Source organism: Coptis chinensis, chromosome 2, assembly GCF_015680905.1.
Source record: "Coptis chinensis isolate HL-2020 chromosome 2, ASM1568090v1, whole genome shotgun sequence".
In the NCBI taxonomy this organism is placed as follows: Eukaryota; Viridiplantae; Streptophyta; class Magnoliopsida; order Ranunculales; family Ranunculaceae; genus Coptis; species Coptis chinensis.
The window spans coordinates 82694316-82837215 of record NC_141457.1 but is presented as its reverse complement, the minus strand read 5'-3'; the positions used below and the strand labels follow the sequence as shown (position 1 = coordinate 82837215).

Sequence of the window (142900 nt, the reverse complement as noted above, 5' to 3'; positions counted from 1 at the left end):
TAATGAATTTATATGTCTTGAATCTTCAGTGTGATGTTCATACTGTGTAATGAAGAACCATTATGGATGATATTATGCCTTAGGAGTGTTATTGGTCAATTGCATGTTCTAGATATGTGGGGGTATTAACTCGGTTTATCCTTGTACTTGGAAAATAGTTGGATGCTCTGCTGAAGGTGTTGTTATCTCTTTGTAAGTGGTCTTGCTATATGTTTATTGTTTCTTGGAAATTGGAATGAATATATATTGATGGTTTTGACTGCAACATTTTTTTTTGTGGGGAAATGGATAGTACGAGATTAATTAGAGTTTTTGCTGTAGATAAATTGTGAATTGGGAATTGGGAATCTAACGCCAGAGAATGAATTGGTTGATGAGACATTGTAACCAAGTATCCCACATAATTTTCTACATAACCCTGACCAGCCTATTACTCAACATGCAGGGGCTAGCTAAATATTTGGATTGGAGTGCAAATATGATGGAAGAGGAGCAAGACGGAAGCTAAAGACTGCTGAACTTCAACCCAAGAAGGACCGGCTAAAATATTGGACAAACTATGTTCCACCCACCACAAATTCTAAAGCAATTCACGACCAAAACTTCACTGGAAAGGCAAGTGAATTTTTCAAGTATTGCCTTTAACAAGACGTATGTGCATCCTATATTACTACTTATACTTCTTGTCCCTGTTTATATCTTTTGGTTTCCAAGTGGTGGAAGTTGTAAGTGGAGACTGCATCATTGTTGCTGACGATGCTCTCCCATATTGTAGTCCATTAGCAGAACGGCGAGTGAATCTTTTGAGATAAGGTCTCCCAAGATGGGTAATCCTCGTAGAGATGAAAAGCTTGCTCCTTATGCTCGTGAAGCAAGGGAGTTCCTGCGGACATGCCTTATAGGCCGCCAGGTATGCTACTATTTTCTCCATCTAAAATTCCACTATTAACTGTTTTAGTTTCGGTGTACATGTTTCTTTTTTTTAACTTTCTTTCATATTGATTTGCATATTTCAAGTAAATGTTTCATATTCTAGAAAAGTCAGCATGGGTGATGGACCTGTACCTGTACCTGGATTAGCTGATTCTAGAGTTATGGACTTTGGATCCGTCTTCTTGGTCTCTCCATCCAAAGTTGAGGCTGATGAATCAACTCCTACTCCATCTGCATCAATCAGCCAAACACCAAGTGGAAACATTCTTTGAGCCGGTGGTTTCTCGTGGCTTTGGGACCGCCATCGGGCACCGATTTTGAGGAACGCTCAAACTATTATGATGCCCTCCTAGCTGCCGAATCTCGCTCGACTGCTGGGAAGAAAGGGATCCATTCGGCAAAGGATCCTCCAATAATGCACATAACAGATTTGTTAACGGTATGTATGTCTTTTGGTGGAGTCTTTCTATTTACAATAAGATCAGGCTCACTATGCTCACCATGTTTTGGTACAATCTATAATTCTTAGGCATCATCAAAGAAAACCAAAGATTTCTTACCCTTCTTGCAACGGGGTAGGAGACTTCCTGCTATTGTGGAATATGTCCTCAGTGGCCATCGGTTTAAATTGTTGATTCCCAAGGAAACTTGTACCGTTACTTTCTCCTTCTCTGGCGTTAGATTCCCTGGCCGTGGCGAACCTTATTCAGATGAAGCAATTGCTTTTATGAGAAGCAAGATACTGCAGAGGGATGTTGAGGTACGACTTACCTTCTACTTATGTAGATTTCAAATTTGCTCTCCTTGTTGTGTAACTTTTTCCCCTTTCTTGAACAGGTTGAAGTAGAAACTGTTGATAGAACTAGAACCTACTTGGGATCCATGTGGGATCCAAAGACTAACGTGGCTGTAACTCTTCTTGAAGCTGGATTAGCAAAGCTTCAAACCGCCTTTGGTGCCAACAGAATAGCTGATGCTCACCTTCTTGCTCTGGCAGAGCAATCTGCAAAACGAAAAAAATTAAAGGTACTTAAAAGGTACTTAAACTGTTTACATTAGAATATGGCCTTGAATCCTCCTTGCAGTAGTCTGCTCCTTTTCTTTACTAGTTTATTTTGTGCAAGGGCTGTTTTGTATTCATCCAAATGGCTAGGCAGGGTTAGGCAGACTATCACCAAGTTTTTGATAAGGGAATTGCATCCTAAAATAGGTTATGCTTTCTCCCTCTCTGGCGTTAGATGCCCTAGCCGTTGCTGTAGATAAATTGGGAAATGGATAGTACGAGATTGTCATTGTGATTTTTTTTTGTGAACTATACCATTATTGGTTTTCTTTTCGCGACTAAAAAAAATACATATTATGACACATGCTTTCCATTTATCTTGTCTTTTCACTACTAAAAAAAACCTATATGCTTAGTGTAGCCTGATTAGTTATTATTTATATCCCCGATTAGTCTTGGACATAGTAGTTAGCATAGCTAAGGAGGATGAATAGGGAGGGTTTTAGGTTGGGAGGTGCGAGCTTTAGTCTGAAATTTGCAGTATTTGGATGATCTTAGTCTTCTTAAGTGGGGTTCTTGCAAAACTTTTATTTCTTCAAGCGCTAGTTGCTTTGAGGCGATCTCTAGGCCTAGAGTTAACTTGCCTAGGATCAAGTTTATGGTTCTAGTGACACAAGCAACTATGAACAGTATTTTGAAAAATGTATATGAGCCTCAAGGAAGTCTGTCTCTGTGAGGCATGAGATGAGCGTCAGAGGTGCTTGAGGGTTAGGATATCTCTTCTTTTCCCTATTTATCTATTGGGGGTTGAAGTGTCGAAAAGAATAATTAGTGGAGGTAATGTTTTTGGGATGATTGTGGGTTCTAAAGTTGGTTAGGAGCAAGTTTTAGTTTCTCATTTGCAGTATGCATACGGATGCCGTCTAGGTAATTTTTAGTTGTGATTCCACTTTCCGCAAAACTTGGGTTTCTTCATGGATCTTTTTGTTGTTTTGAGAGGTCTCTAGGTTTAAGAGTTAAAATGGATACCTTGGTGGCTACTGTCTTGGGCAGAGTAGTTACAGTTAGGGCTGTCAATGGGTTTCGATAACCCGATAACCGATCCGAACCAAACCAATAAAAAACGGTTTGGGTTTTGATAATTTAGTTTGCCTTCTACCGACCCGAACCGATAAAATATTGGTTTGGTTTGGGTTTGCCCTCCACCGAACTGATATGAACCCGAACCGATAAGATAGCATTTTAGTAATATTTATGATTAATTTTGTATATGTTTATCAATTGTGTGGTTAAAATTAATTTAAAATTTAATTGATTTTATAGTTTTCGGTTTGGGTCGGTTTGGGTTCAATTTGCAATATATCTTATCGGTTCGGTTCGGTTTCGGATTAAACATAATATTATCGGTTCAGTTTGGTTTCGGGTTCCCAATTTTCTTATCAGTTCGGGTTCGGATTTTCCAAAACCCGACCCAAACCGATCCATTGACAGCCCTAGTTACAATAGCTAATGCTCTTAGGATGGATGTTGTAACTTTAACCCCAAATTGTCAAAAATTTTATCGATTGTCTGTGCATGGTTTGTTCTAGTTACCAATACTAATCAGTTCATTCATATTAGCATGAAGTTTTTCCACCAGACATTTCGAATTATGTAGAACACAGATTCAACACCATCAATGCATCTCTCCATAGGTCTAATTTCTTACATTGTTTTTTTTGCTTGGTAATTTCTTACGTTCTTTACTTTGCATATTAGGTAAAGGGTTATTTGTGTATGCAGATAAGATATCCTATAGTGGTGTACGTTTGGGGCTTAACCAACATGATTCTGATATGTCATAGTAGCGTTGATTGTATCTCTTTCATTTAGTAGTTATATGATTATATTTTTAGTTTACTTATTAAACAAACTAACACATTCTTCTTCATATTGTTTTTTAGGTTATAAGTGAGATATCATGGTTGTAACGTCCGTATTTAAAATACATATTTATTTATTTATTAATTAATTTAATTATTTATTTAAAATTCGCTTGATTAGATTTGGGATATGTGGGCCTAATTTCTGGGCCCGAGTCTGTGTTGGGCTTAGGTTTCAAACCAAAGGAAAAAAAAATAGGGTTTTGAGATTTAAAATAAAATAAAAATGGAGGTGGAGATAAAAGCTTGATTGCTAGAGCGTTGGAGCGCGACAATTTGGACGATGAAGGATTCGTCGAGTTTTAATACAAGTGAGTAGTTAGTTTTTCTACTTCACGTGTATACGGAAACATTCTTAATGTTCAATGTTTTCACTCATTTTTACTGTTCGTTCTTCCTCGTCCTATGTCGTTATTGTTAAACTGATTTCTTTTATATATGGTTCGTAGTTCTTTATTATTGAAAAAAAAGTTATTGTGCTGGCGAAGCTCGAAGAAGCGTTAATGGCAGCGCAAGACAGAGAGATCGTCTTTGTATTGTGTTTAATATATGGTGTGTTAGTTGGATATAATATTGGTTGTTAAGGTTGGATTTGGGTGCTATCGGGATTGAAGTTTGGTGGGGGCTGTCGAAGCTGTGAAACAGGTTTTTCCTGGCGTTGCCAGCCCGAATTAATGGGGGTTGAACTCTTATTGCCGTGGTTAAGATGGATTTAGGCTTGGTACATTGTTAGGGAGCTGTTCAAGCTCTGAAGGGCGTCAATGGCGTCGCCCAGTGAAAGGAACGGAATCTCTGTTTGGTTGTGATGTTACATTGTTGTATTGTGATATGGGATTGGTTGATAGGGGATTGGTGGTGGTGGAAGGTTGAGTGTTGTTTAGAGCTGGAATGAGGCGTTAATGGCGGCGCGATTTGGCAGGAATTCGCGCTGGTGCGCTGGTGAGGGGGAGAGGAAATCAAGTTTTTCATGTATTAAAGTCTTAGGGGTTTTCATTGGGAGTCCAACCGCTGGGTTGAAAAGGGGGGAGGAGGAGAGTTGGTGGCCGGAAAAATTTGGGCTGGTGGTGGAGAAGAAGCTGGAGAAGACGACCTGTTGGGGTTGGGGTTGGGGTTGGGGTTGGGGCTTGGGCCTTAGGTGGTTTAGTTGCTGGGCCGAAATCTAATATTAGTTGTTGGGCCGGATTCATTCCTATTGTTTTGGGCCTAAACATGAGTTAGTGGTTGGGCCAGATTCTATTATTTAGTTTTGGGCCAGTTCAGTTTAGTTTTGGGCCAGTTCAGTTTAAGTTTTTGGGCCAGTTTCATTTATTTTGTTTGGGCCAGTTCTATTTTTGTTTGGACCAGTCCATATGACTTAAAAATGGGTCCAATTGGGTCTTTAAATGTTTGGACTTTCTGGTTTTGGTTTTGGGCTTTGATGTGGACTTTTGATTGTTTAATTGTGCTACGTTTTATATTGTACATTGTATGAATTAATCTAATGATAGAATATTGCGAAAGCCTGTATAAATTGGTTTGTCATTATCTAATAAGAAAGATTTGGCGTTGATATTGTGTATTTTAACACGTGTCGAGATAGAAATCTTAGGAGACATAATATTCCTAAAACGCTATAAAAATGTTAGGCGGTACATTTGGAGAAATTGTAACATTAAGTGGTGTGTGGAAATTGTTGTTATGTTAAATGATATCATATGTTAGGATATCTATTAAATGCAATATCTTTGAGAAATGGATATAAACGCTCTATTATTATATATGTGAGATGCTACTATGAGGTAGTATAGTATGTGTGGATATTTTCCCACGAGATTGTGGTTTAGTACAATAATATATTGGCACATGAAAGAATGAAAGTTGTTATGAGATGTATTGAGATAATTCTAAATATATTTGGCTTAGTGCAATAATGTATTTGACATGTACGGGATATAGTGAAATGATTATTCTGAGATATAAAGGTATGACACTTAAATAAATTACGTAACGAAAATCCTAGAACCTAGCTACCACAACTCATGTGATTTGGCCCTAGTGATGGGCTTATGTGATATGATTGGCCCTTCTGGCGTTTCAGTGAATCTGAATGGCCCTTCGGGCATAAGTAATTTGATTGGCCCTTCTGGCGTTTCCGTGAATCTGAATGGCCCTTCTGGCGTAGCAGAATAGTGGCTTGATTATTCTGTTCGCAAAAACTAGAACGAGACGCGCGATATTTTATGCCGAATAGTGGCAGTACTTACATAATGACTTTCGTGTGAGGGTTACCTGGTGTGCGGCATCCCGCTCAGGGTAGCTACGCACGGAGTGGTTCATTATGTGAGGGGAGGCATGTGGATGTACATGTTCGGTGTTGAGAAGCGATTGTGGTAGCCAGGGAAACTAGGTAAGACATAGATACGACGTGATTTTAGGGACACGCAAAGAAAGCCTTAAATAATATAATTAAGGTAATATGTTGGTTAATGATTTATCTTTAAAATTTATGATGGTATAGAGTTTTGCAGAAGGGTGGGTCAAACTAATTACTTGTGCAGAAACGACCCACTCTGTAATTGAGCAGGAAATGCGGTAAGTATAGAATATGCTTGGCTGGTTATTAGTTTAGTTAGAACCTAAGGCATCTCAGTGGAGGAACTAAATGTCTTTTTATTATGCGTATGGTTTGTTGTGTGGTTAATGGGAAGTTAAGGCACCTCAGTGGAGGAACTAACTACCTTGCATGTTGTATGTACATATCGATATGATTATTTTTATTATTGGAAGCTAAGGCGCCTCAGTCGAGGAACTACTTGCCTTAATTATGGTACTTAAGGATGTTGTATTATTCGTTGGAGGTTAAGGCACCTCGGTGGAGGAACTAACTGCCTTATTTATTGTGTAAATATAAGTATAAGTATATGTTGTATTTTAGGGCTACTCACACCAGCATTGTTTATAATGCTGACCCGATTTGCATGTTTGCTTATTGGATGTGTTCATTAAATGAACATAGTTGATAAGTCTTGACAGATTTAATGTTGAAAAAGGTTGGTTGCTACTTGTGGTTTGCGTTAGCGTCGCATTTCAAGATAGATTTTGTTTTCCTTTGAGGTGAAATAGATTTTCAGTTGAGACAATGTTATTTGTATTTTCATTTGAAATTTTAAATAAAGAGTTATTGGAAAGAGATTTGTAACCTAATCTTATTTGTGAATGTTTGTAACGAAGAGGACTTTTGTTTATTTTAAATTTTTTATTGGTTTTTAATTATCCGCGTATTTAAACTGATTATGGGTTTTTAGGAGTTGAGAGTGCATCACACCTCGAAAATCGAAGAGTCGAGAACAAATATTGTTTTTCTGAATTCTGTCGAAATTCAGGGTGTGACAATGGTAGCTCGATTAAGTTTGCTTGAGATGGGTCGGTTGATTAGCAATTTGTTGGATGAGTTATGTAAATTGCATTATATTGTTGGATTATGACTTGATTTTGAATCAAGTGTTTGAGTTATTTAATTTTTTTTTCGTGAATAAATCATGTAATATGAACAAGTTCTTGGAATGATTTATATTGGTAATAAAAGTATGATTCTTGTTTCCGTAATGGACTTGAGTTGTCAAGGTGTATGAATGCATTGGGTTTACAGGAATTTCAAATTTATATGAATTTTCAGATTCATAGGAAAAAACAGAGAGAGTTATGACGGCTTCCAAAGAACTGTCATGTGGCATACCAATTCTTGACAGTTCTTAGTGTTAATTTCTTGACGCTTTTGTTTCTCAGGGTGACACTTAAATAAAAACAGTAATAAATGAAGGTTTAGTTCTTGACACTTTTTCTAATAAACTATGACAGTTAAGTAAAACATGTGACGTTTATAAATGAATTTTTTTCATATTCAGTTCGAGCTTTGATGTCAGCTTCTCCAAAACCGTCATCAACTTTATGACGTTTTTTGTTAACTTTTATGACGGGCTCTATAATGATTGTTGTTGTTTAAACGAAAAAATGTCATTAAACCTGTTTCATGATGGCTAAAAGCCGTAATCACAAGTCATTTTTTTAGTAGTGTCTCCACCTCGATGAGGTTTTAACACATAAAACTGAGCCGAACACATCCAGCAAGAACACATCCAGTAGGAACACATCCAACAAGGAAGACTCACAGTCAACTGTCTCGAAGGGCCATGCCCACAAAGGGCTCTTTCAAGCATGTAGGATTCGGAGCAAGTCCAAGCAGTGTTAGAACTTAACTCCGGTGACAACCTTTATCAACATATCAGTAGGATTGTCATGGGTGTCCACTTTCTCAAGGGCTACATCACCATCCTAAATGACATCCCTTATAAAGTGATAACAGATATCAATATGCTTGGTCCGAGCATGATGAACCTTGTTCTTCGCCAAATAAATAGCACTCTGACTATCACAATACAAAGCACTATTGTTCTGCTCAATACCCATATCATCTAGAAGACCTTGAAACCATAATGCCTCTTTCACTGCCTTTACCACTGCCATATACTCTGCCTCAGTAGTAGATAGAGCAACTGTAGCCTGTAGCATAGACCTCCAACTAACCGGTGCACCATACATCATAAACACATAACCAGTAGTCGATCGTCATCTATCTAGATCACTTGCATAATCTGAATCCACATACCCACTGACATAACAAGTGCCTCCACCATAAACTAATCCCACATCCAAGGTACCCTTCAAGTATCTTAGTACCCATTTCACTGCCTCCTAATGCTGCTTCCCAGGATTTGCCATATACCTGCTTACAACACTAACTGCCTGGGAAATGTTTGGGCGTGTGTACACCATTAGCATACATCAAACTGCCCACGACACTTGCATAAGGAACATTAGCCATATGCTTTTGTTCCTCTACCGAACTAGGAGAGAACTTCGCTGAAAACCTAAAATGCCCAACCAAAGGAGTAGAAACTGACTTTGCATTCTCCATACCAAAACGAGAAATTACTTTTTGAAGGTATTTCTTCTGAGATACAACTATCTGTCATTTCTTCCTATCTCTATCAATCTCCATGCCCAATATCTTCTTGACTCCACCTAAGTCTTTCATCTCAAACTCAGAACTAAGTTGAGATTTCAACTTATCTATCTCCACCATGCTTTTGGAAGCAATAAGCATGTCATCCACATAAAGCTGGAGATAGATAAAGTAATTACCATGAAGTCTACGAAAGTGAACACAACAGTCATACTTACTTCGGGCGTACTCATGTTGCATCATGAATGTGTCAAAGCGCTTGTACCATTGCCTGGGCGATTGCTTTAACCCATACAGTGACCGATTCAATTTACATACATGATCTTCTTTCTCAACAACAACAAACCCTTCAGGTTGTCTCATATAGATCTCTTCCTCCAAGTCCCCATACAAGAAAGCAGTTTTAACATCAAGTTGCTCTAACTCCACGAATGGAAGTATGTTTGACCACCAGGGAAAATACCTCATTGTAGTCGACTCCTTTCTTCTGTGAGAAACCCTTTGCTACTACTCTTGCCTTGTACCCAGTACTGTCGGACTCATGAAGGATCTCTTTCTTTCTAAACACCCATTTACTGCCGATAGTCTTTTTGCCCTTTGGCAATAAAACTAGGTCCCATGTGTGATTTTTATCAAGAGACTCCATCTCTTCTTGCATAACAAACAACCAATCTCTATAATGAACATCTCTAACAGCTTCCTTGAAGCTATCGGGATCATCATCTTCGATATTCAGTGCATATGCCACTAAATCTACCTGACCATAGTGTTTCACCGGCTTCTCGTGCCCATACTTGTGCACTTCTTTAACTTGTCTCTTTGGCCTAGGGTCAACCAATACAAGTTGTGGATGCTCTTACTCTTCTTCCTGTTGCTGTGTGGTTTCATGATTTGGTACCTCATCATGAACCAACCAGTCATCTCACATCGCATAACTCAAGCTCGCTGGCTTGAACTTCTATGACTCACCATTCTCGCCCGACTCCTTCCGAACTTCGAAAAGATAATACGGAAGTCTCATCAAAGGTAACATCTCTGCTAACTAGGAACTTGTGGTCTTCTAGAAACCACAATTTGTATCCCTTTACCCCATTTGCGAAGCCTAAGAATATGACTTTCTTAGCTATAGAATCTAGCTTGCTCTCCCTCACATAGTAGTAAGCAGTCGATCCAAACACTCGCAAAATACTATAATCAGCTGGGTTACCTGACCATACCTCATAAGGTGTCCTGCAATCTATAGCTGGAACTAGTGACCTATTATACAGTTAACACGCCATGGACACTGCATCTACCCAATATTCTTTGCTTAGACTGGCATTAGACAACAAACATCTCGCTATTTCAAGTTAAGTTATATTCATCCTCTTTGCCATTCCATTTTGCTGAGGTGTGCCCCTGACTGTCCAGTGTCTCGCAATTTCCTGTTGCGCACAAAACTCTTAGAAAGGCTCATAGGTATACTCAGTACCATTGTCAGACCGTAGTGTCTTTACCTTCTTATCTGTGCGATTCTCAACCCTTGCCTTCCATTTCTTAAATGTCTTAAACACTTCATCTTTCGTTTTCATCATATACACCCACACATATCGAGTATGATCATCAATATATGAGACATAATAGCGGTTACCTCCCTTTGAAGCCACTCTGGAGGGTCCCCAAACATCCGTATGCACATAGTCAAGGATGCCTGTTGTCGTGTGCTTGCTTGACTTGAACTTGACTCTACACTGCTTCCCATAGACGCAATGCTCACAGAACCCCATACTTGGCTTCTTCAAGTCTTTCAAGAACCCTCGTTTGCATAACTCAGACAAACCCTTTTCACTTATATGCCCTAGTCGTATATGCCACATCTTAGTGCACTCAGAATCATCACTACATGCACCCACTGTTATATCACCTATCACCATACTACCCATCAATGTATACAAGGTTCCATGTCTTTGACCCTTCATAACTGTTAAAGAGCCACCGACAATATTTAGGACTCCACCTTCGCCCACAAACTTGTGGCCTTTGGAATCCAAGGTACCAAGAGAAATAAGGTTTTTCTTTAGCTCAGGAACATGCCTCACATCAGTTAAAGTCCTCACTATACCATCATGCATCTTGACCCGTATAGTTCCAATTCCTACCGTCTTACAAGCAACGTCATTACCCATCAAAGCAGAATCACCATTAATGCTCTAATAAGAAGTAAACCACTTTCTATTCGGGCACATATGGTAGGAACATCCGGAATCAAGAATCCACCTTTCAGTCATATAGTCTTGTGTGGACACACAGAGACTTAACTCGTCCCCTTCAGAGCTTGAAGCATAACTTGCCTCAATTTTTGGCATACCTTTCTTCTTATCATCTCTCTTGTTCTCTTTCTTCGGGTGAGGACAATTACTTGCGTAATGTCCTTTTTCATCGCAATTGTAGCACTTCACATGTGTCAAAGGCTTATTTGACTTAGACCTAGACTTCTCATTGCTTGTAGAAGCCTTTTCATGCGACCTTCCTCTTGCCACTAACCCTTGACCTGCATCATTGCTATTCTCTACACGTGTCTTCTTCATCAACTCATAAGAAAGAAGTACACTCTGAACTTCATCAAGATCAATGTCTTCTCTGTTCATAAATGTAGTCATTAAATGCTCATAGCTTTCTGGTAAGGAGAATATTAAACATGTCGCTTGATCCTCATCGTTCATCTTCATGCCAACATTCAAATAATCCGCTAGACGTCGACGGAACTCACTAACGTGCTCTTGCATCATTGAACCATCGACCATCATGTACCGATAAAGACATTTCTTAAGGTACATCTTGTTTGTCATGCTCTTGGTCATATACATAGACTCTAGTTTGAGCCAAATACCGGCAGCGGTATTTTCTCCCATCACACTATGCATGACCTCATTAGCAAGACACAACTGGATTGATGAACAAGCCTGAAGATCGAACTCTTTCCAATCATCATTACTCATACTCGCAGCTTTTGAGTTAATCCACTTTAAAGTCTTATGCAAACCTTGTTGGATAAGGATGCCCCTAACTTGGATCCTCCAAATCCAAAAATTATTCTTCTTATTAAACTTCTCTACTTCAAACTTAGCATTTGACATCTTGGGAGCCATCTTTCAAGTTATACATAATAACCGGAAAAATAATATCACTTCGGAATTTAATCAAACACCTTGTCTACACAAATTTCGAGCACTATGGTTCTCTACCAAAACTCAAAATCCTAGGTCGTAAACCAACGCTCCGATACCATTTGTTATGAATGGTACAATGCGGAAACAACATTACCCATAATAAATAGATCAATCATTCTCATTAGACAAGACTTCAACACCCTCCAAAGTAATCCCAACACTTCTCAATATCAAATAAACAAGTATCTAAAGTAAAACAATTAATGTAAAAGGAAGAACAAACCAACAAGATGAGATATATCGCGGTTCGGCAATTTGCCTACATCCACACTGCGAGTTCCAAGTTTTACTCGATGTCCGGAGTAACAGATTACAAATCTCCCAATTCACTCACAAAGAATGAACACTCAACTCATACATAATTGCTCTCTTATAATCTCTCTCTTTCTTGGTTTTGGTTAAGTTAGGTTTCTACAGAAAAAACCTATATTTATACTATTTCAGAAAGCTTCCGAAATAAGTCAAATTCGTGCTGAAATACGGTGGAGCACGGGTCGCGCCCTCAACTAGGCAAAGTCGAGTGCGGGTCGCGCCTTGGTCGTGCCAAAAGTAGTGGAGGTTGCCAAAGGCATGAGCGCGGGTCGCGCCCTTCACACCAGAGAGAAAAAACACCCTTTTTCTCTACAATACTCTATGTGAGCACTTTGCAGGTTGCTTTCCACAAAACTATGAATCAGTGAGTGCTAATGTAATCATCAAGTTCCAAGCTGGTACCAGACCTTCCAATGGATTTTCTCTTGAAACTATTCTTCTAGCAACATATAATGAACAGAGGAATAAGGTAGGTGTATTGATAAGAGTTAATCCACTTTTTGAGCTGAACTTATGTTTATGTAACTTAGTCAGAAGTCAGGACAAGAAGAATTGAATTGTATGCAAGTTTTTATACCTTCCCAAGTATCTTTTCATGGTATAACAAGAGCTGAATATTTTAAAAGCAAATATTAGTATATACCAGATGGTAAGTGGATTTTCGTGGGTGAGGGATAGATTCCTTCGTGAAACAATCAGGTGGTTGATTACTCAATCTTAAACCTGCCACTTATGTTGCAGTCATATGGAAACCTGATACTGTCAAATGGAACTGCTATGACAACTTCAAAGCAACTGTACTTCTCACTGTACATGAGAGCGGCTATCATATAGCTTGAGGAATGACCAATTTTTCAGCTTAGTATTCGGTCTGTTCAGGTATATATTTATGAATACCATAATCATAAGTAAACCATTTTGATTGTCATGTTACTAGGTATATATTTGCGAATACCGTAATTAGAAGTAAACCATTTTGATTGTCTTGTTACTTCTTGTTAGGAAATAATTATTCCTCGATTTTAAACATGCATGCTAATCTATTTTTTATCAAAAATGAATTAAAAGAAAAATACCTTCAAAGCTGAAATTAAATATAGACAATAAAGAAAAGCTTTCCAAAACTGAATCCATGAAATAAGTAGAAGTATTATCTACACAACACACCACAAAATATTTTTGTTTTTCTCCTACTTTTAGTTGTACTCTTCCCGTAAATACTAATGATCCCTTTCACTGAAATGTCATTCTCTAGAGAAACTTTGAGAATGCATATGTGTATGTAGTGGGATCCACATAGGATTCCAAGTCTTATCTCAAAGAAGTCAAGTCTTTGTCATATAAATACTTGTACTTGAATTGATATACTAAAATATTTTTAATATATATCTCTTTAATATGGAAAATGTCCATTAACAAATCTATATTAACAATAAAGCCCATGAAATTATCAAGAAAGTCATTCCCTACTATTATTTAAATCTAAGGCTCCCATTTCACTTATATTCACAATTAGACCATTGGAAATTTATTCTTCACTGTCACACCTATGTCTAATTGACCTAATGTGATTTTCAACATTAATTGAGTACTAAGAAACTACTTTTTATACCGGCCAGGTTTTTGCTCAAATAATTATGTCACAATTTCGTAATACATAACTCCATAAAGTGGTGGATCCTTTATTGGAACTAGCATTCTGGGCACGCTCGATAAGCGTGAAACCTATTCTAGCATGCGATGCGCCTGTTGTTTTTCATACTTATTTTATGTTACCTATCCGAAACCAAAATCAATCGGGTTATTAAAAAACTCCGATTCCAAAATTCAAATTTGAATCGATCATTAAAAATTTAAATTCTCAACCCGATTTGTTGCTCTAGATGTAAGGAGGTCCCACTAACCATAATTCGCAATTTGGTGAATTATTCGTTTAATTCGGAAAACATTTAAAAAGGTCGTATTTTTCAATGATACAAAATAATTCATTAATTCGGCAAGAAATCATTAATTCGCAAATTTTTCGTATTGTCACCATAAGTTTGCTGAGTATATTGTCAAAGTTTATCGTCTTTTTTTTATTTTTAGCTTCGTATTATACTTGAATTACTTACGAACCCGAACTTTTGCCGTTTCCATTTTTTTTAATCCGAATTGAAAAAACTAATTCTTATCGAAGCTCGAATTTTATTCGAATATTTTTCGTATCGAATTTTTGTTGTATTACAAATTGCTTACTATGCCACTAACCCACTAATTTAGACTAAATATGTTAAATTTGTCAGGAAAAAAAAATACTTGCAGCGCAGCTTGTTGCATGCTTGTCCTAATTTTTTTTGTAAAATTCGTTATCAGTATCAATAAAATTTCTACTTAAATATAATAATAATAATAATAATAATAATAATAATAATAATAATAATAATTTCTGAAAATTTGTCTGGAATTTCTGATGAAATTGTCAAAATTTCAGATGGAATGGTCGAAAGTTCGGATGGCATAGGTTGTGGCATGGGTTGCAATAATAGTGTGAAACTTTGTCCGGAATTTCCGATGAAATTATCGAAATTTCGGATGGCATGGGTTGTAATAATAGTGTTTGGCGAGGGCAAAATCGAAAAAACAAAAAAACGACGAATTAATTCTACTATAAAGGATAGAGATTCATGATTCAAGACATTGTACATTCATTACCCAAAACGTCGAGTCTAGTCTATAAATAGACATTACTTTTTAACATCTCAATTTAATAAATTTGAGACACGATGAATTTTCACAATTCCTTAAGTCTAGTGAATAATTGGTAGAGTGTAACAGTGAGTTTTCAGTATGTTCTCATTTCGATCCGATCCCCTCAGTATCAGTCACATGTTATTATACCAATATGCAAACTTAAAGTCATACTCAAATGATTGAGATATCATTATCCTATCATATAATAGTTATATATATATATATATTACAATCGTATAAGTAAAGCATCCGAGTTTACCTCTAACTGTGAGCATTCTATGTAAATAGATACAATCAAATCTTCTACATATGACTCTTCATATGCTTGATTGTTCTAGCTAATTCTATTACCTATGGAACTTATGGTTTCATTATATGATATTAATTCATCCATATGCATAATAATAAGATTTATGTATAAATAAAAACATCATCATGTATAATCAATAAATGTTCATTGGCTTTGTAATTAAAAGCCAAACATCCCAACACTTCTAACTAAATCTCCTTCTTAACAATTTAATGATGGGTTAACTAGTATTCCCCCAAAAAAAATCAAATTGGGTTGACCATGTTTTTTTGTGTGTATTTGGGGGGAGACCCTAATTTCCCATATAGTGGGGGGAATCCTAATTAGCTCATGTAGGTGGGTAATGTTTGTTAACCCCTTTAATGATACAAAATTGCAAATTGATCAAACCAAATTTCTCGGTGTTGTAGATGGGGTTGAGCTTTATATTTCAAATGCTTGAAAATCTTTGTTGAAACATGCGAGCCACCAGACACCTTCAGCTCACCTACCAAAATAAGGCACTGAAAATGTGCCCATATTTGGAACCAACTCCGCTCATCGATCTCATTGTAGTGCATCTTTTGTTTAATTCGAACAATATGGAGTAGGGGTTGGTTAAATGATAGTGATCCTTGTGGTAATTTCCGGCCTCGTTGTTTTGTTGTTGTTGTCATAGTAATAAGAAAGCAACCACCACCATCTGCATTTAGCAGCTATTCTGGGACCTGGATATTAATCTGTATGTGAGAGATAACATCAGCTAATCGGTTTCATTGTAGATACGTACTCTCGATGTATAAATGTTTCATTGTTATTTAGTGATGCTAGTTACGTCAATTCTGTAATCAAATTTCTAACGAAATGGCACTGCCTATGTTTTTGTATTGCCCTTGTGCCTTTTGTTTGTGTTGTAGGTTTCATGAGCCTTGGTACGTGATTTTGTTTGCAAGCAAATGTTTCAGTTTTCCTATATTACTATATATATGATCATAAGATCCTCAAGTATTCAACGTTGAAAGGATGTGTTTAGCCTCTGCAAATAAAGCAAAGTCTGGATCTTGCCGTCAGACTCGTAGTTGACTCAAATGTTCTTGGCTTCAATAAGAGTCTTGTTCTAATATTTGTGCATCACCAGTGACTAGAATACTGTAAAATGAATGAGTTCACTTTATACTGGAAATACTTCAAAAATCAATTAAAATCACGAAATAATTAAATTTGACCGACGTTAGGAGATCTTTTTGGGATTAAAGGGGCGTGAAAAAAATTTGGGTGTCCGCTGCCAAAAAATAGTGCCTGTCACACTTTCTTCACTCCAATTTTTCCTCTTCTTCCTCTCGCTCCACCCAAATTAATATAATCCCTCCAAAACGAAATCCATGTCGAAATTCTCCTCATTCCAAGCTTTAACCAACTCAAATAATTCCTCCATCAACAATTCCCCATAACCCCCCCCCCCCCAATTAACTTTCCAAAAAAGTATTTAATCACTTTTGTCAATCCGCCAACAATGAATTCTTCCATCTCCATTAACGACCAGTAAAAGCTTCGCTTCTATATAACCTAACGAGTCTCCCCAATTAACGTCAATCGCACCGCATTGCGGTATACTAGTAAAATTTACTCCTGTAAAATTCATCTGGAATTTGTTCAACTCAAATTACTGGAATTGAATAAGATGTATTCAGAAGGGAAGTAAATTAGAGGAGTTGAGTTTGTTTCCTGTCTGATTGTGATTAGGGCTGGTCATCGAGTCGAGTTGTTCGTGAGTAACTCGAGCTCGGCTCGACTCAAACTCGTCCGCACAAAAATATGAGTCCAGCTTTATCTTTATTCTAGATAGTGAGTAGTACGAGTTCGAGTAGCTTGTGAGCTCCTCAAGTTGAGCTCGAGTATCTCGCAAGCTACTTGTTTTGTTTTATAAGCCCATACATAATATATAATTTATAATTTATGCGCCGTTTTATACTTTATACCCAACTATAATTTACAGCTTATACTAGTTTTAATGTTTTATATACTTTTTTTGTTTTGAGTTCGAGTTCAAATGAGCATAACTTAACTCGAGCTCGAACCTGAGCTCGAACTCGAAGTATAAGACAAGTCTAGCCGAGTCGAACTCAAGCTATTAGTAGAACTAGACAAGTCAAGATGGAGCTTCAATATTAACCTCGAAGTCGAGTTCGATTCGAGCTTCTGCATGTGCAAGTCGAGCTCGAATATAGCAAAACTCGACTCAAGTAGCTCGATGACCAGCCTTGTGATGATTCATCATCAATTACCATAGAAGGACTATAATCAGAAAAATAAACATATATAACTTGAAGATTCAGGAAAAAGTTTTGATTCAAATTTTGATAATGACAAAGAGTATTCTCTGTATACAAATAAGATTTTCGATTTCTGATCAACCGTTTAATCTAAATTCGATAGTAATGGACATTCATATGAGAGGATATAATAATATATGTGTTGTTGTTGTTGTTGTTGTTGTTGTCATCGTCGTCTTTCGTTTCGGACTTTGACTTTTCTTCAATTAGCTCTTTGTCATTCAACCTGAACATGCTTACATGCCGGAACACAATTCAACCTACAACTTCAATTCCTTCCTTCTTCTTCTTAACTTCTATTTCAATATGAAAACCATGAATGTCCACATTTCTCACTCTCTCCATTTTAGGGTTTTGGCGAACAGAGAAACTTCAGTTTGATGGGTGTTTTGATTAGAGAAGTATAGGTCGTGAGAAATACTTTGGTCAAAGTGTCAAACGGTAAAAAATCAAGATGAAATTGAAACTTTTTGAAAGTTTGTTGTTTTTCTCAAATAAAAAAAATGTATGTTGCTTGTTTTTGAAACCAAAATGAAGTTTGTTGTGTTATTTTGGTCATAATCTCGATTTACATTCTTCTTTCCCCACTGGTTTATCTCCAAAACTATTATCTCCAAACCCTCTCCACAACATTTTCATTTACCATGGCTTCTTCTTCGTCATTCGAAAAAAGTACCCAACAAAACCATGGCAGCCGAATCAACTCAACAATCCAATTATTTTGATACTCTCGATCAAGAGAAGTGTCAAATTTGAAACTCGAGAAGACATCTTGCATTGTCATGTAAGTATTTGAATGCAAGGTGTCTTAGAGCACCATAGTGCAATGGTTATATGCTCATACATATGGGTCGATATGAAGATGGTGAAGAACATAGATTTTTTAAATGCATGTATGATCCATGTCCTGATTTTAGTAAGATATACAAAGACTTTGGATTGTGCAACTGTTGTGGCGAAGAAGATCAGTGAGATATATTAAAGTGCTTAGTGTGTGGAAAATATGATTGTTTGGGTGTTGTAATGGAAAATGTATGTCAAAACTATCAAAATGGGGGTCAATATGTAAACTTATGTTTTTATTTTAATTTGAATGTGTTCATTATGTAATGTGTTGACCATTTAATTTGAATGAACTTGTGTTTTTTATATTTGTTTTCTATGAATAATAGAATATTCGTTAGTTTAATTAAAATATATAATAAAAGAAAATTTAGTGAACACATTTTATTGAAGATATAACTAGAAATAAAAATACACATTTAACATTTGTTGCACGAAATTAAATTACAACAACTGACTCAGTCTCGATTACCCTTAAGGTGTGTTTGGCAACCAAGATTTTAGGGTGGTATTCACAATATATTTCTGAAAATTAATAATCACCTTGTTTGGCAACTTTTTTCTGCACTGGAATGGAAACCTCAAATCCCCAAAATCAAGGAAGTGTAAGTTTCTATAGGAGCAAAAACTTGAGATTTTCATATATTCAGGAATTTTACCTAATTGAAATTGGAACTTTTGGAATTATATTTTCAATTCCAATTCTAAAGGAAAACTTCCAAACAGACCCTTAATACTCCATAGATGCTCGACGAGGTCGTTTTTAAGTCTATCATGCATAGACTTCGAGTGAACTTGAGCAATCACCTCATCATAGCCTTCCCGAGTAGGTGATGCATTTGGTTGCTCTTCTGGTCCAAATTTTGTAATTAGGCTTATTATTTATCACAATCATATTATTGTGCAATATGATACGTGCTCTAATATAATAGTAGTTATTGTCTCTACTGCACATGCCATATTTGCAAGGTTTTTTTAGAATTGCTCAACGGATTGCAAAACCCCAAAAGTTCTTTCCAATATTTTTCTGTCACTTCTTGTTTCATTGTGTAATGTTTCACCATTGGAGTTGAAGGTTTTTATATAGTTTGCATAAGTGTGGCATAGTCTAGATAGATACCACCATCCAGCTAAATAATAACCAATATCGTAGCTATGATGATTTCCCTCAAAATGAACTGGTGGGGATGTTTAATTCCATTGATTATGTTCTCAAACACTGACAAGTTATCCAACACATTGATGTCGTTGTCTGACCGAGGCATTCCAAGGAAAGAATGCCAGATCCATATGTGTCTTCACTTGCAACAGCTTCAAGAATAACTGATCGATAGGTATCCAACACAACCATTATATGCACTTTGCCATCCAGTTGGATAGTTGTGCCAATGCCAATGCCAATGCATGCAATCATCCACGTTCAGTAGAATGCACTAGCAAGCATTCTATGTCTGCCTTATATTTTTCCTTTGCAAGTAAACTGGACCGCATATTTTGATGATTGTATCGCAGTAATGCCTTAACAAATTACCCGCCTCAGCAATATTTAATGGATAGTCAACTTGATCAAGAATGCGCACAACAAGAATTACCTTGATCAAAAGGTCTATCCCAGGTTTACCAGCATTGCTAACTCGGTTATGAAAGTAATCAAAACTACTCTTAAGATCCTTGATGAAAATGCAAAGAAATAAATGTTTCTTCATACGAAAGCGTCGTTTGAAATTATATTTGAAAACAACATTCTCCACGAAGTATATATCGCAGTTAGATTTCAGAAGAGATAAAGTCAGATCATAGTTTCTACGCTTCACTCACTCTTCGATTGGGTTTTGAACCACCATGTGGTTCCTTCGTAGTAGTATGTGCTTGTGCTTGTGTTTGTCCTTCATACCAATTAAAAATCAAAACATCTGCCGGCCGAAGTGTCTATCTGCCTTCTCTAGGGTCTGTAAAGAAGTGAACGGGAGTCCCTTTCTTCACTTGTATACCAACTTGTCAAACCACGTCATACAAAATATCCAACACATGGTCATTCTTGCACTTGAACCCAGGGAAGTACTTGCACTGTGCTGCATGGTTTCCAAAGGCGGCAAGACAACTATTTTTGCACACTGGACAACGATCATCATCTGTATATAAAGGGATCATGAGCCTATAATGGAGGATGATACGTTTATTTTAATTTTTTTTTGCCAAATTTACTCATATATATACTTGGTAGCTTTGCCACTTTCTTATTACCATAAGGTATTCAACCGCCCTCTCATCTGTTTGGAGGTTAAAAGCCATTACATAATTCTCTATCTCTTTCACCATGACCCAGAGCAAAAGTTACAATGATGGAATTACATGATTTAGCTGAAACTTTAGATGCATGTTCTTTATGGCCAATATGAAATGGAACTTGGAAAGGTTCGAAGAAAATATGGTGCACTCAGGCCTTTTAGTCCACTACCCAACCCATAGCCCATTTGGCTCTGGCTCAAAGCAACCTTTGTCAACTTAGAGCATCTCCAATCGGAGGTGTAAACCATATGGTATATATGTAAATTATACACCTCTAACTTAAAAAAAGACACTCCGAATAGAGTGTGTATACCGTATGTGTTAGCTAACAGTTGTAAACTTGTTGAGAAATTTCCCACCTGGATATACACGACTTAAAAGAGACGAGTAACGTTTGGTCTCACAGGTGCAAACGGATAGGTTCAGATTCGGATATGCTTGTATCCGAATTCGAATCCAAAAATTTATACCGATATCCAAATCCGACAGATATTAAAAAATTTATCCGATATCCGAGGATAATATCCAATCCGAAAATTAAAATTAATTAAAATTTTATTCACTTTGAATAATTCATTTTACCACTATATATTTTTCATTTATTATTATTATTATTTTGTTATTATAGTTTTATATTATTAGTTTATAATTTTATATAATATTTTATATAATAAAAAATGAATAAATTAATTATATATAATAACAATTAATTTTTTTAAATCGGATCGGATATTACCGAATGCGGATATGGTAATATCTGAAACCAGTTTGGACATAAAAAATTATAAAAAATTATCCGAATCCGAAATTTTGAGATAATATTCAATTTTTAGATACAAATTTAAATCCGACAAATACGACGTTTTTCACCAAAATTTTTTACCAACTTTGCTATTAGTCACCTGGTATATTACGTTATTACTTCCTGTTTACATTAAAAGTTCACATTTGACTACAAGACAAGACACGATGAATTTTTAAACTTGAGTATTATTACACAAAACTAGAAAAGAATTGAAACAAAAAGTCACGATCCACGTGATGACTTTATAAACTCGGGGGAAGTTGTACTGTATTTAGTGATGGCACCGTGGTACGTCATTTGTCATTTCTAATGATGTTTAGATTAGAAATACAGTAGTACGACGCCCTTGAGCTTAATTTACAAACTGCGATCACTCTTCATACAATTATACAACCCATGTGAAACTTGAGGGGAGTTGTATTGTATTTTTGGCAACCAGTTGTACTGTATTTAGTGATGTCATCACGTCCATTGTTAATGACGTTCCGATTATAATGAGCCCATGACGTCTACGATCACTCAGTAGTATGTTGTTTTATACTAGGGTATGCCGTGCTTATGGCCTGCAAAACCGCTACCCCTGACGCTCACGCGCCTACCCGTAGGGGTGGTCATCGAGTCGAGCAAGCTGAGTATTGACATGTTCAAATTCGGCTTGTGGGTTTTCGAGTCGAGCTCGAGCCAACTCACGAGCCGAGCTCAAACTTAATGTCGAGCTCCACTTTGACATCAAACTCAGCTCGTTTGGAATTACAGTTAGTTCGAGATTGACTCGTTTTACAAAATTTTGAACTGTCAAAATCACAAATTCATTAGACCTAACAATTACTTAAAGTAGAATTTAATTGGATGATTTCCATAAAGAAAAATTTGTTTCGAATGGCATAAGGAAAGATCAATAATAACAAAATTGTTATAAATCCACAAAAATTGCGCATCAGAAAAATAGATCCAACAAAGAAATCAAAATTCTTCAGAAATTCAGCGATTTCGAGAGTTTAGAGCTCATTGTTCTTCACCTTCTTGATTGGAGTGGTGGTGTTTTACTTTTACTTTGTTAGCTGCCTCTAAGTTTAAGAGTGGAAAATTTGTTTTGACGGTGGGTCAATGTGTTTAATGGGCCTGGGTATTTTTCTCATTTCTTTATGTTCACATGTAATATCTTAAAATATAAAAGATAAAAGAAAATTATTTGATACCGAGTTACTCGAACTCGAACTCGAAACGAGCCTAGAACTAAGCTCATGTTTGATTCATATTTTTTTATGAGCGAGCACGAGTCGATCCCAAAACGAGCCGAGCATCGAGTTGCTCACGAGCACCGAGTCTTATGACCAGCTCTACCTACCCGCTTACCGACAACTATTTTTGTTTAAATGAGCCCATGCTAATGTTTCCAGGTCCATAAAGATTCAACCCAACGACCCGTAAATGGATTTTTTTGTGTGGGGGTGAGGTGAGGTAAGAAATTTTTTTTAACTCACCCCATAAAGATTTTTTAAGTCACCCCTCATGATTTTTTGGTGACCATGGTTAAGGAGTTGTTGACCACGTCTCACCTTATGATGTTGAATATGTCCTCCCATTCCTTTCTGTTTTAGTTTTATTAGATATTAGATAAGATGGCACCCGTGAGTTTAATTTACAAATTGCCATCAAAGGTTTGTAGTGCTTTGAGGGGATTCATGTTTTGAGGGAATGATGAACATGGGGTTCAAAACCCTTTATGGATATGTTTGGCTCATAGTTCTCATATGAAGATGATGCAAGATGACATCATCATTAATTAGTTGGGCTTAAACTCTTTTATCTTTTGTTTTTTCCAGCCCACATAAAGCCCACATAACTAATATTTATCTAATTAATTGAGTGTTGTCGACCGTTGATTTTGTGTGATAGGATGATGACACGTGGTAGAAGAGGTAAAAATGAATAAGGGTAGTTTGGTAATTTTACTTGAGTAGGGGTAGTAGATGTCATTTAAGAAAAATATTTGTGTGCGTTGGATTAAATGCGCAGGATGGTGCCAAGTGGTAATTTGACTGATTTTGGTCTTGGAAGAGTTAATGGGTATTTTGGTAATTTTACATGGTGAGGGGCATATTTGACATTCCACATGCACTAACCGAATGACAACCAGACAAAGAGGGTTGACTTAATTGGTCATGCTGTGAAATTGGGGGTGGAAGTCTAATAATGGAAGAACTAGGGGTGGAAGTCTAATTGGCAAAGTTGCTGAGGGTGGAAATCTAAAAAACGGTTGTTTTTTTTTTCAATATAATATGTTTAGTTTTCTCAAAATATATATCCGTTTACCATGGTTTATATCATGCCCCTTTACAAGACGAGTTAAGAGCTAATATTTTGTGGATATATATGATCTACTAACTATGGATAGCTACTCCACCAAAATTAGATTTATTTGGAAACCTCTAACCTAGTTAAAAAATGTTGCCAACTTTGATTTTTTTTTAATGGTCTAGAACTCCAGATTCTTTAATTTTGCAATCATTTTTTGACATTGTTAAACACAATCAAATGAGATGAAATTTTGTGGAGGTGATTTTCATGGTTTGTTGGGCATATCCACAAAACAATTAGGTTATAGTTCATCTTGTGGGTGAAGTTGTGGGGCATGGTATAAACCATGGTCTATTGATCCCTCCACCCCACACACACAAATATATTTTTTATACCATAGTTTATACTATGTCACACAACATTACGTACAACGTGAATGATAACCTAATTTTTTGTGGATGTGTTCAACTAACTATGAAGATCGTCTCTACAAAATTTCAACTCATTTGATAATGTTTATCTATGTCAAAAGATGATTACAAAATTGAAAAATCTGAGCTGTTTAAAAAAAATCTAAAAAAAATCAAAATTGAGAGCGATTTTTAACTAGGTTAGAGATTTCTAAATGAGACGGATTTTTGTGCAGATGTTATCAATGGTTAGTATATCATATTCACAAATTATTAACACTTAAATAATCTTGTAGGGGGGTGTGATATAAACTATGGTATAGAAAGTATAGTGAATGGAACCTGCTCGTATACATATTGTTTAATCCCACAACTTTTTTTTCTCCCAATAATGAGTCTTTGAACATAAGATAATGAGACCTATAACATAATTAGTGATTCACATTCCAACACTTTCCAATTGAAATAGAAAATGCACCATGGACACAATATTTTAGTTGCGTAGAAAACTTGTAGTGATGCACCGGCTCACCCTTGAACAAATTTTTGGCTCCGCCACTACTAGTACGTTGTTTTATATGCCACCCGTGAGTTTAATTTACAAACTGCTATCACTCGATTTCCATTAGTTGATCACCTACGGTGTAAATCTCAACTATACGACAAGGTGGGATTGCGGGTGTAAAATTCTAGTGGCTCATATGTTGAAGGAAAAAATGGATGTTTTGTACAATGAACTTTGTTGTTTTTATCATTTTGGCCCATGACCTTTCTTTTTTGTATCAGTTTGAGCCACCGTTACCATTCCGTTACTGAGCATGTTTATGTGGCGTGCCGGATGTATATATGTTCGACCAAATGCTCATGTGTCACCGTTGAAGTGCACACCTAATCACTGGTGACGTGGCATCGAAATTTCAAACACTTTGCACGTGTTTCGAACCTGAAATTTCACACAAGCATGATGTTGCTTGTCACATAAACGCCACATCAGATTTTGTTAGTTGTCTATTTGAATACCGACACGTCATCTTCTGTTAACACACATAGACAGACATTTGTACACATAGGCAGCCGTTTGTACACATAGACAAATCTTCTAACGGAACTACACCGGTGGCCTAAATTGATACAAAAAAAAAAGTCATGACCCAATTTGCTCAAAAAAAAAAGTTTTTGGCCCAAAGTGATAAGAACAGTAAAATTCATGGTACAAAACGTCCATTTTTTCTATGTTGGACTGTTGAAGTGTATATTATCTACACTCTCCATTAGAAAATGCCCTAATAAGATATTGCTGGTGGACCCCTTCCGGGAAGCAGATAGACTTGTTATACCTTGCCTCGTAAAATATTAACGTCTATATAAATGAGGGCAACTGTGCTTCTATAAGACGAATTTAAGCATATAAGAACACACACACCTTGCAATATCCACACAGAAGCCAACATGACTATCCAAAACTCTTCGCTAGCTCCAGTGCTCTTCTTATTATTTCTTTCCACACTTGTCAGCACCTCTCTTGCAGCTGGAGTGCCAATTTCAATCTATTGGGGGCAAAATGGCTACGAAGGTTCCTTAGAATCAACATGTGCAACAGGAAAATTTGCTTATGTTAACATAGCTTTCCTCAATGTATTTGGAAGTGGTCGTACCCCAGAGCTCAATTTGGCTGGTCATTGTAACCCCTTAAATAATGGTTGCACCTTCGTTAGAAACGGTATTCGAAGTTGTCAAAGCAAAGGAATTAAGGTAATGCTTTCCCTTGGAGGCGGCATTGGCAGTTACTCAATTGCCTCTGAAGAGGATGCCAGACAAGTGGCTGATTACTTGTGGAACAATTTCTTAGGGGGTAAGTCTACATCGCGCCCCCTTGGAGATGCAGTTTTAGATGGAATAGATTTCGACATAGAATTGGGCTCCACAGAAAACTGGGATATACTTGCTAGGTACTTATCGGGACATAGCACACAGGCTAGAAAGGTTTTATTGACCGCAGCTCCACAATGTCCCTTTCCTGATGCACATTTAGGCCAAGCGCTTAATACTGGTTTGTTCGATTATGTATGGGTGCAGTTCTACAACAATCCTCAGTGTCAATATAGTCCTGGTAACATTTGGAAACTTATAGACTCATGGAACCGATGGGCTTCCACAATTCCGGCTAAGAAGATATTCATGGGTCTACCGGCTGCTCCTGGTGCAGCAGGAAGTGGCTTTATGCCTCCAAATGTGTTAACCAATGAAGTCCTTCCAATTATTAGAACTTATAGGAAGTTTGGTGGTGTTATGCTTTGGAATAAATATTTTGATGATCAAAGTAACTTCAGTTCAAATATATTGAATCGCGTCAACCTGTTGCCCTCGGTGTACCCGCATCAGGAAGTGGCTTCATCCCTGCTCCAATTGTAAAGACTTCTAGTAAGTGTGGAGGTACGGTGTTATGCTCCGGAATAGGATGATCAAAAGGCTGCAGTTCAATATAATAAGTAGCGTCTAAATGGTCTTGTTTGACTTATGTGAGTTATGTCCAATAAATTTCCGTACCTCAAGTTGTAAATATTATTATGAATAATGAAAACAAGGTTTTCTCGTTATAAGAAAGGTCAACACTGTGGCAGCTTTGCATAATTTTTTTCAAATATTTTGCATAATAGGCTATAGGCTGTAGTCCAATTTTGAGTGCCAAGAATTCAGCACACATAGCTGTAGCATATGGTATTGGCATAGCAACACCCATCATGAACTTACCGGCAACATCTCTAACCACACAACCAACACCTGCATCTCTATTATTTAGCGCGGATCCATCAGTGTTTAGCTTGATCCAACCAGGAGGAGGTGGTGTCCAACCAATGTTAATAGTGACTTCATTTCTTCGAGACCTTAAATTACTGTAGAGGCCGTATTCCTGACCTAGAAGGTTATAGGAGGTAAGTGGGCCGTAAGTAAGTTAAGAAGGAGGAGACCTGATGCTGTTGATCAGGTCCGCGGAATGCCAACCGCTGGGAACTGCTCGAAACTGCCGTGACAGGTGGAGGGACCGAGGACGCTGGATGAAGGAGAGATGAACGACGGACAAGAGGCAGTTGAGAGGGGGGGAGTGAAGGATAAAAAGGAAGAGAGAGGAGATGTAAAGAAGGTTTTTGGAGTCATTAGAGAGGAGAGAAGAGAGAGCATTTTATTTGACAACACATTTGGCGCCGTCTGTGGGGATCGTAGTGAAAATGGCCACCATAACGAAAAGAGCGGTAGGGAGACCTAGAAAAGAAGCGGTTCGAGAGGCAGAAGAAGAAGAAGCGAGCGTAGAGATAGAAGGAGTGGGGGAAGAAGAGACATCTGAGGTGGCGGCGGACACCACCAGACTACTGCAAGAGGAGATAGTCAGGTTACGTAATGAGAATGACGGTCTGAGAAAAGAAAAGGAGGCCACCCAGGTGGAAACAGAGCGGAGGGATCTACAAGATAGTGGAATGGAGGGGGAGAATGAAGAATTTCCATCCATAGGGGAGGAACAAATAGCGGGCATCACGATGGAGGTGGTGCAGGCGATGATTGAGAAAGATAGGGAAGTGAACAAAGGAGTGGAGAGAGTGAACCAGAGCGCAGCGCAGAAAGAAGTGGCAAGTCTCAATAAGAATCCACTGGCAGATTTGGTATGGAATTCTGAAGTGCCTAAGAGGTTCAGCCAACCCAGGTTTGAAAGATATGATGGGAAAGGAGACCTGACAGATCATCTACATCACTTCCGACAACAGATGCCGTTATGGCAGGAAAGCAAGTATAATGGACTCCGATGCATGATGTTCCCGGCTAGTCTTAAGGGGGGAGCATCAGACTGGTATTACAGGTTAGCATCGAGGAGCATCAACAGGTTTGAAGAATTAGAGCGCGCTTTTGTCGATCACTTCATTCACCGGGTTTAAGAGAGTGGTAGATATCGCGCCCTATTCAATGTCAAGCAAAGGTCACCGAATCGTTAAGGGAGTTTTTGTGTAGGTTCAAGGAAGAGACGCTGAGGGTGGAAAATTTGGAAGAACATACAGCGGTAATAGCATTCCAGCATGGTTTGAGACAGGGAACTAGAGTCCACGAGTCGGTGTCCAAGATTGAAATCACCACGTTACACGCTCTGTATCCGAAGGTGGAGAAGTACATATGATATGAGGACATAATGCAGAGGAACGCAAAGGAACAGAGGAGATCAGGGAAGGCGATACAGGCAGTGGACAAAGATGACCAGAGGGGTAAGAGCAGTAGAGAAGAAAGGGAAAAGATGTCATACAGTGGGCAGAATCACGGACCAGAGAGGACTGGGGATCGTGGTAGGAGGGACGTTCGGGAAAGGAAGCCGTACCGCGGAATAGAGCAAACTCCACTTAACAGACCTTTAGAGGAGATCTTGCCAGTGATTAAGGGGCTCCAGTACTATGAAGGTCCGCGAAACACACCAGGAGAAATAGAGGGGAAGCCATTTTGCGCCTATCATCAGATCCAGAACCACGCAACCAATGAATGTTATGCCTTGAAGTGGTTGGTGGAGAGGATGATTGAAAAGGGAATGCTTAGAGAATTTATCACTAAGGGGCGCCAAGCTGAAAGATTGCCGGCACCAGCTAGAATTTTAGGAACTATCAACGTTATTTTTAGCGGGGAAACACTTGGGAGAAATGTACACCGCGATAAGATCGAAAAGACAAACAAGTTTCGCGACGTGTCAATGAAGTGGTGAGCATACCGCGGTTAGTTAGTGGAACCGCCGGGGGAGAGGAAACCATAATGTTCACTCCAAAGGACCTGGAATCAGTAATTTCACCACATGAGGATGCATTGGTAATCACCATTGCAATGGAAAATTATTTGGTAAAGAGGGTTTTGATAGACTGCGAAAGTTCGGTGGATCTGCTGTTTAAAGGAGCCGTGGAAGAAATGAATATCGATAGAGACCAGATGAAAGCACCGCGAACCAATTTGTTTGGATTCAACGGCAGTATGACCGAACCCGTGGGCGAACTAGTATTACCAGTAACTACTGGTCCGACGACCGTATTCACAAGGTTCATGGTGGTGGACACTAACTCCTAGTACAATGCAATCCTAGGGAGACGGTGGATTCATGAAATGAGGGCAATTCCATCGACCTATTACCAGGTAATCCGTTTCCCCACAAATGGAGGTACGTATGAAATAAAAGGAGATCAAGTAGCCGCGCAGAATATCCAACAGGTGACAGTAAGAAATATGATCCGAGGCATGAAAGGGGAGATTGCAGATCAGGAGCCGGGGGCTGCATAGCAATTACAGGAGGCGGCTTTGCCGGTAATATACGAGCCACCACTTGGACCGAAAACTTTAGATGAGATTGAGATAGTGAACCTGGGGGCAGGAGACGAGGAGAAATTTACTTCGGTGGGGTCGGAATTGCCAGATGAATGGAAGAGTAAGCTAGTACAGTTTTTGGCAGAGAATAAAGATATATTTGCATGGGCAATAGAGGATATTACGGGGCTAGATCCTGAGTTTGCATGTAATCGCTTGCATATGAATGAAAATGCAAAGCCAGTAAGACAAAAGATGAGAAGCGTGAGGCTGAAGTATGCGGAGGGTATACGCGAAGAGGTTACCAGACTGAGGGGGGCCGGGATAATTAGGGAGATTGAGTTCACGGAATGGTTGTCGAATGTAGTCGCGGTTCCAAAGAAGAATGGCAAGGTTAGGATGTGCGTTGATTTTACAGACGTCAACAAAGAATGTCCTAAAGATTGTTATCCAATGCCACGGGTGGATGAACTGGTGGACCGAACGACAGGGTTCAAGTTATTTTCTTTTATGGACGCGTCCATGGGATATAATCAGGTCGCAATGTACAGGCCAGATCAGGAAAAGACAACCTTCGTGGTGGAAGGTGGGACTTACTGTTATACGAGAATGCCATTTGGATTAAAGAATGCTGGGGCCACGTTTCAGAGGTTAGGAGAAAAAATGTTTGAGGGCAAGATTCGGAAGGGGATGGAAATATATATTGACGACATGGTGGAAAAAAGCATGTCAGAGCAAGAACACTTAGAGGGTCTCCAAGAGACTTTCCTCATACTGCGGAGGTACAAACTGAAGCTCAACCCTGAGAAATGCACCTTTGGGGTAACTTCAGGCAAATTCTTGGGATACATAGTAACCCATCGCGGAATAGAAGCGAACCCCGAACAGATAAGATCACTGATAGAGATGTCGTCCCCTCAAAATGTAAAAGAAGTACAAAGGTTGGCTGGAAGAGTCGCGGCATTGAACAGATTTATTTCAAAATCATCGGATAAATGCCGACCACTGTATCATTTGTTGAGAAAAACACCGGATTTCCAATGGACAGAGGAATGTGAAGGGGCCTTTCAAGAATTAAAGAGTTACTTGAGAAAAGCACCTTTGCTATCGTGGCCAGAACTGGAGGAAAAGCTGTACTTGTATCTGGGAGTGTCAGAGTACGCCGTGAGCTCAGTTCTAGTTCGGGTGGTGGAAAGAGTAGAAAAGCCAGTTTACTTCCAAAGTAAAACCATGCTGGACGCGGAAACCCGATACAACAGAATTGAAAAGCGTTGAAGGCATTAAAGCAAGCGTTGAAGGCAGACAAATCAGGCAGAATGCTGAAGTGGGCGGTGATGCTCAGTTGTTATGAGATCCAATATCAGATTCGAACTGCTGAAAAGGCACAAGCCATGGCCGACTTCCTGGCCGAATTTCCGGGCGAGGACCCAACCTGGGGAGAAGAAATGGTCATGGAACCAGAAGGTGAATCGAGTCGAGATCCATTGGATCCTTGGGATCCGCAGAATGGGTGGAGAGTTTTCACAGATGGATCCGCGACAGATACAGGGAATGGAATTGGAGTCGTCCTGGTGACGCCTGAGAACAATAGGCTAGAGTTGTTGATGAAATTGGGATTTGCGGCTTCAAACAATGAGTCTGAATATGAGGTGGTAATAGCAGGTTTGGATCTTGCAAAGGATTTGGGGGTGAGAGAATTGTCTGTTTTCTCTGATTCAAACTTAGTAATTTGTCAGATGAATGGAGGATTTATGGCCCGTTGCCCAAGGATGGCGAAGTACTTGGAGGTCTTGCAATAGAGAGCAAGCAAGTTTGAAAAAATCAGGTTTGCACATCTAGGCCGCGGTGAAAACAGACACGCCGACGCCTTGGCTTATGTGGCGGCAGTACTGCCGGGGACAGAGGGACGGTCAATTGAGGTGAGAGTCCTAAGCAGACCCAGTACATCAGAGGAGAAAGGCGTTTGGCTTACAACTGTGCATGAGCAGGGATGGATGATGCCCATTAAAACCTTCCTGATGGGTGAGGAAATAGAAGACAAACAAGAGAGACGAAAGATGGAACAAACGAGTCGAAGATACACATTGCTCGAAGGGGATTTGTATAAAAGAAATTTCAACGGACCGATGCTGAAATGCATAGGGCCGCAGAAGATACAAGAAATTTTGGCTGAGATACACGAAGGGGATTGTGACAGTCACTCGGCAGGGCATACGACAACCCACAGATTGATATCACAAGGGTACTTTTGGCCACATATGAAGAGAGATAACACAGCGTATGCCAAGAAATGTGAGAAGTGCCAGAGATTTGCACCGCTCATACATGCTCCAGGGGAGCCGCTACATAACGTGTTCAGCCCGTGGCCATTCGCCATGTGGGCGTTGGACATAGTTGGACCGCTGCCCACGGCAAGCGCAAAAGACGATTTATGTTGGCAGCTACTGATTATTTTACCAAATGGGTAGAAGGAGTGGCATTGCAGCAAGTGAAAGAAGACAATGTGAAGAAGTTTATATGGGAGAACATCATATGCATGTTCGGTTTGCCACATACGATCATCGCGGATAATGGAACATAGTTTACAGGTGGAAAGGTCCGAGAGTTCCTTCAGGCAAGGTGAAACAGGGGTTCTCAGCACCCTATAATCCAGAAGGAAATGGGCAAGCAGAGTCTTCAAACAAAATCATAATGGATAATATATAGAGAAAACTGGAGGCAAGGAAAGGAGCATGGGTCGATGAACTGAACCATGTACTCTGGGCGTACCGTACAACACCGCGGACATCGACTATGGAGTCACCGTTCGCAATGACTTACGGAGTAGAGGCAGTCATACCAGTGGAAATGATAGTATCCACCACCATAACCAATGTTGTAGAAATGGGAAGGAATGAAAAAATATTAGCCAGTGAGTTGAGTCTGATAGAAGAAAAAAGAGAAATTGCGCGCATACGATTGGAAGAATATCATCGGAGGTTACAGTGGCAGTATGCCAAGAAAGTGAGGCCGCGCACATTCGAGGTGGGGGATTTAGTTCTGCGGCGCGTTACACCAGCCATGAGAAAGGAAAATGAAGGAAAACTAAGGCCCAACTGGGAAGGACCCTATGTTGTGAGGGAAAAGGGTACATTTGGAACTTTTCGATTGCAAACTTCAGCAGGGGAAAGGGTTGAGAAGCCTTGGAACATTAGAATGTTAAAGAAATTCCATGTATGAATCGAAGATTGTCAATTTTTTGTTACTTGTCATATATTAAAGTGAGCACCTCTTCTATATGTCTTATGAATGTGAACAAAAGAATTAAGCGGTCCTAAGACGATTGAAGCGGCCTCAACAGGCTTAACGGCCACGCATAGCAACGAGGGGGATAAGCCCTTCGCGGACAGTAGTCCAAATCAAACTGGGGGCAAACTAAGCCCCCCATTGCGAGCTTCACAGCTGCCAAAGACACAAATGGAAGAGCCCTTCAGCGACAATAGTCCAAATCAAACTGGGGCAAACCGAAATGCCCCCACAAGGCTTCACACCGCCAAAGACAAATGGGGAAGAGCCCTTCGCCGGACAAGAGTCCAAAAAAAAAAAAGGGCAAACTGAGCTGCTCCACCAGGCTTCACAGCCACCAAAGATAGCGGGGGGGAAGATCCCTTCGCGGACAGTAGTCCAAATCAAATGGGCGGCAAACTAAGCTGCCCCACCAGCTTCCACAGCGCCAAAGACAAAGCCAGTGGAAGAGCCCTTCGCGAACAGTAGTCCAAATCAAACGGGGGCAACCGAGTCACACCCCCACAAGGCTTCACAGCCGCCAAAGACGATGGGGAAAGAGCCCGCCCGCATGAAAGTCCAAATAAAAAGGGGCATATCTTGCCGCCCCCACCAAAGGGCTTCCACAAACGCCAAAGACAAATGGGAAGAGCCCTTCACGGACAATAGTCCAAATCAAACGGGGGGCAAACTGAGCTGCCCCCACAAGGCTTCACAGCCGCCAAAGACAGCGGGGGGGAAGAGCCCTTCGCGGACATTAGTCCGATTCAAACTGGGGCAACTGAGCTGCCCCCACAAGGTTTCACAGCCACCAAAAGCTGCGGAGGGGATGAGCCATCCGCGGAAGTAGTCCGAATTATACATGGGGCAAACTGAGTTGCCCCACAAGGCTTCACAGCCACACAATGACAAATAAAAGGAAAAGCAAGGAGATTAGACATGTTACATTTCTAATGGACTTATGCCTTTCTATTGCGAAATTAGGAAGAACAGAGTAAAGGTCCAATTTAAAAGAGCTTGAGAAAACCTGCTGGGCTCACCCAGAAACCAGGGTACATTCACATACACAACGCGAAAAGAGAAATGTCAAAAGTGTATCAATTGTAAATAACAAAATCATATAATGCAAATGATGGTCAAACGATGTTCAAATCTTTAGAGGCACATTCTCCCATTGGCTGGTTTTCACCCCTGGGTTGGCTATCACCCCCATCCTTCTGGGAGGAAACTTCAGGCGCCTCCCCGACAAGTATAGGATCATCATCCTCGGCCATGGGGGAAGTGACCGCGCTGTGGGTAGAAATGGGTTGCGCAGGCATATCAAACTCAGATGGCACCATCGGGGGAAGATCAATGATTGGAGACGAAATAACCGGAGGAGAAAGAGGTAGAAGACGGCCAGCAGCAGTTAGCTCGTCGAGCTGTTGCTTTAGTGCACAATTTATCTTCTTCTCGGCTAGGACTCGAAAGCGGTCAGCGGCTTCCTGCAGCGCTTTGTCCACAGCAGCTTGAGTAGACAGCTTGTCCGCCTCCCGTTGGCTTTCCAGTTTCGAAGCGACCCCAGCTACGTAATCTTTATGCTTATCTTCGGCTTGCTGAAGTGCTTTCTGCGATTTCACTGCCAAGATGCGTAGATCATCCCGGTCCTTCTCCAGCTGTGCATACTTCACTTTCCAGCCATCATGACCATTAATCTCTTGCTTCGTAATCTCCAAGGAGTCCAAAGTGCTAGTCAAACCGCGGACCACATGTCCAATATCCAGGCTCAGCTGGAAAAAAAAAAAAAAAAAGAGTTAGCATCGATCCAGGAATCGCCATGAGAAATAAGAAAGAGAACTTACCCTTTCCAAACCAATATAGATAGACGTTTTGTGAGACGCCAAAGAACCAGAATCGCCATAGGCTTGATCCTTCGGAAGATGGGAACCGAAGAAGAGAGAGGCTGCAACAGCTGGGTTGTCCAGTGCTGAGTCTCGGATATTGACATCGCGATCCCTAACCTTGAATCGAGGTTGCCAGACTTCAACGGTTCCAGAGGGCAAGGAACCAGACGCGGTGGTTTCCTTCCCATGCCGACGCCCTGGAGCTATGGGCCGCGGCTTGGTAACATGGGGGACAGAGGTTCCAGGATGTGCTGACTTGGCTTTCTTCGTGGATGGACTTCTAGCAACGACTTCCACGGAGTCATCACCATCGGAGTTGCTGTCCCAAAGTTTGAGTTTGCTGGCGGCCATATCAGCGGCAGAAGTAGTGGTATGAGGAGGACTAATATCGTCTTCCCAATCTGCTAACGCAGAATAGGAAGAGGGGGCGGTATGGGGAGTAGGGGAGTGGGGTTGAGCGGTGACTCTTTGGGCAACAGCTTGGGAGTGGTAGATCTTGGTGGTGTATTTGAAGGATCTGTGTGGTTTTCTTTTAGGGATAGGAGAGGATTTGGGTTTTCTTTCTTTTGGAGGCGGCAAACGATAGAGGGGACCTTGGTAGTCACCGATGTTTTTCAAGGATGGATCAAGTAAAAGAGGGTTACCTTTTTCTGGGTCAATGCCAAGAAGGGCACATTGAGCACTGCCCAAATCACGGAGGTGTTGAAAAATTTCGGAGGAAAGGTCGGTGTAGATTTGAGATCGCGAATCAGGTCTCCAACCTGGATCACAAAATAAAGACAAGTTAAAAATATAGTTAGAAAGGAGCACGGCGAAGTAAAAGGCGGTACGTACCACTTGAAAGAAAACTGAGGTGCCTTAGAGAAACTTCGGAGGGGAGATCCGCGGAGAGAAAATTCCCAGACACATATAGCGGATAGTAATGCCATACTTTGTCAGAGGTGGTAAGGTGGAGAATAAAGGGCTTCTTCTGTGGACGAGTACAAAAGGACTGATACCCTACACTACCAAACTTGGTGCTCTTCTTGATATAAAAATGAGTAATTATATCGCGGAGTTGGATTTTAGGGGATTGGGTTTCATTATAATGGTTCGCGGCATACATGACACGCCAAAAATTGCCTATGCCTTGGCAGGGCGGAATATTGAAGTGGTTGCACACCTCGACATCTAGAAGGGTTAAAGGAAAGCGCAAGTCTGCCGCTATCTGCCCTACAGTAGCGATGAGACAACCAGGCCGAGGTTTTACCAGATGTGGAAAATGGGTGACGCCGGGCACATGCTCTAGGACCAAGTCACCCGGGATGCCATAGGCGGCCTTGATGGCATTGAGGTTAGGTCTACAATGATATGACGGTGGGGGTGGAAGAGTAGTCTTCTTTCCTAAGGTAGAGGGTTCCGCGGCAGAATTAGAAGAATCAGGGTTCGAGGATTCAGATTGATTCGCAGTATGTCTGCTAGATCTGGACTCCGAACCGTCGGATCTAGTGGCTGAGGTATCCGCCGATTCAGATGCCGACATGTCGGACTAAAATAAAAAAGGAAGGGGAAGCAACAATGGTGGGAACGAGTGATAAAGGGTAGGGTGAGGGCAGTGAGGCAAGTGAATGCAGCAAAATAACAAGAGAAGGGAATAGAAAGGGAGGAGACAAACCTGAATTGCAAGGTAGCACAGCCAACGGAGCAGCTCAAAGGAAACCCAATCGGAGCTTGGAAATCACACAAAGGCGAGAAGAACAACAAGAAGAAGTTGGAGAGGCTGGAAGGAAAACGCAAGGTTGAAGTGATAGATTTGGAGTGGAGAGAGGGGTTTAAGCGGGAGTCTAAGCGGTGGGGGTAAAGGGGTAATATCATAAAAAGGGACCATGGGAAGGGAGACACGTGGGGCCTCGAAATGGTCAAGGTCAGAGTAAATGCGCATGCACATGGGACAGCTGGAGGCAATGATGGACCCTGGGCCAATAAGGAATGGGAAGGTAACTGAACCAAACACCAGGCAGCATACTGCAAAGTGAAGAGAGGATTGAGGGGGAGGTTCTCGGTCCCATTGGCTGTCTGCTGATCACCACAGGGTTCACACGACGGCAAAGGGACCGAGAGGGGCATCTGTAGAGGCCGTATTCCTGACCTAGAAGGTTATAGGAGGTAAGTGGGCTGTAAGTAAGTTAAGAAGGAGGAGACCTGATGCTGTTGATCAGGTCCGCGGAATGGCAACCGCTGGGAACTGCTAGAAACTACCGCGACAGGTGGGGGGACAGATGACGCAGGATCAAGGAGAGATCAACGAAGGACAAGAGGCAGTTGGGAAGAGACAGAATTCCAACTGCTCGAAATTGTCGTGACAGGTGGAGGGACCAAGGACGCTGGATGAAGGAGAGATGAACAACGGACAAGAGGCAGTTGAGAGGGGGGGAGTGAAGGATAAAAAGGAAGAGAGAGGAGATGTCAAGAAGGTTTTTGGAGTCATTAGAGAGAAGAGAAGAGAGAGCATTTTATTTGACAACACAATTACCTTCCTCAATCTTATTTATCAGCTCCACCAGTTTCTTCAATTTGATAATACATCCCAATGGATTTTGTATTATGCTATTAAACTTGACTTCATTTGGAGCAAGCCAAATGAACCACAAAGTGGCTCCCATGGCCATGAAAAATTGTTCGGCATCCTCCGTACCAAAAAAACACTTCACTATCATATTTATCCAATCATACATGTTGGTACAACCCCTAGTATTAACATCATATCTTTTGTAAGATTTGCCATAAGAAGAATCTTATCTTATAAGGTAGATTTACTACCACAAATTAATCAAAAATCAATTAAAATCATGAAATAATTCATTTGACCGATGTTATATTAGGAGGTCTTCTTGGGACAAGTCTGCGAATCGTACTATGCATCGGTTTTTTTTCAAATCTTTAAACCTATCGTCATAACATTTTTAAAAAACAATATAAAACCATTAGGAGGGATTGATTATAATTTCAGTGACTTGAATGAGGTTTTCTAAATTATTTTAAATAATATGAAAGCTAAGTCTAATTTTAGTGAGGTGAGGGGAGTTTTTTGTAAATTATTTAAAACGGAGGGAGATTAGAATAATTGAGGGAGGTGTTTATAAATTATAAAAAATGAGAAATTAGAAATAGCCTATTCGGTTGAGAAGTGTGGTTCCCGATAACCCGACTATCATATAGTTATAAGTATGCAAACCGTGCTACGCATCGGTTTTTCTAAGTCTTGAAACACGTCCCTTGAGATCGATAGTTATCATGGTTTTTCTGGATTCTAATTGTAAATGGTAATTGTAATTATATAGGAGAGACTCATCTATTTATTTTTTAAAACAAAATGGGAGATAATTATGTTATTTAAGTGATATTAGGGAGGTTCTTTTTAAATTATCAATAATAAAATAGGGTTTGTTTTAATTTCAATGTGGGAAATGGGGGTAATTATTTAATTTAAGTGACATTAGAGAGGTGTTTCTAAATTATTAATAAAAAAATAGACCTTTTTCAAATTATATTAATAAAAGTGGGGCTTATTATTTAAATGTAGTGAGGGAGGTGTTTCTAAATTAAGTAAGTAAGGAGATCTTAAATTGCCTAATCGATATTGGGAAGGGTATTCCCAAAGACCAGGCTATCATATAGTGTAGAGATTAGGGGGGTGAAATACATTTGGGTGTCCGCCGCTAATTAAATGGTGTCCGTCAAACTTTCTTCACTCCAATTTTCCTCTTCTTTTTCTCGCTCCACCCAAATTACAAGCCCTGCAAAATGAAATCTATGTCGAAATTCTCCTCTTTCCAAGCTTTCACTATTCGAATAATTCCTCCATCCCCAATTAACTTTCCAAGAAAGTATTTAACTACCTTTGTCGATCCGCCAACAATGAATTCTTCCATCTCCATTAACTACCAGTAAAAGCTTCACTTTTATCTCACCTAACGTCGGTCGCACCGCATTGTAGTATACTAGTAAAATTAGGATTTGTAAAATTTATTACCGTAAAATTCATTTGGAATTTGTTCAACTCAAATTACTAGAATTGAAGAAGATGTATTTAGAAAGGGAAGTAAATTGGAGGAGTTGAATTTGTTTCCCGGCTGATTGTGATGATTCATAATCAATTACCATAGAAGGACTATAATAAAAAAAAAATGATCGTAACTTAAAGATTTAGGAAAAAGTTATGATTCAAATTCTGATAATGACAGTATATTCTCTGTATACAAATAAGACTTTCGGTTTCTGATCAACTGTTGAATCTAAATTCGATAGTAATCTATGTGTTGTTGTTCAACTTGAATTAGCTTTGTCATTCAACTTGAAGTTGTTTTAGTATCAAAACCAAGAATGTCTACATTTCTCACTCTCTCCAATTCAGGGTTCCGGCGAACAGAGAAACTTCCATTTGATGGGTGTTTTGATTAGAGAAGTATTAGTCATGAGAAATGCTTCGGTCAAAATGTCAAACGGTAAAAAATCAAAATGAAATTTAAACTCTTTGAAAGTTGGTTGTTTTTTCGAATAAAAAAATGTACGTTATTTTTTTTGAAACCAAAATGAAAATTCGTTGTTTTCTTTGGTCATAACCTCAATTTACATTCTTCTTTCCCCACACTCCATCTCCAAAACCTCTCTGCAATATTTTGATTTACCATGGCTTGCTTCTTCCTTGTCATTGGAAAAAAAATACCGAACAAACCATGGCAGTCAAATCAACTCAACAATCCAATTATTTTGATACTCTCTATCAAGAGAAGTGTCAAATTTGCAACTGAAGGAAACATCTTGCATTGTCATGTAAGTATTTGAATGTAAGGTGTCCTAGAGCACCAGGGTGCAATGGTTATATGCTCATAAAAGATGGTGAAGAACATAGATTTTTGAAATGCATGTATGATCCATGTTCTGATTTTAGTAATTAAGATATATAAAGACTTTGGATTGTGCAACTGTTATGGAAAAGAAGATCATTGTGACAGGTATTGCACCTATGCAGAGACATCATGCTCAAATGGTTGTGATGGTGTTAGAGAATTGAAGAAGTTTGCGAACCTTGAAGAAAAAGGTCTTGATCTATTGAAGTGCCTAGTCTATGGAAAGTGTAAGTGTTTGGATGTTGTAAAGGAAAAGGTAAAAACTGTCAAAATAGATATCAATATGTAAACTTACGTTTTTATTTTAATTTGAATGTGTTCAATATATAATGTGTTAACTTTTTAATTTGAATGAACTTGTGTTATTTATATTTGTTTTCTATGAATAGAATATTCGTTAGTTTAATTAAAATATATAATAAAAGAAAATTTAGTGAACACATTTTATTGAAGATATATAACTAGGAAAAACACACATTTAACATTTGTTGCACGAAATTAAATTACAACAACTGACTCAGCCTCGATTACCCTTAATACTCCGTAGTCCATATATGCTCGACGATGTTGTTTTTAAGTCTATCATGTTTAGATTTTGAGTGAACGCGGGCAATTGCCTCATTATAGCTTTCTTGAGTAGGTGACGCATCTAGTTGCTCTTCTGGATCAGGAATGTACTTCTTTATTTCGTAATTTCGCTTCTTATTTCTCACAATCATATTATTGTGCAATATGATATGTGCTCTGATAATAGTAGCCATTGTCTCCACATGCCATAATTTGCAAGGTTTCTTTAGAATTACCCAATGAGATTGCAAAACCCTAAAAGCTCTTTCAATATCTTTCTTTGCAGCTTATTATTTCATTGCGTAATGTTTCGCCATTAGAGTTGAAGGTTTTTATATAGTTTGTATAAGTGTGGCATAGTCTACATAGATATCATTAGCTAAATAATAACCAATATCGTAGCTATGATGATTTCCCTCAAAATGAACCAGTGGGGATGTTCCATTGAATACGTGCTCAAAGACTGGCGAGTTATCCAACACATTGATGTCATTGTGTGACCCTGACATTATTCCAAAGAAAGAATGCCAAATCCATGTGTCTCCACTTGCAACAAATTCATCAAGAATAACTTATGAGTATCCAGCACGACTAGTATAAGCACATTGCCATCCTTTTGGACAGGTGCGCCAATGCCAATGCATGCTACAAATACTTCCCAACATACCACGTCATCTATGTTCGACAGAATGTGTAAGCAAGCATTATGTGTCTGCCTTATTTGGCTTTGCAAGTAAACTGGACTGCACATTTTGATGATTGCATCGCAAAAATGCCTTAACGCATAGTTACCCACCTGCTTGGCAACATTTAATTGATAGTCAACTTGATCAGACATAGAACCATAAGCAATGCAAGAATGCACACAAAATCAATTACCTTGATCGAAGGGTCTATCCCAGGTTTACCAACATTGTTAACTCGATTATGAAAGTAATCAAAATTACTCTTAAAATCATTGAAGATGCGAATAAATAAATGTTTGTTCATACAAAATCGCCATTTGAAATTATATTTGAAAACAACATTCTCCACGAAGTAGTTAGATTTCAGAAGAGATAGAGTCGAATCATAGTTTCTACACTTCACCCACTGTCCGACCAGGTTTTAAACCACCATGCGGTTCCTTCGTAATAGTATGTGCTAGTGCTTGTGCAAGTATAGCCAAACTGTGCTTAATAAAAGGCATGACATTGGCAAATTCCTCATCAAGACTATCTATAGAGTCTTTCGAATAAGCAGAATAGAAGATTAAAGAGTAAGATCGGAAAAGACGAAGATGAAGAATATTGAAGGGGAAATTGGTTATACACTTCATGGTCCATTATGTTTGAAAGTTGAATGGTTTGTAGAGGATTGAAGGGAAATTTGTTGAGTTCTTTTAGTGGAGAATCAATGGAGAATTGTCGAGTTTTTTTAGAGTTGAATGTGTAGAATGAAGTATGAAATATATAGAGGTAAAATTCCCATTGTTTTTTGCTCGTTTTGTTTTCCCATTATAGCACACGCCACTCGTAGTGTCACACCAATTGGAGTGTCGCACATACCATTGAAAAAGTAAAAAGAAAAAAAAAATCACCCGCCACTTAAAGTGTCGCGCGTCAGTCCTAGTGTTGTGCCACATCTGCAAATGAAATGTCAAATTTGTGAACGAGAATGCGAACAAACAGTTGATACTACTGGGTTTGGTACCACCTAGAGATGGAATTTCGGTGGATTTCCAAATTCTGGTTTCCACCTAGAGATGCTTTTACCCCAAAAACACAAAGAACCAATGTTTAAAAAGTATCATCAAGTTTTTCATAAAATATTTATGCTCATACATACCAATGTTAAATATCAAGGATTTTTTCAGCAAAAAAAAGAATTAAAAGAAAAAAATCCTCCAATGGTGCATTTGTCTACACTCCCATTACGACATGGTGGTCTTGGCATTTAATGTCCAATAGATCTCATCCATTTTGCTTTTATAACCTCCTGAGTCCAAACTGAAGAGCTGCAGAACAATATTCTTAGAAACCACAGTGGTACGATACTCTTATGGGCGATGTTTTATGGTACGTGTCACTGGTGATGAACTACAATTACTTATTTTGGCCTAAATACTCTAGCCTCTAATATATGTTGTCGCCCCTTGTTAACAAGAACATGTGTTGGCGAAAGGTTATTATGGCATGACAAGGTTATCAAAGGTTTTGAAAGGGAATAGAATTTGATTTGTCTACTAATTAGAAAGCTATTGTTGGTTGCTTGAGGTCAGAGCACGCGAAAGACTTTCTCCTTGTCATTCCTATGGAAGGTCTTGGCTGGACAGAGCGCATATCATCGGTAGTGTATGTATCGTGCATTCGTCCATTATTACCTCATGATCCCATTGTATACAAATGGTGATTGTTGTCCTATGTATAAAAATAGTTGTCATGATGCCTTTGGGGACCATGCAACACAATACGTGCAAGCACTTTCCTGAGTTCAAGTACATACAAGCATGACCATGTGAGAGATGTTTTAATTTGTATGACATGGTTTGGTGGGATAATATACATGTAAAGAAATAGGCTCCTATCAACTTCCTCACAGACCCTAGAGAGGGGTGGATCGATGCTTCGATCTGCCGATGTCTTGATTTATTATTGGTCTGAAGAAAATCATGCATGTGTCGAAGTTATAGGAGTATCTCCAATAGTATGATTTTGTAATGGAGTATTTGGTGTAGGAGATCGAAACTGCCAATAGCGCATATATATGTAGTGAACGTAGAGAAATCATAATACAAAATGTCATGCCATACCAATATATCGGTTTTGTCAATTTCCGATATTTATGGTAGGGTATATACCATCCAATTAGTGTTGATATTATGAGGTTTTGAATGGCTGAAATGTTGGCATATTGTAAGATATTTCATGATATTTTGACACATACCATTGGTAAGAGGAAGCCCAGACCAATTTTAAAAAATTATTAAAATCAACTATTTTTGTGAATTCATACAAAAGATATTATTTAAGAGGAAATTATATAAACAAAAACATGAGACCAAAAAAGTCAATTTTATTGTGAAAAACAGTGAAAAAAAAAAAGAAATAACATTTTTAATCAAACATTTTCTTATTCATGGAACCAAACAATGGTGCAAAAAAAAAAAAAAAAAAGAAGTTTGGTAAAAATAATGAAACACAAAAAAAACAACTCTAATTTATTGAATAAAAAGAAACAATTAACCAAATTGAAAGAAGATGAAATCATGTTCACTTTTACTAGATTGAAAGACAACAAATCTCAAAATTTTGTTTGTAATATGGGTTGAAAATTGGAATCACTAATGTATATAATGAGAAGATGGGGTTTGTGTGTGTGGATGATTTTGGTTGAAAATAGGGGTTTTTTAATAAGAGAATATAGAAAGAAGATAGACAATGGTGATAATGAGTTAAATGCATATATGGGTAATGAACTATACACGAAATCAAACATTGGTGTATAAATTTTTTTTTTAGCAAATTTGGGTGACGAAGTGTATCATGTTTTGCAACGTTGGTTTCTGTTTCACTTCCGTCCAATTTGTTCATTCGTGTCAAGTTTTTTCATACGTGTCAGATTGCCACTAGATCGCCACATAGGAAAATAAGTGACACACAAATAGAGAAAAAGAAAAAAAAAACTTGACACGTGTAAAAAAAATGGACGGAAGTGAAACATAACCCAACGTTGCAAAATGTGGTACATTCCATTACCCAAATTTGCTAAAAAAAAAATTATACACCAATATTTGATTTCGTGTATAGTTCGTTACCCTTCTATGCATTTTTTTCTAGTGGTAATTGGTAAAAAATGGTAGGAAGGAGTGCAAGGAGATTTGGGGGTGTTGTGAGGAAGAAGAAGATAGAAAAAGGTTCTTGTTCAACGCTCACAAGTTGATATATTTCATAGTATCTTGGTAAATTAAATAAAAACTATGTATTTCACGATTTACCACGATATTTTTCCGATAAGAGGAGTTTCTCATACCAGGCATTAAATCCTAATATTTCGTTGCCAGTTAGCCCGAACACCAATATATATCGCGATCTATTGAGATATTTCGCGGCATTTTGTACTATGAGAGAAACACAAAGGAGAGTGTGCACGAGGCAATTAATCATAAGACCTCTAATTTATTTAATCATCGAGGCAATTGATAAGCCCTCTCATTTCGTTATGAAAGCAATTCATATGTCTTTCTTCTATAAATAATCATAGGCAATTCGTAAGCCCTATCTATCTATAGAGGCATTTCATAAGTCCTATCTTGATCTTTCTTTAGCTCGTCATATATTAAGCAAACTCATTTTTTAGAGGTTGTTCATAAGCCCTCTCAAGATCATATTGAGGCAATTTGTAAGACCTCAACAAAATTTATACAAATAGCCAATACTTCATTTTACGCTAAGGAAAATACCTACAATGATCTCACAAGTTTTTATAGCTTCAACTTAATCTGCAAAGTATAGGCGACTCAAAAGCCCTAACGAGCATCTTCTGCTCCAACTTAGTCCGCTAAGTCAATGGTCTATGAAACGATCTCACAATCTCACAAGCCACAAGTGCTTCAACAAATTGTAAATGTCTTACAAGCCTAGCGCTTACAAAACAAAACCATACCTCACGTCTTACAAGCCGCAGCGTTTCCAAGACTAAAAAAGATCTAACCTCACGAACCCAGTGCTTACAAGATAAGATCTATATCATATCATGAAACAACATCATTGCCATGACCTGACAAATGGATAACAAGTTGCGTACCCTAAATTAAGGTCGAGTGTATAACACCATCTACATAAGTTAGCAGCTACACACGGTTACAACTTGTCAGCAAAGTACTAGCTATGCTACGCCCTGACAACACTCATGGTAAACATGCTAAACGCTTTACGAGTTGGCTAAAACGCATTACACCATCACTATCTACTTAAGTTAATAGCCTATACGGCTACAACTTTTCGACAAAGTTCCAGGCTACGCCTTGATATAGTAATCAATGTCAACATGTTGAATGCCTTACGAGTTGGCTAAAACACATTACACCATCGCTATCTACATAAGTTAACTAACAAATACACGGCTACAACTTAATTATCACCTAAGTACCAAGCTACGCCTGATAGTATTCATGGTAAACGTGCTAAGCATCCTACGAGTGGGCTAAAATGCATTACACCATCACTAAGACGTCTACACTCCTTGGTATCTATGGGCTAGATGAAATTTATTGACTCAGCACACCACAACATTTTTCTACAACTTGACAAACTAAATACCAGACAATGTCTAGACTATTATGAACGATCTAACAAGTATTTATTTCTTCAACTTAGCCCTATGGAGTCAAAGGTCTCTAACGTGACCTCACAAGCAGTCAATGCTTTCTGACTTACTATGAAAAATCTTAGGTCTTCTAAATAATGACCTACTTAAATGAGTTGAGTAACCAAATGGTGTATTCCTTCACAATGAGCTCAAGTTCGTCTAACTGAAGCCTTGCATACTTCAACAAACTCGACATGCATCGCATCCGTCCATCATCAATGATAATTACTTCAATGATTACAAAAGTACGTCTACTCAAACAACAGACAACCATCACAATTCACCACGAGTCCAAATATACTTTTTATTTCTCGTTGGGCCAATCTTTGCAACAACTACCTAACGAGCTAGTATAGAGAGGGCTCTGCAAGTACATAATATTATCCTCCTATCACAAGACGACATGTGGCACTACATGACCACACATGAGACATTTTTCATCACTAATAGGAGCATGACACGTGGAAAAAACATTTACAAGGGAATGAGTTACAATTTGACCAAGCCATGGTCTTGTGTTTAATTGTTATCAACACAATTAAACACCAAAATGGTTACAAAGTAAATTACTTGATTAATGGTTGCATGATGAGCTATTACGAGCCACCTTTATAAACCAATCAAGAGAAGCATACACAAAAGTCTTCTCTCTCCCCACCTTCTCTACACTCTCACATGGCTTCTTCCTAATGTCATTCTCTATTATCGCTTGCATATGGAATTGGATGCATTATAAATCCATTCTACACACAATTCGATAATCTACACCATTGTCAACTCAAGCAATATCAATATACAACTCCACGAGTCTGAGGACGTATGACGTACTTGCTTATCATTTAGGGAACCTCGTAAAAATGATTTGTTCATTCTCTTTTATATTTTGCTAATGCATACTTTTTGTGCCTTTACAATTAGAAATTTCAAAATAATTTGATTTTTTGACGATATTTTTTTTTTAAATTGAACCCCTGTAAAGTGGCTTCACAATTAATGTCACTCTTTAAAAATACAAGCTATTTTAATTATGAAATAAGAATTCAACTGCCCACCCTAATACTAGTTTAAACTCAAGAGTCAATACCAATGGAAAGTGTAAACCGTATAGTTAGTATATGTAAATTATACACTTCAAACTTAAAAAAGACACTCAATACCAATGGAGTGTATATATCGTATATATTAGGGCATCTCCAATGGGGGGGGGGGGGTGTAAAATTACACCTCCACCTAGGCTCCACGTAGGTGCCATTAGGATTTTACACCTCTAATTGTATATTATTGTATAGCTTATAAATATCCACACTCTATACTCCCCAATGGAAGAGTGTAAAAAAAAAATAGATTTTAAACTGGGATGTCACTTGGAGTGACGTCCGAGTTAAAAAATTACTTTAGAATTAGAAAGGGACGTTACTCTAAGTGACGTCCGAAAATTATTTCACTCAGACGTCAGTTTGAGTGTCGCCCGGGCTTTTTATTAATTAATAGCGAGAGGGGGAATTCCTCACCCTCTCTATTAGCTAATACACTATTACCTACGGTATATCACTCTCATTGGAGAGAGTTTTTTTATATTTGGGGTGTAAAATTTTCACTCTATACGGTTTACACCCCCCATTGGAGATGCCCTTAACTAACATAGTAACAGTTTGTAAACTCGTTGGGAAATGCACATGACTTAAAAGAGACAGGCGTTATTTGGTCTCACGTGGAGTGTTAGTGTGTTTTAAAAGAGACAGGCGTAATTTGGTCTCACGTGGAGTGTTAGTGTGTTTTAAAAGAGACAGGCGTCATTTGGTCTCACGTGGAGTGTGGAGTGTTAGTGTGTTACAACCATGGCCCAAAATATCACCGAGATATCCGATATCTCGCCGATATATCTCGGTAAATTGGTACACCGATATCGATATTTTCGACATATATCCACCGAATATTGAACCATTTTTTTTCCGAGATGTATCGGATCGGAATTTCCGATATGAAACTTTATATCGCCGATATAATCGATATTTTCGATATAATCGATATATATTGGTTGACTTTTTGACCATTTTTAAATATAAATCCGATATTTTCAATATATTTCGGATATTATATGTCCGATATATCCGATATTTCTGATATTTTAAATAGTTTGGACTGGTCACCAAAAAAACCGATATATCCGATATATCTCGGTTTTTGGGTACACCGATATATTAACCGATATCGAAATTTTGGGCCTTGGTTACAACGATATGGATGTTTTTCCAAATGACCTTATTATTGTGGATATATATTTAAAGGTCGCATCGGACTACAAGCTCGAAACGAGGTGTGTTAAGAATTCCAATAAGAAAAAAAAGAAGTATTATAAAATAGAATTGAAACAAAAAGTAACATCCCACGTGACGACTTTTTAAATTGTATTCTATTTAGTGATGGCATGTCATTTCTAATGATGTTTAATTTGGATTAGAAACACACTAGTACCCCACGTGATGTTTTTAAACTTGAGGGAAATGGTACGGTATAAAGCAATAACACGTCATTTCTAATGACGTTTAGATTAGAAACACACTAGGCACGTCATTTCCAATGACGTTTAGATGTTTAGATTAGAAACACACTATATGTTGTTTTATATGAACCCCGTGGGCTTAATTTTCAAACTGCTATCACACTCCATTAGGTAATCAATCTCACATCATACGATGTGGATATACACTTCCATCTAGGTCTATATAGGAGCCACTAGACTTCTACACTCCATGGAGATGCCCTTAGTGAGTGTGTATTGAAAACTAAAAACAACAAATACTACTTATAAACTGCGTGGGCGAGCTAGCCAAATTGGCTGTCGTTCTAACTTCTAACCGCCTATCGGACAATTTTATCCCTATTCCAGTCCTTGAGTTAAACAAGAGAGTCGCTTAAATACCATTGGAAAAAGGACTGGAAATGACAATACATCAAGGTATTCAGCGGATTGAAGCAAGAGCACACTCAATGAATGTTGTCTCGTTCATGAACACAAAAGGGCAGCACCCATAGCAAGCAAGGAAGCTTATCCGGAGCATTAAAGAGTTGGTGAGACATTTGGAGCAGTTTAATATAATTCATGTGTATAGGAAAGCAAATAAATTGATTGATGCGTTAGCTAATAATGTACCCAATGTGAGAAATGTTTATATAATCCCTAATTCATTCTCAGAGGATATTAGGAAGATTGTATATGAGAATGCCATTAGCATAGAATATGTGAGATTGTAAAGAGCTCAGCTCAATTACTGTTTATTTCATTAATGAAGGGGAGGGGACCTCGTTAAAAACCCCTCTTGCCTACCAAAAATATATATATATACCATTATAATAGTTATTATATTCTAGGGGCTAAAAAGTATATTATAAAGATGAAACTTACTTTATTAATGGTGCAGGCCAACTTCTTGATTGAGTTGTCTTTATCAGTGCAAGCTATTTGGACAATTCCATCCCTATTTTGCACCTTATATTACAATAGAATTGTGTTTATATCTATATCTTAATATTAAAGCTCCCACAAAAGTTATTTTTCGAGCTCTATTAAAATTCCACGTCATCAACTTAATAGTGAATTTAAAACGGGAACCTCTTTTCTTTTTAGAATCCAACTTCAAACGAGAATCTCTTTTCTTTTTAAAACCAAAACTCAAATAATAGTATAAAAACTCTTTATTTCCAAATTAAAATGGGATTCATCTCCCAATTAAAAAACACGGGTTTTTAAAACTTAATTAAAACAATTTGTTAATAAATTAAAACAGGTTTTTAAGACTTGATTAAAACAATTTGTTAGGAAATTAAAACATGTTAGCGACGAAAACAGAAATCACGATTTGTTATGATTATTGAGCAAATTTTTAAAAGAGCAGGTGCGTATGCACGGGTCTACTTTCTAGTCATTCTAATAATTGTTATATTTTAGGGACAAAAAAATAATAAGCATTTTTTGTGCAAACTAATTGTGGCAGAGACATGTGCATCTTGCTAGTATGCTTATATGCGGCGTAGATGAGCTAACTGCAAGCCGTGGCAAATATTGCACCATTATTTTTATTTTATTTTTGGGTTTCTCTCTCCTGTCGGGTGGCCACGCATCTTTTTAATATTTTTGGGTGGTGTTATATGAACCCATTATTTTACGCACAACACCCACTTAAAGTGCTTATTTTGTTTGGACAAGATTGCCCCTGTATATTGTTGATCACACCCACATCCATTCACTCACCTCATCTCACGTTTTAATTTTTCAAGCAAGGGATCTTTTTTATGCTAACAAAAATAACTAAATATGATTAGAATTTGATATAACTTTCAATCTAAACAAATATTCATCATAATATGAATTTTATAATTAATAAATCATGTAATAAGTTAATTTTGTATAAATGACCTCTTGTTTTGTTGGATAAATTCAATTTTTGGAAGCCATTGAACAAACAATTGTCTTTTTCGGTGGTTTCTATTAACATTAGTAGTTATGTTCTATCAACCAAACAATGTATGAGTTATTATTGTTGTTGAAGAATTAAACCCCTTTTTAAAATTTGGCTAGGAAATATGGTGGGTCACTCTAATACCAACTATATTTCTAGTCCAGTCCTAGCCAAATATTGTAGGTCATATGAGTGAGCTAGGGAAAATAGTAGTTTTTTGAAAATATGATGAGTTTATTGACAAAGTGGGGACAGATGCAAACTCTTTGGCTAGTAGGTTTAGTGCAAAAATAGGTTTAGTAAGTAATAAGGTGAGTGGATATCATCACCCATATTTTCTTATTAAATTTGTCATACATATTGGCGTCTTCGTCCTTCAAGTAGAAAACCACTTTTTGGGTTTTCTTTCCCTCAGGGTCTATCATTCAAATCATGTCCCCCACTTTCTTTTTATTTTATTTTTTTTTATGACTTTTCTATCTCAAGGCCCCACCAACCAAATCAAGTGTACACATATTATGTTTTAAATCCAAGTGAACTTATTCTCAAAGATATGGTAAGGTAATTACATGATTTTCAGTATGGGGTTGGTGTTTCAGGCGGAGTTGAGGCGATTTTGCATGTTGTCAACTGTATGATATATCATAACAGTGACAGTACATCTTTTTTGATGCTATTTGTAGATTTTTAGAATGCTTTTAATATGGTTGATCGGACTACCATGTTGAGAGAGGTTCATATCCGTTGCCCAGCTATTGCCCCTTGGGTCGAGTACCTGTATTGTCAACCTGCGAGGTTATATTATATTTGGGGGATGGCTACATATGGTCTGCTACTAGGGTCTAGCAAGGCGATCTTTTGGGCCTCTTTCTCTTTGCACTGGTGTTGCATCCCCTGATTCTACAGATCTAGTCTGGCTGTTAGTTATTGTTATAGGCTTGGTACCTATATGATGGGACGACTCTGATCGGGGATACAGAACAGGTGGCGACAACTTTGGGTATGATTAAGGAAGAAAGACCTTCTTACAGATTGGTTCTTAATGTGGCTAAAACTGATATATTTTGGCCATTACTGGATCCATTTCATTCTACTCCCGGTCTCTTTCCTTCATATTTGTCCATGCTTCCGTTGAATCACCCCAAACGGCCAAAAAGAAGAGTTGGAACCAATTCTATTTATACATTTCCTCTAAATCATGTTCTACCACTCAGATTCAGTCTTCCTTGATATCACCAAAGCTAATCAAAGAGTGAGACAAAAGTGATATGGATAACCAGTTAAATAAAGTGTAAAAGACCTTAAGCTACTGGTATAAAAATCTGGTAACCATGAAGAGGGAGAACAAAAGAGAGGTATCGACAGATTAAGCGGATCCAAATGCCGAGAGAACTAAAACATTTTGTGAGCATGTTGTGTATTCATCTCAGATCAAAACTAGGGGAACATCAGGTCTTAACCATGGGTTCTGGGCTGGATCCGTCTGCGACAGTTGTCGGAGTCTTGTTGTGATGCACCGAGTTAAATAAGGTGTCCTTGATAACCTGAGACATGAGACCATGCACCTGCTCAATAGTAATTTTGGAGCTATCACGAATGATCTTTGCGAGTTGAGAATCTTCCTCTTTCTTTCTTTGTGTGGGAAGAACCATGGGACCCAAGCGTGTGTGAAGATGATTCTCTGCTTGCTCCAGCTTTTCTGCCAAGTCCGATATCTGCCCTGCAACATAATCCCTATTCGCCAGCAACGGAGATGAAGAGAGTGTATTCACCCAATACTTATTCCATAGCAAGTCCAAGAGGCGACAATCAATAGATGACTTGAAATATGTGATATCCAAGGAATAATACTGTTTGCAATGCATGCCAAAGTCTTCAATCTTATTCAAAGGAATAGTCTGATACTCCGAAACAGGTTCATCTGGAGGCAGATGAAGGCTTGTAACCTTCTGGATACGTTAGGGACTAGGGTATGCCCATGCCGTACAGCACTGATAGAGTCGCCTGTGACGCTAACTCTATAGAAGCAGCCTGAACTTGAACACATCCCCCTCCCCTGTTTTGATTTTATTATACTGGATATTGTTCCATTTATGGTCAAGAATGATTATTAGGCTGAGAAACTCGACATCACACTAACTTGAACCAACTGAGGGGTAATTTGGATAGAACCTCCCCATTATTTTATGACTTTCCAATGTTTTGGATCATGTTAAAAGGCAAAGACAATTCTCATTCAATAAATCCGATAGTGATTTGCATAGATGCTTTAGACTCATTCATCTAAATGGACTTAAACATAGAAGAACACCAATTAAACTAAATGAAATAAGAACAATATGAGAAACAGATACATAATCGACTCCCACAAGTGGTTTGAATGAGGACATCAAAACAGTACCAAAAAGAGCACCCACAAAAGTACGCCAAGTACAAAAAAAAGTAGCGAAAGTACAGATAACATTGTTGACAATCATAACTCTTCCAGAAACCCCATCCTCATGCGCCAATGTCAAGGTGATTATCATAAATCCCAAGCCTTGAGGAAACTTCATCGAAGAAGTATGTAATTATCTGTTTTAAATTCGTTAAATAGAGTGAGTAGGAAATATTATATATACTGAAGGGAAGAAGAAATTGACAATTTAGAAGTGAAACAATGAACGATTGTATTCACCTCTAGACTCTTTTCTAGTTTTGGAACAAGCAAATATGTAACGCCCCAAAACTAAAACAATTACAAACCTATGACACGTGGTTTTTATAGTAAAATTTCGGCAGCATCTCCTCTGTATTTTTGACATTTCATAAATATAAACCTGTCATAACTTGAAAATCACAATCATATATTTCTCATTGGTTAATCCAGTTACTTAACCGTCTCAACAGATGCCAGAGCAGTCAAATAATTGGCTTAAAAAAATGAGATCACTTCAACATTATGACTTAATACGCCAAAGTATTTGAATGTCTCGACTAATGCCAGATCATCAAAACACCATGTACAAAGTCATTACCGAAAACATAAGTAAAATACATACATTCAAGTCCCATAACTATCAAAAGGTCTACACCCTTAACAAATGATATTTACAATGTATACATATACCATATTTCCTAAAGTTTCTATTGGAATAGTTCCATAAACGTGACTTTCTGTAACAACACTAATAAATCAAAGAACAAACAATAGCCACCGAAATGCTACCTGCACTAAAATACCTATAAAAGCAACAAAACCAAATCAAAGCTCAAATCAATCAAAATTAATACTTTTCGACAAACCCAAAACCAAAAAATAGAACCCTTAATAAATAAGCAAATAAATACCTGTAACAACACCAGAAGAAGCTCAGACTAAACCTTTACATAGAAGAAAACAAATAATTCATCTCTGGCTAAACGATTTTAAAACTAACTGAATCTTTACATAGAAAATCAAAGAGATTGAGTTATAAGAGAAGAGATGTTACCTGTTTCACTTGACCTGAGAATCAGCAGAGATCACTAAGTTATAGTGATTGGCCAAGGTCCCATCGCCACGTTCATGGATGAAAAAAATTAAACAACACAATAAGTAGAGAAAGACCAGGGAAGGAAAAATGAAAAAATGAAAAGGAACATACATGAGAATCAGCAGAAATCACTAAGTTTGAAGATATGAGAATTGAAATTTCTTCGTTCAGCTAAATACCATATAAACAGACGTCACCATTTAGTAGGAATTAAAATAGATTTGTATAGAACTATAAATTCAGGTGTTGTAATATCAAAAAGAAGAATTAGAGGGAGGGGAACTAACCAAGGTTCGCAAAAAGTTCTTCAACGCAATATTGACAAAATGTAATTACACACCAACTCGCAAAACCTATATAATTTGAACGAAGCAAATTAACCAAGTAAGAGCAAATACAAATGTATCAATTTGATGACTATAAATTCAATGAGAAACTACTCAACACGTGACTATAAATGAAAAGAAGTTACGGATTATAGTAAGACTTCTGGGTAAACAAAGTTTGGGGTGTGACTTTCCTAATTTGGAGGGAGGAGAATCGATTAAATGCGAAGAAGTGCACCTTGATAGTCGCGACATATAATTGACCGTGGCTAAAACTTCTTCACGAAGGTCAATCCCCACATACTTCACCGATTGTCCTTGTGACTTATTTATAGTCATTGCATAAGCAACACGCACAGAAACCTGCCATCTTGTCATATGTAAAGGAAAATCGAAAGACGACGGTGACAAAGATATTCTTGAATAAATGCATGATTACCCGCTTTTTCACCACTCAAAATTCTTGCGAAAAGAACGTGAGGTCGACAGTGGACCACCATCAATTGGGTTCCATTGCATAATCCATCTTTGGGAGCAATATTTCGCAACAACATTATAGGACAACCGACTTTTAGGTTGAGACAAAACGGTGGTAGACCAGCTGGATCAAGTGAGTTTAGGTACTCATTTGGGTATTGATTAATATTGGCTGGATTCGTTGCATCCTCGTCTGCCATCTTGTCTGCAGCTAGAAATAGAGTACTTTCTCCTGGGAACATATTTAAAGCTGCTGCATTAATATTATTGACATCATCATTGCGTGCAGATAGAATTGTGCTTCGCTAAATATTCGGTGTAACTGTGGTAGGTTGATTTAGCTGAGGATATGTAGTAGAAATGAGATCCTGAAGATTTGCACATCGATGAATTGTTGATGGTAGTTCAACTGTCTCGCTTGGGTCACTTCCTATCTAATTAACCAGAAAATAGTAATGAATATTAGTACGAATAAAAATAGTACAAAGAATGATGCAAATGAATATCAATATTAAGCAAAATAGTACAAAGAAAAATACATAGTTTGGTACCTCCATTAAGAAATTTGCGAACGCAATATTTGCAGAGTTTCCATTTTCTAATCGCATGTTTTGGGTAAGAGTTAGAACATGAATGTGACTCCAGAGGAAGAAAGACCGCAAGGAAGCACGCACAATCTGTTCTCGAACCCCTTTTGGTATAACTGGAAGACATTGACGGAAGTCACCACCAAGTACAACTGTTATTCCACCAAAAGGTTTATTATTGTCGCGAGTATCCCGAAGTGTGCGATCAACTGCCTCCACACAAAACTTATTTTGCATTGGGACTTCATCCCAAATAATAAGTTTAGCTTCCCTGAATAATTCGACGTGCATTGAATTCTTACTAAACCCACAAACAGAGGTATCAAGAATATCTAGTGGGATGCGAAAGGTCGAGTGAGCAGTATGACTGCCAGCCAATAGTAATGAAGCTATTCTAGATGAAGCGACCATAATAACAATATGCCCCTCAGCACGACACGTAACAGCGATTGTGTTGTAAACAAAAGTTTTGCCTGTTCCTGCTGCTCCATTAAAAAAAAAAGAGTTTCCCTAGATTTTGGGAAACGGAATCTATCACTGTTTGATATGAAAAGTGTTTCTCTGCATTTAGTAGAACCCTGTTGCCATGTGCTTTTGCATTTTGAGGATCAAACTGAAATTGTCGCTGGTCCCAGATGAGTCGGTTTGCAACAACTAAGTTCCATCTTGTAGTTAACAGAGGTAGCGGCATTAGAGGGAAATTAGCCAGTGATTTACCTGACTCTATCAAAATCTCATTTAAGAGAAATAAACCATAATCTTGCACTTCATCAGGGGTAGGTTATGGAATGTTGAACATTGTGCGAAGCTTATGTGGAAGGTCATCACATATATTTTCCCAAAAATCATTCCACAATGTTTGGGGTTGCAAAGGATTGCACTCTGCGAGAATGACACAGAATAGTCGGCGAAGATGATATCCAGTCTGCATGACTGAAGCTTCCTGTAGACATTGCACCCATTCGCTGTCATCTTCCAGAAGCCCACGTACAACACATGCATCTTTAAAAGTTGGAAGTGGAGGACCATTACCAATCCTTTTCAGATCATCAAATGATTGAGGTCCTTTTACAACGGTTAGAAGTAAGCGCAAGTAAAATCGCTCACCGGAATTAGGACTGGCAAAATACATTCTACCAATAGCAAATTTCCCTTCTCGTATCCTTCTTGTCCAAGTCTGAGATTGTTTGTTCCAGACATAGTATTCGGGGAACTCTTGATAAGTGAGGCTTCTTGCTCTTAAATCTGATGCACAACAATCAAAGAAGGCAGTCAAAGTTGACTTTTGGCGCTCCGCCCTTGATAGTATATCATGTATTGGTTCATCAGCTTTATAAACTACGCGGTGCATTCCAGGGAGATGAAGTGCCAAGCGCACAACTATGGGAATCTCCTCATGTAGATGGAAACTTAATAATCTCCAAACTGCTTCCGGTGGGCCAATGTATCTCGCATCCAAGTATTGTTGGATCTCATCCAACTCATTCAACACTATTGTTGTCATGTCATGCCCTTTAAATATATACTTGTGAATGTATTTAACACAACGGATCCCAGCACAAACTTCGACATTAATATGGCAGTTGAACATCTTAGAAAGATAAGGATTATAAGGAACAACATCCCTGTATCAACTGTATGCCCCTCATTATATATATGATCTACCATTGTCACGACGACGGTAGATAGGATATCCATCTTTATCCATGGTGGTAGCATCTGCAAAAGTCTGGGGATAATGATGCTTGCATCTACCATTTACCATGCACGGAGAGTTAGGATTATTTAGTCCACATGGACCATGAACCATACATGTGAGGACGGTCCGAAATAACTCAGGTTCGGTTTCTGGATCAGGAAACTCTGCACATACAATGCGATCAACTTGAGCAGGTATACGGATCTTGTCGGAATGTTGGAGATATATAAGTGCATGCATATGGGGCAACCTGCGTTTTTGGAACTCAATGGTGTAGACATGTGCAACGGCAGTACCAAGCACACCTTTCTTTTTAATTTCCTTCATCAAAGCCCTTCGCTTTAGTTCAAAGACACGGGCCACGACCTCTGGTCGATGAGTTGTAGTTTGGTGCTCAGACAATGCCTCAACAACTTTGTCCCAGTGCGGATTTGCAGTCATTGTGAGAAATATATCAGGATGTTTATTGTAACGTGTGATGGCCATTGAATCCTGAAAAATTTCGAACATGTGTCTAAGGCTGCCGGCACAAGATGCTGGTAAGACCACTCGTCTTCCAATCTGGTTTGGTTCGAAAGCTTCAGCTACAACATCAGTGATACCTTGATAAAGTTCAGCCCGAAGCTTGTCTTGTTGTAGCCTATAATATCTCATTTTGTTTTGTTCAGTCACTGCCCATCCATCCACCAGAAACTCTTGAAACAGTTTGTGACCGCGTAAGATTGCAGAATATTCTCTAGGGCGTTCAAATATCCAATAAGAGTAGAAATCCATCTGTGTCAATCGGTCATTAGTATTTGAACGCCTCATATCAGGTGACCACCCAAGCTCTCCATAAGGAAACATTAGCACATAATGCAAAGGCAAGTAAGCTGGATGACATTCACTGATCTGCATGAATTCTTGCCCTCCTTTAAGATATATCACAATATCCCTCATATTATCCCCGCCACCGCCATCCCTGTAAAATGACAAAGAATCTCATCCGCGGTTGGCAAGTTGTAACGACGTCTGTCTCTAGTAGCACCAGAATGCAAATAAGCGGTACATTGAAGTTCTCACCATGTTGAAGAGAGGCAAATCTAAGAACATCGTATCGTGGCGAAAAGTAGCAGAAAACAATTATATTAGAGCATAGTTGCCTCAATTATCTTCGAACATCCGTTCAAAATGGGGATTACGGTTGACGATATCCAATGCAAAGACTGGGATCATATATATAAAGCCGAGAGTAAGTTGGCTGTCACGCCAAAGTCGAATTATTAGAGATCCAGTTCTATGACGAACCGACCATGTATAGTAAAGGCCTTGACTTCGGCCCAAGAAAGACACTCTCATTTCCTCCAAGGCTCGTAAATGTGAAAGCTTGGTTGTATTGTCTCATGTACTTCCGAAATGACTTTGACTTGCGATCATTTACATCATATAAAGCTTTAAGGGCTGGAGGTAATGGTCGTAGTGGAGGCAATTTGACTTTCCCTTGCGAACAACAAGTCCCGAATCGAGAACATGATAATGATGAATCTTTTAATCGTTCATCCATCCAATGGAGTGCATTACAAAATGGACACTGAACATCCATTCTCCCCAAGGAGTGTCTTCCTTGTTCAATCAGATGGTTAGAAATAATATTGTCAACTTCATCTTCATCATGGTGCAGAAATTGGACGGTCAAAACCATTATGGTGAAGCTCCTCACAATATTGTGCAGGATCCCCAAATGGTTGTTGTCTGCAAGAGAAATAATTGTATATATTTAGACAAAGGTGCCATTTTTTTGGTATTCCAATTTCAATAAGTGTGAAGAAGTATACCGCGAATTTCGGTTAGTTGATGATGATGTAGAAGCTGCATTTGTCGAATGTGATGTTGGATGGACAAAGGATGAGGTAGAAGACCTATAGTTATGCGTACTGCGAAGAAACTTGTGATGTTAGGTATGATCTTATGGTTTTCTTTGAAACTATAAACCAAACCACAAAGAACCAAGAGAAAGATGTAATAAACCACGTACTAACCTTGCATTTTGGTGAGACGGTGTTGGTACAAAGTTCTCATTGGTTGAATGTGGAATTGCATGAGGTAAGGATACGGAAGCAGAAGAGATACATGTACTGCAATGAAACTTGCACAGGTGAGTTATATATAGATTTTGATTAAGGAAAACCGCTGAGTGAAGTACTCACGTGTTGTTTTGATCCAATGAATCTGCATGGGCACTTGATGTGACACGTTCTTCGGGGAGCGTAAATAGCCTTACATGATGAAGGAATGATAGAGATTTCCGAAGAGACTCTGAAGAAGAAAGACGTCGGTATGGTGTTGCATGAGGTGTAACTGGACTATTATGTGTTTGATGCTTATCAGCTTGAAGTGGAGTTTGTGGAAGTGAATGAGAGCCATTCAATGTTGAACTCATCAGTTGGTGGTCAATGACATGACGTGTGACTACTTGTGCACCTTGGATGGTGAAGTTTGTGCTGCCAATTAGGTTAGTGCTCCTTTCTTTTTCCCTTCGAGCACGCTGTCCTAGTATTCTATTTGTTATCTGCACCTAAGTATAAGTATAATCAACTGAATAGATTGGGAGAAAGAGAAATGCATGGATGATAGCAAAGATGGTAGTTAGTAATAAAATTAGAAAACGTGAAATGTAAAGATGGATGACCACATGCAACACAGTTGGTGGGTAAATATTATACATATAAGCAGGCATTAAATGGAAGTTATTAAATGGCGGTGAATTTACTATAATTATAGTGTACAAAAACACCTTTTTGACAATGCATGAGCAATTATAGTATTATTTTAATTAAAGCTCATCTTACATGAGAACCGGATGGCGGGAGAAGTGCTTGATACTTGTCAGCTTGAAGTGGAGTTTGTGGAAGTGAAGGAGAGCGATTCAATGTTGAACCCATCAGTTGGTGGTCAATGACATGACAGTTGCCACTTAGTTTAGTGCTCCTTTCTCTTTCCCTTCGAGCACGCTGTCCTAGCATTCTATTTGTTATCTGCACCTAATTATAAGTATAATCAACCGAATAGTAAAGATATGAATGCATGGATAATAGCAAATATGGCAGTTAATTAGTATTAAAATTAGAAAACGTGGAATGTAAAGATATAAATAAAGTAGTCAAGGATAATAAGTGATCGAAGGCCCAAAAATAAAAGCAAATTGTAAATGAATAGATGGATGACCACATGCAACACAGTTAGTGGGTAAATATTATACATATAAGCAAGCATTAAATGACAGTGAATTTACTACGATTATAGTGTACAAAAACACCTTTTGGATAATGCATGAGCAATTATAGTATTACATTTTAATTAAAGCTCATCTTACATGAGAACCGGATGGCGGGAGATGAGATAGAGGAACACTATCTGATGGGCGCTGCACATTTATAAAGCAAAAGAAGAAATAAGACAATGCAATATACATAAGCAACAATGTAGAAAACTAATTCGCAAGTGGGTAGAGTATCGTTCTATTATCTAATATCGTCTCATGATTCCTTTGTACTCTGACGGTGGTTTATGCCTTGTTTGCAAAAAGAGAAGATTGGATACCTTAGGGGACATGCAACAGCATATTGTCGACATTTTCCAGGTTTCAAATACTGTCATGCTCATGTCAAAGATATTTTATGCGATGCATTTTGGACGGCTGGGGTACAAGTGAAGAAGGAGGCTCCTGTCAACTTTCTCACTGATCCGAATGATGAAAGATCGACACTTCGGCCTGCGGATGTATTGATCTACAGTTGGTCTGAAGGGAAGCATGCATGTGTTGATATAACTGGAGCCTCTCCGTTGGTAGGGATTAGGAATGGAGTCTTTGAGGTAGGAGAAGCAGCTAATCGAGCAACGACAGGGAAGATTGAGAAACACGAGGATGCTTGTAAGGCTAACAAACATTTTTTCATTCCATTCAATTTTGACACTTTTGGTTTCTTGGCACAGCAGTCTGTTGAGCTCCTTAAGAGGTTGCAGAAAGTTATGGATAATAACGTAATGACAGCTGGTTCTAACGAGTTTGTATTTAGGAGGATATAATTTAGCATTCATAAAGGACTTGCAGCGCAACTTGTTGCACGCTTGTCCTAATCATTTGTAAAACTCTTTATCATTATCAATAAAATTTCCACTTTCAAAAAAAAAAAAAAAATACAATTGCACTTATAGAAATTAATAGCAAACAATATCATAGGGTACCCATATTATATTATCCGACATATTTAAACCAAAATATTGTACTCCTTGAATTATCTTTATCGAAAGGAATAAAAGTTATGACCTTTACCTAATAAAACCTTTTAAACACTTAATATAATTTTGAAAGGTTTTAGTTAAACATTTGCGAGCCAAAAACAAAATAAAAAAATAGCAAAATTGAGTGAAAATTTCGCAGAGTTATCATCTTTATTTCATTTTTCATGTATTTATTATTATTATTATTATTATTATTATTATTATTATTATTATTATTATTATTTAACTCTTTTTAGCTTTTTTTTTTGTCGTTGCCTTTAAAACAATTCAACACCAATAATGGTCAAATTAAACGTGATTCTTCCAAGTTAAAACACATTTGCGGATCGGAAGACAATAATAAATCATGGCAGGCTAGGGACAAAACCATGATTTAATGTTTGGGGGTGCGACCGCTACCACATGCACCCCTAGTTCCATCTATGAATTACGGGCTCCTGCCTATGTGAGTTATGAGATTAAACATGAAAAATACAATTATATTTGAGTTGAGACTTTTTTTTCTTTTTTTTAGGGTGAATTAGAGATACCCCCTGTTTGATAAGTTTTTTTTTAGATATCCCCCTGTTTTGAAAATCATTCCAGATGCACCCCTAACTAACGTTTTCCGTCAATGAAGAATTTTGCATTGGCCAAAACACCCCTCTAAAAATTATTTGAGATATCCCCCTACCCTATAAAATTATTTGAGATAGCCCCCTAGTAATTGAAAAAAGTGAATTTTCATATGCAAATATACATCTGCAAATATAAACTACTTTGTAAATACAAATAGGTATGATCCAAATAGATATGAACAATGATTGTTCATACTCCAATAAGTATTTTTATTGATCATACATTATGTTGATGTATGAACAGTATAAACAATGAGTATTCATAGCTCATGTTGAGGTATTGTTCATATGCCAAATAGGCATGAACAATGATTGTTCATACTCCAATCGGTGTTCTTACTGATCATACATTATATTGAGGTATGAACATTAATTGTTCATACCCCAAATAGGTATGAACAATGATTGTTCATATGAACAATGAGTGTTTATAGCTCATATTGAGGTATGAACAATGATTGTTTATGAACAATGATTGTTCATACTCCAATAAGTGTTCATACTGTTCATACATCACATAATGTATGATAAGTAAGAACAATGATTGTTCATATGAATAATGAGTGTTCATACTTATCATACATTATGTGATGTATGAACAGTATGAACACTTATATATGAACAATGAGTGTTCATAACTTATGTTAATGATTGTTCATATGAACAATGAGTGTTTATAGCTCATATTGAGGTATGAACAATGATTGTTCATACTCTAATAAGTGTTCATACTGTTCATACATCACATAATGTATGATAAGTAAGAACAATGATTGTTCATATGAACAATGAGTGTTCATAACTCATGTTAAGATATGAACAATGATTAATCATACCCCAAATAGATATGAACAATAATTGTTCATACTTTAATAGGTGTTCTTACTGATCATACATTATATTGTGGTATGAACATTGATTGTTCATACCCCAAATAGATATGAACAATAGCTCATATTGGGGTGTGAACAGTGATTGTTCATACCTCAAATAGGTATGAACAATCGCTGTTCATACTCCAATAAGTGTTCTTACTGATCATACATTATGTTGATGTATGAACAGTGTGAACAATGAGTGTTCATAGTTCATGTTGAGGTATGAACAATGATTGTTCATACGTCAATAGATGTTGTTACTGATCTTACATTATATTGAGATATGAACATTGATTGTTCATACCTATTTAGGGTATGAACAATTACACAGGGGGATATCTCAAATAATTTTATAGGGCAGGGTGTATCTCAAATAGTTTTTAGAGGGGTGTTTGGTCAGTAAATACTAGTTAACTGACGGGAGTCGTTAGTTAGGGGGGTATCTCTCTCGATTTTCAAAATTGGGGGTGGTATCTCAAAAAAACTTCTCAAATAGGGGGGTATCTCAAATTGACCCTTATATATATACTTTGTTTTTTTCACCTGTTATATTCTATCTGCATCCTTGAACAATTATCCTTAAAAGCATGTTTGGCGCACTTGGTTCATTCTAAGTTCAAGAAGACAACATGCTAAAGGTAAGCTGTAATGAGAAGAAAAAAAGTTTTACAAAATTTGAATCTCCATGTAAATTATATATTCAAAAAATAAAAAATAAATAAATAAATAAAGGAAAATAATTGGGATTTGTTGCACCAAAATAATAATAGTAATAATACCTTTTTTTTGTTTTGTTTCCATAAATTTCTCTCTCCTACCCCACCTAAAATAGATCGTTGCATCTCCACATGCTCAAAACTAGTATTAATTTATGGCATCAACCAAGGCCCATTTTTGGGTTAAAATCACCTTGAGGATCGACACCCCGCTTTTGAAATCACCCATTATGACATATTCAAAGTGAACATTACTGAAAAAATCATATTTGACGCTAAAATAACCTGCAATGACAATTAATATGGATCAGACCAAGCCGTTTTTTAGATATTTTTATTCCAATTATACCCCTATGGGTATGCACACTTACAGTATGTACACTATTAAGTTTGCATACTGATTAGGTATACACTGCTTGGTATGCACATTAATTGTGCGAACAAATCTTGATATTAGTTATGCACACTGGATGTGTCAATGTGCAAATACCTCAATATGTATGCACACAAATTGTGTTGCATACCCCCACTAGGTAAGCACATTGTACCCTATTAGGTAATGCTCATTTTTGTTGCATATGCATGCGGATTGTACATAACTCAATATGTATGCATCAGGTATTCAAAATGATTATTGTTATGCATACCGCAATAGCTAGGTATGCACACTAAATGTGCATATTTCAATAAGTATTCTTACAAATTGTGCAAACCTATTTTAGGTATTCAAGCTGATTGTTCTTGTGCATACTGTAATAGGTATGCACACTGATACACTTATGCATCTCAATATGTATTGAAAAAGCACGTTAAACATGTATTATTTGCAATGTCGTTGTTTGTTTTACGTTTCTTATGCAAATCTTACTTAGCTAATTAAATATTGATTATGATAGTGGCTAGTAATGTATCAGTCCTACTCTAAATAATTAATTAATGATAATAGAAATTCCTAATCTAAATTACTCTAATGTATACAAGTAAAAATTGCGGCTAAGTACTATTGAATAATGATTGATTTGATTTGAGATTTAAACTATATATGCATAAACTAAATAAATTAAATATATAAATATAAATCAAGAGAGAGAATATCTTGGGAGAGATGAATCCACTCTGTTAACGTTTGAGCAAAATGAAACTAAACTAACTTAAGGATACGAGAGTGCTCATCATTTCCTCTTCCATCCACGTGAATATCAAACATTCAACCATATCATTTAATGTGAAGTCTTGATTTTTTTTCTAATTATCAAGACTTTTGTTTTCACCTAAACAAGAATTTCATGCCACCAAATCATTTGCCACCTAATCAAGCAAGACTTTCATGCCACCTTAATTAATCATGACTTGTTTGCCAACTACTCAAGACTTTGTGATGCAAGAGGACAAATTTATGTACAAAATAGTTGACTCAATATAGGTGGGGGCTGCCTAACCCTAGCTTAATTCTTAAAAAAAAAAAAACTCAAGACTTTGTGTGCCAAAGCATGCACAAAAGTCCTTCTTAATGCAAATTGACATGTGCTGAAGCTTGATGTGTGAGCTTGATCAACTAAATTTGGTGGGTCCGCATAGTGGGTCCCTCATGTTTTGACCAGTGGCGGGTCCAAAAGTTGACTTTTTACAAAGTCATGCCTATATGTAGAGCTCGTCACACTGATCGTTCTGATGGTTTACTTGCCACCATTGGAATCCAGGTTCAAAAGATATGGGCATCGAAAGTTTGATGCTTTTCGGCACGTTGATCATATTCTGACCTGGAAGTCTGGAACTGTCCTGCTTGAGTCCCCCAGGCTTTAGTCAGGCTTAATTTAGTTTCACGTGGGTGAAATCATAATGTTTCATGTACACGCACATTTCCGTGCTTAAATACTGGCTTTATCCTTATTTTTACATTGATTGCTCAAACCTATAAAAGCATGAAAATACAATTATTTTATGATTATTAAACACATAATTAACTAAAATACTATGTCTATGAGATTTTATATTATAATTTTGGGTGTTTATCACTCACCATACCTACAAACTTTATATATGCTCATAACCATGATGATAGTATTTAGATTTCAGCGTGTTTTCTATAACCTTACTACTAAGTACTTCTTCAATTTCTAATGATATCTTCTATCTAACCAAATTGTGCTTTAAGTGACATTCAATATACAAATCTAGGTGCCACAGAAAATCCACTGTGGACATTAAACATACAACTAATTAATTGAGGTGCAATAAAGAATCCAATCATCACACTATAACACTAAAAACTAGAAGAAAAGAATCTAGAGTTTGTGGTATTTGGCTCTACACAATCATAAATTACCTTAATACCTCTTAACCTCTATTAGGAGCGTTAGATCAATGGATGAATAAGAAGAAACTCAATAAGGGATTTAAACTAAAACATAAGAAAAAAGCTTCATCTCCCCTCCCAAGAGAAGAGAGATTAGGTCCTTATACTATGCTATGAGCACATCCATATGAAAATGATGGTAATGGTGAAAAAAGTCTAAACTTTCTTCTCTCTTAATTCTAGATCTAAGATGCAAAACCTAAACTTCCAAGATGATATAAAACTAAGGCTTATATATATATATATATATATATATATATATATATATATATATATATATATATATATATTGGCTTACATGTTCTTTCTGTATAAAGATGCGAATCGTACGTTTATTTGGTGTCAAACTCTTTTGAATCTTTCTAGAATCAATCCCAGAAAAGTTGGATACAGTTGCACAAAATTCAGACGTGGTTCACTTTTCCCTGCAGGCTATTTCCCCAGCTGCAGTTTTTGACAGCTTTTAGTTTCTTAATTCTTCTGAAACTCTGAATTCTTTTTCATGTTGATCTCTTCTTCCCATGAATTCAAAATTAAGGCTATGAGATCAGATTTAAGACTATTCATACTCAATTATTATCCTCTTTTAGAGTCTCATTAGGCATGACACTTTTGGAGACAAATATAACGTTTTTGCCTTAGGCCTTTAAATGTAATTCCCAATGAGTTCTTTTTTACTTGTTTGAATTTTTTTCCCTTCATATTTCACATTTAGGTTATTTGACGTACAAAAACTCAAATTTTATTATATTAGAATATTTAAATATAAAATAGAGACTAACATATATATAATTGGGGATATAAAACATTACTTTTGAGCACTTATCAGGTATGCACACAGATTGTGCATATATAACGATTCGCCTCATCCTGCCACTTCGATATTGTCCCCACTTAGCCACTGCGAACATCTAACACACACAGTGTGTGTGGTTTTGATAGATCAATTACTTATGCCCCATATTTCGAACAACTTCCTATATGGTAGAATGCATACCTGATAAGTGCTCAAAAAATGTATTTTATCCCTCAATTGTACCTCTTGTCTGGCCCTCTTAGTGGACTAATCATGTTTGTAAGTTATGTTTTATGACTTTATATGTAAAAAGAGAGTTTTGCAAAATATTAGAGTTAAAGGCGCAAAAAGGAGCATTAAAGATCACATGGGAGCTCATGGATAATTATGGAGAAAGCCTAAAGTTCTAAAGCTATGAAAAGATAGGACTTGGACTTGTTTTAAAGAAAATTTGGAAGGCCAAGGCAAATGGACCCATTACTTGGACCAAAGCCCGTAAAGAAAGAGCAAAAGTTAGAGAAAAAAAAAGGAAAAATAGATTCATGCGTCTGGGTCGCACGGAATTACACTAGCCTGTGCATCTAGATGCATGAAATAGACCTACAGCTACACCTCTTCAATATTTTTAGAAACGGAAGTTGGAATCGGAAGGAGGCCAATATGTAATAGGAAATTGGACCCCAAAAGCCCATGTTTTAGATGTTTATAGAGCTCATTGTAACCCCTATATAAGGAGCACCTCAGTGCCAGTTGTAATTGTCAATTCATATCCATTCTTCTTGTCTCCAGAACTTGGGGCAAAGAGAGGTTAATGATAACCCGTAAAAACTAAACTAGATTTCTCTAACCTTATTCTTACAATATCAATTATTTATTTTCTACTCTCACATATATATTAATGCAATATATAAAGTACGGAATCGTTCCACTCCTAAATTACCAAGACATAAATAGAATCCAATTAATTAAACACAAGGAAACAATGGTGAGAGCAATATTTATAGATGTGAATTTATACTATGAAACTAATATATAAATTTAACTTATAATAATTTAACTAAGCAATTGAATGTGATTTGAATAAAATATGGATAAGAATATGGAGAAGAGATTAGAGGGATTTGATTTCACTTAAATAAATTCCTAATATGCTAGTGTAGATTATTGCAATCCTAACCAATAAAGATTAAGTATTTGATCCTTAATTATTCATAGCAATCTCTACCAACTAATAATTATCATGTGAGGAAGTTCAACCCATTCTCATGGCGAATCAACTAACCTACTAGAGTGAAACTCTTAAAAAGCAATAATCCTAACTAACACATTAAGTCTTCATTAAGCTTTATCAAACCCCTTTAATGGAGGTTTAGCTAGAAGTCATTAGACTATCATAAATATAATAATAAATAGAAAAAGACATCATGAAGAACTACTTTATTAAAGATACTTGAATTGAATAAACTAAAACTTTTATTAAAAGGTTCTAATAGAGGCTACAAACTAAACCAATTAACTAAAACTAAACTAAACTAAAAAGGGATAGAGAGAGAACCCTAATTTAATACTAAAATAAAGAAGGGAGTAGCCCAGCTTTGTTTAGCCTGAGCCCTCTTCATATAGGAGAGGGTTAGGTTTACAATTTCATGCATAGGCTTTGGAGCCATGTTTTGGGCCATGAAATCAAGCCCAAAACCTAATTACATATGTCCAAAAAGGGTTTCTCTGTGCAAAATTACTTCAAAACCCTTTTCGTCCACTTTTACTACTCTGATTGGGTCAAGGCTTGAACCATTAGAAATCTCTTTTCGAGCCGGTCATTTTGACATATAATAGACCCAATTCCAAGGTCTGAGTCCAAAGATATGGCCTACGAAAGTTCTATTGACTTTTATGCTCTTTTTCTACTCGCGTTGCCTTTGACTTTTCAGGTTTGACTAGACTTTAAAAATGCTTTTTCTCCTTGAAACTTGGGCTTTAACCAAAGAACTTCTTAGCAACCAACCTTTGCTCCTTTCTCTTGCAAAAGTGACATATTTCTTCACATATTTGACTCCAAGACCTGAAATATACAAAAGCACGTAAACAATACTAACTCTTATTTATTATACACATAATTGGTCTAAATGTAATATTATTAAGGGGTTAAAACTACAATTTTGGGCTCTTATCAAACCACCCCCAAACAGCATTTTGCTTGTCCTCAAGCAAATATGAGAAATTAAAATAAGTGGCCAAAAATGGAGTTCTAACTAATCTCGCTTTCATTGAGTCGCGATTGCATTGACCATATCTGACAAGGCCTTTAAACCACTAGGAATTTCCTAGTGGACGAAGTTACAAACTTTTGAGAGTTTTCCGAGAAGGTACTCACAAACTTCATCTATACTACAACGACTAAGAAATAGAAATTCCTGTTTCCTTATTTATTCTCAGATATCTATACATCTCACTAGCAATGGATACAGAATAATCAATTGGAAACCTAAGCTAATATGTGCATAATAATCAATCATCTACGGATAAACATATATATAATGAACTATGCTATGAAATGCAATAACAGTCCGTTTTGAAACTTTTTGGAATAACGCCCCAAGTAGGTCCTCACATATATGTTAAGACAAAAACACTCTGATTTTTCCACTCAAGTTTCGCTCACTCCAGTGTGCAGTGGGCACACTTTACCTTACGATCTCAATGACACACAAGGAAGCCGAAATCGATCAAACACATCTGCCACTTACTATCACACTAACTTATTCCTAATTGAGCTAGAGGTCTTTATTAGGTGTTGCGGGGATTAGGTGATGGTTTAAGAATGAAGGAAATGGATATTCAAAAAGAACAAGTATGAGATGATAGAGTCTTCATATTATGTAACTAGAGAAAACCTTGTTCTTACTTTGCTTCTACACTTTGTTTCCATCCTTAGCCATTTTTTTCTTTTTTTCTTTTGGTTTTTGACTCCTTTGATTATGTTTTTGGAGTTCTAACTTTTTATTTTATTTATTTATTTATTTTTCTTTGGATGAAAACTTCCTTTTCTTATTTGAAGCAAATAACAAATTCTTGGTTTCACAGGTCTTTCTCTTTTATTTTCTTCATTTCATTTCTATTCTCAGACTAATTCTAAAATGGGTAGGCTATTTTTATTTTTATTTTGTTTTGTAAAAAGGTAAAGGATTTGTGGTTTATGAAAATGCTAAAGAAAAGCTCAGAGGGGAGACTAGTGGAAAATAATTTCATATAGGTTTGAATTTCTGGCTATATCGATCCAAAAAAGGCCTAAATTATCACTTAGGATATGGTATAGTGACCAAACAAGTGGACATGTGATTTCTCTATTCAGAATTTACTTCTCCCTTGTGTCATTTCTCAAATATTTCACTCATATAAGGCTTTAGGCTATATTCTCACAGGATTTGTAGAATAAGTACTCTAGCCTAGATTTCAAAAACTTACTGCCAATACAAACATAGATGCTCATGCAATATATTTATGGAAAGATGCAATGATTATTACATACATATTAACCTAAGTTTCTAAAAACTATTCTAATTTAAAAGCTAACGTGAAACTTCTAGATTAATATCATCATGGAGAAAGAAACAATACCAATATTCCTAAGTGTATAATATAAACTTTTTATTTATATTTTTACTAGAAAATAAGTGCATATTATACATATATTATCCTGATAGGTGCCTTAAATTACGCGTGTTTCTATGCCACCCCCAAACAAAAACATACTTTGTCCTCAAAGTATAGAAATAAGAAGGGTAGGAAATACCATGGAAATGCGTGAAAATTTCATAGCACTTGCAAAACAAATTTATAACATACTAATATCGGTAAAGAAAAATAGACGCAACTCTATATGAGTTCCACCTGTTATGGGGATAACAAGAATTAAATTGCTTGGGACATAAGCAAACACTAACAAAAAGTAAAACTTACCTCGTATCCAGCATAATACACTACTAAACTCTTGGAAGTGAGTGCAGAAGAACACAAAAAAATAGAACTGGAGTTGCGTTGAGGTGAAGGCACGGGCGCGCTCTGGCTTGGCAAGAATTCCAGTGTTTTAGGGGCATGCGCGCTCTGAGTAGTAGAAGTGCTATGAAGTGAAAGTGCAAGTAAAAGTGAGAGGTGTAGTGTTAAGTTGAGAGATCAAGAATGGAAAGACCAAACACCCCACCCCCAAACAAATTTTTGAAAACATGGTTAGAAAATTTGTCTAAACACATGGGTATTTTAAAGTCAAATTCCCCTAGACTTAATGTGGGGTCATTTTAAGTCAGATTCCCTTATACTTAATGTGGGGTCGTTTTAAGTTAGATTCCCCTAAACTATGCACACCCCCAAACAAGCAAGAAACTGGGTGGCACAAAATGGATGATGCATGGTCAACTATAAACTAATAGTCGAAAGAGTTGGGGGTCTAACCATAAAAACATGATATTAAATGTACCCCCAAACAGAATGAAGTTGTATAATTGGAAACAATCTTGTAGAAGAATGGATGAAAACTTATGTAACCCATCAAAAAACATATACAAACCATCATGTTGTAGCTGTTTTAAAGAGTTAGAATGACCTAAAAGATGAATTAGTGACTTTAGGTGAGAAAGGAATGAAGTATGGATCCTGATGTCTTTCATGAGGCTCAAATGAGGAAAAATAAGACAAACTAGGTTTCTCACTACACTCGGTCAAAGCTTGTCTCTCAACTACAGGAATGATGTACTCATGGGATTGTGTGCTAGGCAAACACTTTTCACCGTGAGGGTTGAAACAATTATAGAGGGTCTCTGAGGGTTGAAAAAATTATAAAGGGTCTAGTCATCCAAACAATACATGGAGTCAACCAGTGTCGTCTACTTCTAGTTCCGTAATGAGTGTGTACAACGAACCAAACACTTTTCCATGCACAATTTGTTTAGATCCAGACCACACCGCCTATTCATGTCCCATATTTATTCAACCTCAACCTAACCCATCACAGTACGAGATCAACCAGAGTCACTCAAACGCTATATCCCAAGACGGACTCATATCATATCCATTCGCCAATACCTATGACTATCAAACACCATACCAACCAGAACCACACAACCAAGTTTCCCCTCCACTAAAGACATTTGACAAAATAATGGCCCAAAACAAAATAATACTTTAGGACCTAGAACGGACAAGATTGATGCTAACCTCACTTAACACATAACTTTCAACCTTGCTAGAGATCGACACATAAGTAGAACAACCTATTCCCATAACCACACCATTTGACCTAGTTATGACCTACCCTAAAGTTCATGAATCATTACATTCCCATGACCCTCCCATTAACCATTCTGTTGACTCCACACCCCACTTAGATGAGGAAATTCTTGAAGACGACTCTTTAGGACTTGTTTTGGATGACCACTCCAATTTGACAGATGCCTCCGAGGAACTTCCCACTGATCCATCTGAAGATGAATATAATGATGAAACATTAGAAGATATTTATAAAGATGTGGCGGAGGAAGAGTTTGATAACTATTGACATTCTCTTAATATGGACCCTCCTGTTGAGCATGTCCAAGCCTTTGTGTTTGCTAACCGCAATCGGCTGGATCATTCCTCGACAATTCGAATGATGCCATTGAGGATACTTATAGTGTTTTAGAGGAAGAGGGTAAGGAAATAGAGATTAACAATTCTAATATAAGGCATTAACAAGGTAATGTGCAGGAGTTAAACGATGTAACTTCTTTAGCGCAATGTGAATCTAAATTTAGTTTGGCAGCTGAGGAAATAATAATGGAAGAAATAGATAAATTTCTTCTAGATAAAGCCACGAACCATAACCTTGTGGATTCAGCTAAGCCAGATGTAGAGTTTTTAAGAACGTGTGAGGATCCACCAACTGATGAACTGTCACACCCCGAATTTCGACAGAATTCGGAAAAATAATATTTGTTCCCGACTCTTCGATTTTCGAGGTGTGATGCACTCTCAACTTCCAAAAACCCATAAACAGTTTAAATATGCGGATAATTAAAAACCAATAAAATTTTTAACTTAAACAAAAGTCCTCTTCATTACAAAAATTCACAAATAAGATTAGGTTACAAATCTCTTTTCAATAACTCTTTATTTAAAATTACAAATGAAAATACACAAACATTGTCTCAACTGAAAATCTATTTCACCTCAAGGGAAAACAAAACCTATCTTGAAATGCGACGTTAATGCAAACCACAAGTAGTAACCAACCTTCTTCAACACTAAACCTGTCAAGACTTATCAACTATGTTCATTTAATGAACACACCTGATAAGCAAACATGCAAATCGGGTCAGCATTATAAAAATGTTGGTGTGAGTAGCTCTAAAATACAACATATATTTATACATATACATACACAATCCATAAGGAAGTTAGTTCCTCCACCGAGGCGCCTTAACTTCCAACAATTAATACGACATTCTTAACTACAATAGGTAAGACAGGTAGTTCCTCCACTGAGGCGCCTTAACTTCCCACTAACCACACAACAAACCATATGCATAATAAGAAGGCATTTAGTTCCTCCACGAGGCGCCTTAGGTTCTAACTAAACAAATGACCAGCCAAGCATATTCTATACTTACCGCATTTCATGCTCAATTACAGAGTGGGTCATCCCTACACAAGTAATTAGTTTGACCCACCCTTCTGCAAAACCATATGCAATTATCTATTTAAAGATATATCATTAACCAACATATTACTATAATTATATTATTTAAGGCTTTCTTTGTGTGTCCCTAAAATCACATCGTATCTATGTCTTACATAGTTTTCATGGCTACCACAATCGCTTCCTAATGCCGAACATGTACATCCACATGCCTCCCCTCACATAATGAACCACTCCGTGTGTAACTACCCTGAGCGGGATGCCGCACACCAGGTAACCCTCACACGAAAGCCATTATGTAAGTACTGCCACTATTCGACATAAAAATATTGCGCGTCTCATTCTAATTTTGCGAATGGAATAATCAAGCCACCATTCAGCTATGCTAGAAGGGCCATTCAGCTTCACTGAAATGCCAGAACGGCCAATCATATTACTTACGCCAGAAGGGCCATTCAGATTCACTGAAACGCCCGAAGGGACAATCATATCACATACGCGTAACACAAGGGCCAAATCACATGAGTTGTGGTAGCTAGGTTCTAGGATTTTCGTTACGTAATTTATTCAAGTGTCATACATTTATATCTCATAATTATTTCACTCTATCACGTGCCAAATAAATTATTCACTAAGCCACCATATTTGGAAAACCTCAATAATAATTCTTGTTCCATCTCATGCCAGTATACTTAATTGTACTGAAGCTCAACGTTTCTCGTTATAATAAAAATCCACATTATCACGTGCCAATGCTATTCATTGCACGATATCCAAGCATCTCTATATCAAATCTCAAAACTTATTATTTCATGTGCCAATCATATATTGCACTGCACCGTATGGAAGGTATCAAGCCTTCATAAATGCTACAATTCATTTAAGTAGCAACTCATAATAGTAATCAATCATGTAACGTATTCATTCAATAAATTTATGTGAACTCAATTCACCATCAAAGGCATGCATTATTATTCGTGTCCAAATCACCAGTCAGGTCAAACTAATCAACCATCAAAAAGCCCAAAACTAAAGTCCATGAATCTGAGTCCATGTGTAGTTTAATTCTCATAAAAACGTATATATCTAAGTCTTATAAGAATTCCCTTCTTGTTACGTGCCAATATTTATATGCTTTACACACTACTCACGTCAAATCTTAATTAGATAATGACAAACAAATTTATACAATTTTCGATAATATTTTATTACTACATTTGTCCATATTCTTAAATATGTGAAAATCTGGAAAAAGTCAACCTTCTACAGTCAACGGTCAATGGTCAACGGTCAATGTCAAAGTCAACCTGTCATTGTCAAAGTCAAACTATTGTTTCCATGTTCAACAGGTTCAGGGTCATAGCCATGGTTCATGGCTAAGGGCAAAGGTGCATGGCTCATGGGCTCATTACTAAGGTCATGATTCAGACCTAACCAGCCAAGCCTATGACTCAACCAAATATTCAAACAATGTTAGCCGGATCCACATAACCATAATGACCCAGCCCACAAAATAAAAGAAAACCGGCCCATGTATACAGAATTAGAACTGGCCCAAACAAACACAACTTAGTTCCGGCCCACAGGTCCACAAAAATTACTTAAGCCCACAACAAAACTTAGAAACCGGCCCAAGAAAACTAATTAGTTTTTGGCCCAAACAACTTAACCTAAACCGGGCCCAAACTAAACAAAAGAAATTGGCCCATAGACTAAACCAAACTGGTCCGGCCCAAACAAAACAATACTCAAGGCTTTGGCCCAAAGCCCAAGCCCAACCGGTCATCTTCCTTACTAGCTCCAGCACCAGCAGCCTTCACCACCAGCCACCACCGAGTTCTCCTCCTCCAACTTCATTACCTCGGTTTGACTCCTATTGGAAAACCTAACACCTTTAATTAACACAAAAACCTCAAATAATTTAATCCCCCATCTTCCTCAAAACTAGATCTAGAATCCTCGACCTCCATTAATGACCTCTACAACTTTGACAGCCCCCACCCAATCCAACATTTGATCAAACCTCACTAACCAACCTCAAACCAACACATAAAAATCACCACAACAGCAATAGTTCAAAATAAAAATTGACAGGCGACGCCATTGATGCCGGATTCCAAGCTTCGACCGCCCTATCCAACAACTCATCCCAATCACAGTTTAATAATCCAAAAGCATACACCAACACAACAACACAACAGTTCAGATTTCTAATGGGGCTGGCGCCTCCATTAACGACTTCTTCAGAGCTTCAACAGTCCACCCAATTTCAACCCAACAACACCCAACCACCGATTCTAAACCCGACATCCATCTCTAAACTCCCGACATCAACCAAAACAAAACAACCCACACACAACAATATAACAATTTCAACAGTATATAGTACAAAGGTTAGTTTGGGCTTTAATGTTCCATCGCCCCATCGTGGTTTTTACAATCCTAACCCGGTTTTAAACAATAACAAGACAAATAATGACCGAAGAGGAATGAGCATAAACTGAACGGAAACATTGTACTACAGTCAAGTTAAAGATATCTCGGTGTACCAACGTGAAAATGAAAACTAAACTACTCACTTTAATTAACAGCTCGACGAATCCCTCCTAGTCCGAATCGTCGCGCTCCAACGCTCTAGCCAACGAGCTTTTATCTCCGCCTCCATTTTTTATTTTTTATTTTTATCTCTCAACCCTATTCTCTAGAAAAATATGAATATATATCTGGGTTCGAAACCTAAGCCCAATACAGACTCGGGCCTAGAAATCAGGCCCACATATCCCAAATCCAATCCAGCGAATTTTAAATAAATAATTTAATTAATTAATTAATTAATAAATACATATTTTAAATACGGGCGATACATGAACCACCAACCAACCACCATACACCTAAGTTATAATCTCATAAAATCCAACCATCTACCACAACTACGCTATCCATTCACCCACTATTTCATAGAAACCTCGAATTTGCACTTTAATCTTTTCTTGCAATCATATAGGATAATTCATGAGACGACAGCTCCTTATTCACCTAAAATGAATGGAGTAGCTGAACGTAGGAACATAACACTTAAGGAATTAACTGTTGCTATGTTACTTAGTTCTAGAGCACACTCAAATTTATAGGGTGAAGCTGTTTTGACTGTATGCTATGTGCTGAATAGAATTGCTAATTCTAAAACAAAGGTTACACCTTATGAGCTATGGAAGAACATGAAGCCTAATTTGAGTTACTTTAGAACCTGGGGATGTCTGGCTTATGTGAGGAAGTATGATTCCAAAATCTCAAAGCTTGAGAGTAAAGAGTTTTTAGACATAACACAAACAACCAAATGGTTAACCAATCAAAACAGAGCCAAAAATTGCCAAACTTTTACTGGAGACTTCCAACAGATCATGCGGGTTCCTGTAAAATATTTAGAGCAATTAGAGTTCTACAAACCCTTCCTTATAGGTTGTTGTTCCAGAAATTAAGTGTTGCAAAACTGCAGAAACACACTGAAAACAATCAACTGGTTAGATGGTCAAAACAAATAAAAAACTCTTAAAACGTTTACTGTAAACTTCTGACTTATGATAGATACTCCTGTCAAAATCTTAGAATTTTTCGACAAGCCTAAGTAACCTTACTTGTTAGTTTTTCCCGAAACTTACGGTTTGAAAGCTGAAATGCAACACTGTAAAGATAGTATTAGTTCACTAGGTAAAATAACTTGGAAAAATCTGAAAATATTTCAGTAAATCAATAACACTTTAAAGATTATTTTTGTAAATTTTCAGCATTTTTTGAAATTTAAAAATACCTTCGTTGTAGTGTTCTTCACTGTGAATCCGCAGAATACGCAGACCCAAGGGAGGGCGGGCATGCTCTGAACAAGGCAAAATGGAGGGCGTGCGCCCCTGTGCTTAAAATAGTGAACAGTAGCAAAAATGCAAAAAAAATAACAAATTAAAAAGGTGGGTGGGTTGAGAATGGGGGATTGCCCCTTGGATTCAAGAAATTGAATTTTTGTCCTGAAAGAGTTTAAGATGGCAGCAGCGCCATTTGATAACCCGTGAAAACTTAACTAGATTTCTCTAACCTTATTTTTATGGTATCAATTATTTATTTCCTACTCTTATATGTATATTCATGCAATATATAGAGTACGGAATCGTTCCACTCATAAACTATCAAGACATAAATAGAATCTAATTAATCAAATACAAGGAAACAATAGTGAGGCAATATTTATAGATATGAATTTATACTATGAAACTAATATATAAATTTAACTTATAATAATTTAACTAAGCAATTGAATGTGATTTGAATAAAATATGGAGAAGAGATTAGGGAGATTTGATTTTACTTAGATAAATTCCTAATATGCTAGTATAGATTATTGCAATTCTAACCAATAAAGATTACGTAGTTGATCCCTAATTATTCATGACAATCTCTACCAACTAATAATTAGCATGTGAGGAAGTTCAACCCATTCTCATGGCAAATCAACTAACCTACTAGAGTGAAACTCTTAAAAAGCAATAATCTTAACTAACACATCAAGTTTTTATCAAACCCCTCTAATGGAGGTTTAGCTAGAAGTCATTAGACTATCAAAAACATAATAATAAATAGAAAAATACATAATGAAGAACTACTTTATTAAAGATACTTGAATTGAATAAACTAAAGTTTTTATTAAAAGATTATAATAGAGGTTGCTACGACCTAAAAAATCCCGATCTCCCTTTTCCCCCCTTTTTTCCTCCCTTCTATTCACTCATCTTATTCTTTTTATACTGCTTACCTATGGGCCTCATACTATTTCGGACCTATGGGCCTCATAGGCCTTAATAAGGCCATAACAGTTGCCCCCTCTTGGTACCACAGACCATTCGTTTGGTATGTGATGCCAAGAAGCCAGAGTTTCCATTCCACCATTATTGTAGCTTCCACAAATAAGTTTCTCAACATCTCCTATTTTCATGTATGCGGTATATACACACTAATGGCTAGTTGCCACGAAAATACTACCATTAACCAACAACTGGTTAGCTTTCATTTATATATACTTCTTCTTAGGTGTAAAACTCAACTATATATTCCATCATTTTATATTAGTCGACGCAATAATACTTTCGACATCTGAATTCATAATACTTTACATACTCTTAATTCTTTAGCTTTTTGCATTGCAACTATCATTTGGAACATCCAAGACATTTATTTTATGTATTTGGGTACAACACGAGCACTTGTACCGTCATAATTTATTATCAAAAAGTGTGCCAGTATCGGCCATCCATCGAATTCTAAAGTAGGTACCCCCCCCCCACCCCAGGATCGTGAGTAAAAAGACTCACGTCCACCTCTCAATATGGGCAATCAAGCACCAAATCTGACTTTCATCTCCACAGTTCATTATCATTTTTCAAACTAATGTCAACCCCAAAATATAAATAACCAGCTAAAATGAAGGTTGATTAAGCCAACCCAGATGAAGAGTGACAGAAAATAATTACAAATATTCTTAACCATATTGTCAACTAACGGACTATAACAATGCACTGTCAAGTACCTTTTAAGTTCTAACACATGACCAACTCTTACGCAGCACATTTTCTAATTTTCAATATACGGGGTTTAAATCTAAAAGGAACACACTTCTGCTTTTGTGTCCACAGCCACATGCTTCAATCTAATATTATTTCCCAGCTTTTTCAGAATAACAGAATTAGGCCAGTGGAAAGAATCTACTGAAGAAATGAGTAAAACCCACAGATGAAGATAAGCAAGGTCAGAGGAGTAGGGGCACTTTAAGGATTCCGCATGGGTGTTTATACCAAGGCCAGGCCAGCCCAAGAACCAGACAGATAAACGTATCTAAACTAACTCAATACCATAAAAAATAAGAAAGGAGAGGTAAGAAACAATGAAAAGTGGCTACGATTGTGCTTATTATACACAAAAACAACTTGGTATAGTTCATTCCCAAGGAATCCGTACAATACCCATTCCTCTTCAATATTGATTCAGTTGCCACCCATTATAATTCTTGCATAATGCCACAATCACATTCATACATAAATGGCCAGTCGAATCAAATAAGCGAAAAATATTCCAGGAACAACCAGTAAATAAACCAAATAAAGGGGAGAGAGACCATACTGATGAATGGTGCTTTAGTTGTACAAGCAACAAAGGTCATATCCTAAGCTCCATCATATATCTTATCAAAATAACAAACGCTTAGAGGATGATAAATCATATATCTCAGAGTTCTGAAATACCCTTTCTGCTTGTGAAATCTACAACTTCAGTAACGGATTAAAATGCAATAGTTACAGTCACTAAATTATGTAGGAATCTCTCTGCAGTTTATCAGTTATTGACGATGATGAGTAACAACTTTTATAAATATTGCTGCTACAGACAAGAGATCTGACACATATACTACAACTACTCCCTCCATATCTTTAATAGTTGCATCATTTGCAGTGATTGTTGCTTCATCTAGAGGAACGCATCAAGAGAATCTCCAGTAGTGGACAATTTTCAAACCTTCCACAAATTAGGTGTTAAAAGGGTCTCTTTTCCACAAATACCATACTGATAAAAAACTGGTATAAGGACCAACAAAAGATTTTTCTCCAGTTAAACAAGTGCATTATGACAAGTTTTCCTTCCATTTTGAAGGTCAGTCACCATTTTCTTCATAATTCCTTATTTCCTTTTGACCAAGTACTTGAGTATTTGTATAGAACTATTTGTTATATTCGCATGCCCCCAAGTTGATGCCGGCTGGTTTGGTCAAACCAAATAGGGATCAACTAACAAATGTAACTATTGGATCCGAATATCATCTTGCCCCCAAGTGTTTGATTCGAACCGACGTACCATGCCAAGTCCAGGGACAACTATTATCTGCCCCCTAAGTCTTTGATTTGGACTGGCATACCATGCCGTGTCTAGGAATTGCGACCTTTTCATGTTTCGAAGGGCCCAAACGCCGCATCCAGGACTTGCGACCTTCTCATGTTTCGAAGGGCCCAAACGCCACATCCAGGAATTGCGACCTTTTCATGTTTCAGAGGGCCTAAACGCCGCGTCCCAAACTTGCAACCTTTTCATGTTTCGAAGGGTCCAAACGCCGCATCCAAGACTTGCGACCTTCTCATGTTTCGAAGGGCCCAAACGCCACCTCCAGGAATTGCGACCTTTTCATGTTTCGGAGGGCCTAAATGCCGCGTCCCGGACTTGCAACCTTTTCATGTTTCGGAGGGCCCAAACGCCGCGTCCAGGACTTGCGACCTTTTCATGTTTCGAAGGGCCCAAACGCCGCATCCAGGACTTGCGACCTTCTCATGTTTCAAAGGGCCCAAATGCCACATCCAGGAATTGCGACCTTTTCATGTTTCGGAGGGCCTAAATGCCGCGTCCCGGACTTGCAACCTTTTCATGTTTTGGAGGGCCCAAACACCGCGTCTAGGACTTGCGACCTTTTCATGTTTCGGATGGCGTACCATGTCTCATCTAGGACATCTATTTGTGTCCTTTCTATGATTTTATTCCCATCAACGATCATATTATAAGTAAAGTACCATTCCATTAATTGAATTCATAATAAGAGATGTAAGTAATAACTCAATGACATAAAACAAGGTCAAAAATTGAAATAACATACGTAAAGGACGAGTCCCAGCAACAATAAACATGGGAGAGAGTCATAAAGCTCCATGTCAAGCATTAAGGTGTGGTCAAGCCATCCATTCCCATAACATGTAGCACCAGTAACATTCTACAAAATAGCCTAAGCCAGCCTCAAAAATCATATATATGTATATCTATAATAAATTCAATGAAGCAATGATAGTATAAACCCACAATTATTCCTGCACTGTCATCATATTATTGATTTAGAACCAATCTTAGAGTAGGCCAATTGTAATTAATAGCAACAACAATAGCAACAAGCCCATTAATGCCAAACTTAACCTTTCACAAAAATCCAAAACAGACTCCTTAAACTCAACAAAATCATTAAAAACAAGAACCAAGTGTGTACTAAACTTTTGCCAAAATCCAAAACAAAATCTATTTATGTGCAAGTGTGTACTAGATTCGTGAATTCAGAGTTACAATAATGCCACATAAAAGAAGAAAATACAACCAATGTAGGTCTATTCCACTCTATCCTATAAATATGTGAGGGAACACCATTTATAACTATTCAAGCTATTTAGTATGTATTATCATGGACATATGTAATATGCAAAACACCATGTAATATTAGAAAAACTACTTTAGCGGAATGTCGAGGTACTAACCATGATCCTAAAACAACAATATTCATATTATCTCATCTACTTCTTCATAGAATCTTATCCTTAAGTTATGTATTGTATACAAAAGAGTTTTCCAGTAAACTCATATCACACAATAGAAACAATATATAAAAGGAAACATGCTACCGTTCACACACAGTGGGAAGGTTTTACAAGTTAGAAATAGAAAATATAAAGAGCGGAATTGAAAAAGTTGTACCTAGCCATCACGTGGGCTTTGGACCTGAGGGTCTGCGGTTCCCACCCCACTTAAGATGCTGAACGACATGAGGCATGACCAAAGACTATTCAGTTTGCCCCCATGTGTGGTCACAGTGTAGCACATATATATACACTATTGAATATGCTGACAAAATTTTCAAGGCATCCAATCTTGTTGCCTTTATTTCTAATAGTATCATAAGCAGAAGCCACTAAGAAGATTCCTTTTGCATCATGAGTCCATACTCTGTGGTATTGAAATATCGGGACCAATTTTTCCTTCTCTCTGTTATGACAAGAATTAGGTCATCTGCATCTCTGTTCATAATTTTTCATGTTCTCTGTTCATAGCCTCTCTGTTTTTCCTTCATAACCTTCAAACAAGAATGTGGTATTGAGCATCAATATTGAAATATCGGGAGATGCTTTTCCCTTCAAGAACGCAACTTACATCCATATGGTTAAAACTTAAATAGGACCCATACAGTTCCTTTCATGCAATGGAGGAGACGTATCTCTACTATGCACAAGCCTTGAAACGAAGCTGCATGTTGGCCGAAGCACTTTATACGGTAGGATAGAATCTAGCATCTCATCAACAGTTGTTCTCGGACCAGCATAAAAGTCTGCCTTAAGATCTGCTAAGAAGTCTTCATTCTCTGTCACATATCCAAACACTGCATACCGTCCGTCCAATATGTTGGCTTGACTAGGAGTTAGTTCACTTTCTTTCAAAAGCCAAAATACCTTGCTTTAAGCAAAGTTGTCTTCAAACTCATCTCTGGCCATGGCCATCATTCCAAAAGCATTGAAAGGTAGTTTTGTTTGTGCTTTATACAGGCCTAGTTCCTGATAAGAACAGATATTAAGTGAATGAGATGAAATTAAAAAATAAGTTTGAGAGAGAATGGAAAACAGAAGGTAGAGTGATAGATCATAGATCTTTGAACTTGAAAGTCGAAACATAGCTTTTTGTTTCCGTCCCCACAGACGGCGCCATTGTTACGACCTAAAAAATCCCGATCTCCTTTTTCCCCCCTTTTTTCCTCCCTTCTATTCACTCATCTTATTCTTTTTATACTGCTTACCTATGGGCCTCATCTTTTGGACCTATGGGCCTCATAGGCCTTAATAAGGCCATAACAGAGGCTACAAACTAAACTAATTAACTAAAACTAAACTAAACTAAAAAGGGAGAGAGAGATAACCCTAATTTAATACTAAACTAAAGAGGGGAGTAGCCCAACTTTGTTTAGCCTGAACCCTCTTTATATAGGAGAGGGTTAGGTTTACAATTTCGTGCATGGGATTTGGAGCCATGTTTCGGGCCATGAAATCAAGCCCAAAACCTAATTACATATGTCCAAAAAGGGTTTCTCTATGCGAAATTACTTTAATACCCTTTTCGTCCACTTTTACTACTCTGATTGGGTTATGTCTTAGACAATTAGAAAGCTCTTTTCGAGCCAGTCGTTTTGACATATAATAGGCCCAATTCCGAGGTTTGAGTCCAAAGATCCGGCCTGCAGAAGTTCTGTTAACTTTTCTACCCGCATTAACTTTAACTTTTCAGCTTTGACTAGGCTTTAAAAAGGCTTTTTCTCCTTAAAGTTTGGGCTTTAACCATAGAACTTCTTAACAACCAACCTTTGCTCCTTTCTCTTACAAAAGTGATATTTCTTCACATATATGACTCAAAGACCTAAAATACACAAAAACACGTAAACAGTATTAACTCTTATTTATTATACACATAATTGGTCTAAATGTAATATTATTAAGGGGTTAAAACTACAGTTTTAGGCTCTTATCAGTTAATAATAAAATATTCGGTTTTCACTAGCCAAGCAGTCTTAATAAATTAATCTCCCTAGTCTTATATTCTTATTTTCTTCTTCTTCGTGTTCTTCCTTCTTTATAGAAGGCTAATCTTCTCCTTCAAGGGAGGAGATGAAGTTAGTGCTTAGGGTTCGATGATTCTTTTGGTTCATAGTGTTCTCCAATTAGGTTAGTTATTAGACTCATTGCCCACCAGGGATGGAAGTATAAAATAGGGTTTATGTTTTGAAATTTAATTTTATGTTAATGTTATTTACTTTTCTTCTAGTAATGTAGTTCTTTATAGTTAGGGAAATATTTTTTGTGTTGTCTTAGAAGGGGTAGCTCAGGGAGTGCTATCTAAGGGAAGTATTCTTTGTGTTTGCCTTAAGTGGTAATTTATTTAATGGCTGCCTAATTGGGAAGTACTCCTTGATATTGCTCTTGGTAATACATTGAATGGCTACCCGAGCTTACATAAAAGGAAAAAAAATACTAGCTAGTAGCATAAACATAGGAACAATCTTCAGTAGAAATAATTGTTAATGATGTTTCGTCCAAGAGAGCATCAACACTCATTTGATTGCCTAGTTATAGTCTACTTATGAGAACAACCATGAAACAAAAGGTCACGAATCAAAAGTATTGGTGGATTCGATTTTCTTGAATTCCCCCTCATACATTCTTTTATTCTCAATAGTTTAGTTTTGCTTAGCATTAGTTTAATTCACAATCTCTACAACCATAATTTTTAATCCCTCAAACCCCTTTTCTAGTCTCACCCTTCATAATTATTGCAACTTAGAAGTGGAATGATATCTTACTCATCCTTTACTTGTTGAGGGATAATTAGGTTTTGATCTAGTGTGGTTTAGACCAATGACACCCATCATCCATCATTATCCATATTTCATTCTCATTACCTCTAAAATCACGCCTGGCAACTGGTACTCCCTCAATCTCATTTCTGCCATCCATGCGTTAAATTTCAAAACAGACAGTAGAAATTGTGTCGTCTTTCCAAAACAAAATTCGACTTATACTTGCAACTAATGGACGGACGGCAGAAACTTTGTCGTCCATAACCCTTTAGCACTTCAAAGTAGGAAACAACCATTGGAATGGTTTTTTGTGTTTTAAGCCTGACAATTTTGACTCTCCTGCTAAAAGGGCTAAAAAAAATGATGTGGTGCAGAAACTTGTGGACCTTGTTGTAGTAGTTTTCTTTCATTTTCCTTTTGATATGGTTGTTTGTTCATTTGGATATATTGTTATAGTTGGAGTAGATAGAAATTTTGTAAGAATTGTGAGCAAATAGTGAGAGAGTTGTGTGAAGTAGTTGTGTATAAATATGCAATTTCATAAAAACTAGTTGTTTATAGCCGTTGCAACTTAACAGATAGACGACAAAGTTTATATTGCCTATCTCCCGAAATTAACAATTGCTAAAAATTGCTCATTGGAATGGTTTTTCTTGGTTTGGGCAGCTAATTAATTTGGTTGGGCTGCTAAAAATCCTATGTGGTAGTACTATAGCAGCCCATTATACCCCCCCCCAAAAAAATTGGAAATTGGCTTCGTATACTGCGCCCAAGTCGGTATTGAATACTATGGAAGGTATACCGGAGCTGGGGATCAAGTAGGGTTTTAGCTCTTAGGTGATCACCTAGGGTGTAAATCTCAAATTATAGGAATTGTCGGTGCCAGCTCAACCCTTGGGCAAGTTAGGCGGCCGCCTAAGGCCTCAAAATTTCCCTAGTTCTCCTTACACATATTTGATATTACCATATTTTTAAAAAGCAAAAAAAACACACACACACATACACACACACACACATAGAAAAGTATAATATCATCTATTGGTTTTCTCCGCACGCACTAAATTTCAGGAATTGAATTGTTTTTAAGAAAATATTATCCAATAGTCCACCACATAATTTGCATCTCGAAGTTACATGACAATTCTAATTGTTACAAATGCGTAGTAGCCTCATTTTTTTGTGGTAGTGTCCTCATTTAGTTAGATCTCTTAATTGAAAAGAATAAATGGAAATGGAAAATCCCACGTTTAATGCAAAATATCCACATCCTATAGGGAGCCTATCCAACTTCTTCTCAAGTTAATTAAAGGCAAATTTACCTCTCTCTCTCTCTCTCTCTCTCTCTCTCTCTCATGTTTAATCATTAAGTTTTAACCATAGATCATCTGAAACTCATATTCTTACAAATTGGTATCTAATACTTTTGTATCCTTACAAACTCGTGTTGTTGTTTCAAATCCTTGCAACTTTGTACAACCAGTTCTTGTTTGGTGCTAGCTTAATCATAATGTTCTCGCTGATTTCTATCGCACATGTATGTAATGGATCGGAAAAGAAAGCATGACTTGTTAATCGGGGTATGTTGTAACATGACTTGTAAATTATTGCTGTCATTTTAGTTTGGCTCTTATTTTATAATAGTAGCTGATTTCTTTTGTTGTTACGTTTTAGTCAATTCGTCAATGAGTTTATAACAAAAAAAAAAAATGCCTCACTTAGATTGTCGCCTAAGGCCACATCCAGCCTTGAGCCAAATTGCGAGTGTAAAAGTCTAGTGGAGACTAGGTGGAAGTGTACACTCTCCAGGGAGATGCCCTTAGGGCTCTGTTTGGCAGTAGAAAAATTCGTAATAGCCAACTTGGTTTAGCTGATCTAATTCTGTGATGTGCAACTTAAAGCAGGGTAACTTGGAAGCTATTTGGCAGCTACTCGTTCCGTAACAAGTTTAGTGTGCTCGCTGTTTGGTTCACACTGTATTTGTTACACTGATAACCTCTTACATATACTTGAAAAAATAATATAACATTATAAAGCAAAAGGAAAATATTAACTTAAATACAAGGTCTATATTCTCACCCAAAAAAAATAAAAAATAAAGTAAAAAAGCTTCACCAAAATTTTAATTAGAAACATGTATCACCGATCATCTCATTCTTAACATGAAACGAATCCAAAGCAAAATCAAAAGTATTACATCAATATGGATTGTGATAGTCACAATAGTCATTCCACATTGCAATGGCAATAGACTTTCTATAATCTAATGCCATTTTCATATTCTATTTCTACTAAGGTTTCCTAGATCTTGTCTCCTCATTCCAGAGTCTCCTTTAAGTTCTTCTTGCTCTTTCCGATCCTTATCAAAAAATTTATCATTAAGTTTCTCTCTTCGTATGTGATTGTGTAGAATGCAACATGCTATTACTATCTTTACTTGTGTTTCAAACGGATATGGAGGTGGAAGAGCCAAAATAGCAAACCGCTTTTTCAAAATTCCAATGAAACATTCAACAGTATTCCTCAAAGATGAATGACAAAGATTGAATAACACTTTGTAATTTGTAGGATGCAACACTCCAAATTCTTTTAGATGCATGATAGCGAGTGTCACAAAATGGAGCAATAAAATTTGGTGCATTGGCATAGCTAATAAGAGCCAAAAACTGTAGTTTTAACCCCTTAACAATAATACTTTTAGACCAATTATGCGAGTAATAAATAAGAGTTAATGCTAATTACGTGCTTTTATGTATTTCAGGCATTGAAGTCAATTATGTGCATAAATATGCCACTTTGGCGATATAAAGGAGCAAAGGGTTGGTTGCTAAGAAGTTCTGGGATTAAATGCCAAGACGGGTAGAAATAGCACACAAAAGTCAGTAGAACTTCCGAAGATCGTATCTTTGGACTCAGGCCTAGGAATTGGGCAAACCTTATGTCAAAACGACCGGCTCGGAAAGAGCTTTCAAATGGTCTAAACCTTGACCCAATCAGAGGAGAACAAATGGATGAAAAGCCTGTTGAAGTCAAAGCTAGCTGAAAAGGGCCCTGTGGACTGAAGAAATTGGGCTTTGGGCTCGATTTTTCGGCCCAAAACATGGACCCTCATCCCATGCACGAAAATATGGATCTGGTCTCCTCCATTTCCACACACAAGACTTAGCTCTTAAGTATCAATTAGCTTAGGTTAGAAGGTAGCCATTAGAGTAGCCATAAAACTTTAGTTCTAGATCTAGTTTTGAGATTTTTAATTAGTTTATTAATTAGTTTTCATTCCTTGTTTTAGATTAAGTATTTGAATCATTGTTTATCATTGATTAGAGAAATTAAATAGTTAGTTCTTGTTAAATTCGATTTTGTTATTTATTGAATTACTTAGATCTAAATTCAGTTATTAGTTGTTATTTAATTCTTAGTTGTTAATTTAGATTTCAGTTATTGTTAGTTAAATTCAATAAAGGTAGAATTTTTATATTATGTCTTATTCAATTTCATTTGGAAATGATAGTTTGATGAATCGAGGCTAAACCTCCATTAGAGGGGTTTGATGAAGCCTTGATGAAAACTTGATTTTCCTAGCTTAGAATCATTGTAAGAGTCTATTCCACTCTAGAAGGTCGTTGATTCGCCATGAGAATGGGTGGATGTCCTCACATGCTAGTTATGAATTGGTAGAGATGCCATGTATAATTAGGGATTAGAACGACCAATTCTTATCGTAAGAACGTAAGAATTGGATTACAACAATCTATGCTAGTTTCTTAAGTTGGATTCAAGGTGGATTCAATTCCCCCCTAATTCTTATTCTAGATTCAAACCTTAGTATTCCGTAGCATTTCATAGTATAATTCGTAATTCTCTCATTGACTTTGGTAGGATTGATAGTCGTAGGAAACTTGAATGTTAAATAACTAGGAGTGGAACGAATCTTCTATTCCAACTCTACTTCAATAGTATCGAGAGTAGAAATCTTTGATAAGTCTAGTATAAGTCTTGTTTTTAGTTTTACTTTCGTTTAGAGTTTCATCGCTTTATTCATTAGTAAAACTATATCATTTTTAGCGATTATCAAATGGCGCCGCTGCCATTTTAGTTGCCTTTAGCATTGTTTTCTTTAGAATTGTTAATTTTCTAAAGTCCCATAACCCACCCACCCTTGTTTGATTCTCACTGTGGTTGTCCATTTCAGCACTGAAAATTTTCCTCAAAAAATTCCACGGAGTGTGATCCGCGCCCTTGATAGGCATAATTGGCCGACCCACCCAAAGCACGGAACTCCACTCTTTTGGCCGAGCGACCAGCTACGCTTTGCCAAGGCAAAACACGAAACCCCCGTCTTTGGCGCTGGACCTCGAGGTTTTCCCTAAGCGTTACCTGCACCCTACCAAGGCTAAATTGAGTCGCCTGCAAGAGCCTGGAACTCCAAACTCGAACTCACACTACTACGCGTGGCCTACTTAGGCCTATTCTGAGCGCTACCTGTTCCCTCTGCTGAATCTGCCCAATTTCCACAGGTTTGTTTCAAACTTCCATTTCTTTAAGATTTTCAGTGTTCTAACTTGTTATACACACTGAGTACGCGTAAACAAGACGCTATTTATAAGCAAAGCAAGGAGGCATTCAGGTACTCTTTTCTTCCACACCTCGCATCTCCTGTTAGAGGTTCATACTAGCATATCAGGATTGTTTGGAGTGTTGTTGTGTTCGTTAAGATTGGCTTAGCCTTGCATGAGATTAAGGTCAAGCCGAAGAAAAACGCCTAACGTAATCAACCGGCAACGTCAACAAACAACGCTTTCTAGTATATCATCGACTACACCTCTAACTAATATACCAACACACACCACCAAGTAATTCTTTGAAGAAAGAAAGTCTCCTCTCTCGACTTTTACAAAGCCTTGAACGATAACCCTAAATCTTGCATCGTTCTATCCGGACCGATGGGGATTTCGAATCCCCAAATATATTTAATTTGTTACCCGCTTTTCATGGGTTAGACCATGAAAAGCCTTATCGACACATCGTAGGATTGACCAAGTCCTTACTACATTCCACCATCCTACGGTTGGTCTTGAACAAATTAAACTAAGGGTATTTCCTTAACTTTAGCCGATAAGGCGGCGTCTTGATAACTGCCCAAGCGCCAAATTCTGTGGACTCGTGGGCTAAACTTGTTCAACTATTTATGAAACATTTTTACCCACCACTAAAGACCAATGAAATGCTTTCCAAGATTCATTTCTTTTGACAGATTCCTCATGAATCATTTTCAGAGGCTTGGAATCGTTTCACCGATCTACTTATAGAATGTCCACACCATAACCTCGTGAAAGACACGCTAGTTCGTGCCTTTTTCAAGGGACTGTTACACCACCACAAGGAGGTGCTTGACATAATGAATGGGGGTAGTTTCCTAAGTAAGGGAGCCTCAGAGGCTTATAAATTTTTAGAAGATCAAACTAAACGTAATAATAACTGGGGGAGTAGTAACGATATCTCCCGCAACGCTAGTTCTTCTACAACAGTAAAGGCTGCCGGTATGTTTGAGATGAAACCCGATCCGGAACTTAAAAATTTAATCGAATCTCTAACTAAAAAGGTAGAGGCTATTTTTGTTCAACAAATGCCTATCCCCATCATGAATATCAACTCCAATCCATGTAATTTCTGTTTGAGTCCAAAGCATCCCGACTCATATTGTCCTTTCGCTTATGAACAACAACAGTCACAACAAGATAATGTTTGCTCGATTAATAGTTTTCCTATTCCTAACGCCCCTTGGAGACAAGATCCCAACTTCAGTTGAAGAAATAATCAACAAGTAACACCTCCAGGGTTTAATAATCAAAATGTTAGGCAAGCAAACAATTATAACTAAGCTCCACCACGACAAGGTCAAGCACAAGGTCAGGGTAATTATAATAATTATAACAATAATAATTATAATGCTAATAGAGGTATCGTTCTGGTAAATAATAACTATCAAAATCCACCCATTAATAATCAACGTGACATAGTTCCTGTCACACAACCTATAGCTAACACTCTTCCACAACCGGATCATTTTGATACCTTTATGCAATCTCAACAACATATTTTACAAGCCATCCAACTTTCCTTACAGCAGTTAGCTCAAGAGAAAGTGCAACCCAAAGGTGTGTTTCCAGGACAAGCGATAGCTAATCCTAAAATAACAAACACAGCCTTTGAGGTAAATGGTAATACTAGTCTAAAAAATGAAAAAACGTGGGTGAGCTAAATGCCATCTCCACTCTCCGTTCTGGGAGAGTGGTTGATAACAAAGTAATTATGCCTATAGTTACCCCACCAGTTGTCCCTACACCGGAGATTGTACTAGATACCATAATAGAAACTGAAGAGCCTACCCCTGTAGAAGTACCAGTTAAACCACAACCTAAGAAATAGAAAGCAAAGGTTAGACATCCAGTTAATCCATATGCTAAATATAGAGAGAAACCACCGTTTTCCCAAAAATTAGCTATGTTAAACAGGGATACAAACTTCGACGAGATTAGGGAAGTTTTTAAAAATCTAACGATAAACATACCTTTTCTGGACACAATTAAAAAATTACCTTTCTTTTTTTTGAAACCATGCTAAGTTTCTCAAAGAGTTGTGTACTAAAAGGCATAAGACAAATATTCCTAAAGACGCCTTTTTAACTGAACAGTTTCCAACTTTAACAAAACACAATGGAATCGTTAAGTACAAGGACCCTGGTCGTCCTACTGTACAATGCACCTTAGGAGATTTCCACACGACAACCGCTTTACTAGACCTGGGGGCGAGTGTTAACTTACTCCCGTATTATCTATACAAACAAATAAGTCTACAAGAGATGCAACCTACTAAAATGACGTTGCAATTGGCGGATCGATCAATTAAGTACCCTAAGGGTGTGGTTGAAAATGTGCTTGTTAAGGTCCAGGATTTCTACTATCCTACTGATTTTGTTATCCTCAATACAGAAGTCGCTAACGACTCTGTTCCAATCATTTTAGGGAGTCCCTTCTTGACGACTGACAACGCGCTTATAAACTGCCACGATGGGTCGATGTCCTTGTCTTTTGGCCATCTTTCGGTGGAGGTAAATGTTTTTAAAATGATCAAACAGTTACCAGATTCGTCTATAGACGGAGAGGTTAGCATGATCGAGAGCTTAGCTCAAGATTACTTTAATAACACATTTCCAGAAAACCATATGCATAACTTCCTTTCTTTTGGAAGTTCAAATTTTGTCGATGACTCCTACATAGAGGAAGTCAACACCATCTTCGAGTCTACACAAATCGTAGACCCTTCGGTTGCTCCATATACAGAGTTTGAAGACCTGCTGTCTAAGCAAGTATTCATTACTCAAGATGAGGACCCTCCAGAAGTATTTATCGATATTCCTCCCACCCCGGTGCTTAAACTTCTTCCTCCTGAGTTAAAATATATTCAACTTGATCCGGATGGTAGTAATCCGGTCATTATATCTTCTCTGTTATCTAAGGAGGAAGAGACACGGTTGATCAGGGTGATTTGGGAACATCGTTCTGCGATTGGTTGGTCCCTAGCCGACAATAAAGGAATTGGGTGTGCACTCAACGTATCCATTTAGAGGATAACGCAAAGACTTCCCGCGAACCTCAGCGTCGTTTAAACCCTGCCATGAAAGAAGTGGTCAGGGAAGAGGTCTTACGGTTACTCGATGCGGGTATCATATACCAAATCTCTGATAGCGAATGGGTAAGTCCCATTCATGTAGTTCCATAGAAATCAGGGATTACCATGGTACGTAACACCAAGGGTGAATATGTTGCCACGCATGGTCCAATGAAATGGAGGATCTGTATTGATTACAGACGTTTAAATACCATGACACGAAAGGATCATTTTCCTTTACCCTTTATAGATCAGATGCTTGAACGTCTAGCTAGTCATGTTTTTTATTATTTTTTGGATGGCTATTCTGGCTATTTCCAAATTATTATTAATATTGATGACCAAGAAAAGACTGCCTTCACATGTCCTTTTGGAACATACGCCTATAAACGAATGCCTTTTGGCTTTTGTAATGCTCCTGGTACCTTCCAGCGGTATATGCTTCATATATTTAGTGACATGGTAGAGTGTTTCATGGAAGTGTTCATGGATGATTTTTCTATCTATGGAGACTCTTTCACTGAATGTCTGTCTAATCTGTCTAAAGTTTTAACACGATGTGAAGAGAAGAGTCTCGTTTTAAATTGGGAAAAATGTCACTTCATGGTGAAAAAAGGCATAGTACTAGGTCACATTGTATCTAGTGATGGCATCGAAGTAGATAAGGCCAAACTAGATAAGATAGCGACTTTACCAATACCACGGACTGTCCGTAATATTAGAGCCTTTCTAGGCCATGCAGGTTTTTATAGGCGTTTTATCAAAGATTTTTCGAAAATAGCTAGACCCTTAACTAATCTGCTTTTAAAGGAGGTCATCTTTAATTTTAATTTTAACTGTAAACAGGATTTTGAAACTTTAAAAGCCGCCTTAACTTCTGTACCCATTATACAGCCTTCTGATTGGTCTAAACCTTTCGAACTCATGTGTGATGCTAGTGATTATGCAGTTGGTGCTGTCTTGGGACAAAAACTAGATAATAAATCCAATGTTATTTATTATGCTAGTAAAACTCTAAACGATGCTCAAAGGAATTATACAACTACTGAAAAAGAATTCTTAGCGGTCGTTTATGCTTGATCCGATAGATTCTTCTCCTGCAAAAATTCACATTAGAAATAAAGGACAAATGAGGGGACCACTTATCTAGACTTACAAACGACGATGATAGTAATTCTGACTCCATACCGGACGCTTTTCCGGATGAGCATCTGTATGCTATTTTTTCTGCACTATGGTATGCTGACATTGTGAATTATTTAGCATCTGATGTTATTCCTTATGATTGGTCCAGAAATAAACGTAAGAAGTTCTTGGCCAGAGTTAAGCTATACTACTGGGATGAACCCTACTTTTTCAAGTATTGTGCGGATCAGATTATTCGTCGTTGTATTCCCCAATGGGAATATAATGAGGTTCTCTCATTCTGCCATGACAAAGAGTGCGGTGGCCATTTTAGTGGTATGAAAACAGCTGCTAAAATTCTTCAATGTGGATTTTATTGGCCTACTCTCTTTAAAGATGCCCAAGTGCATTGCAAGACGTGCATTCGTTGCCAACAACTTGGGCGAATCACGAAGCGTAATATGATGCCATTGAATCCAATATTGGTGGTAGAAATTTTTGACGTATGGGGCATTGATTTCATGGGCCCCTTTCCAGTTTCCCATGGTTTCATTTATATTCTAGTCGTCGTGGACTACCTGTCTAAATGGATAGAGGCCATGGCTTGCCATAGCAATGACCATAAGACAGTTGTGTTTTTTGATAAAGAATATATTTTCTATCGATTTGGCATTCCCAAAGCCATCATTAGTGATGGTGGAACACATTTTTGCAAAAGAGTTGTTGCATCTCTAGTGAAAAAGTATGGAGTTACATATAAAGTAGCAACTCCGTATCATCCACAAACTAGCGGACAAGTAGAAGTTTCTAATAGGGAAATCAAAAAGATATTAGAAACAACTATAAATCCTGATAGGAAGGACTGGTCAAAGCATCTATTTGATGCCTTATGGGCATATAGGACAGCTTTCAAAACTCCTATAGGTATGTCTCCCTTTAGACTTGTATTTGGGAAACCTTGTCATTTGCTCTTTGAATTGGAGCACCGTGCTATGTGGGCTATAAAAAGCCTTAGCTTCAATGTCGATGAGGCGGGTGTCAAGCGCAAGTTGCAACTGAATGAGCTTGAAGAAATCCGTAGCGATTATTATGATCTCGCGAAGGATTATAAAGCTAACATGAAACGTGTTTATGATAAGCAAATCTTGCGCAAAGAGTTTGTGGTAGGTCAAAAAGTCTTACTTTACAACTCCCGTCTACATATTTTTCCAGGGAAATTAAAAACCCGTTGGTCTGGTCCTTTTCTGGTTACTGAAGTCACCCCTCATGGGGCAATCACTTTGGTAAATCCCAAGGACAATAGTACCTTTCAAGTCAATGGCTAACGGTTGAAACATTTTCACGAGCTATTGTCCCCTGATGTAGAGGAAGTCCTCTTACAGGACCCTGTCTATGAGGACTGGCCTTTTTCATTGGTGTATTTCCTTTCATTTCCATATTTATTGGTAAGTGCACCATTCAAATAACCGGACCCTCCTTATGGAGTGTGTGGTTGTAAGTACCGGATCCTAAGACCACGTTAAACATAATTCACGTTTCTCGGATTTTGAGTCATGTTCTTCTATGGTGTGAATTATGCATTTATTGCTTTATTGTTTTTCTTATACTAAACTTTATTCATAAAAAATAAAAAATAAATAAAAAAAAATTGTTAAAATCATAAAAATAGTAATTTAGAAAGTCTCGGGAATCTGACTTTAAAAGTCCCACTCTTAAAACAAATTTTCAAACTCTATTGTCTAAAAGTTGTTTGGGGGTGGGATGTTCGTTTTCCATAATGAATTGTTCAACTTTTCATTTGTGTTGCTTAGGCCGTTTAATCGTATTTCGATTCGAAGTGACATTATCTATGAATTTAGAGCTCATTCGTTTGCATAACTTACGTCATGCATGTATTTCGAGATGTTTTCCATCTTCTTATATGTCATCCACGGTCGGAATAGGGTGTTTTATGGATCATTTTTAATGCATCCGTTTTCGGGTTCGGAAATTTTTTGTTTCCGGCAAATTGCCTTAAATTTTTTTGGTAACTTCTCGATTCGTTTTAGCAACTTAAAACCTATAAAAACTTCATTCATTCTACACTCACAACCCACACTACACCTCACTTTCATCTCTCACCTTTCACTCCCACGATTCCCATCTTTTTACCCATTTTAGCACCATCAGCACCTCGGAGCGTGCCTGCACCCCAGAGGAGTGCGACCCGCACCCATCCTAGGCACAAAGTGAGCGCGACCTGTGCCCAAGTGCCTAGAACTCGTAAAATCACCAAGGCGCACCTCGCGCCCTATCTAGGCATAGGTGGAACGCACCCCGCACCCAGAACCCTGTAGGCAAGAAAAACTCCAATTTTTTGTGGGTTGTTCCAGGATCCTTCGCAGCTATTCCAGTGAGTTTATTGGGGATGACATTCCCTCGTATCATACCAGAACAGTCTTTCAAAGACTTGTTACAAAGTGACACCTATGGTGCGTGGTTTCGCGAAGTGATCATTCTAGCAAGATGGGAGCCACTATTGGTAAGTCCTGATGAACTTTATTCTCCCACACTTACATCTTATTTTTATGATAATTGTAAGTTCTTTGATATACCAGATGGAGAACAAGTGTTCTCCATCACCATCGGGGATGAACCAATGGAAATTACCAGGTTCTTGTTAGCCTTTGCTCTCGGACTTGTTATGCCCGCTGAAATACAAGACTCATGGGCATATTTGGTAGATAATATGTACCTCTATAACTATGAGGATTTGCATGAGCAGTATGGGGTAGGAATCTTTAGGATAGAGGACCAAGAGGAATATAACGTCGCCCTTGGTAGCCTGTCCATGAACGTGGGCACAGTGATGTTTTTTATAATGCAAAACATATTAGGGGAGTGGCATTTTTCTTCTGCGAATGACGCCACTTGCGACATTTTCCTTGCTCTAGTTGAGAGACATCTGCTATTTGACCTTCCCAAGACATTAATGTCTAGTTTAGCACGAGCCCAAAACATGAGGCATAAGTATTTTCTTATGCCTGTTTTAGTTTGCCGTATTATGCTATGTTTCTTCCCTATTTTTTGTGCCCGTTACACGGATCGGGTTGGGGTCAACACTGTGAGACCCACCAATTCTATTATTCGATCTTTCCATGCAATGATTTGGCCGGGATGGCAGGTGCAACCTCATTTGGTTTGCCCCCTACACCCCATCCGACCAAGTGGCGCTTGACAGATTAGCTATAGTAGACGATAAGTGGCGTGAAGCCTGGCAAATTACCATGGCATGGCAGGATGCGAAGGAACCTCATTTCTTCATTAAGGATGAGGAGGAAAATGTTTAAAAGGGAGTTAAGGTTAGTTTTTATTTCAGTTAGTGTCTGCTTATGTCCCAAGCAATCTATAACGGGTGGAACTCTTATAGAGTTGCGTCAGTTTTTCTTTTCTATATTAGTATGTTTAACCTTATTTTGCAAATGCTCCAGAATTTCACGTGTTTCAATGGTATTTCTCTACCCTAGTTATTTAAATACTTTGAGGACAAATCATGTTTTTTTTGGGGCACATAGAAACACGTGTAATTAAGGCATCTGTTAGGATATAGATATGTATAATATGCACTTGTTTTCTAGTTAAAAAAAATTAAAATTTTTTTAAAAATATATAAATAAAAAGTATGCTATACACTTAGAAATATTAGTATTATTTTCTTTCTCTATGCTCTCAATAATTTAGAAGTCTCACGTAGCTTTCGCATTAGAATAGTTTTTAGAAACTTAGGCTAATATGTAGGTAATAATCCTTGCATCTATCTATAAATATGTTATATGAGTATCTATGATTGTTGGCAGTAAGTTTCTGAAATCTAGGCTAGAGTACTTATTCTACAAATCTTGTGAGAATATAGCCTAAAGCCTTATATGAGTGAACATTTGAGAAATGACACAAGGGAGAAGTAAAATCCGGATAGAGAAATCACACGTCCACTTGCTTGATTACTATACCATATCCTAAGCGAGAATTTAGGCCTTCTTTGGATCAATATAGCCAGAAATTCCAACCTATGAATTATTTTCCGCTAATTAAGCCCCTCCGAGCCTTTCTTTAGCCTTTCATAAACCACAAATCCTTTACCCCTGTTACAAACCAAAACAAAATAAAAAATTGACCTACCCAATTCTTTGAATAAGTCTGAGAATAGAGATGAAGAATAGAAAAGAGAAGAACCTTTGAAATCAAGAATTCGTTAGTCACTTCAGAAGAGAAAAGTAAGTTTCCATCCAAATAATAAAATAATAATAATAAAATAAAAAGAAATAAAGAGTTATAACTCCAAAAATAGAATCAATGAGTCAAAAGCCAAAGAAAAGTATATATATATATATATATATATATATATATATATATATATATATATATATATATATATATATATATATAAGGATGGAAACAAAGTGTAGAAGCAAAAGTAAAGAATAAGATTTTCTCTAGTTACATAATATGAAGACTCTATTATCTCAGAATTGTTCTCTTTGAATATCCATTTCCTTCCTTCCTAAACCATCTCCTAATCCCCATAACACCTAATAAAGACCTCTAGCTCAATTAGGAATATGTTAGTGTGATAGTAAGTGGCAGATGTGTTTGATCGACTCCGGCTTCCTTGTGTGTCATTGAGATGCACTACAACAGAAGGGGTCTGTTGCAACGCACCTTTTTGCAACGCCCAAAAATTGTTAGTAAAGGATATCAATTGCCACGCCTTCCAATGTCGCTAAACATTTGTCATTTTATTAGGCTGGGACTTATTTAGATTTACTATTACAGCGCAGCAAATGGTCTAATTGTTTTTTTTTTGAAAGATGAATAAATATTATTTTTAAGGAAATCAACCTTTTGCAACACTGTTGTCATTGCTACAACAGAAGTGATCAGTAGCAACGCGTTGTCCGTAGTAACAAGATTTTTAATTCAATAGCCCAAGCTTTTATTAAACCTTTGTTACGACGATGTTGGTGTCGCTTACATGGCTTTTTTATGTGCCGCGATATTCAATTTCGCAACCAAAGTTTGTGGCGGGCCTTTTTCCATTCTCGACTCCAACTAAAAAAAAAATGAAAATTAGAAAGCCCTAAAAACACTTTACTCTCTCTCTCTCTCACTTCACACTCTCTCTCTTGCCTCCCCATCTTATTCCTCTCTCCTCCTTCCTCCACCGCCACAAAGCTATGGTAAGCTCTCTCTCTACCTCTTTCTTTATTAAAGTTTAAAGCTTAATTTCGGTTTTGGTTTTGGGTTAATTCTCCACCACAGGCAAAGCTTCGACTTTGGTTTCAGGGATTAAATGAGGTTCAATATGTTATTTTAGGTCTTTAATTGTTGGATTTTGGGATAATTAGTTTGATATCCAATTAGTTTTGGGATAGTTCGCCTAGTAAAATGTTGTTTGATGATTTTGCTGGTGAAACATTTAAATTCTTTTGAGATGAAATCTCACCGTAAAATCCTCGCCCTTTTAGATTTCTTTGTCAATATTAATATATGTTGAGTAATGGCAAAGCACCTCAGGTATTGCAAGTTCATACTCTAGCGATAGGCTATAATAAGAATGGAAGTAGGATTGAATATGACATACGAACATATGTCTTAAGTGTTCCTTGGTGTACCACAGAACGACATGACACCGCTTTCTTTGCATTGATTCAAGTATTTCTTCTAATTTTTATTCTATTGATTTGGACTTTAAGTCTACTGTATTGACAATATTTGATCTAATACATGCTTTAGTTCCTTAAATCACAATTCAAGAGTATTTTTCTAATTTTTATTCTAATGATTTTGACTTTAAGAGTAGAGATTGTAGGGACCTTTTTTTTACAGTTGATGCCACCCGATGGTTATCCGAATAGTGTTATTACTTTTTTTTTTTAGAAGAAAAAATAACAATTAACAATCATAGTTGCCATCCTAATTATAAAACAAATCATAGCAAGTCTTCTCTCGTCTTTTCTCAAAATGTGAGCAACAAATGTCTGACACAGATCATTTCGAAAGACAAAGTGAAAAAATTGAGAACGAACGCATAATATCTAAGCCTTCTCTTTAGCAGCAGTGGCAGCAGCTTGACCACAGAGACGACCAGTCCTCCTAGTAGCAATGAGCCCAACTTTCCGTCCTGGAGGGGCATCACGACGAACAGTACTAGCATGCCCAATGTGTTGGTGATTACCACCACCATGAGGATGCTTAACCGGATTCATGGCAACACCACCGAACCTTGGGCCAACAGTTCCTCTTCACCCTCAGATTTTGTGATAAGTGTTTCCTGCCTTGAAGATAGGTTTCTCGATCCTACTTCCACCAAATGACGACCAATCATGGCACGACATCCGCTTGGAACAATCTTCTTGGCACCAGAAGGTAGTTTAATCCTGCTCCTCCCATTGTCAAGATTATGACTAATAACAATAGCATAATCACCGGAAGCTCTAGCAAGGACACCACGATCACCAACATGATGTTCGACATTACAAACAACAGCTCCTTCAGGTATACTTCTCAATGGTAAAACATTCCCAACCATCAAATTAGCTTTCTTCCCACAATAAACAAATTGTCCCAGATACATTCCTTCAAAGAATAATAATAAACAGTTCTTTCTGATGCTTGTAACGAAATGGATGATGGAATGTTACTCGGGCTAATGGAGCTCCACGACCCAGGTCATGGACTATTTCAGTTACTACTCCTTTCAGGTACCGTTACGTTCACCAAAGTCGAGTGACCGGAAACGAGCGGGTCCTTTGCGGTGGTGGGTGTGGGATTTGAATACGGACCCGGCTCCTTTACGCTATGCTCGAATCACACGTCCCATTTTTTTGGTTTTCCACTCTGTGTTTTGAGGAAGCGGCTAGGAGAGAATATGGAGTATTCGTTATGTCATGGTGTTCAAGGCATAGCTAGTCAAGTTACTGGTGTTCTTGCTACTCAGGTATACCATTTATCTTATTTGTGGATGACTATTTAGTTTGGATTGGCTTATGTTTTGTGTGATTCTATTTGGTTTTACTTTATGCTGTCGGATTGGGGAAAGGTGAAATTCCTATAGCTGCAACTATTAATTGGGTACTTAAGGATGGAAATTGGGTATTTGAGTAAAATATTTCTATCGAAATATGGTCGCCATTTTGATGTGAATCCAAAAGGATGGAGATTGTTTGCCAATCTTTTGGAAAATGTTGTATACAGTCTGGCGATATTAACACTTGCCTTTCCTCATCTCTTTGTTCCAATTGTTGCAGTCACTGGAGCAGGTCGTTCTGCAGCTGCATATTGATCCAGGTCTACGACTTTTTATATATTCATCTCATACTATAATCACAATCTTGCTTATTATACCATTTTACTTTAGTCATGGTTATCTTATTGGTATTTCTAGAAACTAAAGTGTCAAGTGAGTCTACTGGCCAGATCTTTGAGGCAGGATTAAAGTGAATGCCTTGTGGGCATACACATTTTATTAAGATAAATAAATAATTGGAAATAACCAAAATAAAGGATGTAAGTATAAGAAAAGGAGAATATGTATGAAAAATACAGACTCAAATAACAACAACCTATCTTTAATGGTTCATTATTTGATGTTTTCTAGCTTTGATTTCAAGTTTATTATGTTTCAAGTGAAATATAATGAGAAACAATGAGAATACCATTTTTTGTGACTCATTTTTATGGTATTGTGGTATAATAGTGTATTTACTTTGTTATTTCATTTTGTTGTCATAACTTTGTGTTAGATGGACGTGTGAGTTGCTTATGGTCTACGTTACCACACGATTTCCATTTGTATTTTTCTAACTTCTCACATAATGAAGTACTAACTAGTTTTGCTTCTTGAACGCACTTATTTTTTGGTCTATTTTTACTAACTCATAATTTTGTTTTTCATGGTCAGGCCATTCATTGTTTTCAATAATCTCTATCTTTGCTATTTTACTGGATGTTCGTAGGAGGTGGTTGAAATTTTGAAGGGTTGATTTGATTTGAGATTGAGTTGTCTCCAATCTTTAGGGGGGTATGACTTTTATCTATTTTTATCACGGAAATAAGTAGTAAATTTGTTATTGTCCGCATAAGCTTCATGAATAATATTGGATTCACTAGTTCCCCATTAGACATTTATGGACCATATCATGTGTAGTAACACAATTAGAAATTTGTTTCAATAGAACATGAAAAATATTACAAAGATTGAATTTCATTTGTGTTTTTAACTCATATATATAGCAGTAGGATCTAGTGTAGTTGGTTGTCCTTGCTACTTTAGATTGTCTACAATATTGTTTTTGACGGTGTTAGTGCTTACTACAAATGTAATGACCTTAAAGTAATACATGCTTATCTTATGATCCATATGACATCTATGTTTCTGTGTGAGGTACTTGTGTTTAGTCTTTTTCCTTGTTTCAAGATGGTACTTTTACCCATTATTCCATGTTGTTTAATTCCAACTCTATTGGTTCTTGCCTATTTTTTTTTCTATCTTCTTGCAAGCTTTTGGCCATGGGCAGATTATTATTTTTCATGTTGTAAAAGGTTGGGAATTTGACCAATGGTGTTTTCATCCTAGGTCCATACGTATAACTTGAAAAAAATATTTTCACATTCATTGGACTATTATATACAGCTTTAAGGAGCATAAGAACAATGTCATGTCGATATGGCACATGTTTGTAATCGCAGGATTTGGGTAGGGTCCCACCAGCCTACATATTTACTGCCATTATTTTGGCTGTTATGATAGCAAGTCTATATTTTTTTTAACCAATTTTTTTTTTCTTTTTCTGGTGGAACAGTTTTCACATGCCTAAATAACCTCATTAATGGTCCACAATTAATTCAAAAGAAGATGGTACAGAGTGCTAAAGAATGCATAAAGCAGCAGGCTAGCAACTTAGAAATGTAAAGTGAAGGAGTGGAATCAAATTTGATCCAAATAAACACATTGATGCCTATCTACCTTTCCGGGGCAACGAGCAAAGAGTGAGAAGCCTCTTACAGTCCGTCCTTGTGGGTGTGTACGTGTGTTATACTTGTGATTCTAGTTTAGAATAACTTGTCTAATTTAGTTGAATGTTTTGAAGAAAATGTGATGCGATGTATTGGCAAAGAGAACATAATTGTAATGGATGATCTTATTTAATGAATTATACTTTGTTATGATTTATTGTACAATGAAATGGGGTTGTTATTGTTATCTACATAAATTGCTCTGGGAAGAATTTGCAAATTCAAAAGAATCAAAATATTGCGTCAAATACATTTGTTGACCATCAAAGCAGCAGGACATTTCAATATGGTAGGGTTAGGCAATTAAAAAGACCATTTTGCAACGCCGAAGGTATTGATAAAAGTTAACTTTTGGCGACGCCAATGGTGTTGTTAATAATTGTTTTTTGCAACGCCTAGCGTTGCAAATAATTTTAAAATCAATTAGTTCCAAAAAATAAAGTAGCAACGCACATAAATTATTAGCAACACAGTGAGGCATTGCAAAATACTAAAAGTTTTTGTAACGCCATTGTTTGTGTCACATTTGATCTTTTGTGACCCATTTTTTTGCAACGCCTTTGCGACGCCATGTTTGGTGCAATTGATCAATTGCAACGCTTTTTTATACATTTAGCGATAGGGTATAGCACTGCAACTGAGCCTTTCTGTTGTAGTGATGGTAAGGTAAAGTGTGTCCACTGCACACTGGAGTAGCGAAACTTGAGCGGAAAAATCAGAGTGGTTTTTGTCTTGACATTTATGTGAGGACCTACTTAAGGACGCTATTCCAAGTTTTCAAAAATGGACCTGCTAGTTCATCTCATTGTATATATGTTTATTCGTAGATGATTGATTATTATGCATATATTAGCTTAGGTTTCGACTTAATTATTCTGTATTCATTGCTAGTGAGATGTATAGATAATTGAGACATAGATAAGGAAACAATAGTTTTATTTTTGAGTCGTTGTAGTATAGATGAAGTTTGTGAGTACCTTCACTGGAAAACTCTCACGAGGCTATAACTCATGCACTAGGGAATTCCTGGTAGTTTAAAGCCTTGTTGCATATGGTCAATGCAATCGCACTCGGCGAAACGAGATTAGTTAGAACTCCATTTTTTGTCACTTATACTAATTTCTCATATTTGCTTGAGGATAAGCAAAATGCTGTTTGGGGGTGGTTTGATAAAAGCCCAAAACTGTAGTTTTAATCCCTTAACAATAATACTTTTAGACCAATTATGCGAGTAATAAATAAGAGTTAATGCTAATTACATGCTTTTATGTATTTCAGGCATTGAAATCAATTATGTGCAGAAATGTGCCACTTTGGCAATATAAAGGAGCAAAGGTTTGGTTGCTAAGAAGTTCTGGGATTAAAGGCCAAGACAGGCAGAAACAACACACAAAAGTCAGTAAAACTTCCGAAGATCGTATCTTTGGACTCGGGGCATGGAATTGGACGTACCTTATGTCAAAACGACTAGCTCGAAAAGAGATTTCTAATGGTTTAAACCTTGACCCAATCAGAGGAGCAGAAGTGGACGAAAAGCCTATTGAAGTCAAAGTCAACTGAAAATGGCCCTGTGGACTGAAGAAATTGGGCTTTAGGCTCGATTTTCCGGCCCAAAACATGGACCCTCAACCCATGTACGAAAATGTGGATCTGGTCTCCTCCATTTCCACACACAAGACTTAGCTCTTAAGTATCAATTAGCTTAGGTTAGAAGGTAGCCATTAGAGTAGCCATAAAACCTTAGTTCTAGATCTAGTTTTGAGAATTTTAATTAGTTTATTAATTAGTTTTCATTCCTTGTTTTAGATTAAGTATTTGAATCATTGTTTATCATTGATTAGAGAAATTAAATAGTTAGTTCTTGTTAAATTCGATTTTATTATTTATTGAATTACTTAGATCTAAATTCAGTTATTAGTTGTTATTCAATTCTTAGTTGTTAATTTAGATTTCAGTTATTGTTAGTTAAATTCAATAAAGGTAGAATTTTTATATTATGTCTTATTCAATTTCATTTGGAAATGATAGTTTGATGAATCGAGGCTAAACCTCCATTAGAGGGGTTTGATGAAGCCTTGATGAAAACTTTATTTTGCTAGCTTAGAATCGTTGTAAGAGTCTATTCCACTCTAGAAGGTCGTTGATTCGCCATGAGAATGGGTGGACGTCCTCACATACTAGTTATGAATTGGTAGAGATGTCATGTATAATTAGGGATTAGAATGACCAATTCTTACTATAAGAACGTAAGAATTGGATTACAACAATCTATGCTACTTTCTTAAGTTGGATTCAAGGTGGATTCAATTCCCCCCTAATTTTTATTCTAGATTCAAACCTTAGTATTCCGTAGCATTTCGTAGTATAATTCGTAATTCTCTCATTGACTTTGGTAGGATTGATAGTCGTAGGAAACTTGAATGCTAAAGAACTAGGAGTGGAACGAATCTTCTATTCCAATTCTACTTCAATAGTATCGAGAGTAGAAATCTTTGATAAGTCTAATATAAGTCTTGTTTTTACTTATACTTTCGTTTAGAGTTTCATCGCTTTATTCATTAGTAAAACTATATCATTTTTAGCGATTATCAATAGCCTGCATCCGCCAAATAATATTTACCTACATTGCAAATTAAATAAAATTAAGTTACAAATAGTATACAAAACACCCTAGAAAGATTCAATAAACTCTTAGTTTATTACTAGAAATATTTCCCAAAATAGGTCCATGCACCTACAACGAGAATATGGTAGGTTATCTAGCCAACTTGGTGAAGCTATAAATTTCCCTACATTCATCCAATTGACATGTGACCTTATTATTTAGAAACTAAGATATGTACACTTACTTTTTCATACTTAACACAAAGTCCCAATGCCAACCTATCTAGAAGTAAATATAGCACAAACTCAGTAAAAATCCTGATCTAGAAATCAGACCGACTATCTTTCAGATAGCACATGTATTTCCATATATGTCCAAAAGCTATGAGGCCTTTTGCGTTGAAAAAAAGGCTCAAAGACCTTACTTTTGTATGTCTTACAAAAATTCTAACTTTTATGCTAACTATATGAAAACTAGGTCGAATACAGTGCGTAGAAACTATATTCTGATGCAATATTTTTCTACCAATCAAATTTCTAGACGCCATAACTATCTCCACAGACCTCAGAATGTGATGAGGCTAATTAGGTTAGAAACAAGACACGTAAAACCTACTTTTTCCTGTTTATCTAAAACTTAAATCTCAACTTAATAATCTGAAATCGTAGACCCAATCTAGTGCACGCAACCTGATTTCTGCAGTCAGAAAATTCTAACAGCCTAAGTTGTCGAGCCCATAACTCTCTCCTCACAAATCCAGAAGGAGTGTGGTTACTGCATTGGATAGATGACTCAAAAAAATTTCATTCAGAGTTGGATTTGGTAAACAATACTAAGTTTTATTTTCGACGGAATTTCAAATATCACTGCAGAATTGGAAAATTTCCACTTTTTACACAATTCATCCTTACTACCAAATCATCAAGCCCGCACTAAATTTGAACTCAATACCAAACATCTAAATTAATATGATCATAAACATTTTCAAACATTATAAAAACCCAGGTTAATGAAGCTACACACTCATTTAACATAATAATAAGCATTATGTACCTTCAGGTACTTGTAATTTGTCTTCCCTTGTTAGTGCTGAATTTAAAATATGTGAATATGTAGCCCAACCTTCCCAACCAGCAAGAACATATTGAAATTACAAGTCAAACGAACATGCCACCAAAACATTTTGTGTAACATTTCCTTTCCTATTTATAAAAGGAACTCTCTCATTTGAACCAATCAATGCGGGGATATGTGTTCCATCTACTGCTCCAACACAATCTTAATAAAAGTATATATTTCAAGCTAAGTAATTAAGATGTGTCATGCAATTTAAGTAAATAAGAAAAAAGATAATCACACGTAGTCAATACTTTAAAATATGGATAAAATCTATAACCACCTTCAAGAATTTTAGGAGGAATACTAGTTCTAGTTGGTTGTAAAAAATCTTCGGATATTGCTACTACTGCATTCAAGACACTGTTGAAGTGGTGACTAATAGTTTCTCTTGAATGTTGAAAATGTTCTTAAAGGATTCGGCTACACTCATCATGACCAACTGTATACATAAACATTGATAGTTGTTCCTCGACATGTACCCCATCAGAGTGAGTAATTAAGTAGACCTTTTGTTTGTAAAATATCACACAGTCGCAAGAACACATGTTTTTACATACGAAAGTTTTCTTGGCACCGCACATCATGTCTAGTGAGCACTTCTTCCACCCACTCTACGCTACTAAGGGCTGAAGTGCGACAAGGATCGGAATTTTACTAACATAATATTGATAATATATAGCTATTAGCATGGTAGTAACACACGTTGTTGTTATTATCATACCGTCTTCATCAGAGTCGTCTGACATGATATAGCCCTTGTCCACACATTTAATAATAATGTTAAAAAGAAAATTATAGGAATAAGTCACCAATAAAAATTATAGGAATAAGTCCCCAGTAAAAATTATAGCAAAGAAAAGGAGTTTGCCAAGAAACAAAGGATAAGTAACCAAATGGGCAATCTTCCAAAGACATTGTCAGTTTCCAATAATCATATAGAACAAATATAAAAGGACCACTTCATTATGAGCAAATATAAAACGACTACTTCATTATGAGTAAACAAGTTTTCCCATTGAACAAATAGAACAAACTTTACATTCAAACAAGTTTTGCATTCTCATTAAATACATACAACAAATACATGTTCAATCAAGTTTTGTATTCTCATGAGGCAACATAATTAACAAAAAGAATACACATCTAGTATGTGCCTTACAAAATATATATTTCTAGACTTGTAAGGTCTATGACACCTAGACGCATAATGATCCCCAATAGGCCAACATACAAAATATACATTTTTCCACATCAAGTATATTGGGGATCAACCAAAAGTAAGTCCTAAACTTTTTGATCACTTTTCTTCATGTTGATAAAGCAAGCATTCCTTTCGCCTTTCCATATACAACCCCGTGAATACCCTTGCTTTCTTTTCATCATCTAGGAAATCCAAAGTGTGCATGAAAGTACGTGTGTGATGATTTTTCCTAATCTAGAAACACAAATGTTTTTTTTATGATCAAAGAATAATAAGAAATATTGGATCAAGAAGAAGAAGAGATCTAGAAGATGATGAGTTGAACCATGTTCTTTAATGACTGCATACGTATCCTGTGAAGAGGAATCAAACTTAAAGCGTAGTTCAACTATTCTATTTATAAGAATAGATTAAGTTCCCATAATTACTTGTGAGATAAGTAATTATTGTTTAACTAGAAAACAATCTCTTATTAAGTCTTATCCATACTCTTCTAGAAGCTCATGTTTCCTAAGTCAATAAGTCTTTTTTATTGACTTAAACAACAAAGAAACATGTTCAGGTTCGAAATTGGGAGTTGGAGTTCCGAACTAAGCAGTTCCAGATTTGGAGTTCCTAGTTAGGAAGTGGTTCTCCAAACCTACTACTCCAACCAATTCCGAACCTGCAGTTCTCCGAGCCTACTAATCCAACCAATTCCGAACCTCTTCTTATTTCACTTCAGAACCTAGGAAGTGAATTAGTCAGGACTTAGACTTAAAGTGTGTTCTGATACTTCTTACCAACACTAAGACAATACCCGAGCGTTTAGAAGATGTTGCCACGTGTCACATATTTATTTGTTAAAATATGTACACACAATACGATTGTCAAGATCAAGAATGACTTATAATTCAACAATCAACTTTGTTTCAGATGATGGTTCAAAATTAGGTGTTGCAATTTCTTTCTTCTTGTTTGTTTGCTATTTCAGTAAATGTTGTTGTCATTCCCTGAATGTCTTCTACCATACCCTCTCCAGTGCTTTTAGGTCATAGTTTTTTAGTATTGTGAGGGTTTGGCGTCATCTTTGGTCGTCTCTTTTTGAGTTGGGCACAACCTTCAAACTCACTGTCCAAATTTATTAGTTCTAGAGTACCTTTACCCAAAAAATCAGAACCAACAAGTGAACTTTGGGACCCCTCTCCATTCATATTTTCTCCAATCATATTCCTCGCATCTTTTGGAATATGTTTTCCATGGTTCTTAACTTTGTCGCTAGGTGCACGACTATGTTTTCTACTAGCCCCACCATCACCAAATATTATGCACAAGTCCTCATATCCTGTAATAGACTTAGTTCTCCAAATTCCGAAATCCGGGTGTGCCTGCATATGTGGACATAATTCTCTAGTGAATCATGGCTCTTTTGGAAGACAATAAGTTCTTAAAGTAAAGTAAGAAAATCACCTTGACATAATCATCCCAAACTTGGTCATCATCGGCATAAACTATTTCTCTATCATTGTCCCAACCAAATCCACTTTGATCAATTAAAGTTTTTATAGCATTATGGTTCTTCTTCAATGCTCTATAGTGATTCTTTAAATTTTTCAGATCATAATTCGAACCAAATTTAGCTTTGAACTGCTCCATTATACACTTCGAAGAATGTCTACTAAATTGGCCATCAAGGTATTGTCCATCATGCACTTGTGCCACCATAAGCTTCATAAAATTTGTATCCATTGGAGGCATCCACATTGTCCTCCTACTACTTTGGCCTTTAACATTCAGTGTCTCTTTCTCCATTCTTTCTAAGTTAGAAGGATAATAATTCAGTGTGTGGTCGAGTGGTGCAAAGATCAGAGTATAACCCAAGTTAGTTGAAAGACAATATATGATACAGATAGTTCAACGGATACAATATTATAGCTAAAAGTAGACACCAAGTTTGTTATACAAAACAAATGGATACAACATGCCATCACTAGGAGAAATGTACAAACTAACTAAGCACAATAATCTTGTTTAGAAAAGAATGAAACAAAATGCTACAAGAGAAATTTACAAGCTAACTAGTGTTACCGAAAAGCTCAAACTTTCAACAAATTGCCCAAACTTTTAACAAAGAATATAACGTGTGATGATTGCAAAAAAGTGATGGATTTTAGGGGGGAAATTTGTGTTTTCAATTTACCAACATTCCTTAAATTTTGAAACCCTTTTATATTGTTCAAACTCACACTTCCATTACCAATGTTACTAAAATATAAAAGGAAGAGAGAGAAGAAATACTTGAGTTAGGAGCAAAAGATGTTAAGGTGGAGAGATCAATGGATAAAAATGGTGGGAGCAAGCTGGTAGGTCGTTTCTTCACTTCTCTTTCGCGGTCATTTTTTTTTTCTCATGGTTTTGCTATTTTATTTTCTTGTTTACGGGTCTTCTAACTTAATCTGTAGATTGAAATCCAGTGCTCCACAAGGGATACCATTATACATGCTTTTGTGGTTGGGCCAACCACTTAGTTGCCTACGGTCTAAAGAATTGGGCCCAAAATATAAGAACCAAACATAAAAACATGGATAGTGCACCCTAACGCATGCACAGGTTGGCCCATACATGCTACCAAACAGGGCCTAAGTGAGTGTGTATTGAAAACTTGAAATAATAAATGACCTAGATCTATACTATATTATTTGCGGCATGGGCGAGTGATCAGCTCCCAAATGTATGTTTTATTACCCTTACATTACTGCATTACAGCCTTTCTTACGCATAATGAAAAGACAACTTATAGTTTTTATTGTTTTTTTCATGTTACAGAGCAATTCAGATCACTTATCATAAAAGTTGCGTCTTAGCACCAAAAGTAGCCTTATTTACACTTATTATGAAGACTCGAAGCTGCTATGAAAAAGTGCTGAAAAAGTCAAAACCAAAGGTCAAAAGTCAATGACTCAAAACTAGAGAGTTGAAAGTCAAGTCTTTAACTTAGAAAACTAGAGATAGATGTCATTGATACATAAGAAGACTTTCTCTAAACCTAGCTTGATCAAGAAGAAAAGCAAAAACAAAAGCAACATATGAGGTGTATTGATTATAGAGGATGAGGGCAAATCAGTCTTTTGTAAAAGTAATGGTATAAAGACTCAAAAATAGGATGAGAGAATGCACCTAGACTTATTCTAGTGTCATGTAGAATTTATTTTCAAGTCATTTTACTTTTTGTTCTTCATTTTCAATCTAGTTATTTCTTCAAATTTTTGTTTTTCATTCAATCAAGTTATCTCACTACAACAGATGAGTCTTTTTACGACGTTTCAAAGCGTAGCAATAGAAACCAAAAGCGTTGCAAAGGATCATTAGCAACGGTTTAGAAAGCGTCAATGTGTCGTTGCAATTGATGCTGATGCAGATGATAACCAATGACGAAGCAAAGCGTAGCAAAAAGCATATGTTGCAACTACGGATATAAACGTTGCTAATGTAATAAAAGCGTCACTGATTATTTTCTTTTCTTATTTTGATGATTTGTATTAATTAATGTTTCCCGACGCTTTTATGGGTTGCAAAAGGTTCCATATTTGTAACGTTTTCGTAACCGTTGTTGGTTGTCTATTTTGGCTACGGTTTCCTATTTGCTACGCTTTAGTACCGTTGGTGAATGACTATTTTTTGTACTATTTGCATACGCGATATTATTCTTTAGATAGTGTTAGCAACGCTTGTAAGGGTTGTAAAAGGACCATTTGGATGTATAATGGTTTATATATTTACAATGCTTTTCAAAAGCATAGCAATTACACTTTTATATTTGCAACTATTTGCATGTGTTGCAGAAGATCTTTTCTCCTATCCCTGCTATGATTTCCTAATTTGCAATTTTCATACAGGGCCTAAATTAAATAAAACTTTACACACTCAAAAACATTTAACTAACAAAAGATTTAATTTCATAAGCTCTAAATGTAGAAAAGTTTCACAAAATCCAAAATAATTTCCACATAGCCTCACTAGTATGTTTACAATAATTGCATATCCTTCCTAAGCTTGCAAAAAAAAATATCATTCAAAATTCTAGGGCTGAGTATTGCATTTATGATCGTCTTCAATCCCCCCAATAGTCCATCTTTGCAAAGTACTCATGAAGTTGAACCATTCTGCAATTCCAAAAAAGAAAATGAGTTACATATGAAGGCGCCAAGAAATGGCAAGTAGAGTTTAAGTGACAAAATATACGCTCAAAAATGATTTTCAATTCCACACAACTAATAACTAATAACCAATATTCCATTTATAGTCATTTCAAGAAAAACTCGCTAAGAACCTGTGTTGATTTCTAACTATGAAACTATCTTCCAAAGTTTGTATGGTTCCAATTAATAATTCTAGAATGGTGCAAAATATACCCAACCGCCAATTATAAAAAAAAAAAAAGTCCTAGGCTACTGCAGACCATTCTTTCTTGAGTTCTCTGACACACCATTCACTAAGTATGTATATATATTACTTCCTTCAAAAGCCAAAAAATAGCACCACGCCATCCACACAATTATCCTTTAGTCCTACATACTTACACATCAATCAAGCATATACAACTACTCACCAGCCACCACAACCCTTATCTCACATAAAGGTTCCTGATTCAATCACTTCAACTCAATGTTATAAAGAAACATGTAAGACACTATTCAATGGTGACTTCAATGTCTCAACTCATCAAACCAAAAATTAGGTTGAAACAATATAAGAAATTAAGTATAGAGTGGGTGTTACTCTACAAAAGAAGAACTAAAGTAAAGAGCATTATTACCTAGTAAGAATTTGACCGCAGATTCTCCAAGTGTGCTCTTGAAATTCCTACCCAATCAATACTTCAAAAACAATATCGTCATCATCCTATTATCCTCCTCTATAAGGATTTTTCAGTAACACCCTTTAATTGGTTTTAATCTATATACTAATTACTAGGTATTATAGTTATGCTCTTGAAGCCTATCCCTATCCTATTCCTATTCTCTGCTCCTGAAGAGCCTAGACCGCTAATATCGTTGAATGAACAAAGACTTCATTTCGGAAATGCTGTTGAAAGATGACTACTCTGTGCACATCCAATTCTTCCTGAAAACAGAGCATTTCTTGCTTCTGATCTTTCTTGTCTTATCTTGTCTGTGCCTTGCTTGCATTTATATGTTTTTTCTCTCACCTTCATCTCATTGAGCTAGCAATCATTCCCCCAATCTTCATGACAAAAGGAGGTCATATATATTAAAAAGCATGGCACACATGAAATGTTTTTCCCAAGCATTTCAAAGTTTCCAACTAGTAATGCTAGAACTGCTAAGGAACTATTGCAACAACCATATTGCACTTGAGAAAAATAGCATATTAAAATTTTACATGTCGAGGCTTAGCACTAGGTAAACTCTTGAACTTTGTCTATACTTTTACGTATAACTCTGTGAGTTTGTGTCTTCATGAATTGCTTGAGGCTGTAAGACTGAGTGTTACCTAGCTAAGAGGCTAGGATCACATTGGTAACATTCCTAAAGATATAAAGCAGCAGATTGATGGCTAGTCTTTCTTTTATCTTATTCTAACAATTAACAATAAGAGCAACTTAGTGGAGTGTATTACCTGGCCTAGTTCAATCATATTCTTAGTGAATGTTGTTCACAAGGTAAGGTCCTTAAGGTTTAAGTAGTAGAAGAACTTGATAAAGTTCAGTATCATGTGACATTCCAATGCATGTGACTCTCAACATTAGACCTCAATATACTTTCATAGCGTGGACAAAGATAAAGATCACCACACTTGTATGTAAATTCATACCGCAGAAAAATGGGCCCCAATGTGCGCCATGAGAAACTCCAATTTAGCTTCAGAAGCTGTTTTCCAATTCTGTAGCTCCTCAACCCTACCCTCATTTTCGTGCAAGCGAGTTGTGAGCTCTTGCGCTTGTCTCTCATACTCCTCAACCTGTCTCTCAGCCGCCTCAGCTCTCCTCCTAAGGTCTTCAACCTCTGGATTATTGTAACTGGAGGATGACAGTGGATCCATGCCATATCCAAGACCCATGACATAACCAAGTTTTGTACCTAAGACTTTGTCAGCAATTTCATCCTTAATCATAGGGGTAGAGCCTTCTTGTAGGGATTGAGTCTGCATCTCCAACATTTTATCCTATGATTTGAAATATGGCACAAGTATTAAATGAATATGCTCTTCATAAAACTGGAATTGCACACAAATAAGAAAAACCGAACTTGGTCATTACACAATTTTCTTGAGCTACAAGGCCAAACCAGCCTTTGCCTTGGTTATAGTACATCATACGATAAAATTCAATCCTTCCGGGCTCTTGTTGAGTCTCTGCATTAACCTGTAACAAGCTTAGAAAGATACATCAATATGTTGATACAAAATCTTGAAGTAGAAAAAGTAACAAATGAAAAGAAGGCTACTAAAAAATAATAAATGATTTATACTACCTTATCTACTCGGTGATTTTGAAAGGACCTCGAACCACCACGGTGATTAACCTTCTTCTGCCCACGATTTTCCTTGTTTTTTGTGCTGAGTTTCTACCATAGGAAATATTTAGTTAGAAATACAATAAAAGATAATTACAAAAAATCATATAAATTACTTTGAATTTTTCTGTTTCAAACCAATCACAAAGCAATTCCCAATCCCCTTGCACGACCATCCCCTCATATGGCTTCCGTCTACGTTGGTCATTTGGGAGACCCTTATAATATTTGTGCAGCCTGCACCTGTACTCTTTGAGGCGCTGTCCTAGATACTTATTAATAGCCCTTTCTATATGCGGCAGATGGATATCAATGTCAAAGCTCTTCTGCAAACAAGTTATGCATGCAATACAATGTTAAAATAAAAATAAATAAAGAAACAATATAACTAGTAATGATATTTTATTACCATTATAGACTTGAACTCCTTCTTCACCTTTCTCCAGTTCTAAACTGCTAGAGGTGCATACTTGCGGCAAATTATGCCAACTTCATAAGGAAATTGTTCACTCCAACTCCCTACAGGTTTTGACCTCCCTGGTGGAATCTCAATTCTCGGTTTCTGACCTGTCCTTGCTTTATGATTGATTAGAGTTGTGTTCTTTGCTTTATCTCTTTTTTTAGTGGGAAGTAATGATGTCGAAGCTGTTTATAAAAAAAAAAAAAAAACCCCTCAGTCTGCCGCAAAAAGCTAAAAGTTTTACTTCTTATTTGCTTTACCTCTTCCATTTGTGCTGTTTGTATGGAAAAAAAATTGTCTTACCAGCACCAGACCCGCTAGACGATCCTGCAGAAACATTGGGCCTAGACTGAGGCAGTGTACGAGAACTTGCAGTATGACCACCAGGTTCCATGACTACAAAAAAATATACATGGAGAGAAAAATTGGAAGTATTTAACTCAATATAACCTATAATTTAGATGGACTAAAAACAAAGATGCCAATAAAAATTGATATCATACCACCAAGAGAAGCATCTGCTGATTGGGAGCTTGGCATAGATTGAGGCTGAGGCTGTGCATTAGAGCTTCTAGTGGTTCTTCTACCTGGGCCCATGACTGTACAAGAAATATATACTTACCAGCAAAAAATTAAAAAATTCTTATTGAACAGAAATCATTTTTCAAGTGTAAATAGCTGCATTCAATTCTCCCAAGTGTGGCCAGACACTAAAACTGAAAAAAAACAAAAACCCAAAAACCAAATACAAACAAGTAGATAGGAAGTCGCTACTGACATTATTGAAAAGGAATTCAAAACATAGATAACACTTTAGAGAACACATATAAACTTTCACATTTAAACTTAATCTATGTCAGTTCATCATCACTTGATATGACTTTCTCTTCTTCAGAACTACAATAGTTTATGAGCGTATCATCTTCTTCATCAAATTCGTCATCAACAATGAAATGATCATCCATCTGGGTTCTATTTACATTGGTCAAGACCACATCCGCATCAACTTCAGTTGGGATCAAATCATCCCTATTCAAAAGTACAGGTGCAAGTTCTTCCATTTGAATATTATCATTGTTACTTTCTTCAAGTGTTTGATCGTGTTGGACAATGCCATCCACTACATCCTGCTCCTCTTCTTGAAATGCGACGCCATGCCCTGCTACAATCTCTTCCTCTCTCTCAAAGAACGCCGTCATTACATTTCTAGGCTTTATCTTCTGGACAACTTGCCAACTACCTCACAGTTTAGTATCACTCACATAAAAGACTTGACCTGCTTGGGTAGCTAGCACAAATCGGTCGTCTTTGTACCAAGTTCGCGAGACATTAACACTAGTAACATGGCCATCTGTTTGTATTCCACTCCTTCCGTTGCCGACATCCCACCAATCACACTGGAAAAGATAAACTTTCTTGGAAGATAAATAGTTTAAGACTATGACATCAGTTCAAACACCATAAAAATCAATCTCTTTTGATTGGTGACACCCCTTGACAACAACACCACTATTTTGTGTTCGAAAATTTACTTCTCTATCCCTCGTGTGAAACCTGATCCCATTCACAATGTAGCCACTATATCGAATTGCACGAGGATCATGCCCACAAGCTAATGAATATAACTCATCAGTAGCTTCTGGGGAATTCTGAGATCGCAATTCATGCATCTATCAACAAAATGAACAACAATCAATAGAAAATATAATAATAATGAAAAACAGCAAGGAGGTATTTCCTTTGAAAACTTACTCATCGTTGAAACCATTCAGGAAAATATAGTTCCTGCCTCTCTTCCAAATTATGTGGACTTTGCGTAATAAGCTCTGCCCTAAGTTCACTACATATAGAAAATGTTGTATATATAAGAAAACATGTTAATAATGTGCATATATTGTGTCTTATTAAAAGTTGTACTTACTCAAGGTATGGTAATACTTCTACAGAATTATTTAACACGTAATAACGGGCCTTGTCATAATCTTTTAAGCTTAGGCTGATAACTTTAAAAGCCCCCAATGGTCGCACATTCTGTGAGAAAACAAGCAGCCCCGTGGGTTGTTTCTCTTGGCCACCATCAAAATTCCATTCTTCATGGTTGAAGCGTGTTTCAATATCTTGGAGATACATGGAACAGAAAGTGAGGCATTCGTTATCGATGTATGCTTCCGCAATTGAACCTTCTGGACGCGCCTTGTTTCGGACATACTGTTTTAAAGTATGTAAAAACCTGTTTAACAAATTATATTAATTGAAAGCAAAACAAAGTATATATTAAAAGTTACAAATGATATACATGTTACCTTTCAATGGGATACATCCACCGATACTGTACAGGTCCGCCAAGTAGTGCCTCGTGTGGTAAGTAAACAGCCAAGTAAACCATTACATCAAAAAATGCCGGTGGAAATATTTGTTCGAGTTTACAAAGTATCACGGCAATATCCTTCTCCATATTCTCGAGCACTTCTAACCTTAGTGTCTTGCAACACAACTCTTGGAAAAACACACCCAACTCAATCAATGCAATTACTACATCATTACACAAGAAACCACGTACCGCAGCTGGAAGAAAACGTTATAAAAGCACATGACAGTCATGGCTTTTCATTCCGGATACTTTACCCTTATTGGCATTCACACATCGAGATATATTTGATGCATGCATAAGCATCTGGAAATTTCACAGATTTCAGCCATTCACAGAATGCCTTTTTATCGGTAGATGACATTATATAGGATGCAGCCGGCATGATATACTTATTACCATTCGGAATTAGATGCAACTCCTTTCTAATACCCAATTTAGCCAAATCTAGTCGAGCTTTAAATGAATCTTTTGTTTTACCATCAATATTCAATAATGTTCCCAACACATTCTCACAAACGTTCTTTTCAATATGCATCACATCAAGATTATGACGCAACTCAAGGGATAGCCAATATGGTAAATCAAAAAATATACTCTTCTTTGTCCAATTTAACTCAAACTCGGTACGCTTCCTTTTCTTGTTAATCGGATTCTTTCCAAGTTTTTGTTCCTCGACCAAATTAACTTGTGATAACATATTAGCCCCATCCAAATCCTTTGGTTTTGGTCTGTTTTCAACCTTCCCGTTGAACAGATTTTTACCACATCTTCGCCAAGAATGTCGTGGTGGCAAGAAACGACGATTGGCCATATAGCATAACTTGTGGCCATTTTTTAAATACATAGAGACCGTGTCTTTGTTACAATTTGGGCAGGCCATTTTGCCTTTGGTGCTCCAACCAAACAAGTTCCCAAATGCAGGAAAGTCATTTATGGTCCACAACAACGTAGCATGCAACTTAAATGTTTGATTGGTCACAACATCGTATGTCTCCACGCCATTGTCCACAAATCTCTTAATTCATCTACTAGAGGCTGTAAATATACATCAATGTCATTTCCTGGGGATTTGGGACCAGGAATAAGAAGCGACATGAAAAGGAAAGGATCTTTCATACATTTCCAAGGAGGCAAATTATAAGGCACAAGCATTACCGGCCACATGCTATAAGAGGTACTCATGTCACCAAAAGGATTGAACCTATCACTTGCAAGGCCGAGGCGGACATTGCGAGGATCATTGGAAAACCACTCATACTCCTTGTCAAAATCTTTCCATGTTTTAGAATCCGCTGGGTGCTTGAATATATACATTCTCTTTCGGGACTTGTTTTTCTTTGTGCCACCTCATATCTACAGAAGTCATCCTTGACTTAAACAACCTTTGAAGCCTTGGTTTAAGTAGGAAATAGCGCAAAACCTTATGTGGTACTTTCTTACACTTGCCTTCAGAAGCTTTATACCTCGGTTCACCACATACCGGTTGAAGATCTTTGTATTTGTCCCAGAAAAGAGCACAATCGTATTTGCATGCATGTATAGCAATATACCCAAGTCCTAGTTCTCGCATTAATGTCTTAGCCTCATGATAGGACTTTGGCAGCGTCTCACCCGCAGGCAATGCAGCTTTAATCAATTCAAGAATCATATCAAATGATTTGTTACTCCAACAATTAATCACCTTCAGATGGAACAACTTCATGAGATAATCTAATTTGGAAAACTTTTGGCAACCTGGATACAAAGGCTGTCGCACTTCACTCAAAAGTTTATCAAACAAATTTGGATCGTCACCATTACCCCCATCACCATTACCCCCATTAAGACCAGAAGAGGTATCTGCATGTTGTGTTGTGGCAGTATAATTATCTCCACCCCTATATTGCATGTCTGGTACAGAATTATCCATAGGAGTCGGTCCTCTTAAATCTTGAAGCATGTCTTCCAACCCATCAAAACGAACTCCTTCATCACTACCAGCATCATCATAATCGTCATCGTCATCAGCAAGGTGCTCTTCATAACCTTCACCATGATGGAGCCAACGAGTGTAATGCTTGTCCATTCCATGTTCAAGAAAATGATCTCTTACTTCACTGATTTGCTTGTAGTACCTATTATTACAGATTTTACAAGGGCCAAGAGTCCTACCAGCGCTGTCTGCATGATTAGTAACAACCACAATGAATGCCTCAACACCTTCAATAAATTGACTGTCAAACCGATCTGGCAGATTCATCCAACTCTTGTCCATATTTACGTGCAATTGCTATGCATTGTAAGTGACAATATGTTAATAGCAGTACACACACGTAAGTGGCTTCTCTAAAGAACATTGAATTGAAAAAGACTACTTGTAAGGAGCCCGCCCCGTGGTCTCTAAAGGCACTAAGGTACACAGACCCACATTGAACAAAATCAATTTGGATTTAGAAGATGTTCGCATCCAAAACTAGCTAAACAAAACTCAACCAAACAAGCAAAAGGGTTCAAACAGACCAACAAATCATACAAAGTATTTATTATAAGCTTATCCCATTATCACGTGTTAGCCCCTCCCCTGGCTCTCTAAAGGCACTAAGGTACACATACCCACATTGAACAAAATCAATTTGAATTCAGAAGGTGTTCGCATCCAAAACTAGCTAAACAAAACTCAACCAAACAAGCCAAAGGGTTCAAACAGACCAACAAATCATACAAAGTATTTATTATAAGCTTATCCCATTATCACGTGTTAGCCATATAGATGATACTATCAAACGTTATCAAGTTTGATGGTGCTAAGAATATAATAATCCTAGATCAATTAACATTTCATGAGTTTGTCGCAAAAAGAATGCTCAATCTTATTGTAAACATGGTAAAAAAGAAGAAAAAAAATTATAAAGTGGACCAAACTTAAGTTCATAATCAAATACTTAGATTACTTCTACATTTGCAAAATGGACAAAAAAAGTAGCAATGTCAAATTACAAATCTAGTTTTTGTCCACCAATTTAAACAATATTTCAAAAGAAAACACTAACATTCACTTCTTATTCCTCTACTCCCAGGATCAAATTAAGTAATGGTACTCTTTAGGGAAAAAATAGATTTTAGTACTCCCTACTGAGTTATCCTAGCAAGCGCGGGTCCCATTCTATTTATTCCACTATAAGTTAGTTGGGTGGTCCTCAGAGTAGCGGCTCATTATTGGCATAAAAGCAAAGAAAGAATTTGAAGAAAAGATTTCGCTCGTGTTATGTACTATAAGAAAAGGTTTTTACCCCAGGATTTAGTTTGATCCTTTCTCCATACTCTTTATTAACCGGAATAACTCAACGCAATAGAAAAAATGAATAGAGGGAGCGGGCTTGCCCTAAACAAGAACTGAGACTAGGCACTGGATCAACTATTCACATATATCTCTTTCTTTTTCGATGCAATCAGACTCTCTTTTATTTTGATTTACACAAGTGGATCAACTATTCACATATATGATGCAAAAGTTAAAACACCTGTTGTCGTCCACTTTGAAATCTTTTTCTTTTCGACTCTTTGTAAAATGTCGCATTCAATCTCTAGTTGTAAACCCTTCTATTCAACCGATAGTCAATCTTCCGAACTGAGTGTGAATTGTAAATGTTCGGAACTGACCGTGAATGAGAGTCTACCTTGTCCAGAATTGTCCTCTCTCCTAACAACATGAGGTTTCATTAGCAAGACATTGACTTTGTTCAGAAACAGGCTTCTCGAGCCTCTCTCTACTCGATTTACCAAAGTCATTTGCTTAAGACCATCCTTTGTTGTTGTCTAACCACCCATTAATCGTAATAAAGTGAAATTCACTTTCATCTACTCATAGATAGAATGCAGTTGCTAGTACTGTCCTATCCTTATGAAGCAAGGAAATCCCAACTTTGGGGGTTATAATTGAAGTACTAAAGGTAAGAAAGTACAGGCGGACGTTACTTGATGCTATCAACCTCTCGTCCGGTGATAGCAATATAGGCACTCACTATTTCCGACAGGCATTCATTGGTTCATTTCTGAATGGGATGAACTCTGCACTTATTCTTTCTTTCAATCAATCATTCGAGGAATCACATAAGGACAATGAAGCACTACTATAGAAATGGCCATTTACCACGGTTGGTCAACTGGTATATACCACTATTCCCCTAATAAGAGTGGCTTATAGTCATTTACCACGGTACAAAACACTTTTCTAGTTTTGGAACAAGCAAATACCACTATTTTTGAAAAACAGTGGTATATAGCAAGACATAAACCACGGTACTATCAAATATTAGTCTAATTATTTTTTAGTATATGTATACCCCACGTTTTCTTAAAACCAGTGGTTTGGGCATAATTACACTTACCGTGAGAAAAAGCAGACAATCGGAGAAAGTCAAAAAAATTTAATTAAGGGTCGAAAATTAAACACTAAAATAGAAAGAAAAAAAACAAATGGGGGAAAGAAAACACATATGATAGAAAACCCAATTTCTCCATCTCCCACTTCTCTCTCTCCCCCCGATTTTTGCCACTAGGGTTCGCGAGTTGAGAAAAATTAGTCCCCACCTCTACACCAGTACGGTATCAACTTCCACCCGTCTTATGGAAAAACAACAAAAAAAAATCCAATGGCTACAAGAAAGAATTGCAAACATTGTTCCGATCTCGGTTAGAAAGAGAAAGCTGGAGATGAGCAAATAGAATAATAATGTCATTCTCATTCTTCAAGGCTTCAAGAGGCAAAGCTCCATTGGAACTGGTGAAAGCGATCAGAGATAGTTTGGTAGCTCTTGATATCAAAACTGTCGCCAGAAGTTAAAGCCCTTGAAAAAGTATACTACTCAATTTCGTTTTAATGTTTGTTATGCAAGTTTACATTTTTTTTTTTTTTTGAGAAATTGGGCATGTAAACAATGTCGTTGATCATATATTATACTTGTAAAAGGTCATAAAGATGATTTATTTGAAGTTGATGAATATTTTTTTTGTAAAAGGCTTTAGAAGAAGTAGAAAAGAATTTCCTTTCCATGAGACAATTGCTTTCTGGAGACGGAGAGGTAGAAGTCATGATGGTAAGTTGGTTTTGAGTTGTCCAGTGTTGGAAATTTTGGTTATGATAGAATGTGAGATTTGTCATTTGGAAATTTTATCTGTAGCGTTACCGAAACTTGAGTATGGAGTTTGTGGATGAGTTTGATAGAGGTGGGGATTTCCAGGTAAATGTATGTACCCCGAAGTTGAAATCGGCCCAAGTTTGTAGGCCCGTGTTTTGCGCATGTTTGGTTGGAGAATACTCCTTGTTTAGTTAGTGATGACCTTGATGTGTATCAAATTAAGTATTATGGGATTGATAAAGATCTTTATCTTGAATGGTTGGTGAGAATTATGACAGGGATGGCATATCTCAAAGCTGTAACTATGTCCGGTTCACTTCTTAAGGTACGCGATTTGACCATAGTCTTTTGTTTTTAACATGTACTTGAATATTTGGCGTAGGCACTTAATTATGAGATCAAATTAGTTAGGTAGAACGCTAGACTTTTTTACAACTGCATGAAGTAGGACTTGCCTTTTGCTCAACCCGTAATTGAGATTAGTGTTTTCTAAGGAGTTAATCGAGCGTGCTTCTATGGGATATTCAGAAGTCTTAGTCTCAATATCCTCAACTGGAAGAACTTGACCTATGGGAGAACTTGACCTATAGCTAACCTAGAGAGCAAAGAGTTGGGGGCAGAATGGGCCAGGGCATGGGATAGATTGAAGATGCCTTTGAACTAAGGAGAAATGGTCTATAAATCAAAGTAATTCCTTCTGACAGAGGAGAAACTAAGGTTTGTTATAGAGGTGAGGAGTACGAGTCTCGTAATCGGGAACCTGATCTAGATCGTACCCCAGAAACTACATAAATTGTTGATAGCATTCATTCCCTAGGTTACTTTAATTCCCTAAACTAAGGAGAGGGCGAAGCGAAAGGAAGAACGTGCGTGGAGCACACGGCGCGGTAGAAGCGTCAATGTAGCATGTGTGCATTACACTATGCAATACACAATTCCTAGCTTACTTGCCCTCTCGATCTCTTCCTTCCCCGAGCCTAGATTGATGAAAGAGTACAGGGATGTGAACCTACGGCTATCTATTCCTGCTTGACTTCATAAGAGAAGGGGGTGGGATACAAGGGAAAGCAAGCAGGGATATAAGGTTGGGCTCTTCCTGCTTGCTTCACACCAATCGGGATTTCTTGAATACAACCATTCTGCCAACGAAGGGAATGGTCGCCGCGGAGAATGACTGTGAGTAAGGGAACAACAACAGTAAGATCGGTTCGGGCGAGCCCTGCCCTTTCTTCCTTGCGTATTCACGCATCGGTAAAGTCGTCCTTAACTACGAAATGAGATTCAGGACACGATCGGAGAGCGGAAAACCTTTCTCGGCATTATGTGTGAGAGAGGGGAAAGCCCCTTCAACAAACCAGTAACTGTGGTGGCAAATTCAGGAAGATCATTGGGTCAATTCAATGTCCCACCGTACGGAAAGCAGGAAGGAGAGGTGTCTGATCTAAGCCCATCTTCTTTCCATTTGCAACTTCACTTAACCTGTCCCACTTGATGCTTCTAGCACCTTCCTAACCTTGAACCATCGAATCTGGTAGTAATTTCACTCGCATCTTCTTGAAAATGCACCCCGTCACATTGAAAGATTTGAATCTAACTAGAAATCGAAAGTTCCTATTACAAGTCTGGGATCTCATAACATAAGAGCATACCTGGATGGACAGTCCCCTTGTCCATTCGCCCCTGCGAAAAAGCACTCCTTTGCACAACGACCTTGACCCTACCGAGTGAACCATACCGTACCGAACTGTACCATACCAAGCCGGGGTTGAAAGATAGCAATCTGAGATTAATGAAAGAGAACAGCATGGGAATAAACCATACCATAAGAGACATTCCTGCTTCAGTCAATCAATCAGAAAGACAAAGATAGTTCACTTGAAGACCCTAATGATAGATGGTGCATGGAAGGTAAAAAACGTGTTCTTTAGATAAGAAAGCAGTTATTGAGTCAAACTCTGTGTGTTGACTTTCTCAAATATGCATGAGTTCAACATCGCTTTCGGCTTTTCTTGAATCATTCTGTTTTTTTCCATGGGAAGAACCAGTAGATGGACCAATGCCTATAGACGGTGTAGGCAGGATGAAGAAAAGTGTTTTTCTTAGTGTGAAAACACATAAAGTAGCGAAATTGGGTAGCTTCTTTTGTGAGCTTTGAGTTGTGGACCGAACGTTAAAGAGAGAAAGCGCCTTTGGAAGAAAGAGCCTCTCTGAATGAACCTTTATTGTTATTCGTGCTTAATACTTTCTCACATGACGACGCAAAAGCTCCAACAGTTTGACGAGAGAGGCAATCCGAAGCAAGTGGGAAAAGTCCCGTTGGCCCGAACGCAAATAGGAACGGTTGTTGAATCGTAGGGAAGCTTTACTTTCCTAGCTAACGAGAAAGAAAACAAATCAATAACAGTCTATAAGAATGATTAACATGCATCTCCACGGGAGGAGATAGGGAATGATCGTATTTATGACATACCAACTTCCGCAAGGCCTCTCAATGAACTGAACAATATTTCACGCCATATTTAACACACCGGATTCTAGCCTATAGGTGTGCTTTTCTGAGATGAAAGATGTACAGATGATTGATTCTGGGCAGACTCCTTCCTCCTGATGTTGTAAAATAGGATGTTAAGTGTTATGTCTGCCACAAGGGAACTACTCCCTTCTACTGTAGCTGTAAACGTGGGCCTTTGATCCTGGCTCATAAGGAAGGCTAGCCTTGCCTTAAAGGGTTCACCCTTGGCCATTGATGGATAAAAGCAATTCCCATGACTAGATTCTATAATTAGGGCAGTGGGAAGACCCAGAGAAAACAAAGCAGAAAATGTTCCCTCAAGCAAGAGCCTTTGGCTTGCTATGTCAAAAATGAAACCTGGCAAAAAGGAAGTGAACGGCTGATTCCAATGTTGCAGGGCCGGCTCTCTATTACATTACAGAGATGGCTTAGGCCCTTTTCCTCATCCACGGTATGCCGACCGGAAGGCCCGATATTCATTCTCAAAGGCAGGGTCAGAGGAAGTGAAAGGAATCAATAAAGAAAGAGAAAAAGTGTACCCTAGGTATCAATCAACTGGGGCTTCGGCCCTACTAATGCTTGCTCGTCGAATCGAATAAAATCACTTGATTGATTCAACTACATCAACCAGTGCTGCGAAGGGCCAATGTACGCCCACTAAATGGTGATTCAATTCAAGCGATGCACTTCTCATGCTGCTCACTTCGCTTCTTTTTTCTCCATTGCCTAGTCTCGGTTCTCATTTAGGGCAAGCCCGCTCCCTCTAGTCATTTTTTCTATTGTGTTGAGCTATTCCGGTAAATAAAGAGTAGAGAGAAAGGATCAAACTAAATCCTGAGGTAAAACCCTTTCTTACAGTACACAACACGAGTGGACTCTTTTCTTCAAATTCTTTCTTTGCCTATATGCCAATAATCAGTTGCTATTCTGAGGACCACCCAACTAACTTATAGTGGAATAACTAGAAGGGGACCCCGCGCTTGCTAGGATAACTCAGTAGGGAGTACTAAAATCTATTTTTACCCTAAAGAGTACCACATAGTAAGAAAAGGAATAAATTCTTAGAGGCATTCTCATTCTTGATAGCCACGTGAGATACCTAACCAAGGAGAAATCCTGTACGCTTTCGAGATGGCTTTGCGCATAGAGCCGAGATAGGCCAGTTTTAGTTTTCTGAATGGTAATAGATTTTTAGTTGTTTGTATTGTCCGTAGATCTCGTCTTTATGTAGTGTTCGAAAGAGTTAACCTTTTATTTTGCCATCCTCCGGCAGAAAAAGAACCCCTCCCCTTTCACTCAAGCTTGATGGTGCTAAGAAAATAATAATTCCAGGTCAATTAATAATTCAAGAGATTATCCCCAGAACATGGCAAAAAAGAAGAAGAACCCCCGTATTTAACACACCGGATTCTAGCCTATAGGTGTGCTTTTCTGAGATGAAAGATGTACAGATGATTGATTCTGGGCAGACTCCTTCCTCCTGATGTTGTAAAATAGGATGTTAAGTGTTATGTCTGCCACAAGGGAACTACTCCCTTCTACTGTAGCTGTAAACGTGGGCCTTTGATCCTGGCTCATAAGGAAGGCTAGCCTTGCCTTAAAGGGTTCACCCTTGGCCATTGATGGATAAAAGCAATTCCCATGACTAGATTCTATAATTAGGGCAGTGGGAAGACCCAGAGAAAACAAAGCAGAAAATGTTCCCTCAAGCAAGAGCCTTTGGCTTGCTATGTCAAAAATGAAACCTGGCAAAAGGAAGTGAACGGCTGATTCCAATGTTGCAGGGCCGGCTCTCTATTACATTACAGAGATGGCTTAGGCCCTTTTCCTCATCCACGGTATGCCGACCGGAAGGCCCGATATTCATTCTCAAAGGCAGGGTCAGAGGAAGTGAAAGGAATCAATAAAGAAAGAGAAAAGTGTACCCTAGGTATCAATCAACTGGGGCTTCGTCCTACTAATGCTTGCTCGTCGAACGAATAAAATCACTTGATTGATTCAACTACATCAACCAGTGCTGCGAAGGGCCAATGTACGCCCACTAAATGGTGATTCAATTCAAGCGATGCACTTCTCATGCTGCTCACTTCGCTTATTTTTTCTCCATTGCCTAGTCTCGGTTCTCATTTAGGGCAAGCCCGCTCCCTCTAGTCATTTTTTCTATTGTGTTGAGCTATTCCGGTTAATAAAGAGTAGAGAGAAAGGATCAAACTAAATCCTGAGGTAAAACCCTTTCTTATAGTACACAACACGAGTGGACTCTTTTCTTCAAATTCTTTCTTTGCCTATATGCCAATAATCAGTTGCTATTCTGAGGACCACCCAACTAACTTATAGTGGAATAACTAGAAGGGGACCCCGCGCTTGCTAGGATAACTCAGTAGGGAGTACTAAAATCTATTTTTACCCTAAAGAGTACCACATAGTAAGAAAAGGAATAAATTCTTAGAGGCATTCTCATTCTTGATAGCCACGTGAGATACCCTAACCAAGGAGAAATCCTATACGCTTTCGAGATGGCTTGCGGCATAGAGCCGAGATAGGCCAGTTTTAGTTTTCTGAATGGTAATAGATTTTTAGTTGTTTGTATTGTCCGTAGATCTCGTCTTTATGTAGTGTTCGAAAGAGTTAACCTTTTATTTTGCCATCCTCCGGGCAGAAAAGAACCCCTCCCCTTCACTCAAGCTTGATGGTGCTAAGAAAATAATAATTCCAGGTGAATTAATAATTCAAGAGATTATCCCCAGAACATGGCAAAAAAGAAGAAGAACCCCCACTCAAGCTAAGAAAATAATAATTCCAGCTCAATTAATAATTCAAGAGATTGTCCAAGAACATGGCAAAGAAGAAGAAAAAAAAATATAGAGTGGACCAAACTTAAGTTCATAATCAAATATTTATACTACTTCTACACTTGCAAAGTGGACAAAAAAAAAATAGCATTGCCAAATTACATCTCTAGTTTTTACCCACCAAATTATAGACCGTACCCTTCAAGACATGTTTCCTGAGTTGTCCCTTTATAGCATATTTAACTAAAAGGGTCATATATCGACCAAGATTTATTGTGCTTCTAGATATCAACCAAATTTATTCTTTTTTTTTTTTAACTAAGTGAGCAAGAGTTTGTATTAATATTCAAACAAAGAATCTATCCAATTTTTTTTTTATAGAGTGAAGTGAATACAACTTCAAGTCTAAACTCAAAAAAAAATGCATTGGTCAACTAAATTTGGCTTTGATAGTAATAGTGAACCCCCTACATGCACTTAATCAAATAACACATTCACAAATTTCAGACAATGTTAAGTATCTAGCAATGGATTCTACAACACAGTTCATTTCAACAGTACAACGATATTTCTAAAAGAATAGTCAAGAGCACATCAAACAAGATAACCCAAAAAATAAATTCTAGCATGATTAGAACAAAAACCCCAAAAGTACCTTAGCTTTTCCGCTGAAGAACTGTTTCAGTGAATTTTTCGGTTGCAACAAAGCCTTAGCTTTTCTACCTAAAGTATCTAAACAAAGTAGTATTCAGTAGACAAAGAGAGCAATTGAAGTATAAACTTGAAAGTTTTGATTTTTAGAGTATTGAAGAAAAAAAAACCCCAAAATTAACCAAACCCAATCTAAACAAACTCCATTAAAACAAACCCCACATTATAGCAAAATGAAGCAAACAATTCACATTAGAAAGGTCTAAATTTTCACTACCCTTCATAGATCATATAACCAACACTAAGAGAACAAAAAAAATCAAAAATTTAAACACCCCAAACCCCAAAACTGAAAACACCCGAAGCATAATTTGTACTATAGCAAAACCCCAGAAGTCATAATTTGCACTATAACAAAACCCAAAATTAGTAACAATTGAAGTCATAATCAAATAATTAATATACCTGCCAACAAGAAGAGGAGAATATTCATAAATACATAAGTTCTCAATTGAGAGAGAGAGGAAAGATATATATAGAGTGAGAGAGAGAGACTTACTGGTGGTGTGAGACAGACTGGAAATCGCAAGTTGCAACCTTTTTTTTTTTGCTTTTGGTTTTTGTAGTGGTGGCATGAGACAATGTGATGAAGTTTTGAAGTTTTGGTTTTGTGTTGTTTTCTTTTTCAACTTTCCTGAAAATATAAGCGCGAAATATCTGAAACATTGGACGCGTTTAGTGAAAACTTAGCAGCCAAATAACTAAAATGGGGGTAAAAACAAAACGACAACATCTACCACTTACCTAAAGAAGACCAGCGACATATACGGAAGCGTATCTGATGTTATAGTTGTTGCTACCATTTGTAGCGTTGCTGATACTTATTATCATTTTCGATGCTTAAAAGCGTAGTTAAAAGGGGGCCAAAAGAAAATGAAAGCATTTATTACCTTAGAGAACACCAACAATGTATACAAAAGCATAGCCGATGCTATAGTTGTTGCTACTCTTGATAAATATTATCATTATCGACGCTTAAAAACGTAGCTATTGAACTTTAACAAAATATAAACTATTTTCTTTAGAAAATAAAACATGGAATATCTTTACCAACCGTTAAAAGCGTAGCAATTAGTACCCCACAATGTACACTACCAAAATTTATTTGCTACCCTTAAAAGCGTCGCAGATGTTGTATATCAGCAACAGTTTGAAAGCGTCGGTAATAATATGGTCGCAAAAGGTCCCATCTCTTGTAGTGTCTATAGCTTTCAAGTTTGTTCTTTATTTCAATCAAGTTATTTCTTTCATGTTTGTGCTTTCAATCAACAATCTTTTCTAATGTTTTTCAATACAAAGTTTAGTTCACAACACAAGTCCTAAAGCTATTATTCCTACCTTGTCTCCTTTTTAACTCCCATCTATCCAAGTTCAAAACAATTTATGGTGAACTTCAAATTAATACTTTTTGAAATACTCACACAGGCTACTTCAGCAAGCCAACTGCAAGCCATGGCAAATACCTTTGCACCATTTTTTTTTTTTTTTTTTTCTCTCTCTCTCTTGAGGGCCCCATACATTTTTTTAATATATATATTTTTATTAAATTCACCACACATTGATATAAAATGATTATTTCATTTGATTGTAATTGTATGTGAAGAAAAACCATTTTTAAGGTTGTTAGCTATACTTTTAAATTAGTTAACATTTTAAATACCACAAAAACTATGCATTTCATTAACAAAATAAAATTTTGAAAATATAAATGAATGTTATGATTTTGTATATAATTTATTTCTAAGAAGTTTATGTATTGTGTATAGTTTTCAAGTACACATTAAATTACCTGGAGACGAATATATTAAATTAATAAAGAAATCATATATTTTTTTCGATCAGCAATAGATAGTGTGACAAAATTCTTCTGATAAAGAGAAGATTAATCGTGGGGAGAAGATCAATCGTGGGTTTAGTAGTAGTAGTTAGTAGCAGTAGCAGTAGCAGTAGCTCCACAAAAATTCGTCTCAATTGGATATGTCTAGCTTTATTAAAAATAGTGTTTAAATTGTGGACCGTTAGATAAATATCGACCTTAATATATATATATATATATATCAGCCCGGCTCCTAAAATGACCTTAAAATAAGTACCAAATTATGTACCAAATCTAAAACAACCCACAACTTCACCTACAAAAGGTTTTTGAAAACTCTCAAGCAATATGTTCGTAATAAAGCACACCCAGAAGGATCCATTGTTGAAGCCTACATTGACACTGAATGTCTCACATTCTGCTCAATGCATCTAGAAGGAATTGAAACACATTCCAATCGTGAAGAGCGAAATTATGATGGTGATCATTCTGAACAAGTCAAAGGGTTGCATGTTTTCACACAAAAGGTTTGACCATTAGGAGCTCCCCAAATTATCGAACTTGGTGTGAAGGATTTCAATAAGGCTCAATACTATGTGTTGAATAATTCAGAAGAAATATCTTCACATTTTGAGTAAGTCCCCAACTTAGTTCTTTGACATTGTATTTATTATATATGCAATTTTTTATTTTAAATACGCAGTCAACACATGGTTGAGCTTAAAAGACAAAGTCTGCATGAATTAGACAAAAGGCAAGAGCGACACTTTGCTTAATGGTTTAAAAAATGCGTAAGTATTGGTTGAGTTTTTCAAGTAGTTCCTTTACTTGAGTTTGAGAATTTTGTATTCGAATTAATTTTTTTTTTAATCAATATAGATGCAAGTAATGCGTAGAGAGAAATCTTCTGAAGCAAGCGACGAACTGTATTCATTAACATGTGGGCCTGATCATCGTGTGACTCGGTATAGTGGTTGCATTGTTAATGGAGTTATATTTCATACCAAGGACCGTAAGACAACACTCTGAACCCAGAATAGTGGCGTGGTTGTAAACGGCGAACACCAGTCAAAAGAAATGGACTTTTATGGTGTTCTAACAGATGTTTTAGAGCTAAATTACTTATTTGGAAATCGAGTTTTTCTTTTCAAGTGTGACTGGTGGGATGTTGGAAATAGAAGGACGGGAATAAATATAGATGACAATTTCACTAGTGTTAATGTCTCAAAGAAGCTAGTGGTATAATGATCACTCATTTGTGTTGGCGACCCAAGCAACTCAAGTTTTCTATTTGGAAGATACCAAATTGTGTGGTACTTGGCAAGTTATGCAAAAGGTAACTCATCAAAATGTGTATGATGTTCTAGCTAGAGAAATATGATGTGACTATTCCAGAGAATGATGATGAGGCTTATCAACAAGAGTAGCTTGGAAGGGAAGAAATCCAAAGTGAAGATGTTGCACTTGTACAATTAAACAGGGAGGATGTGGAGCCTGATGAAGTTGATAAGAATGTGGTAAATCAAAATCTGATGGTTGTAGGCAATGACTTCATTGATGACAATTCTGAGGTTGAAGAAGATGATACATTACTAGACTATTACAGTGAAGAAGAAGGGAATGCTTCTAGTGATAGTGATTACCGACATTGATTAGAAGTTCATGTAATAACATTATAAATCATGAATGAGTATAGTATTATTACTTCTAATTTTTCTTATTATATTAATTTTCTTTTAGTTATTCTTCTTTTTATTTGTCATTTATGGTTTTCATTAAATTATCCATTTTGAATGTATACCATTGTTATTTGTCAATTTATTGCTTATTGATATTATGGGAATGCATTTCTGACACTTATTGAACTAATCTATATTTCTCGCCCTAATTTTTTGTTCTATTTTACGTTGTGGTTTTATTATTTGTGATTAATGATAAGTGCTCAAAAAGTGTATGTTAACCTTCAACTATACCTCTTGTTTAGCTATCTTAGTGGACTAACAGTGATTGTAAGTCATGTTTTATGATTCTACAGGTGAAAAAAAGAGTACGTTTTGTAGAATATTAGGGAAAAAGGGTTAAAACGGAGCAATTCGGAGCATTAAGGATCACATGGGAAGCCCGTGGACAATCATGGAGAAGGCCAAGGAATTGAAGCTATGAAATATGCGACTTGTACCTATTTTAAAGCCTATTTGGAAGCCCAAGGCAAAAGGATTTGTTGCTTGGACCAATGCCCGCAATGCCCGCAAAAGAGGAAAGAAGGATGGAGCAAAAGAGGAAAAACAGACTCTTGCGTCTGGGACGCAAGGCCCGTGTGTCCAGACGCATGAATCGACACTGTAGCCCTCCTCTTTTATAGTTTTGGAAACAAAGTTGGACTCTGAAAGAAGTTGATTTGTAATAGAAAAAAGCCACAGTTTGGGATGTTTCTAGAACTCATTGTAACCCCTATAAATAGAGGACCTAAGTGCCTCATGAAACTCGCCAATTCAATTACATTCTTGTCTCCAGAACTTGAGGCAGAGAGAGATTAATAATAAAAGATTCGGTTTTAACTAGTCAAGTCTTGATAAATTAGTCGGTCTTTCTAGTTTTATGTTCTTCAACTTTTCTTCTTCTCGTTATTCGTGTTTTTCCTTCTTCATGGAAGGCTAATATTCTCGTTCAAGGGAGGAGATGAAGCCAGTGTTTAAGGTTTGGTGATTCTTTTGGTTCATGGTGTTCTCCAATCAGGTGAGTTCTTCATGCCTGTTTAGTTATTAGTTGCATTGCTCAGACCAGGGAATGAAAGTATAGATTAAGGTTTTTATTTATTACAATTGAATATCATGCTAGTTTAGGATTTTATTTATTGCAATTGAATATTTGCTAGTGACATGCTTTTATTTGTTGCAATTGAATATAATACTAGAATAGGGTTTTATTTATTGTAACTGAATATTATATTATTATTCTCTACTTTTCTTCTAGTTGTGGTGTGTTCTAGAGTAAGGGAAGTATTCCTTGTGTTTGCCTTAGATGGTGATTCATTGAATAGCTGCCCAAGCTCACATAAAATAAAAGAAGATATTAATAACATATACATAGGAATAACATATAAGTAGAAATAATTGTTTAACGATGTTTCACCCAAAAAAGGCATCAACACTTGCTTGATTGCCCGATTGTAGTCTACTTGGAGAACAACATGAAGCAAAAGGTCATTAAATTAAAAGCAATGGTGGATTCTAATCTCTTGAATTCCCTCTCCAATAAATTCTTAATACTTTATTTAGTTTAGTTTAGTTTAGCATTAGAATCTACAATATATATAATCATAGTTTTTAATCCCTCAAACCTCATGTCCAGTCATGTCCTTCATATAACATACATTTAAAAGTGGAACGATATCCTACTCATCATTTACTCATTGAGGGATAATTAGGTTTTGATACGCTTTTGTTTTGTTCAACGACACATTCCATATACCATCTCATTCTCCACACACAAAAAGAGCGCGTGTCAATTAACCCTTCATGTCTCTTATGTAGTTATGGGACCTGGTCGTCCTCGACGTCCATATGCTAGTGAGCAGCCTCAATCCAGTCAGGGTGGTTCTTGTATGGGAGATAAACTCATTCTTTTAATTTGTTTTAATTTACTTTTTTATTACGTACAAATACCTTACCTTCATTCTGACTATTTTTTATGTTATAAATAGCTTCTACAACCAATCGTAAAAGGGTTAAAGGAAGGGCAAAATATAAATATCTTACAAAACACATCAAGAGGGGTGGCGGGAAACCAAGAATAGAGATTCTTCATGGGAAAACGAGGCCTATAGGCAATTGGAGCCAAGAATGGATTAATGAGCTTGGCATGATATCTAAGTATTACATGCCCCCTTTTGCCCATAAGTGGAAAGATGTGGATGATGATACAAGAACGCTTCTTCATGAAAAAGTTTTGGTAAATGAGTAATACATATTAAGTATTGCATTTCATCTCTTAATTAGCTTTGCAAGTTTATTATATTACTACTATTTCAAAAGCTTAAATGTGGCCTGTTTTTTAAATGAGTTAATTATGAGAGTGAGTATATTGCTTACTAACTGATTGGTAGATGCCTTGCATTAGTTCATTTAAATTGTTTGTATAAAATGACGATTTCATTGGTAGAACTTTTGTGTACGTTAGATGTTTATTATTGTCCAGCTTATGTTTTTTCTTTCTTTCTCTTTTCCTTTCTATTTTTTTTTTACCTTTTTTGTAGGATAAGATTGATATGGATATGAGTCAACCACATGTGGTGTCAGCTATAAATGGATATATAAGGGATCGCTTTAAGGATTACAGGTGCACCCACACGCACTATGTGAACCTACCCAATAATGTAAACAAACGCGAACACCCATACAGCAGTATTTCACAAGATGCGTGGGAAAGTTGGTGTGATTTTTGGGAAACTGAAAAGTTCAAGGTAATTTAGAATTTTAAAGGAGAAATCTTATATTGAACTAAATGTATAAATTTAATATTGAACTAGATATGTGTGCCCGTGCTCATTGGTCTTTGTCGGTTAGAGTCATTTGTTGTCATATGATTTTGATAATTGGTGTGCTTCATTCTAGTATACATAAGGGTATGCCCTTTGGCTAGTAATTCCTTGCTAATCTTGCTAATAAGGAAAGTCAGAAGGTAAGAAAGGAAAAGACTAGTGATAAAATGGTTATTTAGGGTTTGATTCTTTTAAGTCCGAAGTCCGCAGTCCGTAGTCCAAAGTCCAAAGTCTGTAAACATCCGTTTAGTCAAGTTACCTTACTCATGTAGGTTGGTAGGATAGGTCGAGTAAGGGATCGTCCATATCTTAGGGCTCGGCAAGGGTCGCAATTGGATTTACAGCTTTTAGTGAGTAAGATTTTAGGATATTTGATTAATTAAAACTTGGAATGCAAGTATCGTAAAATAACAACGATTGATTTCTACTTAAAATAAACAGGGATAGAGATACAAGAAAAAGGGTTAGCTGTACTCATGCAAGAATCAGTTTCAACAGTTAAAGTACTATATCACTACAGCTCTAATCCGTCTCGAGTTCATAGACAAACCCGAGACGGCGTCGAGTATCGATCCCTAGTGAGATGCACGCATCTCTAAGCTCATCTCACTAGCATAAGGAGTTGAACTAATATTCCATCTTTGGAATATCATTCCAACTCCTAGTTCAATTCTACATCAGCTGGAAAAACCATAGAGCTAATCGACCGCCATAAGGTCTCGCGCGAGACTTTTTAAGTTTCTCGCGAGACTGTTCTGGAGTATCAACACTCCAAACTTGGATAATCTCAATCATTTTGGGACCGGATGCATAATGTACACCTAATTCCTAAGTAGTGATTCTGAAATATTAAAGTGTCAATCTTGATCCTCACATGAGCATCATTAACCCTCACATGAGCATCATTAGCCCTCCCCCTTGGGAGGATTTTAGCATATAGTCATTGGATGATTAATTGATCTTGTTGTATCCAATAAATAAGTAAATGAAGAACAGGTATTTAACTTGCAAAGAAATGAATTTTATTAAAGTAAAAGACTTACAGTACTTAATGCTGGAATGAAAAGCTACTATAAGGGAAATACAAAAACACGTATTAGAAATGAAAACAGGAATGTAAAGCTAAAAATAAAAAATCTAAAAACTAAGGTCTAAGGTCTCCCTCTCATATATATCCTCCCCCTTCTCGTGAAACCTTTCCTCCCCCTTTATTGTTCATTTTGTCTTTTCTTACAAACAAAACCTTGTTTCATTTTTTTTTCGTCTTTTTCTTGTATAATAAACCAAATTAAACTTTGTTTTTAACAAAGTTTGTCCTTTCTCTATTTGCAATATCAAATCATGCATTTAAGGTTTTGTTTTGTTTCTTTTGCAAGGTGTGCCTCTCACTTGCCACCTGTCTTTGGTGACTCATCATTTCTTGTGGGCCCGCAAAGTGGGTCCACATGTAGTGTCCAGTGGCAGCTCGGATTTTGGCATTTTTACAACTTTCTATCTTTGCGTAGAGCTCGTCGCCCTGGTTGCTCTAGCAGTTTAATTGCCAAAATTGGTGTCCAGGTTTGAAAGATGTGAGCTTCGGAAGTTTGCTGCTTCTTTACACGTGGACCCGTTCTACACTGGTTTTGTCCTTTTGGAATCTTCGGCTCTAGTCAGGCTTTGTTGGGCTTCACTGGGGTTGAGTGGGAAGACGTCAAGTATGCACAGTATTCCCGTACTTTGATGCATGTTTTATTATCATATTCACGTTAACTGCGGAAACCTGCAAAAGTACGAAAATATAATTATTTCGTGATTATTAAACACATAATTGACCAAACTGCTATGTCTCTCGGGGTTCAATATTATAGTTTTGGGAGCTTATCACACCACCCCCAAATAGCACTTTGTTTGTCTTCAAGCAAAGAAGAGACATTAAAACGATAAGTGGCCAAAAATGTGTTGTCCTAAACTAAGTCTCGTTTCGCAGAGTGCAGTTGCATTGACCGTATGCAACAAGGCCTTAAACCACTAGGAATTCCCTGGTAGACGAGTTATAGCCTCGTGAGAGTTTTCCAGAGAAGATACTCACAAACTTCATCTATATTACAACAACTCAGTAACAAAGACTTGTTCCCTTAATTAATCTCAGATATCTATACATCTCACTAGCAGGGGAAACAAGGATTAATTCTTTCAAAATTCAAGTTAATATACATACAATAATCAAAACATCTACATATGAGCATGTATGCAATGATCTTTACAATGAAATGTACGAGCAGGGCCGTTTCTGGATCCTCTGGATAGTGTCCTTAAATAGGTTCTCACAGGTATGTGTCGAAACACAATTTCTCTCTTATTTTTCCACTCAAGTTTTGCTAACTCCAGTGTACAGTGGGCACACGTTTCCTCACATACTCAATGACAGTCAGAGGAGCCGAGGTCGAGAATTCACATCTACTACTTATTATCACACCACCCTACTCCTAATTGAGCTAGATGTATTTATTAGGTGTTATGGGGCTTAGGTGGTAGTGTAGAAGAAAATGGAATGAAAAATTCAAAAATGATAAGTATGAGAGAATAAAGTCTTCGAGATATTTATATTAGAGAAATCCGTATTTTCTTTCCTACTTCTAACATGAGTTTCTATACTTGGCTTTTTTAAGCTTTTGTATTCCCTTTTGATTTGATTTTGGGGGAAATTCTAACTTTGAATTTTCTTTTGAATTTTTTGGAAACATATTTCTATTTTTCTAATTCTTTCCTTCTGAAGCAGGTAACTGATTTTAATTTGTGACAAGTTTTTCTCTTTATTTTTCCACACTTCATCCTATTTCTCATACTCATCATCTAGGTGGGCTTATTTATTTGTGGTTAATAGATGGGTAATGAATTTTTGGTGAAATAGAAAGAGTTAATGAAAGGTTCAGTCGGGCAACTAGCGGTAAATTTTTTTTTACAGGTGTGAATTTTTGGCTATATCGATCCAAAGAAGGCCTAAATTCTCGCCTAGGATTCGGGTAGTAATCAAGTAAGTAGACGTGTGAACTTCTTTATTCGGAATAACTACTCCTCTGAGTCATTACTCACATATCACAGAGGCTATTTAGTTAGATTCTCACAGGATATGGAAAATAAGTTGTCTAACCGTGGGTCCCAGAAACTTACTGTTATGTACATTTAATGATAGTCAGTGCATGAATGCTCATAAAAAGATGTAAAAACTATTGCATACGTATTAACTTAAGTTTCTAAGAACAAATCCTAATTCTGATGCTAGGGTGAGATTTTTAAATATTTTTCATCACAGAAAAGGAAACGAGACTTTGTCACTAAATACACTTATTTAGACAGAAAATAAAACTATATACAACCTATAAATGCTTAATTTTTGCGAAAGGTTCTAACCACCCTCAAACAGTAGGACGTTGTGTCCTCAAAGTGTCAAGAGGAAAAAAGAATATACTTGGTAGGCTTGAGCAAAAAATAAAGTTGATATCTTCAACACAAAATTATGTTAACACCACATATAGTATACAACACAAAAGTGAAAGCACATTGTTAGGTTATTTATTTTTCACATCAAAAAGTAAAACAATAAATATGTACATCAAATTACACTGCCCTAATTACGAATTAGGGGTCTATCCATTCTAGCTTCATCTTTATCGAAATGTCATTCCTTTGCGTCACGCCAGTTTATCATGGTCTGCCAGACTTCGCTCCACTTCCTCTTTCTAGAAGTGTCTAGATGAGCTATCATGTCTTCGCCATTAGGGAAGCAACGAACGTTCCTCAGGTACCTTGAAGAGCGTCGACGCCAGACCCGAAATCTCAAAGAACAAATTATCCTATTCGTCGAACACATAGAATCTACTCGTACCCAGTCATGAAAAGTGGCCGCAAACTGTGGGAATAATGTCCTCATTATCCGGCATGTTGTAACTGGCAAAGTGATATAATGCTGTTGAAAAAGACGAGCCCTTTTTAGATTCTCAATTACTAGGTTCGTGATGTCGAAGGCGGTATGTTACTGGGCCAGAGTATGGAAAGTCTTGCAAGCTGCTTCGGAGGTAGTGGAAAAATGCCAATCCCCCATGATGTTCAGAAGTATAAACAACATGGCAGTCCTAACATTCATGGTTATACTGGCTAGTGGAATTGTGTTGTCTGGCCATCGGCCAGGTTCTTCACGTTCAGTGACTTGGGCGAGGCCATCGCCATAGAGGCCGGCGAAATCTTCCCAAGAATAGTCATTAAAGGTGTTTTGTATGATGTATTGAATGAGGGTGTTTAGCTGAATATAGGGAAGGGCCAAAGCCATAGCAACTGCTGGCTCGTAAAAGAGATGTCTGGTGTTACCAATACGGATTGCAAATCCATTCAAAATGAAACCACGTGCAGCAGGTGTATCCTCCATATGATCATAAAAATAAGTTGCCAAACCTGGAGAGTATGTCTGCTCAGGGTGTAGAATGAAGGAGGTCCAACCAACTTGGGTGATGAAGTCTCTGAAAAGATGTTCATATGCAGGAGAATTCAGCAAAGCATGGAAAGATTGTTCAAGAATAATCTTTGGAGATGCCATTGTAGAATACATGTGATGAAAGATACCACCTGTAGACAAAGATAAACCAAAAATTAAAATACGATGGGAATGACTAAGTAAAAATAAAATAACATTTATTACCATAGGAAAATTGCACTATATTAAAAACTAAAAAGAAAATGACAAAGAACATAATTTTGCAAAATCTAATTTGTGTCATGGGCCCAAGTAACGGCGAGGATCCTTAGGTGAGATAAATCCATTTATAAGATTCTCGATGCACTCAATCCGTGCAACAGCCCGTTGCAACAGGGCGCTTTGTGTCTGGTAAATCTCGGTTTGGTTCTCCATTATGAGAGCGTGATTTGCCAAGAATTGGTTGTGGCTGTGCAAAAATTGTGCTTGTTCCTCGTCTTGTATTGTCCGCAGGTCGTGAAATTCAAGAAGACTAGTAATGATGATGTTCTGACGTGTGTATAATGCCATTAGTCCTTGGTGAATTAGACGAAGGCCTTCCATAGGATTAAATACGTTATGTATTACATTTTCAGTGAAGATATTGACAGCGGAAGAAGCTTCACCGGTTTTTACACCGGCATGGTTCTTTGCAACGCCAAGAGTCCAAAAACCGTTCATGCAGACAGAGTGAATGGTAAAAATATTAGCTGTTCTGAGGTACGTCGTAGGAGAAGTAATAGGAAAACCCTAACGCACCATGATAAGTGTCACAATGGTTGGCAAAGGAGCTGACTTTTTCCTAACACGTGAGATCACGTTCCAGAGAAATTGAATTATGCAAAAATCATTGCATTTAGTCTGCAGTACTCAGAGTAGATGGAGGAGGGGTTTTGTTATTTCGGAAGTCTTAGATGTGCCGAGCACATTATGAGCTAGTCATTGGATCACAGATAATTGGTTTCTTTGCAAGGATCGCTGATAAACAATGCAGTTTTTCCGGTTGTATTTGTCGTAAAGGATAGTTGCAAACATCAGATGCCTTATATTGTCGAATGTCGAATCCTGAAGGTGTACCCCCGGGTTTGTTATGGTAATTGAACGACCTCAGAGATGATTTCCATAGTCAATTCGCGCTCACATCCGTTTGCACGGACAAAGAATTGCCGTTTTGGAAATAACCATGTATAGAATAGCAGGACCAATTCTCTGGAATAAAGTGCATCCTTATGATGTAATAGAGGGAACCATCCTCGACGTAAAATTTCAGTATCAAAATATGGGTGAAATAGACCACTCTGAAAATTTTCCATAAAATTTTGCTCAGGCCCGAAAATGCGAGTTAGGGTCATTAAAGATGGAAGGAATGGAGTGGTGAAGATAATTTAGAGGAAAATGGAATATTGGATTTTAGAGGTGTCTAGCCTAGCTATAAATAGGCACCAATCCGAAGATGTAGAAAATACAGATCGAGGTGTCACAGGGTAGTTAGACCACGTGTATTTTCTAAAATCAATTCAACAAGGCGCACAAGTGGATGTAGGGTGGAGGGAAAACAATAGGGTGTGCGACTACAAGGAGTGGTGCACTCTTCCTAATTTTATTTATTTTTTTTTAAAGAGCAAGATTTCTAGGCGTAACGTAAGTAAAAGAACAAAAAGGACGTAAATATAAGGGATAGTTAGACTTACCCCCATTTGAGTGATCCAACGGTCAGATTTCTTCATCTGAAAAAAAAAATCATCTCGTAACCGTTGGATCTTGCAATTGGAGGGGTATCACTAATATTTTTGAAAATGGGGGGGTAACACTAATTGCAACTAGTAATGGGGAGGGGGGGTAAGTCTAACTAACCCTAAATATAATATCACAATAAGATGTAACAACGTACAGAGATGTGAAAACACACCATAATGACACAGGGAATAAAATACAAACCTAAATATTAGATAGGACTATATGCCACATTAACAACATTACTATAATAAAACTAACGAGCATGAAGACTTAAGTAGCATATTCAATTTGCCGCTGCTCAAACTTTTCTAGTGCATTTATGAAGCTTGAAATTTGGTAAGAACTAAAAAAACAATATTAAAATTAAAGAAGAAGTGTAGAGGGAAGAATATGAAAGGAGTGAATGTGAAGGATGTGGTGAACTTTCTATTTATAGAAAGGAAATGGAGCCATTTTCTGACCGTTTTGGGTACGATTTCATGACCGTTTTTGGTGCGATTTCATGACTATTTTCTGACTGTATAACATAATATTGGAGATATATATTATTTGACAAGGCAGAAAAGTTGGGAAAATGTAGGAAATAAAAGACATACTAGGGTGGAAAATTAAAATGCAAACACGTGAATAAAATATCCGACATAAATAAAATACAACACTGGGAAAATAAAATGTCTACTAAGAATCCTCAGGGGCTGCAGAAGAAAAACCAGGAGTTCGGCGATGGCGTGCAGGACGAGCTCCCATGTATAGAGGCTAACTGCTCCTGGATATCGCCTAAAGTATGCATCACCTTATCTTGAAACTAGTGCTGGTTCACCATGAGCATATGCTGGAACTGATTATGGTGAGTAGACATATGATCCTGAAATGCTTTCATGGAAGTGCGCATTTCTTGCTGAAATTTGCCCATGGTGTCTGTCATCGACTCATGGCGAGTGGTCATATCCTCCCTAAATTCGCCCATGGTATGTTCCATCGATACATGGCGAGTATACATGTCTCGCATGCCACTATTCATAGCGCATAAGGCATCCATAGGATGACTCATCTTGCTCATAGCAGCCTCATCAAAGAAAGGTGGAGTGTATGGGTGAGTTGAACCCACATTATCATGTTCAGCTACCATTGGTGTTGTGGGTTCCCATGGGGGCAGTATGCACTTCTTGAAAACATGCATATTCTTATATGGCAGCATAGGGACTAATGGGCTGGGGTGGCAGACAAGAAGCCCAAATTAATCATAACTTGCGTGACAAGAACGGCAAGAGGGACTGACTTGAGTGTGGCATGCGTAATGATGTCGAATAGAAAGGTCACTATGCAGAAGTTACCCTTTCGCTTCTAGAGAACCTAGAGTAGGTGCAGAAATGTCTTGTTAATGTCATATGGCTTAGAGGTGTCAATGACATTTTGACCCAGCCATTGAGTCACAGCAAGCTGGTTCCGCTTCATAGAACGTTGATATGCGTATTTCCCATCTATATTATACTCGCCCTCGATTAGCGTGTCGAGCATGAGGTCATAAGTCCGTGGATACACGGACTGCTGCTGAGTCAGCACGTGGTCAACTAGAAGTATTCCCGTTATCCCGGAGATCAAGGCAGGTGTGACTTGGAATCGCACGCTGTCGATGGTGACCCAAAAATAGTCGCCATTAAAGCCACCATTGACGTAGAACTTCAACATCAAATCCATTGAATGCATCCCGCCATTAGCATACAAGAGATACTCCCATCCTCTAGAGTGTATTTCTGTGTCAAAAAATGGAGCAAACATTCCACTTTCAAATAAGGATCCAAATTTTCTTTCCACCAAAATTCGCCTGTTTCCGGCCCAAATATGTGGTGGTCTCGCGCGAGACTCAAATATAACATGGGCTGTCTCGTGCGAGACTGGAACGGGAGGGGACTAGATCCGGATTTTGGGGAAGACGAAATGATATAATGGTGACGTGTGGCGATTTGTCTCGGTTTATAAATTTGTCGAGAATCACGAGATTTGGGCAGGCCTAAAAATTTTTCCAAGCCCAAATCAAGCCTAAAAAAATAAACATGCACACATAACTCGTTCGGACTCTGAATTGGATAAATGAGCTACCGAAATGATTGGCACGAAAAATGCCATCCAATTATATGAGTCATTCTCAAAGGCCACAAGAATTTTTGAAAAGAAGGAGTGGTGTTTTATTTATAAATAATGGGGTTTATGGTTTTATTTCTATACAAGGGAGATTAATGTGAACAACGTAACACTGGATGTCCAGAAGAGTCACCATCTAAATTCATAGGCAATTGTCATGTCGGCTATGGAGCGAACCCAATCCAGCCAGACTGTGGCCTTACTTTTATGTATTATGGGTCTAAGGGCAAGATGGTACCATCCTGGACCGTGCACGCTACGGTCTAATAATGTTACCTTTATTGCATACGACTATCCTCAAACCGCCCCAAAAGGAACTCAAAGTAACCAATTCTAGGGGTTAACCTGGTGGAATTCATTGCCCGTACGTGTTCCAAGTAGGCAACATCCGAGGTTGAACAGGAATCTCTATGTGCACAGCTTAATGCAAAGGGAATTTTAAAAGACAACAATATATACATATATACAAGGTGAGTCTTTTAACGTCAGATCCTCAAGATTAATCGAGTCTTTTAACATCAGATCCTCAAGATGAGTCCCAACCCGTGGGAGAAATGGTGCGGCGGCGAAGTTTATCCTGCGCAACTGGTGTTAGACAAAAGTATACCTTATACCGGCTAGTATTGGATAGGAAATCAAGACCTAGACAGAAAGGTGTTTGACAATGCATACACCACCCCATCCTTCGCGCACGTCGTTTACGAGCAAAAATACTAC

The 142900-nt window shown here is 37.3% G+C and overlaps 7 protein-coding genes, 5 long non-coding RNA genes and 3 pseudogenes across 19 annotated transcripts; 7 read left to right on the top strand and 8 right to left on the bottom strand.

Annotated features, from left to right (window-relative positions):
* Positions 1-891: 891 nt before the first annotated feature.
* LOC147518318 (ribonuclease TUDOR 1-like) lies at positions 892-1992 on the top strand (annotated as a pseudogene). Its single transcript, XR_015213113.1, has 4 exons — positions 892-910; positions 1018-1372; positions 1463-1693; positions 1771-1992. The product of XR_015213113.1 is annotated as a ribonuclease TUDOR 1-like (transcript).
* A 23777-nt stretch (positions 1993-25769) lies between these two features.
* On the top strand, positions 25770-26988 carry LOC147518317 (hevamine-A-like). Its single transcript, XM_086590183.1, has one exon. The coding sequence runs from the start codon at positions 25834-25836 to the stop codon at positions 26794-26796; it is 963 nt and encodes a 320-aa protein (XP_086446309.1). The 5' UTR covers positions 25770-25833; the 3' UTR covers positions 26797-26988.
* Positions 26989-31019: 4031 nt separating this feature from the next.
* LOC147518316 (uncharacterized) lies at positions 31020-31502 on the top strand. Its single transcript, XM_086593887.1, has one exon. It carries the CDS (start codon positions 31020-31022, stop codon positions 31500-31502), a length of 483 nt encoding a protein of 160 aa, XP_086450013.1.
* Positions 31503-32514: 1012 nt separating this feature from the next.
* LOC147518315 (uncharacterized) lies at positions 32515-32922 on the top strand. Its single transcript, XM_086593886.1, has one exon. The coding sequence runs from the start codon at positions 32515-32517 to the stop codon at positions 32920-32922; it is 408 nt and encodes a 135-aa protein (XP_086450012.1).
* An 18633-nt stretch (positions 32923-51555) lies between these two features.
* On the bottom strand, positions 51556-52206 carry LOC147518314 (COP9 signalosome complex subunit 5 pseudogene; annotated as a pseudogene).
* A 254-nt stretch (positions 52207-52460) lies between these two features.
* LOC147518313 (uncharacterized) lies at positions 52461-54171 on the bottom strand. Of its 3 annotated transcripts, XR_015214037.1 has the most exons (5): positions 54103-54171; positions 53918-53983; positions 53589-53801; positions 53446-53478; positions 53182-53337 (listed from the first exon to the last, which is right to left on the bottom strand). It is a non-coding gene; the product is annotated as an uncharacterized LOC147518313 (long non-coding RNA). The 3 variants fall into 3 exon arrangements; XR_015214038.1 differs by lacking the exons at positions 53182-53337; positions 53446-53478 and adding an exon at positions 52461-52689; XR_015214036.1 differs by having other exon boundaries at positions 53182-53478.
* A 1630-nt stretch (positions 54172-55801) lies between these two features.
* LOC147518312 (uncharacterized) lies at positions 55802-57658 on the bottom strand. The gene is made up of 2 exons (XM_086593885.1): positions 56686-57658; positions 55802-56583 (listed from the first exon to the last, which is right to left on the bottom strand). The coding sequence occupies exons 1-2, from the start codon at positions 57656-57658 to the stop codon at positions 55802-55804; spliced, it is 1755 nt and encodes a 584-aa protein (XP_086450011.1).
* A 14753-nt stretch (positions 57659-72411) lies between these two features.
* On the bottom strand, positions 72412-82624 carry LOC147518311 (uncharacterized). Of its 4 annotated transcripts, none has more exons than XR_015211754.1 (4): positions 81572-81711; positions 80712-80825; positions 79196-79256; positions 72475-72684 (listed from the first exon to the last, which is right to left on the bottom strand). It is a non-coding gene; the product is annotated as an uncharacterized LOC147518311 (long non-coding RNA). The 4 variants fall into 4 exon arrangements; XR_015211755.1 differs by lacking the exon at positions 72475-72684 and adding an exon at positions 76308-76444; XR_015211756.1 differs by lacking the exon at positions 79196-79256 and having other exon boundaries at positions 72412-72684; positions 81572-82620.
* Positions 82625-99072: 16448 nt separating this feature from the next.
* On the bottom strand, positions 99073-99864 carry LOC147518310 (large ribosomal subunit protein uL2 pseudogene; annotated as a pseudogene).
* A 1420-nt stretch (positions 99865-101284) lies between these two features.
* On the top strand, positions 101285-102209 carry LOC147518309 (uncharacterized). Its single transcript, XR_015214035.1, has 2 exons — positions 101285-101739; positions 101846-102209. It is a non-coding gene; the product is annotated as an uncharacterized LOC147518309 (long non-coding RNA).
* A 5806-nt stretch (positions 102210-108015) lies between these two features.
* Positions 108016-108775, bottom strand: LOC147518308 (L10-interacting MYB domain-containing protein-like). Its single transcript, XM_086593884.1, has 2 exons — positions 108434-108775; positions 108016-108351 (listed from the first exon to the last, which is right to left on the bottom strand). Exons 1-2 carry the CDS (start codon positions 108773-108775, stop codon positions 108016-108018), a joined length of 678 nt encoding a protein of 225 aa, XP_086450010.1.
* Positions 108776-110971: 2196 nt separating this feature from the next.
* LOC147518307 (uncharacterized) lies at positions 110972-113833 on the bottom strand. Its single transcript, XM_086594761.1, has 5 exons — positions 113616-113833; positions 113458-113550; positions 113244-113348; positions 112799-113149; positions 110972-111126 (listed from the first exon to the last, which is right to left on the bottom strand). The coding sequence occupies exons 1-5, from the start codon at positions 113673-113675 to the stop codon at positions 111109-111111; spliced, it is 627 nt and encodes a 208-aa protein (XP_086450887.1). The 5' UTR covers positions 113676-113833; the 3' UTR covers positions 110972-111108.
* An 81-nt stretch (positions 113834-113914) lies between these two features.
* LOC147518306 (uncharacterized) lies at positions 113915-114650 on the bottom strand. Its single transcript, XM_086594759.1, has 3 exons — positions 114463-114650; positions 114263-114355; positions 113915-114144 (listed from the first exon to the last, which is right to left on the bottom strand). The coding sequence occupies exons 1-3, from the start codon at positions 114554-114556 to the stop codon at positions 113948-113950; spliced, it is 384 nt and encodes a 127-aa protein (XP_086450885.1). The 5' UTR covers positions 114557-114650; the 3' UTR covers positions 113915-113947.
* A 6055-nt stretch (positions 114651-120705) lies between these two features.
* Positions 120706-131831, top strand: LOC147518304 (uncharacterized). 2 transcript variants are annotated; one of them, XR_015211750.1, is made up of 3 exons: positions 120741-121165; positions 121328-121772; positions 131314-131831. It is a non-coding gene; the product is annotated as an uncharacterized LOC147518304 (long non-coding RNA). The 2 variants fall into 2 exon arrangements; XR_015211751.1 differs by lacking the exon at positions 131314-131831 and having other exon boundaries at positions 120706-121165; positions 121328-121703.
* LOC147518305 (uncharacterized) lies at positions 129980-130986 on the top strand. Its single transcript, XR_015211752.1, has 2 exons — positions 129980-130069; positions 130158-130986. It is a non-coding gene; the product is annotated as an uncharacterized LOC147518305 (long non-coding RNA).
* Positions 131832-142900: the final 11069 nt, after the last annotated feature.

What these genes read in the sequence shown, in the direction of transcription:
- LOC147518317 (XM_086590183.1), top strand. Translation starts at nt 25,834, where the DNA reads ATGACTATCCAAAACTCTTCGCTAGCTCCAGTGCTCTTCTTATTATTT.
- LOC147518316 (XM_086593887.1), top strand. Translation starts at nt 31,020, where the DNA reads ATGCTGAAGTGGGCGGTGATGCTCAGTTGTTATGAGATCCAATATCAG.
- LOC147518315 (XM_086593886.1), top strand. Translation starts at nt 32,515, where the DNA reads ATGACTTACGGAGTAGAGGCAGTCATACCAGTGGAAATGATAGTATCC.
- LOC147518312 (XM_086593885.1), bottom strand. Translation starts at nt 57,658, where the DNA reads ATGAGGGATATTGTGATATATCTTAAAGGAGGGCAAGAATTCATGCAG. An exon ending in CTACCGTCGTCGTGACAATG is followed by an intron (nt 56,584 to 56,685) that starts GTAGATCATATA and finishes TTAATGTCGAAG; the next exon opens with TTTGTGCTGGGATCCGTTGT.
- LOC147518308 (XM_086593884.1), bottom strand. Translation starts at nt 108,775, where the DNA reads ATGGAGAAAGAGACACTGAATGTTAAAGGCCAAAGTAGTAGGAGGACA. An exon ending in TTTGGGATGATTATGTCAAG is followed by an intron (nt 108,352 to 108,433) that starts GTGATTTTCTTA and finishes CCACATATGCAG; the next exon opens with GCACACCCGGATTTCGGAAT.
- LOC147518307 (XM_086594761.1), bottom strand. Translation starts at nt 113,675, where the DNA reads ATGGTCGTGCAAGGGGATTGGGAATTGCTTTGTGATTGGTTTGAAACA. An exon ending in AAAATCACCGAGTAGATAAG is followed by an intron (nt 113,349 to 113,457) that starts GTAGTATAAATC and finishes AGCTTGTTACAG; the next exon opens with GTTAATGCAGAGACTCAACA. An exon ending in TTGTAGCTCAAGAAAATTGT is followed by an intron (nt 113,150 to 113,243) that starts GTAATGACCAAG and finishes TTCAAATCATAG; the next exon opens with GATAAAATGTTGGAGATGCA.
- LOC147518306 (XM_086594759.1), bottom strand. Translation starts at nt 114,556, where the DNA reads ATGGGCCCAGGTAGAAGAACCACTAGAAGCTCTAATGCACAGCCTCAG. An exon ending in AGCAGATGCTTCTCTTGGTG is followed by an intron (nt 114,356 to 114,462) that starts GTATGATATCAA and finishes ATTTTTTTGTAG; the next exon opens with TCATGGAACCTGGTGGTCAT. An exon ending in GTCTAGCGGGTCTGGTGCTG is followed by an intron (nt 114,145 to 114,262) that starts GTAAGACAATTT and finishes TTTTATAAACAG; the next exon opens with CTTCGACATCATTACTTCCC.